The 144,179-nt window shown below is 37.7% G+C and overlaps 2 long non-coding RNA genes and 1 pseudogene across 2 annotated transcripts; all 3 read left to right on the top strand.

Annotated features, from left to right (window-relative positions):
* The first annotated feature begins 36,242 nt into the window (after window positions 1-36,242).
* LOC136150741 (uncharacterized) lies at window positions 36,243-122,238 on the top strand. The gene is made up of 3 exons (XR_010659919.1): window positions 36,243-36,440; window positions 120,525-121,745; window positions 121,923-122,238. It is a non-coding gene; the product is annotated as an uncharacterized lncRNA (long non-coding RNA).
* LOC136150742 (uncharacterized) lies at window positions 38,747-44,335 on the top strand. The gene is made up of 3 exons (XR_010659920.1): window positions 38,747-38,838; window positions 39,070-39,233; window positions 43,536-44,335. It is a non-coding gene; the product is annotated as an uncharacterized lncRNA (long non-coding RNA).
* LOC136150931 (N-lysine methyltransferase SMYD2-like) lies at window positions 71,317-73,295 on the top strand (annotated as a pseudogene).
* Window positions 122,239-144,179: the final 21,941 nt, after the last annotated feature.

Below are 144,179 nucleotides of genomic sequence, written 5' to 3'. Positions count from 1 at the left end.
ATTAATAACATGGCTATATTTTAATTTTACTTTATTTATGGACACTGATATTTGATTTTCATGCAATTTTCTTGAGTCATGAAATGTTCTTCTTTCAATTTGCTTTCAGCTATTAAAAAACATAAAATCATTCTTAGCCTGTGTACCATGCAAAAACAGGCAGCAGACCAGACTTGGCCTGCAGGCTCTTAGATGGATGGATGACTTTCTGTCTGGATGGAAAAAGAAGGTGAGGAACCAGAGCTGACGCTTGGGGAGTCTCCATAAGCCACATCCCAGTGCCTGTGGTGAACGCAGCTGGGGAAGATCACACCCAGTTCTCTTTGGACCATCACTCAAGGACACTGTGGGTATAGGGTAGTGGAAAGCATTAAAAAGAAAAAAAAAAAAAAAAAAACTTTTGAACTGTAAAGACTGTTTTGGTTTTTAGGTCTTCATAGTTAATGTCTGGCCTCTCTGAAACTCAGGAAAGTAAGGGCTCTGTCAATCATTTCCCTACTCTAGGCCAGTGCTTATCATGATGCCTTATAGCATGATGCCACATAGCAACAACCCTTATATATTAGGCGATCTGAAATGAATGGACCAGAAAGCTCAAAGGGGTCATGGGGGGACATATATTCAGTTTATTCCAAATGAATCAATTCAGCAGCTTTCTGCTAAAGATTCCGCTGTGGAAAACTAAATAAAATAATATAAAGTAAGAGCTGTAGCAGAAACTCTTACTTGTTTATTTAACTAACTAAAACGTCACATAACATCTTTGAGTGAACTTGACAGCTAACTAAGAGGTCAAAAATGCATTTCTTGAATGCAGTCTATGTATTTTTAACAGAACTTCGTAAAGTTGCTGAGTCTATACAAATTTTTCTGTAAACTTTAGCTGATCTATAAAGGACAACAGCACAGTGAGGCTAACTAAGTGTGCCTGCTTCAGCTGGAGGGCAGAAGCTCACCTCATTCTCTGCCACTGAATCAAATCAGGAGCAGATGGTAATTGGGACCAGATGAAGTTTCAAAGGGAAGAGATGTGGGACATTCCAAAGTGCACACTGAACTTTTTTCCACAAAGACTAATGTCAATTAGAAAGACATCATATTCACTGAACTTACCTCGAAAGTGAAGCAATTCATTTTTATAGACTGACATCATTCAGTATTTGGGGAAATTTAATAGCAATCAGCAACTTCATAGGTACTTTTTCTTTTTGGTTGTGTTTTCATATGCTCCATTCTACCAGAACGGATACAAAAATATAGTCCTTTTGTATTTTATTTTTTTTGTACTCCAATTAATCTTTTAGTTTCAGGAGAAACTAGTTAAGCCAGCAAAATAAATGATATGAAAAGTGTAAACAATGAAGCTTACTTAAAATTCTGTTATGTATTCTATTTGCCCTGTAATACAATCTCGGCACATTCTTTAAACTCAAATATTTAAGCTATTTTATTTAAGTTATATTTATACTGTTATTTAAATATTTAAGTTATAGTGCTCTCAACTTTAGTATGATCCAGAAACTCACTTTTTTTATTTTAATGTTTATCAGAAGGACTTATAGCCACATGAAAAGGTATTATTAATTTATTGATCCCCTGTGGTGGTAGCCATCCCCACACCAATCTGGCGTGTCTGTGATCACCAGTAATCGGCCATGTCAGGGAGAGCGTGTTTGCCACGGTCAAATCACATTGTATGGAAATCACTCAGGACTATATTTATAAGGTGATACAGAACGGCAGGAAAAGCCAGTCCTGACCGGGGAGTAGCCAAATTGTAAGTATTTAGGGGGCAAGTTGGATTGGGTAAAAGAGAATGCCAATGTCACTAACCTCCTCAAGAAGGTTTGGGCATTACCCTTAACGTGGTGCGTTCCTGGTGGTTCTGACGGTAAAGACTCTGTCTGTAGTGAGACCCAGGTTTGATCCCTGGGTCAGGAAGATCCCCTGGAGAAGGAAATGTATTCTTGTATTCTTGCCTGGAGAATCCTATGGACGGAGGAGCCTGGCGGGCTACAGTCCATGAGGTTGCTAAGGGTTGGACATGACTGGGTGACCAACACAACATGGTGGTCTAGCCAGCGGGCTCCCTATTTCTCCGGAAACACACCCTCTGCTTTCTGAGCTGGTGCTTTTGCTCCGCCACCCTGTCATCAAGCTCTGTCTGAAGTGTGCCTCACATACTTCTCTTCTCTGAACTTAGAACCTGAACCTGTGCTACCTGTCTTCCAAAGACCCACAGCAGTTATTAGTTTAACACGGAGGTTGCAAATTGAGCTACAGAGAGAGATGGGATAGGGTTGGACGATTCTGCTTTGTCTCAATAGAGCTGTCTCCTAACTGACTCATGTGTGCTATATGGCATTGTGGGCCCAGTGTTGCCATGAGTTCCAATTTTTTTTTTTAAAGATTTTGCAATGTAAACATGAAAATTTCTAAGTGTTGGCCCTTATAAATTCAAGTGATCAGATATCTTCCTGGCACATCCTGAGACTGAGTATGATTAGACTGAAAGCTCTTTAACCATCATTTGAAGATCACTACCTAAGCATCATAAATTTTTCTCTAGGCAGGTTACAGTTTTACAATATTTTTTTTCCTTTATTTTATCCAAATAGAATCAGACTCCTTCAGATGAGATTATCTCATACACACTTCACTTCAGAACCAAGAAGATGATTTACACTTAAAAGTGTTTTATAGATTATCACTTGATTGCTAGTCTAATTAAATCTTAAAAGTGAAAATTAGGATACCATGGAAAGTTATAAGGGACAAAAATTGAAATGAAATACTAGCAATTTCTTAATAAAAATATATTTTAAGAGGGATATATGATTTTGGTCCAGGAGGAGCCTTTGTTGTAAGGCTCAGATGCTCTATGGGATCTGAAAACCTTTTGTAAATTACAAAAGCCTCTAGAAATATTAACTGTGCTATTGTGTGGGACAAGTATATAGAAGCTTTTGTACTTCTATAATATTGCAACTGATGGCTGACAATTGTATTTACTTATCCATTACTAATGGTGGATCATTGCATCTATTACTGGTTTATAGTCTGTAGTTTAATACATAGAAATCTCTGAGTAAAACCATTTTATTCCTTTGAAATATCTTCCCCCTGTATTAAATTCCTTTCAAAACAATCCTATATTTTAGATTTGAGGAAGTCCATATGTTTGAGCAGGACAGAGAGAAATAATTTGATAATCCCAGGGCTTCCCTGATAGCTCAGTTGGTAAAGAATCCGCCTGCAATGCAGGAGACCCCGGTTCGATTCCTGGGTCAGGAAGATCCCCTGGAGAAGGGATAGGCTACGCACTCTGGTATCCTGGGGCTTCCTTTGTGGCTCAGCTGGTAAAGAATCCGCCTGCAATGTGGGAGACCTGGGTTTGATACCTGGGTTGGGAAGATCCCTTGGAGAAGGAAAAGGCTACCCACTCTGGTAATCTGGCCTAGAGATTTCCATGGACTATTTCCATGGGGTCACAAAGAGTCAGACACGAGTGAGCGACTTTCACTTTCAAGAACTTGCAAAGCAGAGCTACTTTACTTCCCTTTGCTTGTTCTGGTGGTATAAGCTCTCTTGAGACAAAAGTTTTTTAAGAAAAAAGTTGTAACAAGTGAATAACTTCTTAAGAGAAATAAATAATGCCATTTGAACAAAAATGAAAATTCTTACTATAATAAAGATCAAAATAATACATAAAATTGAAGTTCTCTTTATATCTTCTTTGAGAAGTTTTAGGTACACAGGTTTTAAAAATAAAAGACAATATGAAATGTTACCATTTTTATCTCAAGAAGCAAGAATTCTTCTTGACCTGCCTGGAATGTCAAAGAGGGAATTCAGTTTGCGGTGATAGAAAATTTATAAGATCACTTTCCAGTATGCATTACATTTTTAGAGGACATCATGTTCCAACTTTTTTCCTTTCCCCCCTACAAGGTACCTTCTTATGTTTGAAAGGTGTGCACTTGGAGTGACCTGAGGTTAACCCAAGCCTCTCTTTTCACATTCCTACTTGGGTTCCAGATGAAAGGCTTGCTTCTGCCATTGGCATCCAGGCACACCAGTGCTGACTGCCAAATCCTAGTGAGAAATGGCAAGCAGATTAAAAGGAAAGTGGCGTATATGTACCACAGCTTCCTTATCCATTCATCTGCTGATGGGCATCTAGGTTGCTTCCATATACACCATGGAATATTACTCAGCCGTTAAAAAGAATTCATTTGAATCAGTTCTAATGAGATGGATGAAACTGGAGCCCATTATACAGAGTGAAGTAAGTCAGAAAGATAAAGAACATTACAGTATACTAACACATATATACGGAATTTAGATAGATGGTGGCGATAACCCTATATGCAAAACAGAAAAAGAGACACAGAAATACAGAACAGACTTTTGAACTCTGGGGGAGAACGTGAGGGTGGGATGTTTTGAAAGAACAGCATGTATATTATCTATGGTGAAACGGACCACCAGCCCAGGTGGGATACATGAGTCAGGTGCTCGGGCCTGGTGCACTGGGAGGACCCTGAGGAGTCGGGTGGGGAGGGAGGTGGGAGGGGGGATCGGGATGGGGAATACATGTAACTATATGGCTGATTCATGTCAATGTATGACAAAACCCACTGAAATGTTGTAAAGTGATTGGCCTCCAACTAATAAAATAATATTAAAAAAAATAATAATAAAAAAAAAAAAATAAAAGGAAAGTGGCATGAAACCCTCCGGTTGGTAACCAGGAGCAGAGTCAACAGTGAAAGGAAGTGTGGCTGGGAGCAGCCCGGTGTTTGGCCAAGAAAAGAAAGGACTGAGAGACTCCGTGCCTCTTTGATATGTGGTCAGACATAGAGCTTCATCTGTGAGTCTCTCCCTTTCCCCTACTCCACTCCCTCAGCATTTCTCAGTGGACTTTAAATGTGAAAAATACTTATGCAAGCCAAAATGGTGTTTGGTCAATATTTTGCTTTTGATACACCAATTTGTTTAATGCAGTCACCTGCATTCATGCCTGAAATAAAGAGATTAAAAAAAGAGTGATTTTAATTCAAGAAAAAAATCAGGAGAGAGTGAATCCTTCAGTTGGGCATTCTTCTGATGAAGACTAGCTTGATTGAAAGATATTTTTGATGTTTATTAGCTTGCTGGTGGCACATATGAGCTGCCAATATTTGAGGAATAGTTTATTACAGCCTTGAGAATGTGAGGACTTTGGGCACTTGTTCCTTCTGTAACTGATCATCTGGCTCTGGGGTTTTCACCTTGGCCTCTGGCTCTCACCTCAGTTACCCTCTAAGTTCCTCGTGGGGAGCCCATAAAACTTCTAAAGGTCAGAAGAAGTGAGCAAGAAAAATGGATGCTTGAAATAGTCTAGGCAGAGGCCAGTAAAGGAAAATAGTGGGTTCAAAAATTTGTAAGAAGCTACTGGTTGCTAGAGCCTAGAGATGGGAGAGGACCTAATCAACAAAGACTTTGCAAATGAGTTAAAGGAACTGTACTTATCCCCAGGTCCATGGTGGCCCAGATGGTAAAGAATCTGCTTGCAATGCAGGGAGACTAGGGTTTGATCCCTGGGTCAGGAAGATCCTCCCCTGGATAAGGGAATACAACCCACTCCAGTATTCTTGTCTGGAGAATCCCATGGACAGAGGGGCTGGCAGGCTACAGTCCATGGGATTGCAAATAGTAGGACATGACTGAGTGACTTTCACTTTTCACTTCCAGGGTCAGGGAAGGATATTGATCAGGGGAATACATGATTGGGTTTTCCTATGCCAGGTGTTGGATTTTCTAGAAAGCCAGTTAATCTCAATTAATTTTAACTGTAAAATGAGGTTTAAAAAATGTTAAATTACCATCACAGAATATAGTACACAGAGTACATGAATATAGCAGAAAGGTATCTTTCTAGATCTCTGGTGCGACCCCATCCGCACATATACATCTGCTGTATCGTCATATGGACACCTGCTTTCAAAGATGTGAGCACAAAATCAGTATTTTTCATTTGTCTTCCAGAACTACCAGGAATCAGGTAGCCAATCTGAAGAAAATGAGGGGAGTTGCGTGGGCCCCTTACAATAGGGAGAACAGAAAGGTGATTAAAGAGTGCAGAAGCACATTTAGTTTGATTCAATCAAGCAAAAAATTATTAAATACCTATTTTGTTCTTGACACAATGACAATGCTAAACCTAACAAAAAATAAAAGTCAGTCACAGTCAACCATGGACACATTGCTACACAGTTGCTAGTCAATATGATGAGTGTTATAAACATGCCAAGAAAAGTTATGAAATCTAAATATATGCCTAAAGTTATTTTCAAAATACAGATGATGATATTGTTAATTATTAAGAAAAAGAAAAACAAACGTTTATAAAAATGGCCAAGAATAAAGTGAAGGAAATAAAATGTGTTTTTTTGTATTTATTTACTAAGTATCCTTCCCTTCATTTATTCAATCATTTGCTCACACATTTATTAATTCAATTAAGTCCTTAATCAGTTGAACAGTAAAATTTCTTTAATACTAAATATACTAGACACTGTGGTAGGTGCTAGTAGTTGTGGGGAAATATAGCAAAGTCCTTCTCCTCATGGATGCACAGATATATAAGACCAGTCCTTGCATATATGGGATGTGGCAGTTAATTTTATGTGTCAGTTTGACTGGGACACACAGTGCCCAGTTATTTGGTTAAACAGTATTCTCTGTGTCCATGAGAGTGTTTCTGCATGAAATTAGAATTTGAATCTGTAACCGAGCAAAACAGATTGCCTTCCTGGTGTAGGTCGACCTCATCTAATCCACTGAAGGTCTGAATAGAACAAAAAGAAGTAAGAGAGATTTCATCTCTCAATCCGTCTTCAAACTGGGACATCAGTCTCTGGGGCTCAGACTTACACCGGATCAGAACTTACACCATCAACTGTCCTGGTTCTCAGACTGTTGGATTCAGAATATAATGATCCCATTTGCTCTCCTGGGTCTCCAGTTTGCAAACCACAACTTGCATATCTGTAAGAGTTTCTCATTGTTGTTATTCAGTAGCTCAGTAATGTCTGACTATCTGTGACCCCATGTACTGTAAAATGCCAGTCTTCCTGGTCCTTCACCATCTCCCAGAGTTTACTCAAACTCATGTCCATTGAGTCTGTGATGCCATCCAACAATCTCGCTCTCTGTTGGATCCTTCTCCTCCCTCCTTCAATCTTTCCCAGCATCAGGATCTCTTCCAATGAGTCGGCTCTTTGCGGCAGGTGGCCAAAGTATTGGAGCTTCAGCTTCAGCATCATTCCTTCCAATGAATATTCAGGACTGATCTCCTTTAGGATTGATGCTTTTTAGCAGAGGTTATCTAGGTTGATCATAGATAACCATAGTTATCTATAGTTATCTAGATATCTATAGATGTCTATAGTTATCTATGATCATATAGTTGATCATAGTTATCTAGGTTGGTCATAGCTTTGCTTCCACGGAGCAAGTGTCTTTTAATTTCATGGCTGCAGTCACCATCTTCAGTGATTTTGGAGCTCAAAAAATAAAGTCTGTCACTGACTCCATTGTTTCCCTATCTATTTGCCATGAAGTGATGGGACCAGATGCCATGATCTTAGTGTTTTGAATCTTGAGCTTTAAGCCAGCATTTTTCACTTTCCTCTTTCACATTCATCAACAGGCTCTTTAGTTCCTCTTTGCTTTCTGCCATAAGGGTGGTGTCATCTATATATCTGATGTTACAGTTATTTCTTCTGGCAATCTTGATTCCAGCTTGTGTTTCATCCAGTCCATCATTTCACATGATGGACTCTGCATATAGGGGCTTCCCTAGTGGCTCAGCTGGTAAAGAATCCACCTGCAATGCAGGAGACCTGTGTTTAATCCCTGGGTTGGGAAGATCCCCTGGAGAAGGGAATGGCTACCCACTCCAATATTCTGGCCTGGAGAATTCCATGGACTGTATAGACCATGGGGACACAAAGAGTTGGACACAACTGAGTGACTTTCACTTCACTTCACTCTGCATACAAGTTAAATAAGCAGGGTGACAACATACAGCCTTAATTTACTCCTTTCCCAATTTGGAGCCAGTTCATTATTCCTTGTCTGGTTCTAATGGTTGCTCTTGACCTGTATACAGGTTTCTCAGGAGGCAGCTCAAGTGGTCTGGTATTCCCATCTCTTTAACAATTTTCCACAGTTTGTTGTGATCCACACAGTCAAAGGCTTTGGCATAGTCAATGAAGCAGAAGTAGATGTTTTTCTGGAATTCTCTTGCTTTTTCTATGACCCAATGGATGTTGGCAATTTGATCTCTGATTCCTCTGCCTTTTCTAAATCCAGCTTGGGCATCTATAAGTTCTTGGTTCATATACTCTTGAAGCCTAGCTTGGAGAATTTTGAGCATTACTTTGCTAATGTGTGAGATGAATACAATTGTGCAGTAGTTGAACATTCTTTGGCATTGCCTTTCTTTGGGATTGGAATGAAAACTGACCTTTTCCAGTCCTGTGGCCCCTGCTGAGTTTTTCAAATTTGCTGGCATATTGAGTGAAGCACTCTCACAGCATCATCTTTTAGAATTTGAAATAGCTCAACTGGAATTCCATCACCTCCACTAGCTTTGTTCATAGTGATGCTTCCTAGGGTCCACTTGACTTCATGTTCCAGAATGTCTGGCTTTAGGTGAGTGATCAAACCCTTGTGAGTTTCTTATACTGCAAAGTATTTTATTACACATCTCTTAGTGCAGTTTTTGCAGTCACAATTTATCAGGTTATCATAATCCTTTGAGTTTTACACAAACTCAGAACTGTGCCATAAATGTAGAACTTCGTACCAAAGTCCATCTTCTGTACACCAAACAAGATTAAATGGAGTGACTTCTCATAGAGAGAAAGGAAAAAATATTAGGTATGTGTGACATTTCAGATAATCAAACAAACAAAAACACAGGAAAAAATGACCCATAATTTGATGGAGAAGATGAAAAATGATAGGACTTGAAGAGCTACAGATCAAAGGTAAGGACCTTCCAAGATGACAGCATGTTACAGGAAGAAGGGGGATGCTGGGGATTATATCAAAGTAATGCCATGTCTTCCCTTTTGTTAGGAACATATGGTATTTATAGGCAGAGGAAGTATGGATGGATAAATAGGCAGGAAAGTAAATTATCCAATGTCATAGAAATTGCAGTCTATATGGATGTTGTGAATAAATCTCTTCAAATAGCCATAAAAACAAGGAGTATAGGAAGAAAGGGACCAAGATGGTGGAGGAGGAGGAGGACACTGAGATCACCCACACCCCACTCTCCCACAAATGCATCAAAATTACAACTGTCTGTGGAAAACCTCTCACTGAAATTGACTTGGAGGCTGGTGAAATGACTCTTCTACAACCAAGACTAACAAAAGCTCCATACAGAGTGTAGTTAAAAAAGGAGGAGAAGCATCTGGTTGAAACTCACACTCCTGGCAAGAGATATCATAGGCTGAAGGATGTTCCCTAAAGAGGAAGGTGTTCTTGCTCCATATTATATACCTTAACCTGGGGTCCAACACCAGAGAGATGAGTCCGTTTAACTGGATTGAAAATCTGTGGCTTACTGAAGGACTCTAAGAATCTGGACTCCACTCTTGAAGAGAATATGCGCAGATTTGCTTACTTGTGGTCAGAGCACAGAGGCAACAGATTGAAAACTTCCTAGTCTCTGACCAGTTGTCAGGACTGCCTCAGTGAGTGCCCCAGCCCTCACCATCAGCATCCCCCATCAGAGAGGTGAATTTGTTGAAATGAATGAACCTACACTAACACCTCATTATCATCCAAAGTCCACAGTTTATATGAGGATTCAATCTTAATATTGTACATTATGTGAGTTTGGATGGCGATTCATATGGGGACATTTTTCATAATTGAATGAAGCATATCTGCAGTCCCAATGCTTCTTATTAAAAATATTAAACATGTATTATATACATGACATTATTCTAAGAGTTTGAGATATGTTCGTTTGAAAAAAGAAGCCCTCAGATTCTAGGGAAGATAGACAATAAACCTTAAATATATTAAGGAAGTATATTATGTAGTCTGTTAGAAGGTAATGAGTGGTAGAAAAAATATAAATATAAAATATAAGGATATATTTGTAATATATATATAATACAAAGTATAAAATGTAAAGAAAAAGTGAACTGAGAGCACAGACAGGGAGGGAGTGGGAGTAAAAATGAAGTCATAGACTTCATTCAGAAGTTTTCCCATATAAAAGGATTTCCTTAAAATGTTATTTTGCTAAAAATATACTTAAATTAATAGCACTTACTTTCTCCCAACTCTTTCTGAGCATATTGTGTTGGATGATATGCCTCTAAGGGAAGAATGTGTTCATAATTAACAGTCATTTCCAAAGTCATATTAAGGACTTTGTTGATACACTTTATAGAAGACAGACACTTCTACCATTTAATGAAATTTTTTGTAGGTATTCCAATTTCAAAAAACTTTGAACAAAAATCTAATTGAACCACTTGATAAAGCATTAATAGATAAGTTTTGATACTATATTTTGGCATGTAACTCAAAAGTAATTTAAAGAACTGAATGACATTGCTACATCAAGTTCTATTTCTTCTTAGACACTGATGAGAACACAGTTTCATATATCCCTTTCTATTTATATATCTACCTACCTATCTATCAATCTACCTTCTATCCATGAAAACTGAAAATAAGAATAGACTGATAGTGAATTTTATTTTACACTTAAATAATAGAGATAGATGAATTAGCTGAAAAAATAGCATAATCTGATTCATTAAAAATACATCCGGAATGTTCCTGACTATGCTTAATAGTTATTGCTGTTGTTCCGTTGCTAAGTCATGTCCAATTCTTTGCGATCCCATGGACTACATCACACCAGGCTTTCCTGTCTTTCACTATCTTCTGGAGTTTGTTCAAACTCACGTGTATTGAGTCAGTGATGCCATCTAAACATCTCATCGTCTATTGCCCCCCCCCCCCTTTCTCCTTCTGCCCTCAATTTTTCCCAGCATCAGGGTCTTTTCCAATGAGTCAGCTCTTCCCATCAGGTGGTCAAAGTGTTAGAGCTTCAGCTTCAGCATCAGTTCTTCCAGTGAATATGCAGGGTTGATTTTCTTTAGGATCAACTGCTTTGATCTCCTTGCAGTCCAAGGGACTCTCAAGTCTTCTCAAGCACCACAGTTCCTTCTTCATGGTCCAACTCTCACATCTGTACATGGCTACTGGAGAAACTATAGCTTTGACTATCAGACCTTTGTTGGAAAAGTGCTGTCTTTGCTTTTTAATACCCTGTCATAGCTTTTCTTCCAAGGAGCAATTGGCTTTTTTTTTTTTTTTCCACTTATTTTTATTAGTTGGAGGCTAATTATTTTACAATATTGTAGTGGGTTTTGTCATACATTGACATGAATCAGCCATGGATTTACATGTATCCCCCATCCCAATCCCCCCTCCCACCTCCCTCTCCACCCAATTCTTCTGGGTCTTCCCAGTGCACCAGGCCCAAGCACTGGTCTCATGCATCCAACCTGGGCTGGTGATCTGTTTCACCCTAGATAATATACATGTTTCGATATGCAAAACAGAAAAAGAGACACAGATGTACAGAACAGAATTTTGGACTCTGTGGGAGAAGGCGAGGGTGGGATGTTTCGAGAGAACAGCAATTGGCTTTTAATTTCATGGCTGCAGTCGCCGTCTGCAGTGATTTTGGAGCCCAGGAAAATAAAGTCTGTCTCTTTCTCATTGTTTCTCCGTTTATTTGTCATGAAGTGATGGGACTGATGCCATGATCTTGGTTTTTGTTTGTTTGTTTGTTTTAAATCATTTTAATTGGAGGATAATTACCTTTCAATATTGCTATGGTTTCTGCCATACATCAACATGAATCAGCCGTGGCTACACATGTATTCCATCTGTCCTGAAACCCCTTTCACCTCCCTTCCCACCCGATCCCTCTGGGTTGTCCCAGAGCACCAGCTTTGTGTTTCCTGTTTCATGTATTGAACTGGCATTGGTCGTCTGTTTTACATTTGATAATATACCTGATTCAATGCTGCTCTGTCAACTCATCCCACCCTTGCCTTCTCCCACAGAGTTCAAAAGTATGTTCTTTGCATCTGTGTCTCTTTAGCTGCTCTGTATGTAGGATCATCATTACTGCAATGGGGTGCTTTAATGCCCCAGTCACACCTATGGATGGATCAACCAAACAGAAAAGTAACAAGGACAGAGAAGCTTTAAATGATACAGTAGACCAGTTAGACCTAATTGATATCTACGGAGCATTCCACACCAAAACAATGGATTTCACCTTTTTCTCAAGTGCACATGGATCATTCTGAAGGCTAGAACGTATCCTGGGCCACAAATCTAGCCTCAGTAAATTAAAAAAAAAAATTGAAACCCTTTCAAGCATCTTGTCTGATCACAATGCAGTAAGATTAGACATCAACTACAGGGGAAAAAATAACTGTAAAAAGGACAAACATATGGAAGCTAAACAACACACAGCTGAACAACCAACAGATCACTGAAGAAATCAAAAAGGTGATATACATAGAAACAAATGATAATGAAAACAGGACAACCACAAACCTGTGGAATTCAGTAAAAGCAGTGCTAAGAGGGAAGTTCATAGCAATACAAGCATATCACAAGAAATAAAAGAAACATCAAATAAACAACCTCAGTTCAGTTCAGTTCAGTTGCTCAGTCATGTCTGACTCTTTGCGACCCCATGAACCACAGCACGCCAGGCCTCCCTGTCCATCATGAACCCCTAGAGTCCAACCAAACCTGAGGTCCATTGAGGCGGTAATGCCATCCAACCATTTCATCCTCTGTCATCCCCTTCCTCTCCTACCCTCAGTCTTTCCCAGCATCAGGGTCTTTTCAAATGAGTCAACTCTTCGCATGAGGTGGCCAAAGTATTGGAGTTTCGACTTCAGCATCAGTCCTCCCAATGAACACCCAGGACTGATCTCTTTTAGGATGGACTGGTTGGATCCCCTTACAGTCCAAAGGATTCTCAAGAGTCTTCTCCAGCACCACAGTTCAAAAACATCAATTCTTTGGCGCTCAGCTTTCTTAATAGTCCAACTCTCACATCCATACATGACTACTGGAAAAACCATAGCCTTGACTAGGCAGATCTTTATTGGCAAAGTAATGTCTCTGCTTTTTAATATGTTGTCTAAGTTGTTCATAACTTTCCTTCCAAGGAGTAAGCGTCTTTTAATTTCATGACTGCAGTCACTATCTGCAGTGATTTTGGAGCCCAGAAAAATAAAGTCAGCCACTGTTTCCCCATCTATTTGCCATGAAGTGATGGGACCGGATGCCATGATCTTAGTTGTCTGAATGTTGAGCTTTAAGCCAACTTTTTCACTCTCTTCTTTCACTTTCATCAAGAAACTTTTTAGTTCTTCTTCACTTTCTGCCATTAGGGTGGTGTCATCTGCATATCTGAAGTTGTTGATATTTCTCCCAGCAATCTTGATTCTGGCTTGTTCTTCCTCCAGCCCAGCATTTCTCATGATGTCCTCTGCATATAAGTTAAATAAGCAGGGTGACAAGATACAGCCTTGACATACTCCTTTTCCTATTTGGAACCAGTCTGTTGTTCCATGCCCAGTTGTAACTGTTGCTTCCTGTCCTGCATACAGGTTTCTCAAGAGGCAGGTCAGGTGGTCTGGTATTCCCATCTCTTTCAGAATTTTCCACAGTTTATTGTGATCCACACAGTCGAAGGCTTTGGCATAGTCAATAAAGCAGAAATAGATATTTTCCTGGAACTCTTGCTTTTTATATGATCTAGCTGATGGTGGCAATTTGATCTCTGGTTCCTCTGCCTTTTCTAAAGCCAGGCTGAACATCTGGAATTTCAAGGTTCATGTATTGCTAAAGCCTAACTTGGAGAATTTTAAGCACCATTTTACTAGTGTGCGAGATGAGTGCAATTGTGCAGTAGTTTGAGCATTCTTTGGGATTGCCTTTCTTTGGGATTGGATTGAAAACTGACCTTTTCCAGTCCTGTGGCCACTGCTGAGTTTTCCAGGTTTGCTGGCATATTGAGTGAAGCACTTTCACAGCATCATCTTTTAGGATTTGAAATAGCTCAACTGGAATTCCATCACCTCCACTAACTTTGTGCGTAGTGATGCTTCCTAAGGCCCATTTGACTTCACATTCCAGTATGTCTGGCTCTAGGTGAGTTATCATACCATCATGATTATCTGGGTCATGAAGATCTTTTTTGTAGAGTTCTGTGTATTCTTGCCACCTCTTCTTAATATCTTCTGCTTCTGTTAGGTTCCTACCATTTCTTTCCTTTATTGAGCCCATCTTTGTATAAAATGTTCCATTGGTATCTCTAATTTTCTTGCCTAGAGAAATCTCTAATTTTCTTATTATTACACTTAGTAAAGGGAAATTGTATGACAGCTTACTATCTTAGTTTCTTTCTTTCATAAACTAGCTGCAATTTAATTAAGGACACTCTCAATTAACTTAATAAATCAGAAAACCAAATTTTAGCCAAATTTTAGTTTTAAAAAGTGACTGAGTGGTTAGAGACAATATCATTCTGCTTCAAGTTCTGGAATCTATAACATAATGATAAGAACTGCTAACTTGCCTTCACAAAAATATTGGGGGAATTAATCAAAAGTCCCATCAGATTCCCCTGTCCATGAGATTCTCTAGGCAAGAATAATGGAATGGGTTGCCATTTCTTCCTCCAGGGGAATCTTCCTGACCCAGGGATTGAACTCATGTCTCTTACCACTCCTGTGTTGACGAGTGGGTTCTTTACCACTAATGACATCTGTTCTACAATAGTTTTTCCTTAAAACAGAGTTTTCACAGGGTAAAAGGCAGGCTAGGAAGAAGTTGATATTGTGTATCATTTTTATATGCCTGCAATAAAACTTTCTAAAGTTCTCTATGAAAACTTTGTTAGCATTGGTGTGTTTAGGCCAAAGAAAGTCACATAACTAATAAGTCAACCTTAATTTGTCTTTCCTGAAATCGATTGTATATTACATGCATTCTATGTTTTAAGTTAATCTTTAGTCAAAATACCAATATAAATCTTTTAAAGATAATGTACAATCTTGCATTTTCAATAAGATCTCGTGGGTCAAAATAATTCCTATATCAAGGAAATATATAAGCTCTGTGTGTCTGACAAGAACTTAAACATCACTTTAATCTTTTCTTCTTGAATGGTATGAATTAGCACAAGGCAGTGACTACTTGCTAATTAAAGAATTGACAGTTTAATTTACAAATTAGAAGAAACTTTATAAAATGTCTTGACATATCACAAATTTCTTATATTTCAATATTTCAAAGATGAAGTATGTTAATTTTTAATTGTATGGGCCATTTGAACAGGAAAAAAAAAATCTGTTTAGGCAGAATTCTATAAAGAATGCTTCAATATCAGCCCACTCTGTGCTGTTGAATATTTGCTCAATAACGGTTTGGAATACATTGCTGGATTCAAACTCCAGTCTTCAACATTACCTGAAGATAGGTGTGTGTGCTTGGTTTGGGGGGATTATTTTTAACTTAGAATTCAATAAAAGGATTAGTAGAGACTAAACGTACTGCATATAACTCAGATTCTCCATATACACATACTCATATTCTCAGATATAATCATAAAGCTCAAATAAGAGGTAGTATAATCCTAGTGCTAAATCCAAATTTCTGCAACTAGAAAATTTGGTGAAGTTTTTAATATCAAATAATAAAAATATTTTCATCTTGGGGCTTCCCTGATAGCTTCTGATAGCCCCTGATTTGGGGGTTTCCCTGATAGCTCAGTTGGTAAAGAATCTGCCTGCAATGCAAGAGATCTTGGTTCGATTCCTGAGTTAGAAAGATCTGTTGGAAAAGGGAAAAAGCTACCCACTCCAGTATTCTGGCCTGGAGAACTAATCCATGGGGTTGCAAAGAGTCAGACAGGACTGAGTAACTTTCATTTTCATCTTGTATCTGTCTAGAATTTGATTCTATGTGACTTGTGAATGCTTTTCTGTCTCCACACTTATTCACATCTACGTTAAAACAGGTGCTTTCTTGTATCAGAACTAAGAAATTAATTTTCCATATTTCTGTATGGGTTCACAACTATGCAACATCTATAATGTAAGTCTAAGAGTCTTATCATTTTGTTTTAATAGTTTTAGTTGCTATACGGTTGCAGCCACTGTACATATCCTTAAAATTCTGGCTTTTAAGCAGGTCTACACTCCTTCAGGGAGCACTGCAACATTCCCTTTAACTTCAAGCATTTTTTTTCTCTACCTCATTACTGGATGCCCCAGGTGTCTCTTGGAGAAGGAAATAGCAACCCACTCTACTATTCTTGCCTAGAGAATCCAGTGGACAGAGGAGCCTGGTGGGCTGCTGTCCATAGGGTTACACAGAGTCGGGTACAACTTCGTATGCATACATGCATGCAAGTGTCTCTAGTGGTAAATAATCCGTTTGTCAATAATGCAGGAGATATAAAAGACCCAAGTTTGATCCCTTGGTTGGGAAGATCCCCTGGAGGAGGGCATGGCATCCCACTCCAGTATTCTTGTCTGGAGAATCCCATGGACAGAGAAGCTTGGTGAGCTACAGTCCATAGTGTTGCAAAGAGTCAGACATGACTTAAGGACTTTGCACGCAGGCACATGACCACCTTAGTTGTCCAGCCCAGCATTTGGCCTCTGTCTCTTTCTCTTTCTTCATCTACGACCCTTAGTTGACCTTTCAGGAGGGCACTAAGTATCCTTCTAAAGGATAAAGAGGCTGCTTATAAAACTCTGAAATGACAAATGAGTATCACACCTGTGCTGCAGTTCTTAGAGCCTGGGTTGGTCTCAGAGTGGAGCTACTCTGGCCAGAAGCTTGAGTAGAGAATTATGAAAGATTGAGGACTAAACCTTGGATCGGGTCAACTGGCCTTTTCTACTGAGATATGAAGGACTTGAGAAGGAAAACAGAACAGGACAGGAAAGATGGATACTAGGAGACAGGAAAGGGGGACCCAAGGAGACAACAAACAGACTTGGAAGGAGGGTGCAGAGCCTGGAAACTACCTGTAAGGAGATTAGCCACTAGGCCTTTCCATAGCACACAGCCACTAGCCTGTCTATAGGCCTGCTCAGGGCCAGAAGGGAGTCGTTATGGGGACCAAGCACTCCTGGACACCAGCTTTGAGCAAGGGATCCTGTAAAAATGTATTTCCACTGAGCCATTCTCTAACTCCAATCCACTTTCTGTGCTAAACTACCCCTCATCCTTCATCCCTACACCAATGGAAAATTCCCCACTGTGCCGTCAACAGCTGGCTCTCCAGGGCTCTCTCCCTGGCGGCTATTTTGTGTTTCTGCTTGTCCTATATCTCAGTGCCCATTGTCTTCTCATGGACAAGTGAGGTTCAGCTATAGTTCAGTAGAATTGAGAAAGAATTTTTAAAGATCGTGATCAAAAAAAAAAAAAAAAAAAGATCTGGATCAATGAACCAAAATTAGGGTGGAGGAAATATTCAAAACATGTTAAATTTCATGGTTTTAGATAATGTGAACTTAGTTTCAACCCTCTGAGGATTTGTGTATTTTTATTTGGAAACTCTAAAGTACTGATTGGAACTTTACTGTTTTGCTGTTCTGTGACAGAGATGATGCCATAACATTATCTAGCAATGGCTAGATCTTCTACTCATTTCTAATCAGCAGGTCTTTTGTGAGTAGTATGTCATTGTCATAAAACTCCCCTCCCCTCAACCTCATGTTCTATTGTACAAAGAGAATAAAAGCCATCAAACATTTATTTTATTCAACACATATTTATTGAACATCAACTCCATGTCATGATCTGTGTTACATGTTAGATACAGTGGTTGGGAGACCCAGGTAAGTAGGCACTTTTAATAAGTATGACCCAGTCTTGACTAATTAGTCATAAAAACACTTCTATTGGGCTCTTGGGAAAGATGATCTCCTTGCCAAGAGGCAAAGACATTGCACAAGGAAAGATCTCGAAGTCCCTTCCTTTGTCCCTGCTTGGGATTCTGTTGTTTGAAGTCGGATACCTGTGAGGATAAGATGGCGTCCACCTCGCAATGAGTAGAGACAAGATGGAGGAAGAAAGTCAACATATTGATTGCAGTGAACCAGAAGTATGGAAGAACCTGGGTTTTTGTGAATATATTAAAGTTGCTGAAATAATGATCAGGCCACCCCTAGGCTTATCTAGACTTACATTCCACACACAAGCATTTAATGTTCTTACAATTTAAGCCGCTGGTAGGTTTTCTGTTACTTGCATTCAGAAGCATCTTGACTGACAAAATGTCCTGAGGGAGTTTAGGAAGGGTGCCTACTTCAGCCTTCTTGGAAAAGTAATATCTATGATGGAAACTGAGAATCTACTAGGGAAATTGGTATGCCAGGGAGGACCAGGTTTGAGGGGCAAGTGTGTCCTAGCAGAGGTAACAGAACACAAAGGGTTCAGACAGTGAGTTAGAGGGAGGAATTTCAAGGAATCAGTGTGCAAGGGGAAAAGGACATGAAGAGAGCCATCTGGAGTGATGATCTCACTCCTCTGCTCAAATTCCTGCAGGAGCTCCTCTGTTCCTTCTTATCAGAAGCCAGAATCCTTGGAATGAGTTTTAAGATCTCATGGTCTGGCTCAAGACACTGTTCTGGTTTCACCTCCTCCTTTACTGCCTTTGCTCTTTTGTCTTAAGCCTCAAGAGCCTAATCTCTCTTCCTCTGATGTCCTTAGCTTGATCCTGCTTCAGGACCTTTGTACCTGTTGTTCCCACCACTGGGAAAGTTCTCTTCCTACAAGTCTGCAAAACATACTCTCTCTTGCTTTGTTCAGCTCTCCGCTGAAGGGTCACCTTTCCATGGAAACTGCCTCTGACCACTCTGTGTAAAATAGCAATTCCTAATTACCTTTCCCTGCACTCCAGATCCCCTTTATCTTGTTAACGTTTTCTCTAAAGCATGTGTCTCTATTCTATTATGTGCAGAATGTGCTCAGTCACTCAGTTGTGTCTGACTCTTTGTGACTCTATGGACTGTAATCCATCAGGCTCCTCTGTCCATGGGAGTCTCCAGGCAAGAAAACTGGAGTGACTTTTTCTCCTCCAGGGGATTTCCCCAACCTAGGGATTGAATCCACTTCTCTTGCATCTCCTGCATTGGCAGGCAGTTTCTTTACCACTAGTGCCATCTGGGATAACTTTATACATTTATTTATCATCATTCTGCCCTTGTGTAAGCAGGAACCTTGTCAGTTTTATTCAAGACATGTCTCTAGCACTCAGATAAACTGTTTCACTGCTGCATCCCTGGCACTCCAGCCCTTATCAGGAGGCTCACAGCCAACATTTGTTGATAAAATGAATGAATGAATGTGAAAAATGTGAAAGTGTTAGTTGCTCAACTGTGTCCAACTTTCTGTGATCCCAAGTTAAACCAAATCATCTAGTTTTTGCATGCCATGTTAAAGATACATTAACTACATTAGCTTGCTCCTTTCCTCAGCATTTCCAAACTTAACCAACTCTTCATTAATCCTTTCCTTCTGAGAGGGTTGTAGGGAGTGGTGGACATGAGGCTAGAGAAGTAGCTGGATCACAGTGTATATTATGGCTGCATGAAGGACTCTGATTTTATAATGAAGGATTTTATAGCAAGAAAGTGATGCTTATCAATTCACATTTTTGAGAGGTAACTTTCCCTTCAGTGTTAAGAATAGGTTTGGAGTGGATAAGAGTGTGGCCAAGGAGATTTATGTGGCAGGGGTTGCAAAAATAAAAGTGAGAAGTTTTTAAGGTGTTAACTAAATAAGGGGCATCTGGAATTGAGGGAATGCCATTGACTGAGACCTGATTGTGAGGGAGATGATAAAAGTATAGTGTCAGATTAGATGAGAGGGTATGAAATAGAGGGCAAATCTGGAATGTTCCCAAATTTGGGTCCTGTGACCTAGTTGGCAGTTCATCAAGGAGGGGAAGGTGGCAAGAGGAAGTGGAGTTCCATGCAGTGACACAGTGAACTCAGTTTTGGGCATATTGAGTTCGTGGTATCTGCAGAGATATTCATAGGCAGTTGGATGTGTTAATCTACATCTCACAAAGAATCAACCTCTAATATCTAATGGGTGAGCAGAGAAAAAAGAATTGCTGGGGATCAAGAGGAGAGTTTCCTAAAATGAAGATGAACAACCAGGCAAGTGCTTCACAGAAACCAAGAAGGATGAATACTGAAAAGATATTACTCTATCTGATACCCCAAGAGCTCTGATGACATTTGAGGAAAACATTTCAATAGACTTACAAGTACAGAGGTGGCTAGTGGTAAAGAGACTGCCAATGCAGAAAACACAGGAGATGCAGGCTTGATCTCTGGGTCAGGAAGATCCCCTGGAGAAGGAAATGCAACCCACTCCAGTAGTCTTGCCTGGAGAATTCCATGGACAGAGGAGCCTGGAGGGCTATAGTCCATGGGGTCCCAAAGAATCAGATATGACTGAGCAAGAATGTGGGCACACACACACACACACCCACATACACACACACAAACACAGAATCCAGATTCCACTTGGTTGAAGAATAGTAACAGTTATATTTAACATTTTCCCAAGAGGGCTGAGAGGAGCTACTCCACGTTCAATGTCAGGAGGGGTGGTCGTCAGAAGATACCCCTCGTCCAAGGTAGGGAGCAGTGGCTGTGCTTTGTTGGAGCAGCCATGAAGAGATACCCCACGTCCAAGGTAAGAGAAACCCAAGTAAGATGGTAGGTGTTGTGAGAGGGCATCAGAGGGCAGACACACTAAAACCATAATCACAGAAAACTAGCCAATCTGATCACAGGACCACAGCCTGTCTAACTTAACGAAACTAAACCATGCTATGTGGGGCCACCCAAGATGGTCAGGTCATGGTGGAGAGGTCTGACAGAATGTGGTCCACTGGAGAAGGGAATGGCAAACCATTTCAGTATTCTTACGTTGAGAACAGTATGAGAAGGCAAAATGATAGGATATTGAAAGAGGAACTCCCCAGGTCAGTAGGTGCCCAGTAAGCTACTGGAGATCAGTGGAGAAATAACTCCAGAAAGAATGAAGGGATGGAGCCAAAGCAAAAACAATACCCAGTTGTGGATGGGACTGGTGATAGAAACAAGTTCCCATTGTAAAGAGCAATATTGCATAGGAACCTTGAATGTTAGGTCCTTGAATCAAGGCAAATTGGAAGTGGTCAAACAGGAGATGGCAAGAGTGAATGTCAACATTCTAGGAATCAGCAAACTAAGATCGACTGGAATGTGTGAATTTAACTATGATGACTATTATATCTACTACTGTGGGCAGGAATCCATTAGAAGAAATGGAGTAGCCATCATGGTCAACAGAAGACTCCGAAATGCAGTACTTGGATGCAATCTCAAAAACGACAGAATGATCTCTGTTCGTTTCCAAGGCAAACCATTCAATATCACGGTAATCCAAGCCTATGCCCCAAACCAGTAATGCTGAGGAAGCTGAAGTTGAACAATTCTATGAAGACCTACAAGACCTTTTAGAACTAACACCCCAAAAAGGTGTCCTTTTCATTATAGGGGACTGGAATGCAAAAGTAGGAAGTCAAGAAACACCTGGAGTAACAGGCAAATTTGGCCTTGGAGTATGGAATGAAGCAGGGCAAAGACTAACAGAGTTTTGCCAAGAGAACTCACTGATCATAGCAAACACCCTCTTCCAACAACACAAGAGAAGACTCTACACATGGACATCACCAGATGGTCAACACCAAAATCAGATTGATTATATTCTTTGCAGCCAAAGATGGAGAAGCTCTATAGAGTCAGCAAAAACAAGACCAAGAGCTGACTGTGACTCAGATCATGAAATCCTTATTGCCAAATTCAGACTTAAATTGAAGAAAGTAGGGAAAACTACTAGACCATTCAGGTATGACTTAAATCAAATCCCTTATGACTATACAGTGGAAGTGAGAAATAGATTTAAGGGACTAGATCTGATAGACAGAGAGCCTGATGAACTATGGACAGAGGTTTGTGACCATTGTACAGGAGACAGGGATCAAGACCATCCCCATGGAAAAGAAATGCAAAAAGGCAAAATGGTTATCTGAGGAGGCCTTACAAATAGCTGTGAAAAGAAGAGAAGCAAAAAGCAAAGGAGAAAAGGAAAGATATTCCCATTTGAATGCAGAGTTCCAAAGAATAGCCAGGAGAGATAAGAAAGCCTTCCTCAGTGATCAATGCAAAGAAATAGAGGAAAACAAAAGAATGGGAAAGACTAGAGATCTCTTCAAGAAAATTAGAGATATCAAGGGAATATTTCAGGCAAAGATGGGTTCAATAAAGGACAGAAATGGTATGGACCTGACAAAAGCAGAAGATATTAAGAAGAGGTGGCAAGAATACACAGAAGAACTGTACAAAAAAGATCTTCATGACCCAGATAATCACAATGGTGTGATCACTCACCTAGAGTCAGACATACTGGAATGTGAGGTCAAGTGGCCTCGGAAAGCATCACTATGAACAAAGCTAGTGGAGGTGATGGAATTCCAGTTGAGCTATTTCAAATCCTGAAAGATGATGCTGTGAAAGTGCTTCACTCAATATGCCAGCAAACCTGGAAAACTAAGCAGTGGTCACAGGACTGGTAAAGGTCAGTTTTCATTCCAATCCCTAAGAAAGGCAATCCCAAAGAGTGCTCAAACTAGCACACAATTGCACTCATCTCACACGCATTACTTTACTAAGTAATGCTCCAAATTCTCCAAGCCAGGCTTCAGCAATATGTGAACCGCGAACTTCCAGATGTTCAAGCTGATTTTCGAAAAGGCAGAGGAACCAGAGACAAAATTGCCAACATTCACTGGATCATCGAAAAAGCAAGAGAGTTCCAGAAAAACATCTATTTCTGCTTTATTGACTATGCCAAAGCCTTCGACTGTGTGGATCACAATAAACTGTGGAAAATTCTGAAAGAGACAGGAATACCAGACCACCTGACCTGCCTCTTGAGAAACCTGTATGCAGGTCAGGAAGCAACAGTTAGAACTGGACATGGAACAACAGACTGGTTCCAAATAGGTAAAGGAGTATGTCAAGGCTGTATCTTGTCACCCTGCTTATCTAACTTATATGCAGAGTACATCATGAGATACGCTGGGCTGGAGGAAGCACAAGCTGGAATCAATTGCCAGGAGAAATATCAATAACCTCAGATATGCAGATGACACCACCCTAATGGCAGAAAGTGAAGAAGAACTAAAGAGCCTCTTGATGAAAGTGAAAGAAGAGAGTGAAAAAGTTAGCTTAAAGCTCAACATTCAGACAACTAAGATCATGGCATCTGGTCCCATCACTTCATGGCAAATAGATGGGGAAACATGGGAAACAGTGGCTGACTTATTTTGGGGAGCTCCAAAATCAATGCAGATGGTGATTGCAGCCATGAAATTAAAAGACGCTTACTCCTTGGAAGGAAAGTTATGACCAACCTAGATAGCATATTAAAAAACAGAGCCCTTACTTTGCCAACAAAAGTCTGTCTGGTCAAGTCTATGGTTTTTCCAGTGGTCATGTATGGATGTGAGAGTTGGACTGTGAAGAAAACTGAGCACCGAAAAATTTAGGCTTTTGAGCTGTGGTGTTGGAGAAGACTTTTGAGAGTCCCTTGGACTGCAAGGAGATCCAACCAGTCCATCCTAAAGGAGATCAGTCCTGGGTATTCATTGGAAGGACTGATGCTGAAGCTGAAACTCCAGTACTTTGGCCACCTCATGTGAAGAGTTGACTCATTTGAAATTGCTGGGAGGGATTGGGGGCTGGAGGAGAAGGGGACAACAGAGGATGAGATGGCTGGATGGCATCACCGACTCGATGGGCATGAGTTTGAGTAAACTCTGGGAGCTGGTGATGGACAGGGAGGCCTGGCGTGCTGCAATTCATGGGCTCGCAAAGAGTCGCTCGGACATGACTGAGCGACTGAACTGAACTGAACTGAACTGAGTTATTTACTGATTGCCAGGTACCCTTCTTGATCCTCTTTGAGTACAAATGTGTTTCAGCCTCACAACTGCTATGGGAGGTCAGTGCTGCTCTTATCATCCATTTTTCAAATGAGAAAAGTGAAACACAAAGATAGTAATTTATGAACATCACACAGATTAAGACAAGCAGCAGAATCAGGACTTGAATGTGGTTATTTGTGCTCAGAACCTCTTAACTCTCATGCCTCACTGTTCTCTGATGAAAAAAAAATAAGCAAATGGAGGCAATAATACAGTGTTAGTCACTCAGTTGTGTCCAACTCTTTGTGACCCCCACGGACTATAGCCTGCCAGGCTCCTCTGTCCATGGAATTTTCCAGGCAAGAATCCTGAAATGGGTTGCCATTTACTTCTTCAGGGGATCTTTCTGACCCAGGAATCAAACCTGGGTCTCCTGCATTGCAAGCAGACTCTTTACTATCTGAGCCACCGGGGAAGCCAATAGGTTCTTCAAATAGGGAGCTCTTCAAAATACGTAATGAAGGAATACAGAGAAAGGAAAGGTCAGCTAAAGAAGAAGGCAGGGTGAAAGGATACAAGAAGCCATGCAGAGAGTATGAGTTTTGAAATCAGAGAAACACAACACCACCATTTGCTCCTACTCTTATTTCAAGAAACTTATACATTTTCTTCATTTATAAAATGGAGACAATTACAATGAAACATTAGAAATTCTGCAAGGGTTAACTGAAAAATAATTGCTAGTTTTCCTAACACGGCTCCAGATATATCAATATAGTAGCTGCAGAGGAAAAATACGTGTTTCTTTCCTTCCCCACAGAGCCAGCCGAGGTGCCAGTGTCCTGCCAGTCACAACACCCATTGACTTTACACAGATAGGCATGGTTTACCCCTACTTGGCCACAAGCTCTTCTAATTCTACTAAAAGCGTTTCTTTTCTTTTCAGCCTCTTCCCCTCTTACCTTCTCTTGTGCCAGCATCTTATCACCCTAGGAAGCTGAGGGCCCTCTGGCTGCCAAAAGGTCTCTGTCTCCCATGGAGGCTGTATTCCAAGGCTCTAATTATCCACCTTTTTGTGTCTATGTCCTGTGGCTGGCTGCCCACTGCCTTTGGCTAATGGGATGTTAACAAACTTGATAACAGATGAGGATTTTAAAGTGAGATTTTGTTATCACCTTTGCCTTCTTGTGCCCCTGCCATGGGTATGAGAATATCTGCGGGCCAGTGTGCTGAGGGATGAAAGACATATGGAGAGTGAGTCATCCAAGGTGCCCTGCTAAGTCCAGCTGAACTGCTCACCTACAGACCCATAAACTATTATAAATGGTTACTATTTCAAGCCACTGAGTTTTGGGGGGTCTGTTATTCAACACTACTTTGGCCATAAATCATAAACTTTCTCAAAGTTGAGCATTTTATCAAGTGCCAATTAGGTCCTGCGCTGTGCTTAGTTGCTCTGCTGTGTCTGACTCCTTGCAACCCCATGGGCTGTAGCCCGCCAGCCTCCTCCGTCCATGGAATTCTCCAGGCAAGAATACTGGAGTGGGTAACTGTTCCCTCCTCCAGGGAAACTTCTCAATCCAGGGATAGAACCCAGGTCTCCCGAATTGCAGGCAGATTCTTTACTGACTGAGCCACCAGAGAAGACCAATAGGCTCCTGGTGAAGATAGATTAGCTACAACTTTTCCATTAAAAACTGGCTCTCTTCTGTCACAGGAGGAAGCAGGGCTTGACTCAGAAAGACGGAAGCATGTTCTTTGGCCCACCCTGTGGAATGGCTCCTGATGCTGCATCATTCTCCCTCTCCTCTCCCCTTCCCTCCTTGAGGGCTGGGTAGGGGATATAATTGGGAGCTTCCCAGGTGGCTCAGTGGTAAAGAATCCACCTGCCAATGCAAGAGACACAAGAGACTCAGGTTCGATCCCTAGGTCGAGAAGATCCCCTGGAGTGGGAAATGACAACCCACTCCAGTCTTCTTGCCTGGGAAATCCCATGGACAGAGGAGCCTGGCTGGATACAGTCCATGAAGTTGCAAAAAAAAAAAAAAAAGTCGAATATGACTTAGCCATTAAGCAACAACAACAATGGTCATATACAGATCATACATTTCTGCCTCTCCCATTTCTATGATAGTTAAGTGTTAGGCTTAAAAGCTCAATTTCAGTGTCTTCACAACACTCTTTTAATAAAATGACAGAGCATGGCACACATCCTCTGTCGAAATTTCATTAACCAGCCTCTCTTTAGCCCCACACTCTGCAATATAAATGAATGAATAAGCTCTAGAAAGCCTGGGAGCATGTTTGCAGTTCTAGCCCCCCCACACATGAGCACTTTCAGTTGTTACTGGGTCCTTTTGCTCTCCTATGTCTAGGAAATTATTAAAGGCTAGCAAAATTCTTTTCCTATGGCTGATGCAAGATGGTCACAGTCATAGAATGTTCCACTGTGGGAGGCAGTGAAGCCAGTGGATGAAGTTATCTGTACTTCCTGACCCTCATCTAATATGTTCCAGGCATGGTGACCATCCCAGCAGTTGCCCAGGCCCTGCTAATTCCAAGCTTTCATCTGCTTTGCCTCAAGGTAATATTATTTTTATACCAAGTGTGAAAGTCTAACTATGCTGTCTTTGTGAAACTCAACATGTAGAACTAAAAGGTCAGAAAGATGTCAGAATAACAGTCTTAAAAACGGCTTGGGCCATTATATACAATTCTTGGGCATCTTTTTTGGGGTGTGGAACAGTTGGAGAACATGTATGTGTTTCACACTTCTCATGCCACCCATCACCTTTTCTGTCTACGCTGTCATATACCCACCTCGCATTGAAATAGCTCAGTAATTAGCTTAAATATATTTGTAAGCTATATACCTTTGTTTCTGTTGTGGCAGGCCTTTTTGTTAGGTTTTCTGCTATTAAAGAAATGATAGTTTCATTTGGTAGGTGAGAAAAAAGTCATTCTTGATTCTTTTTTTAAAATCTAGTTTAGTATCTCCTAGATTAGCAGAAATTTTGAAGTTATCATCCGTAGAGATTGTTTTGGAAAGGAAAATGACATTTGTGTACAGTGCCCTTAAAAATAGTAGGAAAATGGTGGGCTAGACTAAGACTGGCTATTATCCCAATCTCAAAGACTTAAACTTGGCAGCTTTCTCACACACACACACACACACACACACACACACACACACACCCCAGTGGACCAATCTGGTGTGTCCTAAATATCCTAAATATTCTTGGTCTGTCCCTAAGTAGAATCCCAGTATACTGGAGCTGAAGGCAGGCCAAGATCAAGAGCTAGTTTTTGTTTCTAATGTTTTCCTGAATCTCTTTATCAGGCTTCTTATGTTTCACTCACAAGGAGGTGAATACGGTACTAAGTAGCCTATATTCTTTATTTTCTTAGTTGCTGACAATGTCAACCCCCCCTTTCTCAGCTCCCTTACTTGTTTCTTGCTCTATCTCTTTCTTTCCCTAAACAAAGGCATTTCCTCTGGGAGAACTGCCTCTGCTACTGTTGCGGTTCCTTTCCTCGCCTGCCCTTCTGGAATGTTCTGTGAAATGCCAAACAAGATGACTCAGGGACAACAGGGGAAAAAAGCCTGCGAGTCCCTCGGTCTCACATTGTGTATGTAATAGAATACTATTAAGGAGAATTCACTGTGCCAAAGTAACCAGAATAAGATGCTGATAATATTTTCCACTATCAGGCGCAATACCACTGGGACACGTAAATGATGAATGTGAGCGTGAAATGTCCTTGATGGCTGAACTCATGGAAGGAACGTGGACGTCGGGTGTCACAGACTGGCTGGAAGTTCTGTGCACATTTAGACACAAAAAGTAATGTGAACTTCATCTAAGGAATGAGACCAAATGAGGAGCTACAGACTTCAGAGATGTGTGCTTCTCACTTAGTGCAAACATACCCTTGAGTTCTGTCAGTGTAATTTTAAGTGTATCATTTAGTATTTGAAGTTTTGCCTCTGTTTCAGAGAATATCCTCAAAGATGAAAACTCAACAATTCCAGAAATCCCTTGATCTCAGTCTCCCCGTTTTCATGCTTCAGAAACATTTCCCTCTTGGGTGGAGACACAACGGGGACCAGGAACAGGGAGGGACAGACAGCAAGGGCTGGGGCTGGAAGGAGGGGTGAAGAAATAGGATAACATGAAGAAAACAAGAGTTTCCATAAATAGGCCTTGGTTTTGCCAGGCTTTTCATTAGGAAGTGAAAAATCACTAGGAAGTAACTTTCATTTTATTTTACTTTATTTTACTGTATTTTGAAGTTGACTTCATGGCTAGAGAAAAATAATTTTAGAGCTATATCAAAAAATAACAATTTAATTTCCTTGTGTCATAACTGTTGAGATTATATTTTTAGGAGGAGGAAGGAGCAAATTATTAATAATGATATCACCTCAGGTTATATGATGATTTTAACTTCTCAAAGTAATTTTATTATTGACAATCTTACTTTGCCCTCTGGGCTTCCCAGGTGGCCCTAGTGGTCAGAAGCTGCCTGCCAGTGCAGGAGACATAAGAGACTCAGGTTCAATGCCTGGGTCAGGAAGATCCCCTGAGGTGAAAATGGCAAGCTATGCCAGTACACTTGCCTGGAGAATCCCTTGGACAGGGGAGTCTGGCAGGCTACAGTCCATAGAGATGCAAAGAGTCAGACATGACTGAAGTGACTTAACATGCACATATTTTGGCCAGAGATTGCAGTCAAATGAAATGTGCTACCAACGGGGACATAAGCTGGGCCTTGAGGTCTGAGCATAGAGCTCACTCACCAGGGGAAGTCATGGCCTTCAATTTCTCTGGACACAGTAGACCCCATGGGGAGACCCAGCTAAGAATAAAGGATGGAAAACGTGCATGTTGCAGTCTTACTGACAATCTTGCATTCCTTAGCTCTCATTCTTTCTTAAAAGATGAGGAGATAGAAGCTCACAGAAGTCACACAAATGGTTTACCAAAAGATGTTTCTAATGAATGACGTAATTGTGACTCCCAGGCACGAGCTGGTTTGAAAATTTTAAAACACATGATAGAACTCATCGAAGTACTTGAATGGAACTCTTTACATGTCAAGTACAAATTTAAAGCTCTTTCCCCCTTTGTTCTATATTAATTTCACATCTGTGTGGATAAAAGTTTTACCTGAAATCTGTTGGCACTATTTTTCATCAGTTTAAATTATGCAAATTGTCCGGAAGAGGAAGACTGTGGACTTAATGGAGAAGAGATGGGTTAAAGAGGCGTGGGTTTTGAGTCCATCCTGAGGCTGGATCTTGACTCCACTGTTCATGTGGACAACACGTTTAAACTTCCAAAGTCTCTCTTTTCTCATACATTTAATGGGAATTAAAATACACTATAAGACTGTAGTGGTTAAAGAAGTATAGGAAAGAGATAGCACAATATCTGGCAGATAATAAATAGTAGGTAACTCTCATTGTGATAAATGCTAAATCTGGTTACATATCAAATAACAGATAAAAACTGGGTTCAACAAACTTTCCCTATAAAGGGCAGAATAGTAAATATTTTAGGTTTTTCAGACCAAAAGTTTTCTGCAACAACTATTCAAACTTTGCTGTTGTAGCATACACACACAAAAGCAGCTAGACAACAAAGAAATGAATGTGTGTAGCTATGTGCCAATAAAACTTTATTTACAAAAGTGGGAAGTATGCCAAATTTGGCCTTTGGGTATAGTTTGCACACCCCTAGGGTAAAGTGGTAAATTAATTTTAAGAAAATAAATACATTTCCCAGGTGGCTCAGTGGTAAAGAATCTGCCTACCAATGCAGGAGATGCAAGTTAGCTTCCAGGATTGGGAATATGCCCTGGAGAAGGGAATGGTGACTCGCTCCAATATTCTTGCTTGGGAAATCCCGTATACAGAGGAGGCCGGTGGGCTACACCGTCCATGGGATTGCAGAGTCAGACATGACTTAGAACACATGCCTGGCCAAGAAAATAAATATTTCAATTAATTCTGTGTCTAACAGTCTCTAAAGGGAATATATCCAGAGCTAAAGTGCATGTAACTTGACCTTCATGGGTAAGGGCCACATGTCAGGTTTGGAGGGCAAACTTCATGAACTGCACATCACTTTCTTCACGAGTCATGACATGGGTGGCATTTACCACTTTATGTCTGTAAATCATTTTTGCTGACTAAATGCAGATGGACCCAGCTGTTCAGATCACCTGCTTGGGTATATCAGGAAAATCTGGGATTGAGATCAGTTTACATGGCATTTCACAACAAACTGGAGTCCATCACTGAAATGCCACACAAATTTTCCAGCTAAGGGAGTCTTTAAAGTTTTTCTGACTGAATGTAAAATTTGACAGTGTCCACCTTGGTTGAAATCATGAAAACCTGAGATATTTAAATGTAGTGCAATTAATAATGTTACATTAATTGTTCTCAGTTTTGTCCAAAGTTTTTAATAACTCAGTTCTATTTTTGTTAATCATTTTATCTTCTGTTCCTATGATAAGCTTTTGTTCCATCAATTATAATTTCATGTGATCATACTAAGTTCTATTTGAACTGTGAAGCAGAAAAATTGAATTGAAACACAATGCAATTTTATATGTGCAAACAGCTTAAAAGAACTAAGCAAAATCTAAAACCAAAATAACTATGATTCATCATTGACCAGTTTAAATTAACAGTTTTATTAAATCGGTGCCTTTACTGAAATGTCAACCTCATAGAATGAGAACTATGTTATTGAGTTCTCAGGAACTTCTGTATTTTGGGGATTTTCTTGGCTTCTCTTCTCCAGAGTAAAATCTGATTGCCCCTGAATTGCTAGTTTTTCCTGCCAGGAAGTCAGTCTTACATTCAGAAAAATAAAATATTCCCTATGATTAGCTATAAGCTAAATAGCTAACTTTGGAACTTTGCTTATAAAATCTTTTTTTTTTTTTTTTGCTTATAAAATCTTCTTTACATCATAATCTGAAAGTTTCATTAATTTTTCTTTGCTCTCACCCTATGTTACCTCAATTCATTTCAGTTCTGATACTGACTACCTGGAATTATATGACCTTGTACATTAAGATCTCAGTTGCATGAAATGGCCCCCAATATCACTTCTGATACCAATCACAGGTCCAGGTTGTTAAGACTCACTGCTTATAAAATCAAAAGTTGCCACCACCACCTACTAAGGTACTTTGCTAGAGCAGCACACAAAACTCAGGAAAATAGTTCACTTACTAGATTACCAGTTTATGATAAAAAAAAAGATATAACTCAGAAGCACCAGACAGTAGATCTGTGTATGTGTGTGGCAGGTAGGCAGGAGGGGCACAAGCTTCTCTGTTCTCCTGGTACCGCCTCCCAGCATCTCCCTGTGCTCGCAACCAGGAAGTGCTCCAGACCCTGCTGTTCAGGTTTTTTTTTTTTTAATGGAAGATTCGATACATAAGCATGATTGATTAAATCACTGACCATTGGTAATTGATTCAAACTCCACCTCTTCTCTCTTCCTCAGAGGTCAGAGGGAGGGGCTGAAAGTACTAACCCTTTTAGTTACATGATTGGTTCCCTTGGCAACCAGTTTCCATCCTTTGGTTACCAAGGAGTTTTCCAAAAATCACTTCATTAAGATAAACTCAAGCATGATTGAGAACAAGAGACTTGCATTTCACTTGTATTACTCTGGAGCTATTTCAGGAAATGGGATCAAAGATTAAATATTACAACAAAAGATGACTCTGTGGCTTTCATCACCTGGTGAATTATAAGGAATGTTGGAGCTGTGTGTCAGAAGCCAAGGATGAAGACCAAAGTATGGATTTATTATAAATCAAGATATCTCAGGTATTTTCTATATTATAGTAAAAATATTATTCATTGAGCTTAAATCAGCAATAAATATTTAAACATCAGGAGATAAATTAAGAGTTTGGGATTTTGATATATACACTACTATGTATAAAACAGATAACCAGTTAAGGACCTGCTTTATAGAACAGGAAACTATATTCAATATCTTAAAATAACCTATGATATGAGAAAATGTAAAAAAAAGAATACGTATATTTGTAACTGAATTGCTTTTCTGAAACTAACACAACATTTTAAATAAACTATATTTCAATATTTTAAAAACTGGAAAAAATTAAAATATAAAAGACAAGTGTCAGTTAAGTATATACAAACATCCTGATTTATTGCTTTTCAGAAAATTCTGATGTCAAGAACAAGATGTTCTTGATGTCAAGAACACTGGGATGACCTTCCCTCTTGCACATTTTAAGAGCACATGTTTGCGTCACTGTTTGGGGAGTGGGGAAGTATTTGGTCCTGGGGTTGGCCTGTATTTTGTGCTCAACTTGTACTGTGAAAAAAGTGGCAGTCTTTGAGTAAAATCTCAATGGGACTTTGAGCTCTGATGGCTCAGTGGTAAAGAATCCATCTTCCAATGCACGAGACAGGTTGGATTCCTGAGTTGGGAAGATCAGAGGAGGAAATGGTAATCCACTCTAGCATGCTTGCCTGGGAATTCCATGGACAGAGAAGCCTGATGGGCTACAATACATGGCATCTCAAGAGCTAAACAACAACAATGATGTTCCTTTTACACTACTCATACAGCTCTGATCAAAGATTTTCTTCTATTTCCACATTTTTAAGAAATCTCCGCACTGTTCTCCATAGCGGCTGTACTAGTTTGCATTCCCACCAACAGTGTAAGAGGGTTCCCTTTTCTCCACACCCTCTCCAGCATTTGTTGCTTGTAGACTTTTGGATAGCAGCCATCCTGACTGGCGTGTAAAGGTACCTCATTGTGGTTTTGATTTGCATTTCTCTGATGATGAGTGATGTTGAGCATCTTTTCATGTGTTTGTTAGCCATCTGTATGTCTTCTTTGGAGAAATGTCTGTTTAGTTCTTTAGCCCATTTTTTGATTGGGTCATTTATTTTTCTGGAATTGAGCTTCAGGAGTTGCTTGTATATTTTTGAGATTAATCCTTTGTCTGTTGCTTCGTTTGCTATTATTTTCTCCCAATCTGAGGGCTGTCTTTTCACCTTGCTTATAGTTTCCTTTGTTGTGCAAAAGCTGTTAAGTTTAATTAGGTCCCATTTGTTTATTTTTGCTTTTATTTCCAATATTCTGGGAGGTGGCTCATAGAGGATCCTGCTATGATTTATGTCAAAGAGTGTCTTGCCTATGTTCTCCTCTAGGAGATAACAGCATCGAAACATGTATATTATCAAGGGTGAAACAGATCACCAGCCCAGGTTGGATGTATGAGACAAGTGCTTGGGGCTGGTGCCCTGGGAAGACCCAGAGGGATCGGATCGGGTGGAGAGGGAGGTGGGTGGGGGATTTGGGATGGGGAATATATGTAAATCCATGGTTGATTCATGTCAATGTATGGCAAAAACCACTACAATATTGTAAAGTAATTAGCCTCCAACTAATAAAAATAAATGGAAAAAAAAAAGATTTTCTTAAGGGTCACAAACAATTTACATTGCAAAAGAGTACCTGATACCTGGTATGAATATGTTAATTATTACCATTGTCATTGCTATCTTAGTATTATTCTACATTTTAAAAATAACAAGGTGTTTAAAACCTTCAGTCCTCAGTGTAATTCTTGTATTCAGAATGCTAACAAAAGAAAAAAATCACTATAACATATACTGTAGAAGCTAAATATTAGATTTTATAATAAAAAACTTTTAGTACTTTTTGAAGACAATTTCAAGTCCATACTTCTTATGAGGTAAATTCTTACAAAGAATATTACTGAATACTTGAGATTATTTAATCAACACTTGCACAAATTTTGTGCATTTAGCAACAGTCTTCACCAGAACTATGCTCATTAAGGTAAAGTTAGCATCATCCTAAGATGAAAGAATTTGGTAGCCTTTAAAAATTTGAAAATACCAGTGGTATTGCTTCTGCAGACAGTTTGAATCTTAGCACTCCGACCCATTAAGTGCACTAGCAGCCAGCTGACAGACTGTTGAATAGAATTTCCTTTTCAAACTTCCATCTTAGTCAGCTAAATAATATGAAAGCTATTTGTCATGCCACATAGATCAAACATGAACTTGCAAAATAAATTACCTTTGAGGTCATTCACAGACAAATATGATCCTGGAAAAAATGTGTATATGGAAAGATAATACAAGTCGGTGAAAGGAATAACTGATATTCAGAGTGAAGAACAACTATTAAAATTTTTTTCCAAGTTGGAAAAAATGAACAATTAAAGCCTTTACCTTTTCCTTTCCATTGACTCTCTGTTGAAGGCAAGAACTGTGTGGAGATACAAGGGAAGTTGCTGTTTCCTAGTTTAGTATCTGATTTTGATGCTCACTATTTGGCAAATAAGATGAGATAATTTTTCCTGCTGAGACCAGGTGTTTCTGTACTTATATCTAGCCCTTAAAAAATAGGAAAAATTAACATAAACCATCCATACAACTGGGTTTCCTAGATGGCGCTAGTGGTGAAGAACCTGCCTGCCAATGCAGGAGACATAAGAGAAGTGGATTTGATCTCTGGGTCAGGAAGATCCCCTGGAGGAGGACATGGCCACCCACATCAGTATTCTTGTCTGGAGAATCCCATGGCAGAGGAACCTGGTGGGATACAGTCCATAGGGTTGCAGAGTCAAAGAGGCCTGAAGCAACTTAGTAAGCATGCACACACGCATCCATACAATTAAGTTTGTTACATAGTACGTACATGTGTATTGTGATTATGTATGTAACTAATCCTGCAGACGGAATTTTTAAAGTTGAAACATGAGGCTTCATGTGCAGATTGTGAAACGTTTTCCCCAGAAATCATTGTAATATTTTTGTGGATGTGTGCTTGTGTAAAGCAGAGAGTTCATTGAATGCAAAAACAGTATTCGTTTGTTTTTGGATCTCAAATGCCAATTGAGTGGAGATCTTCAATAGATCTTCCTGATAAATAAATTCAGTGGCCAGAAATTCCAGAGGGAGCCATATTATACATGAATGGATATCATCTAAGAAATATTATTGTTTCAGTGGCACTATAAATGGGAAAAAATAGATTCAAAGTACAAAATAATGAAAAGATCTGGATTCAAGTACTGCCTTATTATTATTATTGCTGAATGGCCTAGAGGTGAACATTGTGTCTTCAATGGAAAAAAGTGGGGTGATGAGGAGTGAGGAAGGGTGAAAAATTACTACGTAAAAAGAATATGAGAGGATCATTGATGTTTAGTTAATTTTTTTCAGTCATTCAGAAAAATTTGAATTCTTACTATATGTTGGACACTGTAGTTTGTAAGAAATGGAAGGAAGGTTTCATTCTCAAGGAGCTTACATTCTAGTGATTTATTATATTACATCACATTGTATTGTTATATTATACATGAAGTTATATTTTTCAATTTTATGCTATGTAGTATGCAATAAATAGGTAATATTGTACCAACTGATATCTTAGAAAATACACTGGCACACTATATTAAATAATGGGATATATAATATTATAATAACAGTATGAAGAAAAATAAATAAGTGTAAGCCAATAAAGCTGCCATTTTAGAAGTGGTCAGGGAGGTAACACTTGAGTTGAACCTTGAATGACATATGACAGTAGGTCATGAAAGAAATAGGTCTGGAATATTCCAAGCAGACAAAACCTCAAATAAAAGGTCCTGAGGAAACAACTCAGCTTTATTACTTTAAGAAGAAAAATAAGAAGTCTGGTGTGATAAAGGGTGGAGAGTCAGGAGAAGAGCAGGAGACAGTGATGGAGAGCAAGGCAGAGGCCAAATTATGGAAAGAGCTCCCTGCTGTGCTGGGGGCTGAGAACTCAGAACAGTCAGCCTGGAAATAGTGTTTCAGAGTCATCAGCTCCATAGATGGCAGTGAATGTAAACAGAGAAAAGTGATTTTCGATGACTGGACCCTGGGGAGCTTCTGAATTTAGGTTTTGGAATCTGGATGAGCCAAGGAGACTTGGGAGTGGCCAGCGAGGTGGGGAAGAATAGGGAGAACGTGCCTCTCACACAAGCAAGAATTTGAAGAGGGATGAGTCACTCTCTGTGCCAAATTCCCCTGAAAGACCGAGGAAGGAGCGGACTGAAAACTCTCTTTGTACGCGCGCCCTTCAGAGGAAGAGTTTAGTGAAGTGGAGACAAAAGCTGCCTGTAGCTGATCCAAAGGAGAACAGAAATAAGGATTTGGGGGACATAGAGACAGTCCTTTCAGCAGAACAAGGAACGAAGAAACAGAGCTACGGAGATATGAGCCTGTGAGGTAAAGGAAGAATTTCTTTCCTAGGATGGGAGCTATCATGTCGTATTTTTAAGAAAGATAGCTGGCCGGGACAGATGGAGAGCGTGATGGGGAAAGGGCTGATGGAGAGAAAACACAGGTCAGCCGTGGTCACAGATATGGTGGATGCTTGGGGTGAGTGGAGAGTAACAGCCATACGGCCCGCGATCTTATCACATTTACAGTCTTAAGTTTCCAACTGTAAATGCTGCTGAAAGCCCTCTGGATTACCAAAATCAAGATGGAGCTATGACTTAATCCTCTCTTTGCTGTTTTAAAATCACACCCCACTTGAACAACTGATAGGAGTCAGCCCACAGGAAACCAAAGACAGACAACAGCCTCTGTTCCTCCTCTGAGTCAGTTTTGCTCACAACCAGTAAAGTACTGGTAAATATTTAACCACCAACCATCTGGAGGGAAAAACACCCTAATTTGTAGTTTTGTCAATGATTGTAGTGTCAGTATTCTCATCGGAGCCAATTTCAAGTTACTAACTGTGTAATAACCAGTTTGCAAATTTCTTAAATATTTCACAAGCACCTCTGACAAGTCGGCATTCCACTGTCAGTCACAACTTCGAATTTATTATCCTTCCATTTACTCTAAGCTTCCTGAAGATAAGAAATGTGTCTGGTCTACTTTCTATCTCTTTAATCACTAAACACACTGATTTATCTAAGAGAGCCACACACCAAATATTTGAGGAAGAAAAGAAGAAAGGACAGATACTCTGATCAATAGCTGAGATAAAAGACACATGTGAGTCACTGGCCTCCCCATCCTGCCTGCCTGGTTCTTCCCCTCATATGTCTTAGCTTAAAAATTGCTTTGATAGAAAAGCCTTTCTACTGATTTTGTCCAAGTGGTCCCCACAGTTATTTCAAATCTTCACATTCTGTAGCTTTTTTTCATAGTACTCATTTTAATCTATCACTTTCCACAATTTATTTCCTCCCCTATCTACACCAACATTCCCTAATTCCCAAACAAGACAGGTTTATTTTCTTCCTAGTACATAACCAGCGCTAGGAACAATGCCTGACTCATACTATACATTTAATAAAAAAATATACTTTGGACAAATAAATGATTTTACATGATTTGTTAGTAAAACGCTAACTAATTGAACAAAATGCTAATCTTACTGGTAAGTTATTTTGATATCTGCAATATCATTATGATACTTTGTTTTGCATTTTTCTTATTTGTCAGTTATCAGAGTAAGAAGTTAGTGTTACTGAAATATTCATCAACTTTGTTTTCTACACATAGACACCATTATCATTTTGAGACTATAATTTTATATGGCTTTATTTTTGAGGATGTTATCCAAGTTCTTTGTGCTATTTATCTCAATTTACATACTCACAATAACAGCCATACATACATTAAAGACAGAGGCAAATGCCAGTAGATAAAGGTCTGGGCTCATCCGGCTAATAATCACAAAAGAGTGTAAATTTCTATATAAAAATATAATGCCAAAGACTCCTTCTCTGTAATATCATCAGTCCTTGAGCCTGTCTTAGGTAGCATGGCTTACCTGCTTTGTACCCACTGCTCATGCTGTTTGCTCTGAAACATTCTCATCACAGCTTTCACTCATTGAAACTCTATTATGCAACAAATTTCACCTCTACTGCTCTCTCTAAGCATGAAGTGTTTCTCATTTTCATATATCACTCCTTAAAGAGCTGTTTGCTGAGAGACTGCTGAATGTCTGGCATTAAGCAGGACCAAGTTGTGCCAAGTCGCTTCAATGGTGTCTGGCTCTTTGCGACCTAATGGACCATAACCCACCAGGCTCCTCTGTCCTTGGGACTCCCCAGGCTAGAATGCCAGAGTGGGTTGCCACGCCCTTCTCCAGGGATCTTCCTGACTCAGGGATCGAACTTGCATCTCTTATGTCTCCTGCACTGGCAGGTATGTTCTTTGCCCCTAGGGCCACCCGGGAAGTATGAGGTAGTCAGAGATAAACTAGATACAGTCCTGCCCCAGGGGAGCTGAGTGTACAGCTGGGTGTCAGACAAGAAAACCTAGTGGGCTTTACACCAGATCAAGTAAGAGGCTTTAGTCAGGAACGAGTTGTCAGAGAATGCTTCCTAGAAAAGACTGCCTCTCCTGTGTTGTAGCCACTCTGGATGGGTTTCTTCTTCATTCAGGTTCAATAGTGCATTTCTTTTTCTTATGGCATTTGTGTGCTGAGCGCTCAGTTGTATCCGACTCTTTGCGACCTCGTGAACTGTAGCCCACCAGCCTCCTCTGTCCATGGGATTCTCCAGGCAAGAATACTGGAGTGAGGTGCCATTTTCTTCTCCAGAGCATCTTTGCCACCCAAGGATGGGATCCGAGTTTGTTACGTCACCTCCGTTGGCAGGTGGGTTCTTTATCACTTGTGCCACATGGGCATTTGGAGAGTTCCTTATTTTATTATAGCTATTATGGGCATTTTTATATATTATGAATGTATAAATACCTATCTACCCATATATATATATACACATATGGATTTTATATATATATATATGTATGTATATATATATATATATATATATGTATTTGTTATCACAATCAAGTTTATTTCTCATTTGTGTCAATTATTTGATAGGTAGACAACCAGATTATTCAGGGACCCAGGCTGCTTCCACATATTGGCTGTTCCAAACATTCCATCAGCTCCTCTGAGTTTGGCCTGGAGATGAGGAGAGAGAGATCACCAGGGGACAAATTCAGAGGCCAACTGTAATACCATAGACATTCAATTGTCCACTGGTAGGTACAAATTCCCAAGTAATTCGTACTTGTTATCAAACTGTGAACTTAATAAGGCTATTAATTTATAATAAATTATAATTCACTTCAAAATATATTTATTTATAGTAACTTTAGCATTTTTCCCCTCTGGAAGAGAAGTCCAGAAAGTTTCATAAAAATGTTCCTGTGTTTATGACTTCATTTTGAAATAGGGTGGCTGAAGATATAATTAAATAAGATGAGGTCATGCTGAAATAGGGTGGGCTCTTAATCCAGAATGACTAATGTCCTTATAAAAGATGGAGAAGAGACACAGACATACACAAGGTAAAGAAGACTTATGTTACAACAGAGGCAGAGATTGGAGGGATGTCTCTACAAGCCAAGGTAAGCCAAGGATTGCTGGAGGCCAGAGGGGTAAGGCTTTTCCCTTATAGGTGTCAGCAGGCATATGGCCCTCCTGACGCCTTGATTTAGGACTTGTAAACTCCAGAACTGTAAGTGAATAAAGTTTTGTTGTTGTCATGTTAAAAAAATAATGTTCCTGTATAGCATTTAATCTACCCACTTGGCAGATGATCCTCAGAACCTTCCATGCTGGGAAGTGAGGCATCCAAGAGGCATTTCTTCCTTGCATTAAATGTGAAGCCAGGCCCAGCGCTAACTATGTTCCACCAGAAGGCTTGGCTGATGAACATAACCCTTTCTGTCTGCTGGTTTATAAACCCAATTCAACATTTTGAAGTGAGTTTTGTTTCCAGAATTTTATGGCCGTGTGGTATTTTTCAAAGCGTTCATCCAAGAAAAACCTAGCTAAAAACTACCTACGATAATACCACCCTGTCTCCCAGTTTTTGCCTTGAAAATCAAATGCATTTGTGTTACTGTGCCCCCTAGGTTGAAATTGTCCCCAGGTACACTCCAGTAATACAGAGAAGGCCAGTGGTAGCTGAAGGACTATTTTCCCCAAACAACTGTACATTGAGAATGGACACAACCTCTAAAAATTGGGTAACCATATAATCTATCATCTTGTAAGACTGTGTAAATTAACATCCAGTCAGTTTGTCAAGATAATCAGCAAGAATTGCACATGAATTTGATGAATATTACATAGATATATGAGGTGAAGAAGATCAATGTGTGCAATTGGAATATTAACAATCAGTGATAGCTCTAACCCAGGAATTCTAATGCATTAATTAGGCACGGTGGCTTAAGGGAAGAAACGAGTGTGAGAGTACATGGCTTCCAGTTCCATTCAACTGTTTATACTGTGATCTTGAGGAAATCTCTCATTTCCACAGAAGCTTAAAACATCTATGACATATAGTAATCATTAATTATAAGGGTGTAAATTTACCTACAATAGGACCTGACACAGGGAAGCCCCTTGATGGAGCTTTAGGCCATCCTAACTAACTTTTAAGTTATACTTTTAAAGTATACACAAACACAGAAATGCATTTTTGAAAGAAAAAAAAAAAAGGAAAAATAAGTATCTCCTATGAATGCCAATACCAAAAAATGATCATTATAAGATTTTGTTGTATTTGACATTTTGTATGGATCTCAATATTTTATTTGTGTCAATATTTCAAAATATATTTTAAATAAATGTGGGCATACTATAGTTCTGTACGCTTATTTTTTAGTTTAGCATTAAGAATTTTCTGACGTTTTCAAACATGATTTAAGTTGAAAACAAAACTCAGAGCACATCAAATAACCACAGATACTTTTGTCACCACAAATACTGAATTAAAAAAATAGCAAATATAAAGTTAAAGGAAAAATATAAGTGAACATACAAGATCAGAGGGACTTGGTTAGGATAGAAAGAAGAAATAATCAAAATATTTAAGAACTTAAATGGCATAGGGGACTGTATCTTTAAGAATCCATGTCACCAGGAGATGCTGGGTTTGGTGTTATGCTTTTATTTGCTCAATTGTTGGATGAGCTGCGAGACCCTAAAGGAAAGGGTTAGTTTGGTGGGGCAATGAAGGAGTCTCATAGCAATATCTATTTACAAACAAGTATGGGAGTGTAGGGGAGGGGAAACTTCCCCGTTACCTTCCTGAGTTCTTTGAGCTGGTGGAATACTTAAATTGACGCAAGACCGATTTAAAGGAAGAAAAAAATTTAATTTGTGCACATGGAGGGATCAAAGAAGTAAGACCCAAAAAGTATCCAAAGTAAGGAATTTTTATACTTTTTATATGAAAAAAATATATATTTGCAATTGATGGGACAAAGAAATGTGGGGTCCTTAATTAGTAAAGAATCTAAACAAGAACTTGGGCTTGGAATAGTCAATTAGTAAGGAAGTAACAAGGTATGATTTACAGGCTTCTTGGCCGCAAATTCCCTATCTGTGGCGGCAAGGCATTGTTATGTTTTACATAAGAGATTTGCTTCCTGCTTTCAAGGACTCAGAAAGTAGGGTCGAAGTGTCCATCTTGCATTGGCTGTTTCTTAAGTAATCTTAATTCAAAATAATCAATATATTGCTTTTGCATATTTTGGGTTGACTCTAAGCCCCAGTAGAAGTAGTGAACTATTTTGACAACCAGAAGGCAGAACAGTAGACCCTAGCATGGTCTCATCCATGATAGGAACCAGACAAACCAGGGGGACCTTGTGAGCAGAAACTGCTCAAGGTCCTGTCTAGGGACCTGCTATGAAGTGAGTAAGTGACTATCTCATTCTCTCTTCCTTTGATCTGAAAATATTAAAAATTGAGGGTAATATTCCACTGGCCTGGCTTAGGTCAAAACATCTATCCTGTGGCTAAGGGTGTGTGGAGCACCTAATCTCATGTTCTATGTCCAGTGGGGGACAGATTTTTGGAAGTATAATACCTGAAACAAGATGGAATGAATATTGTCATTTGTGTGATATAATGATTCATTGAACTGTTTCCCATTGTTGGACAAGTAAGTTGTTTCTAATTTTGTTATTATATATAACACCATACCATATTATAGAGTTTTCTAGACTGAAGGAAGAGTGCAAATGACTTGATGAAGGAACAATTTTACCATGTTTAATGAAAGAAATAAAAGCAGTGTTACTGGAGGTGAATGAAGAAAGTTAAGAGTGAACGTGAAAGTGAAGCTGCTCAGGCGTGTTCAACTCTTTACGACCCCATGGTCTGTAGCCTGCCAGGCTCCTCCACCCATGGGATTTTCCAGGCAAGAATACTGGAGTGAGTTGCCATTTCCTTCTCCAGGGGATCTTCCCAACCCAGGGATCAAATGCTAGTCTCCCGCAAACAGGCAGACTCTTTTTCGTCTGAGCCACCGAAAATGCAGCAGCTTCTGTGCTAGGGGAAGAAGTTTAGATTGTATTTAGTTACTGAAATATTTTAAACAGGACAGGACATTTTATTCACTTGCTAAGTTTGCCATTACAAAGCTCCACAAATTGAGGGGCTCAAACAACAGAAATTTAATTCTTCCCAGTTCTGGAGGCTAGAAGTCCAAATCAAAGTGTAGGCAAGGTTGATTTCTTCGGAGGGTCTCTCCTTGACTTGCAGATGGCCGTCTTCTTTCAGCATCTTTTCACCGTCTTTCCTTTGTGTCTATCTGTGTCTTAATGTCCTCTTGCAAAATCACCAGTTGTATTGAATTAGGATCCACCCATATGACCTTAATTTCTTCTTTAAATGTCCTGTCTCCAAATACACACACATTCTGAGGTCCTGGAGGCTGAGATTTCAATGTATGAATTTGGGGAGGCAAAATTCAGCCCATAGCAGATGTGACCTGATTCCCAATTTTGAAAAAGTACTTCAAATACTTCTCTATTTGCTTAGCGGAAAACAGATTGTATGGAAACAGGAGTGGAAACAAGAAGATGAGTTAGATGTGTTCCAAATAATTCAGGTGAAGGATGATAGACACTTGAACAAAGGCTATGTCAGAAAATGATGGGTTTGGGATGAATGTAGAGGTAATAGAACCAACTGCTCTTCCCAGTAATAAGTGCACTAGTTATAGTCAAGTAAAAGCAGTACCAAATAGTCTCATGTACAGAGATTTAAATACAATAGAACTTATTTCCCACTCATGCACCATAAGTATGTATATGACTAATTATTTCCTAACGTAAGTTCTTTGGAATGTGATTAATGGAATCCTAAAAAGAATTATTGAGGAAAATGGATGCTATGAAATCTTAGTTTGAAAAATTCTGGTTTAAACAAGACAGTCTGATTTACTTACTGACAGACTTCTTGGAGTCTTTAAATACTTTAAATACCCACACCACACCTAACTTTCTCAAAATTACTGATCATGTAGCTTCTTTGTTTAGGGAAACACTGTGTGAAACCTGGACACAAAAAAACGGCAATTTGGGAAGCAATTATCAAGCTGGAATCAAGATTGCCAGGAGAAATATCAATAACCTCAGATACGCAGATGACATCACCCTTATGGCAGAAAATGAAGAACTAAAGAGTCTCTTCATGAAAGTGAAAGAGGAGAGTAAAAATGTTGGCTTAAAACTCAACATTCAGAAACCTAAGATCATGGCATCTGGTCCCATCACTTCATGGCAAATAGATGGGGAAACAGTGGAAACAGGGACAGATTATCTTTGGGGGGGCTCCAAAATCACTGCAGATGGTGACTGCAGCTATGAAATTAAAAGATGCTTACTCCTTGGAAGAAAAGCTGTGACCAACCTAGACAGCATATTAAAAAGCAGAGACATTACTTTGCCCACAAAGGTCTGTCTAGTCAAAGCTATGGTTTTTCCAACAGACGTGTATGGATGTGAGAGTTGGACTATAAAGAAAGCTGAGTGCCAAAGAATTGATGCTTTTGGATTGTGGTGTTGGAGACTCTTGAGAGTCCCTTGGACTGCAAGGAGATCCAACATGTCCATCCTAAAGGAAATCAGTCCTGACTATTCATTGGAAGGACTGATGCTGAAGCTGAAACTCCAATACTTTGGCCACCTGATGTGAAAAACTGACTCTTTTGAAAAGACCCTGATGCTGCGAAAGATTGAAGGAGGGAGGGGAAGGGGACAACAAAGGATGAGATGGTTGGATGGCATCACCGACTCAATGGACATGAGTTTGAGTAAACTTCGGGAGTTGGTGCTAGACAGATAGACCTGGCATGCTGCAGTCCATGGGATCGCAAAGAGTCAGACATGACTGAGTGACTGAACTGAACTGAACTTTCTAGCTCAGATTAAGTATGAATTTATTGTTTTAAGATAGTTTATTATACTAGATACAGAGCTTCTATTCCTACTTTAGTTCTTAAAAAAAAAATGAACTGGCATTAAATTTAATAGCAAAGGACAGAAAAAAATCTCTTGATATTACCATTCATCTATTCTTCTCAAATCTATAGATAATGATATACTAATAATTTTTGTAATATTATACCATCTTTTAACTTCTGGAATAAATTCTATTTTATTAGAATGACTACTTCTTTCTAGGAACTATGGATATATGCCAATTAAATATTTACATAGAATTGCTGTATCACACAAATGTAATTGCTCCATCAGTTTTTTGTGCTATTATCTGCTCATGATAATGCTGATTCATGCAGATGAATCAATGGTTGTGCATTGTTTTGAATCATTTGGAACAGTCTATTATATTTAAACTTGAAAGTATGCTGTGTGACGAATCTGGAGTTATTTTTATATGTCATTCTTTGAAAACTTCTTTCAGTGATTTAACATTATTCTTTATATCTTTAGTAGACTAATTCTACTTCCTTTTTTCTGAATTTGGTTTATTATGACTAATATTTAGTAATTTTTATTTTAATATGACTGTCTACTTTGGTCAATATCCTATATTTCTGATTTTCTTGATTATTGTGAATTTTTGAGTGAGTTTTAAACATGGGAATTTGGAGTTTTAAACATTCACAGTCTAAATTATAACTAAATGTTTAAAGTGAAAAATAAGACAATATCTGTCAGATCATTTTGTCTGTATTGTAAGGTATGAAAATCTGTCTCATACAACCTCTGTCACAATGACTTTACTATTTTTCTGTGACAGCAGTTATAGAGAGTGCATAAACAAACAGTTGTGTCTATTTTCCAATAAAACTTTATTTTCAGCATCAGGTAGCATGACCAGTTTTGTTCTATGAGCCATTTTTTTGACACTGGCTATATACAATTATAATATTGTGGTTGAGATGAAATTATTCCATGAAACTGTTTATTATTAAGTTTCTGTCACTGGCATGAAGCAATGTTATAAGTACTAAAAATTTAATAAGATTTTCAGATTTTAGTCATGTGTACAGTCTTAAGAACATAAATTGATTATAAACTTTGTTTTGAGTATAAACAGCTCAATGTATTGATTCATTTTTTTAAGTGAAATAATAATAAACAAGATGCATAAGATTAGTTTCTTATGGAATAGTATGTTCAGTGAGAATAACCAATTTTCCCTAATTATTACACTCAATGAATGCTCATTTTCAAGGAAAAGAATTTTGTCTTGAGAAGGCCCATTGGTTAGACAGATCTTCTGTATTGTTGATAACAAATTAAAAGATTAAAATTAAATGGGGTCACAGGAAATCCAAACATGTACTTCTTGTTTAATTTGTAGCTTAAAACAACACAAATTTATTTTCTTATAGTTCTGGAGGTCAGAAGTCAGCAATGTCTCACTGGGCTAAAACCAAGGTGTTGACAAGGCTGCATTCCTTCTGTTGGCTCCAGGAGAAATCCTGTGCTTTGCCTTTTCTAGATTCCAGAGGTCACTTGCATTCCTTGGCTTGTGGCCACCTTCCTCTGTCTTCAAAGCCAGCAGCAGAGGGTCATGTTCTTTTCACATCACATTGATCAGACCTCCTCTTCTGCCTCCTTCTTTCACTACTAAGGACCCTTGTGATTACTTTAAGCTCACCTGGATAATTCAAAATAATCTCCCTATCTTAATGTTGGTTGACTAGCAAACTTAATTTCATCTGTAAACTTTATTCCCCATTGTCATGTAGCCTAACGTAATCTTAAATTCCAGGAATTAGGAATTGGCCATCTCTGCGAGACCAATATTCTGCCAAACATAAGGATCAAATTAAGTGCAAAATTAAATAAACCAAGATTGAACTTTCCTATAGAAGAGCTGATCTGTCCTGAGTCATCCTTACATCTGAGAATGTAAGGCCTAAGGAACAAAGCCATGAGTTTGCTGGAGAGCTAGAATATGCACTGATTTTTTAAAACAAAAGCCCTAATTAGGATACCTAATGGTTTATCAGTTGAAAGCATAGCTCTGAAATAATAAACCTGGGTTCACACTCTAGCACCATCATTTACTGGCTGTATGGCTTTTGGAAAACCGCTTAGCCCTAGGCATTGGTTTCTTCCTCTGTAACATGGGTATGATCCAAGATCTACCTTGTATAGAATTGTTGGGATGTTAAAATGAGACAGAACTTAAGGTTCTTACAGAATGTATGTGAAAAAGTGGAGAGGCCACAATTGTTGTTCAGTCACTAAATCATGTCCAACTCTCTGTGACCTCATGGACTGTAGCACACCAGGCCCCTCTGTCCTTCACTATCTCCCAGAGTTTTCTCAAACTCATGTCCATTGAATGGGTGTTGCTATCTAACAATCTAATACCCTGCTGCCCCCTTCTCTTTTGCCTTCAGTCTTTCCAAGCATCAGGGTCTCTTCCAATGAGGCAGCTCATCACATCAAGTGGCCAAAGTATTGGAGCTTCAGCTTTAGCATCAGTCCTTCCAATGAATATTCAGGACTGATTTCCTTTAGGATTGTTTGGTTTGATCTCCTTGCCATCCAAGGGACTCCAAGAGTCTTCTCCAGCACATAATTCAAAAGAAACAATTTTTCAGTGTTCAGTCTTCTTTATGGTCCAACTGAGATCCTTGCATGACTAGTGGAAAAACTATGGCTTTGACTATATGAAACTGTGTCTGCAAAATGATGTCTCTGATATTGTCACAGCTTTCCTTCAAAGGAGTAAGTGTCTTTTATTTTCATGGCTGCAGTAACTGTCCCCAGTGATTTTGGAGTTCAAGAAAATAAAATTTGTCACTGTTCATTTGCCATGAACTGATGGGACTGGATGCCATGACCTTAGTTTTCTGAATGTTGAATTTTAAGCTAACTTTCACTCTACTCTTTCACCTTCATCAAGAGACTCTTTAGTTCTTCTTCACTTTCTGCCTTTAAAGTGGTATGAACTGCATATCTGAGGTGCTGATATTTCTCCCAGCAATCTTGATTCCAGCTTGTGATTCACCCAGTCCAGCCTTTACAATGATGTACTTTGCATTGAAGTTAAATAAGCAGGATGACAATATACAGCCTTGTGCTCCTTTCCCAATTTTGAATCAGCCCATTGTTCCATGTCTAGTTCTAACTGTTGCCTCTTGACCTACATACAGGTTTCTCAGGAGACAGGTAAGGTGATCCGGTAATCCCATGTCTTTAAGAATTTTTCAGTGTGTTGTGACCCACACAGTCAAAGACTTTAGCGTAGTCAGTGAAACAGAAGTAGATAATTTTCTGGAACTTCCTTGCTTTCTCCATCATTCTATGGATGTTGGCAATTTGATCTTTGGTTCCTCAGCCTTTTCTAAACCCAGCTTGTACATCTGGAAGTTCTCAGTTCATGTACTGCTGAAGCATAGCATGAAAGATTTTGAGCATAACCTTGTTAGAATGTGAAATGAGTTTAATTGTACTGTAGTTTGAACATTCTTGGGCTTCCCTGATGGTTCAGATGGTAAAGCATCTGCCTGCAATGCAGGAGACCCGAGTTTGATCCCTGGGTTGGGAAGACCCACTGGAGAAGGAAATGGCAACCCACTCCAGTATCTTTGCTTAGAAAATCCCATGGTCAGAGGAGTCTGATAGGTTATAGTCCATGGGGTCGCAAAGAGTTGGACACAACTAAACGACTTCACTTTCATTTTTGAACATCCTTTGGCTTTGTCCTTCTTTGACATTGGAATGAAAACTGGCATTTTCCAGTCCTGTGGCCACTGATAAGTTTTCCAAATTTGCTGACATATTGAGTGTAGCAGACTTCCCAATGGGTTACCTGTAAAGAATCTGCCTGTAATGTAGGAGATACAGGTTTGATCCCTGGGTCAGGAAGATCCCCTGGAGAAGACCATGGCAAACCACTCCAGTATTCTTGTCTGGAGAATCTCATGGACTGAGGGGCCTGGTGGGTTATAGTCCATAGGGTAACAAAGAGTTGGTTATGGCTGAAGAAACCAAGAACACATTGACTGCAGCACTTTAACGGCTTCATCTTTTAGGATTTCAAATAGCCCAGCTGGAATTCTGTCACCTCTACTAGCTTGTTGCACATTTTTCCTTGTAAACAAACAGAGAACATTCTGTTATTTTTAAGAATTCACCAAAGTACTATATCTCACACTCTTGTTGACAATGTGGGCTACTCCATTTCTTCTAAGGGATTCTTGCCCACAGTAGTAGATATAATGGTCATCTGAATTCAATTCACTCATTTCAGCCCATTTTAGTTTACTAATTCCTAAGATATCACTGTTAAGCCTTGCCATCTTCTGCTTGACCATGTTCAACTTATCTTGATTCATGGACCTAACTTTCCAGGTTCTTATGCAATATTGTTCTTTATAGCATTGAACTTTATTTTCACCACCAGACACATCCACATCTGAGCATCATTTATGTTTTGGCTCAACCACTTCATTCTTTCTGGAGCAATTTGTAATTGCCCTCTCCTCTTCACAAGTAGCATATTGGACACCTTCCTACCTAGGGAGGCTCATATTCTGGCCTTCATCTATCTTTTTGCCTTTTCATACTGTTCATGGGTTCTCCAGGCAAGAATACAGGAATGGGTTGCCGTTTCCTTCTCCAGTGGACCATGTTTTGTCAGTACTCTTCACTATGACCTGTTTGTCTTAGGTGGCCCTGCACATCATGGCTCATAGCTTCATTGAGTTACACAAGCTCTTTCACCACGACAAGACTGTCATGGGTGAAGGCAAGGGCACAGTTACCAGTGAAAAAACATCACAGGTGCCTGATTATTTAAAAAACTTTATTCCCCATCTGATAGGACTTACATGGTGAACACAGAAAAGGAGATATGGAACAAGCCAGAATGGGTTTTCTAATTTTCATATGGTATTTGGATGGTTTTTCACGGTGAATGAATAAAGTCTTCCATGTGTGATAGTTTGAATGCTAATTCTTTTCCTAGACTCTGAAAAAGATGAACAGATCAGTGGACATGTTCCATGGACAAGAGCACCATGGATGTGATGCATGAGACTGCTCTGCCTTGAGTGGGCTTGTGTCTCCTCATTTGGGCAGTTGGACATAAAACATGATAGAGTTTGGAATATTGGACTCCACTCATTTTCTTGGCACCCTTGGCCTCTCTGACATTTTCTAATGTCTCAAAATAATGCTTAATATAGTTAGTTAAAACCCTGTTCCTGGGAGAAGGAAATGGCAACCCACTCCAGTATTCTTGCCTGGAGAATCCCATGGACAGAGAAGCCTGGGGGGGCCACAGTCCATGGGGTCACAAAGAGTCAGACACTAAGACTGAAGAGGTTTAGCACAGCACAGAAAACCCTGCTCTGCCATTATCTAGGTCAGTTAACAGAGGTTAAAAATATAGTTAATATCTACATTGATAGAAATATTTCTATATATTCTGACTAATATAACTTCATACTTTAGGACTTTGACACAGAATCCATATCCTAGGCAATATTTCCACAGAATTCCTATATCAAAGGTGGTTACAAAATGTAGGAATCAGAAAGTATGGAGGTCTTGAATAATTAAAGGATTCACCCCTAAGCCTCTTTCTACCATGGTTTAAAGTTTTAGACTCAGGAACTATCATGGAAGAGATCATTTGAGTTTTTATAATAAGCTTTAATACCGTATTTGTGTGTGTGTGTGTGTTAGTTGTTCAGTCATGTCTCACTCTTTGCAACCCCATGGACTGTAGCCAGTCAGGCTCCTCTATCCTTGGAATTCTCCAGGCAAGAATACTGAATGGGTTGTCATTCCCTTAACCCAGGTTTTATGCACTGAAGGCAGATTTTTTACCATCTGAGACACCAGGGAAGCATTTAATACCACATTTTAAACAACTGAATTAAATTCACATAGTAATTCTATGAAAATGGTATATCTTTGTTTTTGCTACTTTTCAATGAGTATTTATTATTTTGCATGCATTTCTATTGTAATTTGAACTAAATCTATTCATCTAAAAGATGATGGAAAACTAATATTAACCTTACTTTAAGAGGATTTGGGCTTCCCTGATGATTCAGACAGTAAAGAATCTGCCTGCAATGCAGGAGACCCAGGTTCAATCCCTGAGTCAGGAAGATTCCTGGAGGAGGGCACAGTTACCTACTCCACTGTTCTTGCCTGGAGAATTCCATGGACAGAGGAACCTGGCAGGCTACAGTCCATGGGCTTGCAAAGAGTCGGACATAACTGAGCACTAACACTTTCATACTCACTTAAGAGGATTTGGGTGTAGTACTTCCAGTAGCCTCACCAAGTGGTTTTATGATCTCATGTTCTTCTGTTTCTTGCAACTGGGTTGAAACAAAAGAACATCATTTTGTGATTTAATAAATAAATAACTTGAAAAGATGCATGCACCCCAATGTTTATAGCAGCATTATTTACAGTTGTAAATAATAGATTAATTGATAAAGAGCCTCTGGTTTATATATATATATATATATGTGTGTGTGTATGTGTGTGTGTGTATATATATATATTCACATATATGTGTGTGTGTGTATGCTCACTCAGCCATGTCCGACTCTTATAGAGGCTCTGGTATATATATATATATATTCACATATATGTGTGTGTGTGTGTGTATGCTCACTCAGTCATGTCCAACTCTTTGCAACCTTATGGACTATAGCCTTCAAGGCTCCTCTGTCCATGGAATTTTCTAGGCAAAAATACTGGAGTGGGTTGCTATTTCCTACTTCAGGGGATATTCATGACACAGGGATCAAACCTGTGTCTCTATTCCTGCATTGGCAGGCAGGTTCTTTACCACTGGTGCCACCTGGGAAGCCATATATATATATATTATATATAAATACTATTCAGCCATAGAAGGAATGGAATTTTGCCATTTGCAGCAACATAGACAGACTGGGAGGGTATTATGCTAACTGAAATAAACCAGAGACAAACAAATACTGATTAATACCACTTATACATGGAATCTAAAAATACAGCAAACTGGTGAATATAACAAAAAAGAAGAATCACAGATAGAGAAAAAACTAGAGGTTACCAGTAGAGAGAGGAAAAGTGGGAGGGGTAACACAAAGGTAAGGAATAAGGAAGTAAAAAATTATTAGGCATAAAATAAGCTACAAGGATATATTGTACAATAGGAAAAATATAGTTAATATTTCATAATAATAAATATAAATGGAACTACAATAACATATTATAACATAATATATAAAATATATTTATAATAACTATGAATATAACCTTTAAAATAGTGAATCACTATATTGTACATGTGTAACTTATATAATATTGTATATCAACTACAAATCTTAAAAAGGAACATTGTTTTATGTTATTTTTGTAGCTACACAGTATAGAAAATGTGTGAGGAAATAAGATTTATTGATTAGCCTATATGTCCTAAATATAGCATATTTTATTTAAAACTTATAACAATCATTAAAGAAACAGTATTATTCCTATTGCAAAGCAAGAAAATAAGATGAAGAGGCTAAGCAACCAGTCCAGTTCAGACAGTGGTTAGCAACTGACTGTGGATTTCTGAATCATCGTCTCTGAATTCTGACTTCAAGTCCAGGTGCTAGTCCCTGTATTGGTCTGCCTCCTGAAGATCCCATTTATCAAACCGAACGTGGGAACCAGAGAATGCTACCTGTCAGGTATTCAGTATGTCGATCACTCTTAAATCAGAATTTCCTTGTGGATTTTGAGACCTCTACATAGCACTCCCTATAACCTGTCAGGATATGATTAGAAAGCCTTGTACACTGGCAATAAGACTTTGTTACTCTTCTTTCTGCTGATTCAGAATGGTACATAAACTTAAATAGCAAGAGTAACTGAATTAGATGTGTGTGTCAGAGACATTTCAAAGAATAAAATAAAATATGCATTTAGAAAAAAAGAGCTATGTCCTTAACTTGGAATTTTATATATTCCAAATAAACAGTTTATCTTGTATGAAATTATTTCCATTCTACTAAGGCTTTAAAATCTGCTTTTGATTATTGCATTTTATTGAGAAATTGCTATTCCTTTCCTTGAAAAAGGAATTCTGTTGTTTCCACTTCAGTAATCCACAATCTTCCATAGTCACTTATAGCAAACATCGGGTATTTCTAAATGAAACATCAGAAACTCCCTGAATCATAGTCTGAAGAACAAATTAAAATATCAAGTGCTGTATAATGATATACTTCACAGAAAAAGAACATAAAACTCCTGCTCAATAGAACAAAGATCACGAACAATGCCTACATTATTAATTCTGTGTGGAATGGACCCTTTATGGCATTAAAGGCCTGCTTGTTCTCCCACTGATGCACATGTGCAACTTCCTTTAGAGAAACTGACAATGAGCCCCTTAAGAGGCTTAGGCACTCACATCCTCCACTGTGTGTGTGATGCAAATTAGAGCACCAAGCTAAGACTCACCACTGTCACACGGTCCTCATCAATGTCTAAGCGCCTGTTGCCACCTTGCTTGTAGGGAATTGAGAAAAATAACAGATTCCTCTGTGTTCTTCAGATCTTTTTTTTTTCTTAAAAAAACAAAACAGGCAAACTTTCTTAGTTCCTCCTCCAAACTGACACACTCTGATCCTGTAAAACACAATCAAACTTGATAAATACATTACTCAGTAAAGATCCACAGAATCCCTGTCTTGGCACCTAATAATTACATTTTAAATGCAAGTAATGCAAGAACTATTTGTCCAGGAAACACATTTTCTTGACTGAGGAAATAACCAGAGTCCCACAGAGCACACCTGTTCCACCAGTGTACACATATAATGACTCTTGGTGTCCTTTAACGGACCAGAACCTGGTGGTCTGGAGTCCACGATGAGAAAGTGAAAGAAGAAAAGAGGCTAATATTCCCTGGGTTATGCAGCCTGCCTTCACGCTCCAGGGAATCAGCCAGAAATAGAGAGAGAGAGAGAGAGAGAGAAAGAAAGAGAGAGAGAGAGAGAGATGGGAACACAAGCTCTGATGGAACAAGGGTGCTTTATTGAATTCTGTAAGAGTATATATACCGGTAGCTTCTTAAGATAAAGATCAAGAGACCAGACATTACAAGTTTACCAAGGAAGCAAGGAGTAATAGAGGCCATAAAGCCAAAAGGTGATCCATATCAAAAGAGGGTCATAAATAGTTACTTTCCACCATATGGAAAAACTAATGAAGGAAATGCATGCATTCCTCAGTTCTGAGAGAGCCTTGCCTCTCCTCTTAATTCCTGAATATTCAGGAATTAATAAGCAACAGAGGATTCATTACAGATCCAAAACAGCACACAGGAAGCCTCCTGTTAAATGCTTCCTGACAATTCCCCCTATTTTATTATATTTGTAAAAAGGGTCTTGACCAAATGAGTTTGGTTAGTATTAACCAACCTTATAGAAAGGAAACGATAAACAACAAATATAATTACCAAGATAATCACCAAAGTTATAGTTACAGGCCCAATATTGTGGGTGATGTTTTGAAACCATCTTCGTGGGTTTAGCCCAGGTAATTGATCAGTGAGTTGTTTAGCTAAAGTTTCTACATTAGTGGAAGAGGGCAGATATTTAGAAAAAGTTTCAAAGATTTCCTTTTGCAGTAATTGTACATTCAGAGAGGCATTATCATGTATATTTTGTAAATGAAATTTGCTTTGTTCCCAGTTGTAGGCACTATGATTGAATTGAACAGGAGTAACACACAATTGAGTAACTTAAAGAAATAGAGGAGTTAAGACAAGTATATCTAGTTTGCAATTAATACAAGTTACAGAACATAAAGTCTTATTAAATTGTAAATTTTCTATGTCTATAACAAAAAGAAGTGGGACACAGGCCTGTATAAAATATGACTGATTATAGCAAAAGAAGTAGTTACTATGACCACAACTGGTGCCTGTGAAATGTCCTGTCCAAGTCCCAAGTTCTTCACTGCTGGCAGCAAATTTCCAGATGTCTCATTGTTTAGGTCCAGTCTGTTTATCAAGGATGATTCTAGGACGAGGGGATGCCATTCCATCATCAAGTCAGCCAAGAAGTCCTTTGTCATGGTAATGTTTCATGGTAGTGTTAGTAACCTTTTAAGCCACTTAAGTATCACGATACATAATGTGTTTGTTCTTTCCCTAACTCTTTCCCTAAAGTTTCAGTAGTGTAAACATGGTTCACAGTAAATAACCCAAGTAATGTCCGGAGGTCTTCTTTTGGAGGCAGGATGAAAACCCGTTTGTCGGCTGACGTTTATGCACAATTTCCCTGAGCCCAGGTACAATGGAAGGACTTCATAGCCTAAATAAATGTTAATTAGTTTTTCTTCCTCTCCAGGGTGTGAGGGTTTCAGGGAGGGGGCATATGGGTGGAGTCATTGGTCGATATGGGTCAAAAAAAGGGGGGTTGGGTAAGTAAGCCCAGTTAAGTCTGATTAGTTAATCTGGCTCGAGCAGGGGTCTGTGCAGGCCGATGGAGCGAGCATAGCAATAAGAAGGTTTTCAGGATTCTGAGGCATTCCCTGTTGAGTAATCAGATTTTTAGCTTGATTAGTAAGGGTTTTTATTTGTCCCCAAGAGGGGCGGTCATAAGGTTGATGTTGCTGAGAGTGGTGCTTCCTGGAGATCTTTAGAGCCAACATTGATTTCTGTTCTTGTCAAGATATCTCCTTGTGGCAAGTTTAAAAAATTTGAAATAAATAAAGCTATATTAACAATAGTTATAGGTTTAGAGAATATTTTATGTTGGAATCTAGTAAAGTCTGCTTTAGATAAGGAAGACAGTAGTGTTCCTGTGTATTCCCCCTTCTTTAATTTAATTTTAGTGTGTGATGTGTTCGTTTGACTATGTCTTGTGTCTGGATTATAAGGAATACCTGTAATATGTTTAATAGGAAAAGATTGTGAATTACATTTTAAATGCAAATAATGCAAGAACTATTTGTTCAGAAAACACATTTTCTTGACTAAGGAAATAACCAGAGTCCCACAGAGCACACCTGTTCCACCAGTCTACACATATAACGACCACAAAGCCAGTATTAAAAAGTCAACCCTTGCCCACCTGGGTCCTACTCATCTCGTCTTTCTCCAGCTCACCCACCGGCCTGCAGAGGCCTGCCCAGCTGCACTTTCCCCTGGACACCACAACCCGTCCCCTTTCCTGTTTCCAGTGAGTAGGTTCTTTGTTCCTCTCCACTTCTCCCTACACAGCCACTCTGTCAGCTCATGGATTCTTCCGTGGGTGGTATTTCTGGGATTGGACCTGTGGTCTCTCTGGCCACAGAAAGTGGTGTTGATGGTCCTCCTGGAAATTCAAACCACAACCCAGGCTCCAGCCCCAAAATGCAGGGTCCGACCTCAGTCTAGTTTCTGGCCCTCTTCACTTAACACCTATCCAGTAACTGAGCAGAGCCACTCCTGGACATGAGGGATCTTTACGGAACTTTAATACAGTCTACCATTGTAATGGCTTATGAGATAAGCCGTTCCTGTTTGAAGGCAAAGTGAAACTACTTTTATCAAAATTATGCACATTGACACTCTTAATTATTAAGAATTATTAAGAATTAACACCTAATAAAAACGTCTTTATGTCTCCATTTTGATTTCTACAACCAGGGGCATTCATTTCTGCTTCTTTTCATGCCCTGACAGTCGCTGAACCTCTCTTACTTTTCACACCTTTTCTTTTGCCATTGTCTCTACTGTAAAATGACCAAGGGTTTCGGACAGTGGAGAAACAAAAGCATCTTGCCCTTAGCCCTTCCCCAGATGCTTCACTCTCTCAGGGAATCTTTGCTCATGTTTTTTTTTTTTTTTTTTTTTTTTTTTAATATTATTTTTTTAGTTGGAGGCCAATCACTTTACAACATTTCAGTGGGTTTTGTCATACATTGACATGAATCAGCCATATAGTTACATGTATTCCCCATCCCGATCCCCCCTCCCAGCTCATGTTTTTTGACTCACCCAAATTCCGTGAGTCCCAGCAGTCGTGCTCCTGTGCAGCATAATCCTATGGATTTTTGTTTGTTTGTTTTCTCAGCCTGAGGAAAGTGCTCAGCTGCCTATATTGGTTTGATTGGTACCTGGTGGTCTCGAGACATTCTCTGCCTGTTGTTAAACCAATTCCTCTAGGGTGTTTGGTAGCAAGAGTTTCCAACATGGCTCTAAGAGCTTGGTTAGGTAGAAAGTAAGGTAACCACAAGTAAGGTTGAGGTTGGCATTTGCCTATGAGGCTGCTGAAACTGGGCAAAGCTGGACTGCTATTACTAATTTTTTTTTTTTAATTTAATGTAACATGTGTTCTGGTTCTATAGATATACTATGCTACTTTTGTTTGAAAATTTCTTTAAAATTTAAGACCTCAGAAAGGGAATTTGAAATGAAATATTTGACCACTAGAAAGCTTATGTTTGGTTTAAATTCAAAAGTATAAGCAGAAAAACTGTTGACTGTTAATGTGTTTGTGCTTTCTATAGGTTGAAGTATAGTTTCTAAAAGAATTTATATGTTCTTCTAACATCCTATTAAATGCTTGAATTAGCAACAAATCAAGATTTCTGTTTATGACACCCAAGGAAAATAAAACTCTGCTAATCATTGCCATATTTGAGAATTTGGAAAATTTTAACTTCAGTTACAGTAATGATTATGTTTTTCAAAGTACTATTTAATGAAATTTTTCCATATATTTTGATTTTTCTGATGAAGTATTTGATCTGTTTCAATGTGGTTTGAAATTGGAAGAAATAAAGAATAGTTGAAATAAGATAAGTGGAAGCAACACAGTAGTATATGATAATTCAAATTTAAGTGTATCCATTCCTTGAATAGATGTTTAAATGTTTTGTAACATTTACTTTTTTTTTTTTTTTTGTATTTCATTAAATTTTGCAGCTGTATGCAATTTTATATCTTTGCGAGTTTTTCACAAGCTCATTTCACCTGCCTCTTAATTTGTGAAGTAGATGGGATAGGCATTTTTAATTCCATTTTGCGGATGTAGAAACTAAAGTCCGAGAGGCTGTGTGGCTTTGGATTTAGGTGTTATAAATTATGCCCACAGGCACTATTCATTCATTCAACAAACAGTCGTTGTTGCTGAGTTCCTGTCACTCTTCTAAACAATCAGGATATGGAAGTGAATCTATGTCTCCTAACTCTTATTCTACTGCTTTATCAACTGCATAACATGAGCTCTCTACTTCAATGGTTTAGTTACTGAGTCGTATCTGACTCTTATGGCCCCAGGGACTGTAGCCCATAAGGCTCCTCTGTCCATAGGATTTTCCAGGCAAGAGTACTGGAGTGGGTTGCCATTTCCTTCTCTAGGAGATCTATCCAGCCCAGGGATCGAACCCAGGTCTCCTGCACTGAAGGCAGTTTCTTTACCAACTGAGCTACCAGGGAAGCAAAGCAAGTTTTAAAAGATTACTTTAACATTTTTAAAAGATACTTTAACAAAGTAATTTTTAAAAGATTTTAATGTAAACTATGACTTCTAAATTTCATTCCAGACTTTATTGGAGTTTTTATAGAAAATTAGTTAAAAAAAAAAAAAAGAACATAGTGAAAATGGGCATTTTAGTCTCCTTTAAATATCCAGTTACAACCCAACATCACATCAGAAAAATTCAGGTTCTATTTGCCTTTCTCCGTCTGACATTTTACTAAGCATAATACACCCTGCTGCTGTTGCTAAGTCGCTTCAGTCGTGTCCGCCTCTATGCAACCCCATAGATGGCAGCCCACCAGGCTTCCCTGTCCCTGGGATTCTCCAGGCAAGAACAGTGGAGTGGGTTGCCATTTCCTTCTCCAATGTGTGAAAGTGAAAAGTGAAAGTGAAGTTGCTCAGTCGTGTCCGACTCTTAGCAACCCCATGGACTGCAGCCCACCAGGTTCCTCCATCCATGGGATTTTCCAGGCCAGAGATAATACAGTCTAGGTGCATCCAAGTCATTACAAATACCAGAACTTCATTCTTTTTATAGCTGAGTAATATTCCATCATATAAATATATACACCACAGCTTCTTTTTCCATACTTCAATTTTAAAAATTAAATAAACATAAACATTTTAAAAAGAAAAAAGTTAAAAAGAAACTAATCTCCCAAGGCATAAAAACAAAAAATCTGAAAATGCTTGAAAACCACTATAGTAAAGTCAACTGGCTGGGAGATGACAAGTTACTTTCAACTCACTGAACTACTTTACTGAGAAGTACTGATACTTTCAAATCATCTGTTCTTCCTTCATGTTGCAATGGTCAGCTAGGTAAATTGTGTGAAGACTACTGAATGCTGAGACAGCTTGGGCCACCAGAAACACTGTTTAGAGGGTCATATACACTTCTTTCAGGTAAATATCATCTAAGTCTTTACAATATAAACACCCAGATGATTAGTGTTAGGTGTTTAGTAATTGATACCAAAGCTAATTTGATTATTTGAGCCTTAGATACCTCATTAGTACAGTGATCAGATAATTTATTGCCCAAACTGGGAAACTTGAAGATGAACTTTGGAGCTGTTAATAATCATGCTTTTTCAGGAGGCATAAACGGACTATCCCATGTCAACTAGGAATAATCATCACCCTTCTTATGTGGCAGTCTCTTGATCAGCAGAATGCTAGAGTGTATCATCCTTCCTACTTTCAAATGTTCCAGTATAACAATTATCTCAAAATCTGACCTTCATTTTCAAAGGCACTAAATAGATAAACTTATTTCATGGACTTCTGAATATACTACTTTCCTCCTCCAATTAAACAAGAAATTTTTGGACTAAATCAGTAAGAAGCTTTTGGTTGCCGGAAACAGAAAATCCAATTCAAACTTGCTTATTCAATAAATAGAATTTAATAGTTTCCATTCCTAAAAGATTCAAAGACAGAGCTGGCCCAGGTACAGGTTAAGTCAGTGACCCAAAAGGACAATGAAGACTTGATTTTGTTCTGTCTTTTCATTCTACCCTTCCTAATGTATGCTTCATCACAGGCAAGTATTTATGATTCCTGAATCTCTATCGTCTCTCAGTTCTACATACTTCTGTATTAGTATCACACATGAAAGAGTGTATTTGTCTCAGCATCAGAGAAAAGTCAAAGATTTCAGTGTTTATTCTGGGTAAGTTTATATGACTGTCTAGAAACCAGTCTCTGTATTCAGGATAGCAGGCACTGACTGGTCATGCATGTGCTTTATTTTTGCAATCAATGTTGGGGCCAGATTCTCTGGAACCCAGATGAAAATGGAGAGCCACTAGGCAGAAATGGTCAAAGACTGGGTGGGAGGGGGTGAGAAAAGGTGGTGTTTGAAGTGGGAGTAGGGGGGAGACAGGGCAGATATAAAAGGTGAGAAGATGATAAAAAAGGACTGCTACTCAAACATCAAGAAATTTCTCTAGTGTACTGACAATGGAAATTGTGAGTAGGGACAGATATGTGAGATAGTAAAGAAACTAAAGCTGCAGTAAGTGAATTAAGTCAGACTTTATGGAAGAGATTGAAACCTGGGATGTTTCTAGCATCTCTGTTTTGGGTGATTGACAGGATGGTACTATTCATAGAGATTTAACCGTAGCAAAAGGAGTGGGTATAAGAGGCGAGGCAGCTGAATTGGGGACATGTTGAGCCTGAACTGACTTTGACTTGAACTTCACAAATAGGCTCTCCAGTGGGTTATTTTACATTTGTTTTTCTGTTATAGCCTACTAGTTGCTTACTCAATATTTGTATTCCAATCTCCTCTGTACTGTCAAGGTACAAGGTACAAGTCAACAGGATGTTAGTATAGAGGAAAGAGTAGTTGTAAAATAAACATTCAAATTATTATAATGAAATATAATTATAAAATATAATGAGAGTCATGCCTGATTCTCTGCAACCCCATGGACTATAGTCTGCCAAGCTCCCCTGTCCATGGAATTCTCTAGGCAAGAATATGGGAGTCGGTAGCCATTTCCTTCTCCAGGGAATCTTCCCGACCCAGGGATCAAACCTGGGTCTCTTGCCTTGCAGGGAGATTCTTTACCATCTGAGTCACCAGGAAAGCCTAAATCATTATAATGAAGGTACATGTTATTGGCTATGAACAGGGAGACTTCAAAGACAAGATAATATTTCGTTGCGAGTTCTGTGGCATATGAAATGGTGCTTGAAGGGTGAGCCAATTTTTAACTGGCAGTTGTGAGAAAGGTAGGGTATTTCAACTGGAAGAGGCAACTTGATTAATATGGGAGGTTTTAAAGGAATAGTCACTTACCTACTTTATTTAAAGGTAAATTCTCAGAGCTTGTTGCAAACAGTAGGAAATTAAGTCTATGAATATTTGAGGCCCATTTGATATAAATACAGTCAAAAGTTTACTTTTTTTTTTTTAACTGATGAAGTTTTGAGGGCCCATGTGACCTGATCGTTTGATTATTTAGACATTAGCTGGGTATATTACCTTTTTTTTTTTTTTAATTCCACTGATGATCTCAAATCTGAGTTTGCAAAATCAGTAACATTAAACTCCTACTAACTTATTTTAATGTTTGTCTGTGCACTGGTTTCTCAATCTGTAAAATATGAAACACTGTGTTTCTCAGTTACATGTGGTAAATTAGTTAGTGAAACAGCCACCTTTGAGATTCTTGAAGGGGAAATTTCATATTTTATGTCTCAGTATTAGTATATTGTGAAACACTTTCCTCAAAGAAGGCACATGTAAAACAAATTGAAATAAAATTGTAAAACTAAATATTAAGCCATATGACACCTTCCTAGAGAAATTGAAACATAGATGTATTTACCCCTAATTTTAGTCTGATCCTTCAGTCATTCAGAATGTGACCCAGCCGTGCCAGACCAAAACATAATTTCCTTCAAATGGAATGCTGAATAAGACTGTGACATTAAGACTGTTTGTGGCCACAGTGCATGAACCAAGACTGAAAAATGCATATTTCATGCCAGCAATTTAGATTTCTTGTCATATTTGGTAATTCAACTTCTATATATATGTGTATACACATATAGATAGATACACATATACATAGGTAAAACTTTTTTAAATTAGGAAAATAGCATTGATCATTTCAAGTATTAAAAGAATTTAAATCAGTGGATTTTCTGTCTCAAGAAAAGAAAAACTTAGAAATGTCTTCAGGAACCAGAAGCTTGAAATGAATATTTTAAAAATATGACCAACCTAGACAACATATTAAAAAGCAGAGACATTACTTTACCAACAAAGGTCCATCTAATCAAAGCTATGGTTTTTCCTGTCGTCATGTATGGATGTGAGAGTTGGACTATAAAAAAAGCTGAGCGCTGAAGAATTGATGCTTTTGGACTGTGGTGTTGGAGAAGACTCTTGAGAGTCCCTTGGACTGCAAGGAGATCCAACCAGTCCATCCTAAAGGAGATCAGTCCTGAGTGTTCATTGGAAGGACTGATGTTGAAGCTGAAACTCAAATACTTTGGCCACCTGATGCAAAGAGCTGACTCATTTGAAAACACCCTGATGCTGGGAAGGATTGAAGGTAGGAGGAGAAGGGGCCAATAGAGGATGAGATGGTTGGATGGCATCACCCGTTCAATGGATATGAGTCTGAGAAAGTTCTGGGAGTTGCTGATGGACAGGGAGGCCTGGCATGCTGCAGTCCATGGAGTCACAAAGAGTAGGACATGACTGAGTGACTAAACAGAAATGATAGAACTTCACCTGTGTCCCAGTGGTTGAGAATCCACCTGCCGATGCAGGGGACACGGGTTTGATCCCTGGTTCAGGAAAATCCCACATGGTGTGGGGTAACTACGCCTGTGCACCACAAATACTGAAGGCCAGTGCCCTAGAGCCAGTGCTCCACGTCAAAAGAAGCCGCTACAATGAGGAGCCTGTGAACTGCAACTGGCTTCCCAGGTAACACTAGTGGTAAAGGACCCACCTGCCAATGCAGGAGAAATGAGAGATGCAGGTTTGACCCCTGAGTTGGGAAGACCCCCTGGAGGAGGGCATGGCAGTCCACTCCAGTGTTTTTGCCTGGAGAATCCCATGGACAGAGGAGCCTGGAAGGCTACAGTCCACAGTGTTGCAAAGAGTTGAACATGACTGAGCGACGTAGCGTGCACAGCTCCGTGCTCATCATAGCCAGAGAAAGACCACATGCAGCAATGAAGAGCCAATGCAGCCATAAAGTAAATTACGATTTTTTAAAAAATAAGAAAAAAAGAGTAAACGATAGATAAAAATAATTCAAGACAGATAATATGTACTTCACACATACAATCACACACAGAAAAAAAACACAAACAGATCCACATCTCATGATCTTTTGGTGTCTCCCATAACTTTTGTCAAAATGGTCATTCCATTCGGGGATATTTATAAAAGTTTCTAACTCATAGGGTACTATTTGTCAGATCATAATGTTGCAGGAAGGGGGACCCCTTCCAGGGCCCGAAACTGGGCTCTTGTCTAACACTTGGAAATGAATTGTCCGAGGAGACACATGTGCTGACAAAGCAAGAGATTTTATTGGGAAAGGGCACCCGGGTGGAGAGCAGGAGGGAAGGGAACCCAGGAGAACTGCTCTGGTGCTCGGTTCCCAGTCTTGGCTTTTATGGTGATGGGATTGGTTTCCTGGTGGTCTTTGGCCAATCATTCTAATTCAGAGTCTTTCCTGGTGGCCCACGTATCGCTCAGTCAAAATGGATGCTAGAGAGAGGGACTCTGGGAAGTGGATGGACACGCGGTGTCTTCTTTCATCCTTTCCCTAACTCTTCCGGTTGGTGGTGGCTTATTAGTTCCGTATTCCTTATCAGGATCTCCTGTCATAAAACAACTCATGCAAATGGTTACTATGGTGCCTGGCCAGGGTGGGCGGTTTCAATCAGTGTGCTTCCCCTAACAATAATAATAACTAGTATCCATGTAGTATTTTACATGGTATTTTGACATTCAGTCTTTGGTTCTGATCGTGACCTTGTGAATTAGACATTATGAATAATGTATCTCCTTTTTATAGAGGAAGAAACTGGTTTGGAGAAGATAAGAAACTGCCCTTAGACTGCACAGGAAACAAGCTAGTTTCTAATGTCTCTTTGACAACTCTTTCTACTGCAACATAATAGTTGCCTTTTATTTTTATGAATATACTTTTAAAGCCTCCTACAGACCAGTCACTGGCGAACAAGCAATCAGACAAATTGTGTAAACCTTGTGGGAACAGCTCAGTCAAAAAGTTGACTCTCCTCAGGAAAATATAATAATTACCCTACTTTTCATGATGAAAATGTGGTTCTAAAATTTTTCCTAGACCTTCATCTATGAATATCAATAATAGAACTAAATGTCAATGACCTCACAATACCAGGTTTGTGCTTTAAATGCAAGATGGAATGCAAAGCAGATGGGATGCCACGTACCCAAGAGAGCTTAATCCATTTCCCGAATCAGCAGCCCTCAAAATGCCTCATTACCAACCCATTTGCAAGGTTCCCCCAGACATGACAACTCAGGAAACCCAAAACCCCAACCAACTTGGATGGGATTTCTAGGTCAAACCCTGAATCCTCTCCTTATTTTCCTTGCCATCACAAAATACACAAAACTTGTCTGAGTCTTTTTTATGATACGAACGTAGAACCATTTCCAAGCTATCCCAAGTGGCATTCCACATGGTAACTTGAGTGGAGTGAAATAGATGGTAGAGAAACTATTCATACCTCAAAGAGCAAACTAAAGACCTCCTACCCTGCAATTTGGGCTTAATTTACAGTCCTACAGAAAGAGCTGCATTCAGGAGCTTGGGTGGTCCCACCCTGGTAGGGACTGAGCAAAAGTAAAGCAATGCTTGAGGCACAAAAGACAAGCTCATAGAACTAAATGCAACTATGATACCAACAGAGTAGCCAATATCCACCCTTTTCTGTTGTAATGCATGCTTTTTTAAATGTAGTGATCTGTTCTTGACCAAAGTGTAACAAAATATGTTCTTTCATTCTTGAGTTTTTCTTCAGAACACTGTGTCTTAAAGGAGACTAATTTCCACCCTGACAAATAATTGGGTGTGGCCATGTGAATGAAAGAAAATCATTTCAATCTCTTGTCTTCTACTCACAAATTAATAGGGTTTAAATATGTAGCATTAAAAAGTAACAGGACAAGAACAGTCAGTACACAAAGGAAGAAATATAAACAGCCAACTATATTAGTAGCCAAAGAAATCAAACAAATAATCAAATAGTATTTTCACCTATTGTATTGGCAGAGTTTAACATAATTTAAAATATCTAGCATTTTTTAAGATATGAGAAAACAGATTCTTATTAACTGATGATAAAAGTGTAGATTGATAAAATGTGTCTGGAAAGTAATATGGAAATTTATTGAAAATATTTAATAAGTGCATGAAAGAACTTCTGAGTCAAAGAATATGATTTATTTCGAAATTATTCATTAGAAAGCTTGTAAGGGTTTACACTTCAATCAGAACAGAATGCTGATTCATTAGACGGCTGTTCTTTGGTCAGGGCCATGAGATCACAAAGTGACTAAGCACGCATATACTGTACTAGTTTTAAAATACTTTGATTATCATCCCGATATGAATCTGCCAGCACTCATTTGAATGTATCCTCCATACTAGATGTTAGTCTATGTTTTAAAAATTAGTGATGTGGTAGGATCTAAATAGTATCACTCTGATTTATGTCTCATGATATATCTGTTGGTAAGATTGAAAATGCTTTCACATACTTAGCATGGTATTTTTTATGGAGAATGGAGAAATTTTTATACTCCCCTTTCCTGTTAGAGGAAGTACAGCAAGTAAAGGTAGGCTTTGGGAAAGATATGATTTAATTTTTTATTCTTTGGATGTGACAAACTGGTGAATACACTACATAAGAAAATCATAATTAATGAACCACTACCTGCCCCAAAATGGGTTGCTATGGTCTTAGATTTTTAAAAATATTCCAAACAGTTTTAGTATTGGTTTTATCGTACATGCTGTTTTTAAACAAGGCTTCTCTTGTTAATTATTCTGTCCTTGACTCAAATAAACAGCAGTCTGGAACACACCTCAGCCAACATAGGAAACAGAAGGGAGAAATCAAAACAGGATGATAAAATTCACACCAATTAGTTCACAAAATAAAAAATGTCCACATAGAAGATAAAATGCCATCTTCTCATTCTCCAACTTTAGCCTTTCACTCGAATAGCAGGATGCAGATTCTCATATTTCAAGATTCATATATTCCATAGCTTAAGACAGACAAATTACCAAATGACAGTTCCATACCATCGTTCCCATTGTCCGCTACTAGCTAAAAACTAACTCAAATTAGGCAAATTTATATTATGTATCTGGATGAGAACTAAGTTTTCAGGAATCTTGAAAGTAAGCTTCCGGCATGAAGATGGAAAATAAGTTGAAGAATATTAATAAATGTTAATAAAACTTGATAAGTACGGAAGTAGAGGAAAATTGCATGGGAAACTTTTTGCTCTGGAAAACAGCTTGATGTGCTTCTCCCTTAAAACGCCATAGATGATTTCCATATTCACATCTGTATTTGTCATGCCAGGGAAGAACTAAAGCGAGGAAGAAAAGGAATGTCAGTGGCTGGCAAGGAGCAGGAAAGCCTGCTGTGCTTCAGGAATTGAGGTTTTACATCATACATAGTCAAGATGCTACTCATACCAAAGACAGGTCACTGTCTTCCCCTTAATTACCTGTGTATACTATCCTGGAAATATTTTCACAATTAAACTTAGGGCTTCTTTTCAGCATTCCTTCAGTATATTTAACAAATTCACAACCAATGTGTTTCAGATGGAACTGCTTAGAAAAGCATGCCACATTTTCCATCTATTCATTGATTTCTAACAGCTTAGATTTGTGCCTTAGTTTCTTAATAACATCTAACAAACAGTGGAAGTGACAGATAAATTCAAGGGATTAGATCTGATAGACAGATGTCTGAGGAGGCCTTACAAATAGGTGAGAAAAGAAGAGAAGTGAAAGGCAAAGAAGAAAAGGAAAAATATCCCCATTTGAATGCAGAGTTCCAAAGAATAGCAAGGAGAGATAAGAAAGCCTCCCTCAACGATCAGTGCAAAGAAATAGAGAAAAACGATAGAATGGGAAAGATTAGAGATCTCTTCAAGAAAATTAGAGATACCAAGGAAACTTTCATGCAGAGATGGGCTCAATAAAGGACAGAAATGGTATGGACCTAACAGAAGCAGAAGATATTAAGAAGAGGTGGCAAGAATACACAGAAGAACTCTACAAAAAAGATCTTCATGACCCAGATAACCACGATGGTGTGATCACTCACCTGGAGCCAGACATCCTGGAGTGTGAAGTGAAGTGGGCCTTAGGAAGCATCACTACAAACAAAGCTAGTGGAGGTTATGGAATTCCAGTTGAGCTATTTCAAATCCTGAAAGATGATGCTGTGAAAGTGTTGCACTCAATATGCCAGCAAATTTGGAAAACTCAGCAGTGGCCACAGGACTGGAAAAGGTTAGTTTTCATTCCAATCCCAAAGAAAGCAATGCCAAAAAATGTTCAAACTGCTGCACAATTGCACTCATCTCACATGCTAGCAAAGTAACACTCAAAATTCTCCAAGCCAGGCTTCAGCAATATGCAAATCATGAACTTCCAGATGTTCAAGCTGAATTTAGCAAATGCAGAGGAACAAGAGATTAAACTGTCAACATCCAGTGGGCCATGAAAAAAGCAAGAGTCCCAGAAAAACATCTACTTCTGCTTTATTGACCACGCAAAAGCCTTTGACTGCGTAGATCACAACAGACTGTGGAAAATTCTTAAAGAGATGGGAATACCAGATCACCTGACCTGCCTACTGAAAAATCTGTATGCAGGTCAAGAAGCAACAGTTAGAACTGGACATGGAACAACAGACTGGTTCCAAATTGGGAAAAGAGTACATCAAGGCTATATATTGTCACCCTGCTTACTTAACTATATGCAGAATACAGCACTCTTTTCAGGGAATCTATCTCCAATTTTAGAATGTCCATAACTACAAGCAAAGAAAGCACCATAGAGAAGAGAATGAATTAACAGTTACTATCTAGGAAATGTTATTCAAAGTCTATTTGAATAGGCCTTCAATCCTATCTCTAAGTCTACAGTTGTGGGACTAAAAGTAGTATACTCAGTATGATAGAGTGTCCAGTAACGTATGATGATAGCTACTTGAAGAGAAATAATTTCCAAGCCATTGCACCTTGAATAATTTAAAGGTAAACACTATTGACATACCTGTTAGACTGAATAAACTCAGAATACAGTATACATTGATGAGACTTTTGCTATCTATAAATATTAAGTAAGCATTCAGTTTTAGACAGTTCTGGACTTTCTGAGTATAGGCACTGTTCCTAATGATAGGCATATATAGTACCCTGTAGTATACAGGAAAAAAAGAAAGAGGAAAGGAAAGCCTATATTTTAGACCCAGCTGATTAATTCTCTCTGAAAAGTTATCTATGCTCTCTGAACTGTCATTTACCTGAGATCTTAATCAAGAAAGCTGAGTGCTGAAGAATTGATGCTTTTGGACTGTGGTGTTGGAGAAGACTCTTGAGAGTCCCTTGGACTGCAAGATCAAACCAGTTAATCCTAAAGGAAATCAGTCCTGAATGTTCATTGGAAGAACTGATGCTGAAGCTGAAACTCCACTACTTTGGCCACCTGATATGAAGAACTGACTCATTGGAAAAGACCCTGATGCTGGGAAAGATTGAAGGCAGGAGGAGACGGGGACGACAGAGGATGAGATGGTTGGATGGCATCACCAACTCGAAGGACATGAGTTTCAGCAAATTCTGGGAGTTGGTGACAGACAGGGAAGCCTGGCATGCTGCAGTCCATGGGGTCACAAAGAGCTGGACATGACTGAGTGACTGAACTGAACTGAGCTGAACACAGCAAAGACCACAATACATTATAGTGGAAATAATGATTTGAGAATCAAAAATTGCTGAAGAGCAGAACTGACTTCCAAGTTTATTTAAGGACTTTCCATGGAACAGTGATTTTTAAATTAAGTTCTTATCTCCTCTATTATAGGATTTTCCTGGAAGAATTGCAGTTGGGAAAGTGGCCCTTTTCTTATGATTAAACTCAGTCCTTCACTGCTCCATGCTGCAATCATTAGAGCTTGTAAAATCCCTTTTGCAGACTTGCAAGAAGGTTTTTCACATTATCTCCATCATAGTTTATGTACCTAAAGAACAAAGATAGAATCACTGAACTCATAATATTGCAAGGTTCATTGGAATTACGTTATTGAACTACTATTGCTAACAATGAAAGACATCTATTCTCAGTATTACTGTAAGAGCCAAACTGGAAAGAAACTTTCAGATAATCTATGCAAACAAAATATTTGTCTTAAAATTAATAGAAAATGATTTTTTTCTATTATGATCTCCATTTCACATATAAATGACTTTGATAAGTCTTCTATAAAAGGAAGTAAAAATATTTTTATATTTCTAAATGTTATATTTGGCTCTTACATAGTCCAATATATGGATCATTGTTCAAACTTATAATTTTTAACCCATATATTCTTATCATGTAGTCACTGTATAAATTTTGTTTATTAATTTTTAGCACATTGGAGAACAAGAAAGAAAAGAATTTATAAAAAATAGAATTTTACAATTGAAATGTTGCAAAACTTATTTAACTCCTTTAGTGCTTACTTAATTTATTCATTTCTCATTCTTTTGCAATAATAATGTTAAAGTAGATACATAGAATTTAAGATAACTCAGTTTAGAAAAACAATTGGAAATAGATCAAGAGAAAATGATACTAAAAAGGGTAACCAGTACTTTTGACAAGTCATGATAAGATACAGGACCTGGTTCTTAAATTCAAGGAACCAACTGTACTGAAAACCAACACCTATTTTTTTTTCTCCTGTACACCTAACTACAGTATGTTTCCCATTCACCCTTTGCAACAAGAGTAGTCATGCTACTGAGTCCTGACCAACGAAACTTGGCCACAGAGATGTGCAACACTTCCACACCTGGCTTTCCTCTTCTGCTAATTGAAAGGACCCTACTCTAGGACTTAAGGGAGGATAGACCTGCAAATTATAAGGAGCCTGAGTTTCCAAATGACCATGAAAGTGGTTTACAACCAGAAACACATACATTAACTTTTGTGTGAGAAAGAAATAACCCCTATTGCATTGATATTTTGGAGTTTAATGCTCAACATAATCAATTTAGTAAAGCAAAGAGAAACTTTTAAAAGTTGAAATTTTTATTTCAGTACACATATACATACATATAAGCTCAAATGATAGCATGCATAACTGGAGAAACCTGAATAAGCTCTGTGGATTTTACCCATGTCAAATTCTTGGCATCCTTATTAGGCTATAGTTATACAGGATGTTAACTTTGGGGGGATCTAAATGGAAAAGTACAGAGACCTTCCTGTACATTTATTTGCAACATCCTATATATCTATAATTATATAAAAATAATTTAAAATTTTAAATATTTCCCTTGATTAGAGGTAAAAATTGTTTAAAATATTTAGGGAAAACCAAATTTTATTTTTCTTATTTGCTCACTATATAGGTACAAATGAGGTATTTATATCATTAAAAAAGTTGTAGAATATAGAAACTGTCAAAGTGGAGATTTTGTGTCTAATTCTTATAGTAACTTTTCACAAAAACTGGAAGACAGTATAAATTGAAGCATTATTTGGTAAAGATGATTTGACAATGATCTAAAATGATATGATCCAAAACCATAAGTGTCTATTTGAAAAACTAGATTTTAAACAAATTTAAAAAAAAAAGGTAAGAGCTCAGGACTTTTCAAGCATTTTAAATTTTGATTCATACTAGATAATGCTCATATCCACAACACAACAGACAATACACACATGTGTATCAGGTGCAGCTTCCTTCTACCACTCAGAAAGAAGATAATGGAAACTAGAACATTAGAATAATACAATCATTAAACCAACCTTGACTTCGCTCTTACTTTTTAATATAAATTATTTGTCTTCTTCAGGACTTTCTTATTGTCAAAAAATAAGTAGTGATACACTGTGGAAGAACTCTTTGCTAACTCTTTGTGGTTAGAAAGAATCCATTAGAGTGAGTTTCTTGGTCTATCAGACAAGTTAAGACCTATGCCCTATGGCTTTTTGACAAGTAGGCAAATCATATCATGCTGCCTGTAAAACTCGATGTCTCTGCCATCTCTTTACCAGAGTGGGTTCCACATGGTATCTGCCTCACTGGAGATGTGATGTCTGTGATCACTAGAGCAGGAGTTCCTCACTTTTATTGCAAGTGTGTTAGTTGCTCAGTCATGTCCAACTCTTCACAACCCTAGGGACTATAGTCTGTCCACCAGGCTCTCTGTCCTTGGAATTCTCAAGGCAAGAATACTGGAGTGGGTAGCCATGTCCTTCTCAGGGGGATCTTCCCAAGTCAGGGCTTCAACCCCAGTCTCCTGAAATGCAGGTGGATTTTTTTCCATCTGAACCACCAGAGAAGAAGCCACCTTTTACTGAAAGAGTTGTGCATTTTATCCTTGTGCCCCAGCAAAGCAAGAACTTACAAGGATGAGAAATTTCTTATTATAGGAAAGAGGTTCAAAGAATGAGACAGCTACAAAGAGTGACAAATATCTGCTAGACAGAACATATATAGACTAACATTTAAAATAAGATGTTATTGGGGAACTGCAGTTGCAGCTCCTCTGTCCAAACTGAGATGCTGGGATGAGGGCCCAGGCCAGCAGTGGTCTGGAGCACTTCTGCAGCCGGGGCAAGGCCCTACAATGCTTCCAGTTAGGGACTCGCTCCTCTCCTGCAGGCCTAGGCCTCCATACTCACGGTCAATGCGTGGGGCAACCACTGTGAGTTCTGTTTCACCAGAAAAGGAGGATTGTCCAGATGCGGAAGATGCAAGCAGGCATTTTACTGTGAGGTAGCATGTGAGAAAGATGACTGACTGATGCACAGGCTGGAATGTTCTCCCACGGTTTGTTTTGGGGGAAAACTGGAATCCCTCAGAGACTGTAAGTTTAATTGCAAGAATTCTGGCTACATATACACCATGGAAAAGAATTCACTTGAATCAGTTCTAATGAGATGGATGAAACTGGATGAAACTGGAGTCCGTTATACAGAGTGAAGTAAGCCAGGAAGATAAAGACCATTACAGTATACTAACACATATATATGGAATTTAGAAAGATGATAATGATACCCTATATGCAAAACAGAAAAAGAGACACAGAAGTACAGAACAGACTTTTGGACTCTGTGGGAGAAGGTGAGGGTGGGATGTTTCGAGAGAACAGCATCGAAACATGTATATTATCTATAGTGAAACAGATCACCAGCCCAGGTTGGATGCATGAGACAAGTGCTCGGGCCTGGTTCACTGGGAAGACCCAGAGGGATTGGGAGGGGGGATTGGGATGGGGAATATATGTAACTCCATGGCTGATTCATGTCAATGTATGACAAGACCCACTGTGGTATTGTAAAGTGATTAGCCTCCAACTAATAAAAATAAATGGGAAAAAAAAAAAAAGAATTTTGGCTATACATAAAATCCACCCAGAAAGAACACCTTCAGAGAAATGGTTAGCCATGAAGGAGTTGGAGTCATATCTGGATAAATTAGATAATGAGAAGAAGGATTTGATTGAGAATGACCTTGCTACTCTGTATTGCTTTCATTCCAAGCACCTTCAGTTCCCCAAAAATGATATCCTGGTAGTACTCTTCATACAGGTTAACTGTCATGGATTTTCAATTGAAGGTGAAGAACTTTCTCATTTGGGATCAGCAATATTTGCTGATGTTGCCCCAATGTCATTGTGACCTGCAAGGGGACCCGGGCAGAAGTCAGAGAAATCCATCCAGGAGAGGAGATTTTTACCAGCTACATTGACCTCCTGTACACAACAGAAGATATTAATGACTGGTTAAGAGGTTCTTTTTTTCTTTTTTTTCCTGCTTGTAAGAGCAAGGATGTACCAACAAAGACAAGGATAAGGCCAAGGTGGAAATCTGGAGGTTCACCTATCCCCCAGAGGCAGAGACATGATCAGATATGTTTGCAATGTATTGAGTTATGAAAGGCCAAGCACTGCACAAGTTCCCTAGTGAGCTGCTGGAGATCTGCGAACTCAGCCAGGAGAAGAGCTGCATGTTTGAGGACAGTAACATGTACAAGACGCACATGATATGCCAAGCATCTGCCTGTACATGCAAAACTGGGAGGGAGCCCTACCATACAGACAGAAAATCACCCAGCCCGACAATAAGCACTGTCCTCTGTATGCCCTCAGCCTCCACGCGGCTGAAGTTAGGAAGACTGTAAGGTGGGCCTGGAGAACAAAGCTTCTGGGGAGAGAGCCCTGAAGAAAGCCGTTACCAACATGGAAGTTTCTCTGTGTGTCTTTAGTTGCTTACTCATGTCCAACTTTTTATGACCCTGTGGACTGTAGCCTTGCAGGTTTCCCTGTCCATGGAATTTTCCAAGCAAGAATACTGGAGTGGGTTGCCATTTCCTACTCTAGGGGATCTCCCTGGCTCAGGGATTGAACCCATGTTTCCTATGTCTCCTGCATTGGCAAGTGGAGTCTTTACCACTGCACTATCTGAGAAGTCCCAACAAAGAAGTAGCTGATGGCAGAGATAACCTGTACATTTCTGAGATCAAACAGGAACTGGAAAATCAATGATACTGTGCCCACATTTTAGCATTTTAGTTTTTATTTAAACCCTGGTGTAGAAACCTTCAAGGATTTGACTATTTCAAATCATACACATCATGCCAACATTTCCGTAAACTCAATGGAATGGAAACATGACTCACACTTAAGCCTTATAGATGGCTTACTTGGACTTTGGTCTTAATCTTTTACCTTAATGTCAAATTATTATTTGAATGTTTTTTTTTTCTATAAGAGATAATGGCATGGTTTCATATAATATACCTCAGACAGATTGACATTAAAATTGCAGTTATTTTTTTGCAATTGCCTACTGTAATTTGCAATTGCAATGTAAATTGCAATTTTTTGCAATTGCCTACTGTAATGTTCTGAACAATTAAAAAGGTAGCAGCAAAAAATAAATAAACAAAATGTTATTTTTTTTTCTACTTGGCAGTTAAAAATTCTGGCAAACACTGCCTCAGTCAGGGGTGATGAAGGTCAACCTCACCCAAATTCGTGTACTCCCAACACAGTGTGGTGTCATGAGAATGGAAGTGCATCTCTGTGACCATCCTCCCCAAAAGGCACAATCTCATTTAACAATGAGAAAGGCATCAGGCAAGAGGCAAAATATCTGAAAAGCGCTCTTCAAAATAAAATTATCAAAAATAGGCAAAGGCTGAGACTCTGTCATAAAGCAGAGAAGGCGAAGAAGGCATGATGACTAAATATAATGTCCTGGGAGGGATCCTGGAACATAAAAGACATAGGAAAAAGTTAGTGAACCCTAAATAAAATGTGGAGTACTCCTCAGACTTTTGGCTAAGATCAAATGTGAATAAAATGAGAAGTTCAGTTAAAAGTAATGTACCAGTGTTGGCTTCTTAGTTGTGACACATGTACCATAGTAATGTAACATTAATAATAAGAGAAACTGGGCATGTGAAGGGCATAGGGGAACTTGCTGTACTGGCTTTTCATCATTTCTGTAAATAAATTTAAAAAAAACTAATACTAAAAAAGAATACTTTTACACCAGCTGGTTAATGTTCTTGTGGACACTGGAGTGAAAATATTCCCCCATTTTCTTCCTCACTTTTCATTAATGACTGGTAAAGTACCTTATGACAACAGTTTTAAGCTTTTTAAGACATTATGATACCATTGCCATTTGTGGCTTCTTTTGATTTTAACCAAGATTGATTCAAAGTATTTAAGTCTCATAAGTTTCTATTTCGACAGCGTCTCACAAAAAATCACAAGCAACCAAGACTAACAATTTCCATAGACTATTAGATCTAGAAAATATTTCTATGCTGAGGTTATATCTAGACAGTAGTGGTTCAGAGTTACATATCCTGATAGGCTCTGGGGTTGGGAATATTCTTATTCATATTTTAAATGGGATTTAGCCTGTGATTGTGAACATTAAGGGGCTAAATCAATTTTTCTCATTGAATGAAAGGCATATCTCTTCTCCCTATGGAGGTAAACTGTGCGGGATTTACCACAGGAATTTAACAAATCATTATAAAGTTGTTCTGAACATTTTCAAAAAATAGTACTACTTATAAAATTGATGTGTAACCAAAATATACTAGGTTGAACCCTTTAATTAAAGTCAAATTTGTATTCAAGAACATACCTGTATGTCTGAATTCTCAACCACTGAGGAGTAACTTTATTAAAAAGTATTATTTAAACCTGATTAGCTGCTGACTCTGCCAGAATGTCAAAAGAGAAGGAATTGTAAACCTTTTGGGCAGGGTATGGGTTTGGTGAGAAGATTTTCTAGCAACCCTGTGTTCACAGACATGCAGTAAACATTCTGTCTACCCAGAATGTACCTCTCTGCCAAAATTCAAACTAGTTTGATATTCATGATGCTCATAATGTTTCAAACATCCAACTAGTTCTGATGTTTATAGCAAATAAAAGGGATTTAGTTATAACTTGTAGTGATACAAGCTGTTCTTTAAAGGACTCTTTCAAAGACACTTTTTATATGAAAACAATTATTAAAAGCAGCAGAATGATCAGTTTTAATGAAATGTAAACTTACATGACATTGTAAGAGAGATATTTTTATGTCTTAATGATGAAAATAATACTTAAGGACTTCTTTCAACTATATTCACAAGAGTAATTTGTTCAAAGTAGATCTCTGCCAATGTTTCCTTCTAATGAAAGGTTTTGAGCAGTCTCAGGAATTAGCATAAAGATTTTTGGGTCATATAGCTACCCTAGAACTGGAGCCAGCCATAGGATATGAACAATTCTGGCACTGAACTTGATAAACAAGCTTAATACAAAAATTTCCAATGCCAAGAGAGTTAATTAATATATATCAAACGTCTCTGCATAGCTAAACATGCCCATTGGTTTTTTTTTCTTTTTTTTTGCTTACTCATAAAAATTTTTTCATACTGTTGATCATCATTGAATCCTTGCCTCTCATTATTTCTATGTTATCTTTCTGTCCTTTGGGAATCTTTTGCCTCACCACTTAAAATAAGAGATAAATCCACACACCTATGGGCACCATATCTTTGTCAAAGGAGGCAAGAATTGGAGAAAAGACAATCTCTTTAACCAGTGGTGCTGGGAAAACTGGTCAACCACTTGCAAAAGAATGAAGCTAAAACACTTTCTAACATCATACACAAAAAATAAACTCAAAATGGATTAAAGATCTAAATGTAGGACCAGAAACTATAAAACTCCTAGAGGAAAATATAGGCAAAAGACGCTCTGACATAAATCACAGTAGGATCCTCTATGACCCACCTCCCAGAATAATGGAAATAAAAGTGAAAATAAACAAATGGGACCTAATTAAACTTAAAAGCTTTTGCACAATGAAGGAAACTATAAGCAAGGTGAAAAGACAACCTTCAGAATGGAAGAAAATAATAGCAAACAAAGCAACTGACAAACAATTAATGTAAAAAATATACAAACAGCTCATGCAGCTAAATTACAGAAAAATAAACGACCCAAACAAAAAAATAGGCCCAAGAACTAAATAGACATTTCTCCAAAAAAGACACACAGATGGCTAACAAACACATGAAAAGATGCTCAACTTCACTCATTATCAGAGAAATGCAAATCAAAACCCAATGAGGTACCATTACACGCTGGTCAGAATGGCTGCTATCAAAAAGTCTACAAACAATAAATGCTGGAGAGGGTGTGGAGAAAAGGAAACCCTCTTACAGTGTTGGTGGGAATGCAAACTAGTACAGCCACTACAGAGAACAGTGTGGAGATTCCTTAAAAAATTGGAAATAGAACTGTCATATGACCCAGCAATTCCACTGCTGGGCACATACATGGAGGAAACCAGAATTGAGAGAAACACGTGCACCCCAATGTTCATCACAGCACTGTTTACAATAGCTAGGACACCAACGTTCATTACAGCACTGTTCACAATAGCCAGGACATGGAAGCAACCTAGATGTCCATCAGGAGACGAATGGATAAGAAAGCTGTGGTACATATACACAATGGAATATTACTCATCTATTAAAAAGAATGTATTTGAATCAGTTCTAATGTGGTAGATGAAACTGGAGCCTATTATACAGAGTGAAGTAAGTCAGAAAGAAAAACACCAATACAGTATTTTAAGGCATATATATGGAATTTAGAAAGATGGTAACAATGACCCTATATGAGAGACAACAAAAGAGACACAGATGTAAAGAACGGACTTTTGGACTCTGTGGGAGAAGGCGAGGGTGGGATGATTTGAGAGAATAGCATGGAAACATGTATATTATCATATGTGAAACAGATCACCAGTCCAGTTTCGGTGCATGAGACAGGGTGCTCAGGGCTCATGCACTGGGATGACCCTGAGGGATGGGATGGGGAGGGAGGTGGGAGAGGGGTTCAGGATGGGGGACACATGTACACCCATGGTGGATTCATGTCAATGTATGGCCAAAGCCACTGCAATATTGTAAAGTAATTAGCCTCCAATTAAAATAAATTGATTAAAAAAAAGATATTTCTTATCTCTGTTACTTTTGTTTCTTTCCCTATTCATAGTTGGACTCCAGAGGGCCACCCGTAATGACCCCAGAGAATCATTTCATAGGATATAGAATTGAAAAGTAAAGTGATTTTAAACATCTCCACACTGAACTGTAGTATGCCCACACAAGGGCATAAAGTCACTCATCTTCTGACTGGTGTAGCTACAAGGTAAGCGTAGTGAAAATGGGTGCTGTTTACACTCCTGTAAAAGAATGAAATCTTCCTATAGAAGGAATTTGACTTTCAATTACCTTTGCAGTCATCTAATGCAATTCCTTACATTATTTTTAAAAAGATACGTATTTGTTGATTAATGAATGATTGGGGAATTGTTGCAGTTGCAGAATCTGGATTATCTCATTTGCTTAGGACTGCTTTTAGTTTCTTAATCAGGACTAATTTTGCACATAGGCAAATGATGACCAACTATGCAGCATAATTTTAGGGTGAAATATTATTTCATAGAGAATAAAGGTTTCAAAATCTAGTCCTATCCCATTAATCCAGTAGCATAAATTATATATCTGTATCTATAATTGTTAGACTTTTAGCCTTCTTAGAAATAAGTGACTTAATGATACTTCCTAAGTGAATGTGACATATATCCAAACAGTTCTGATGGAGAAGTGGTGATAATGGTTAAGAAATGATCTGAGAGAGATAGACTTAAAGGTAATAAGATTTAGGGTTTTTTAGCAATAGCTGATAAGCAGAGGGGAATGGTATATATGGAAATCGGAGACTATAAACAGTGCGTTCTTTTATAAAAAACTGCCAAATTCACAACATAAAGTTGATCGTATTTGTGATTTCATGGTGAATATAAACATGATTCTTACCAAGATTCACAAAAGCTTTACAGCTGTACTTTGACTTGGAGAAGATTTCAATCTTCTGCTTTTAGCTTCTACCCTTCAGTTAGAGTCTGTTCATCTCAAAAAAGTCATAAGGTCCAGCTCACTTCTCTCCTAGATTCTTTGAGTCATGCATTTTTTAAGAAATCCCAGAAATAAGGCGTTGGGGAACAGAAAAGAGTCAGGATTCTGAGCCATCTGCAAATTCTGCTCAGAGTTCTGCTGCCCAGAGCTGGTGAAGAACCTATGAGGGGAGGTGAAAGGTCATCATCCCTCAGACAAGGAGAAAGAGCTCTCGGATCCTTTCAGTGAGGAAGAAAAGGAAACGTGGAAACCCATGCCTGAAAATTTAAAGAAAAATATGGTGGAAAGAAATATAGAAGAGAGCTTATACAGGACTTGATTGATATGGGTTACAGTTATCGTGAATCCAATTCCTTCATCGATAACTGAGGCATATGATGAGCTTGTTCCTGTCTCTTTCACTGCAAAGTATGGAGGATTTTGCATTAATTCGAGAGTCCTGCAGTTTAGACAAGCATCAGAATCTGAAGATGACTTCATTAAAGAAAAGAAGAAACAATCTTCAAAGAAGCAGAAGATGAAGGAAGGTGGTGAGAAGATAAAGAAGCAAAAAGATGAGACACAACAAGGAGAAGAAATCGAAAAAATCTGAGTTTTCCAAAGCCAGTTTCACAGTCCTCAATGCCAGTAAGGAGAAGAAAAGGAAGTATTCTGGTGTGTTAAAGAAATGCTGAAGAAATTTTAGAAGGAGAAGGAGGCACAGAGAAAATTGAGGACTGTGGAAACTGGGGACAGTTCTTAAAGAGATGGGAATGCCAGACCACCTGACCTGCCTCTTGAGAAATCTGTATCCAGGCCAAGAAGCAACAGTAGAACTGGACATGGACAATAGACTGGTTCCAAATAGGAAAAGGAGTACACCAAGGTTGTATATTGTCACCCTATATGCAGAGTACATGATGAGAAACGCTGGGCTGGATGAAGCACAAGCTGGAATCAAGATTGCCTGAAGAAATATCAGTAACTTCAGATATGCAAATGACACCACCCTTATGGCAGAAAGTGACAAGGAACTAAAAAGCCTCTTGATGAACATGAAAGAGGAGAGTGAATAAGTTGGCTTAAAACTCAACATTCAGAAAACTAAGATCATGGCATCCAGTCCCATCACTTCATGGCAAATAGATGGGAGACGGTGGAAACAGTGGCAGAGTTTATATTTTTGGCTCCAAAAATCACTGCAGATGGTGACTGCAGACATGAAATTAAAAGATGCTTACTCCTTCGAAGGAAAGTTATGACCAACCTAGATGGCATATTAAAGAGCATAGACATTACTTTGCCAACAAAGGTCCATCTAGTCAAGGCTATGATTTTTCCAGTGGTCATGTATGGATGTGAGAGTTGGACTATAAAGAAAGCTGAGCGCCAAAGAATTGATGCTTTTGAACCATGATGTTGGAGAAGACTTCTGAGAGTCCCTTGGACTGCAAGGAGACCCAACCAGTCCATCCTAAAGGAGATCAGTCCTGGGTGTTCATTGGAAGGACTGATGCTGAAGGTGAAACTCCAATACTTTGGCCACCTGATGTGAAGAACTGACTCATTGGAAAAGACCCTGATGCTGGGAAAGATTTAAGGCAGGAGGAGAAGAGGATGACAGAGGATGAAATGGTTGGATGGCATCACTGACTCAATGGACATGAGTTTGGGTAAACTCCGGGAGTTGGTGATGCACAGGGAGGCCTGGCATGCTGCGGTTCATGGGGTTGCAAAGAGTCAGACACAGCTGAGCGACTGAACTGAACTGAAGTGAAAATGCACTATAAATCCACAAATTTCATTATAGTGTTGACTTAAATTCTATGTCGTCTGATGAAAGTATTGTTACCTCAGCTTTCTTTTCATTTATTTGTGTGGAATACTTTTTGCCATCCCCTTACTTTCAGTCTTTGTGTGCCTTTAAATCTGAAGTGTCTATTGTAGGCATTATATACATGGCCTTGCTTGTGTATCCATCAGAAGACTCTATGGCTTTTGATGGGGGCATTCAGTTCATTTTCATTTAAATAAGTACTGATATGTTTGCTTTTATTGTCATTTTGTTAGTTGTTCTCTGGTTGTTTTATAGGTTGTTTTGTTTGCTTCTTCTTCTTTTGCTCATTTTCTCTGTGATGTGAACTGATTGATCTTTCTTTTTTTACTGTTACTTTTGGATAGTGTGTGTGTGTGTGTCTGTGTGTGTTAGATTCTTGTTTTGCAGTTACTGTGAGTTTCATCTATAACCATATGTGTGTGTCTGCATGTGTCTGTGTGTGGGTATGTGTGTTAGATAAGTTGATGGTCTCTTAATTTTGAACACATTCTTACAATCCTTCATTTTTGCCCCCTCACAGACATTTAATGTTTTCAACATCATATTTTACATGTTTTGTTTTGTGTATTCCTTAGTTATTTATTGTGGATAGAGTTGATCTTACTATTTTTATATTTTAACCTTCTTATGAGCTTTATAAGTGGTTCATATTTGCCTTTACCAATGAGATTTTTATTTCATGTTTATATTTCCTGGGTCATTTATTTTTTCTGCTTAAAGAAGGCCCTTTAGCATTTCTTATAAACCCAGTTTAGTGGTACTAAACTCTTTTAGCTTTTGCTTGTCTGTAGAATTCATCTGTCCATCAAATAGAATGATATATTTGCTGGGTGAAGTATTCTTGATTCTAGGTTTTTTTTCCTTTTGCCACTTATAATGTATTGTGGTATCCATTCTGGAGGCTTCAGAGTTTCTGCTGAAAAGTAAGCTCATAGTCTTATGGAAATTCATTTGTACATAAGTAGCTACTTTTTCCTTGGAGATTTTAAGATTCTCCCTTTATTTTTAATTTTTGTTATTTTAATTACCATGTGTCTTGATATAGACTTCTTTTAGTTTATCATGTTTGGGAATTTCTTTGTTTCTTGGACCCAGATACCAGTTTCCTTCCTCAGGTCCTGCGTTATGACAGAATGTGGAGAGAAACTAAAGAGCCTCTTGATGAAAGTGAAAGAGGAGAGTGGAAAAGCTGACTTAAAACTCAACGTTCAAAAACCTAAGGTCATGACATCCGGTCCCATCACTTCATGGCAATTAGATGGGGAAATAATGGAAACAGTGAAAGACTTTATTTTCTTGGGCTCCAAAATCACTGCAGATGGTGACTGCAGCCATGAAATTAAAAGACACTTGCTCCTTGAAAGAAAAGCTATGACCAACCTAAACAGCATATTAAAACACAGAGACATTACCTTGCTGACAAAGGTCCAGCTAGTCAAAGCTATGAGTTTTCCAGTAGTCATGTATGGGTATAATAATTGGACCATAAAGAAGGCTGAGCCCTGAAGTACTGATGCTTTTGAACTGTGGTTGGAGAAGACTGTTGAGAGTCCCTTGGACTGCAAGGTGATCAAACCAGTCAACCCTAAAGGAAACCAGTCCTGAATATTCATTGGAAGGACTGTTGCTGAAGCTAAAGTTCCAATACTTGGCCACCTGAGGTGAAGAACTGACTCATTTGAAAAGACCCTTTTCTGGGAAAGATTGAGAGCAAGAGGAGAAGCGGGCAACAAGGATGAGATGGTTGGATGGCATCACCAACTCAATGGACATGAGTTTGAGCAAGCTCTGGGAGTTGGTGATGGACAGGGAAGACTGGTGTGCTGCAGCCCATGGGGTCTCAGTGAGTCAAACACTACTGAGCTACTAAAATGAACTGCACTCCCCAGGTTAGGGAAGAGAAGTTTTCAGATATTATTTATTCAGATAAACTCTCTGTCCCTTTCTTTCTGCTGTCTCCTTCTGGGACCCTGTAATGTGAATGTTAGTATTCTTGATGTTTTCCCAGCAGTCTCTTAAACTGTATTCATTCTTCTTAATGCTATTTTCTGTTGAGCTTGAGTACTTTTTACTATTTATCTTCCAGTTAACTGATCTATTCCTCTGCATCATTTAATCTACTCTTGATTCTTTATATGCTGTTTTTCATTTCAGTTGTATTCTTCAGCTCTGTTTGATTCTTCTTTATATTTTCTAACTCTTTGTTAAAACTTTCAGTGTGTTTATTCATTCTTCTCTTGAGTTCATTGAGCATCTTTATTCTCATTACTTTAAGCTCTATCAGTTAGATTGCTTATCTCTGCTTTATTTAGTTCTTTTTCTGAGGTTTTATCTTATTCCTTCATTTGGAACACATTCCTCTGTATCTTCATTTTACCTAATTCTCTGTGTTTAGTTTTAAATTGCTATGTAGTTTAATTACATTTCTCAGTCTTGGGGAAGTAGTAATGTTGGAGATGTCCTGTGAGGACCAGTAGCACACTCTCCTCTAATCACCAGAACAACGTGCGGTAGGAATTTCCCTTTTTAGGCTGTTCAAGCCCTTCTGCTATGGTGAGTCTAGTTATTGTGGATGTGCAGGAGGGCATTACAGGCTTTCAGCCCAATTTGGCTGCCAGGTCTCGCTTTATAGAATGGTTGCCAGCTCCCTGGTTGGTGGGGCCAGGTTCTATGTAGCTAGCTCTGAGGCCTACAGGCTCCCAGGATTTGTACTGGTTTTCTGGTGGGCAGAGCTGGGTCCCAGAAGAGGCGCTGCAGGACAAGGGGTGGGTGGTTAAACCTCTGGCACTTATAGGCTACAGGAAGAACTCTCAAATGGCACTTGCCAGAATTAGTGTCCTCACAGAAGAGTAAGCTTTTCCAAATGGCCTTGAATCTCTGTCCCCAGAAGGAATTCCAGTTAACCTCTGCCTCTCTAAGAGGCTTGCCACAACCAGCAAGTGGTTTGGATCTAGACTTCTTTCAAACTACTGCCCCTGTATAGAACTCAGAATGTATGAGATATTTCTGTGTGCCATTTAAGAAGAGAGTTTCTGTTTTCTGCAACACTCTGGCTCTTATTTATGCAAGCCCCGCTGGCCTTCAAAACCAGATGTTGCAGGATCTTGTCTTCTAGGTTCAGGACTCCCAGGCTTTGGAGCCCAGTAGGGGCTCAGACCCCTGTTTCTTTGTGAAACACCTCTACTGTTATAATTATCTTTCCATTTTGGGGGTCATCTCCCCAAGGGTGTAGGTCTTGACTACACGGAATCTTTGTCCCTTCTACCTGTCTCATTGTGGTTTCTTATTTATGCCTTTAGTCACAGAGAACCTTTTCTGCTAATTTACATGTTGTTATCATAGATAGCTACTTTGCAAACAGTAAATTTGATGTGCCTGTGAATGGAGGTGAGTTTGGAGACTTCCCACTCCACTATCTTGGTCACACGCTGTACACAATAAACAGAGGAGTTATATGCTATGTACATCATATCTCAGTAAAATCATTATTAAAAATATATAATAGGATCTACTTAAACCAATCATTTAAACAATACATTTGGAAAAATTGAAAGAACAGTTGCAGAAACTGGTCAAGCAATAGTTTTCACAGTAAGCGAGGTTTCATGTTGTCAATGGACTATTGGTAATCCATACTTCTGATCAGTCAACCAACAGAATTAAAATTTTCCCTAAAAGATGAAAGGGTGACTTCAAAAAAGAGATTAAGGTCTCATTTGCCTATTTGAACTGTTGTCCAAGGGTAATTTGTTTGAAAATTAATATATGGGTAGTAATGTCTCACCAGTATCAAAGTGGATCCAGAGAACATCATATATCTTATGAATATTTTGTGTCATAAGTACAAAGTGACCTCACAAGTTTAATAGGACAATCTCATCTTCAGAATCTTTGGCACAAAAATTGACTGAATTATTTAGAAGCCTTATGCGAAACAAAAAGGAATATTCTACCTTAATTCAATTTAGTTAATTAATTAATTATAATTAATTAAATATTTTATTTATTAATTATTATTTATTCCAATATCAGCATGTTCCACCCTTACTAAATATCATAATCTCCATAGATCCATTGATCAGGAAGGCATAGACAATGAGAGATGTGTGGGCTTGTATAAAGACCTTGAGAATACACCTTGAAGGAAGAGTAAGAATGCATCATCTCTACTTCTGTCCAAAGGAAATCTGCTGCGTACTTCAGCAAGACCACAGATATCTACTCTGAGTAATTAACTATAACTACAAATCCTCACCTGGAGGAAGGCATGGCACTCTACTCCAGTATTCTTGCCTGGAGAATCCCATAGACAGAGGAGTCTGGTGGTCTATGGTCCATAGGTTTTCAGAGACTCAGACACAACGGATGCAACTCAGCATACACACATGCATAAATCCTCAGTGTTGAAATGTGTGTATTTGTGTATGTGTGCCTGCCTGTGATTGAACTCTCATAATTGATGAATATATTTTTAAAAATATATCTAGCATTTTATTTCTAGATACTTTTCCCTAAGCTTTCCTCTCTAAATTTTCCTATTTGTAGAAATAACATTTTCCTCTTCATTTGAAAATAGACCTCAGGTCCTTCTAAATATTAAATTATAAGTGTTATTTGAAAACCTTGATGATAAAGAAAACCATCTGAGCTAGTTCATGCACCTTGTCATAGGAACTCATCATTGACTTAAGATTACCTAGTCAGAAGATGTAGACCTAAGAGAACAGACATGTGGACACAGAGGGGGAAAGGGAAGTTGAGACGAATTGGGAGAGTAGGATTGACATAAATCTCTACTATGTGTGAAGTAGATAGCTAGTGTGAAGCTGCTGTGTAATACAGGAACCTCAGCTCAGTGCTAGAGGGATAGGATTCGGGGTTTGTGAGGGAGGTTTAAGATGGAGGGGATATACGTGTATACATATAGCTGATTCACTTCACTGTACAGCAAAAATTACCACAACAATGTAAAATGATTAAGCTCCAATAAAAAAAGGAATATAATTCATTGAAATATGTATCTTAGACACATATGTTTAAAATAAATTTTGAAATAATAGTGGTTGAAATGTGATGTGTCTCAGAAAATGTCAAAACACAGACATTGCCAACAGTAGGTCTTTCTACTGAGGAAATGTTAGCTCAGAGTTTATTCTTAAAATTGTGTTCAAATTTCACCTTTATCTCCCCAAAGTAATTGGCTGTGTAACTCGTTGACCATAAGAGCAATTAAGTCATAGTCCTTTCACAGAATGGCTTCCCTGGTGGCTCAGGGGTAAAAAAAAAATATCTGCCCACCAATGCAGGAGATGTGGGTTCAATCCCTGTGTCATGAAGATCCCCTGGAGAAGGAAATGGCAACCCACTCCTGTATTCTTGCCTGGAAAATACCATGGACAGAGGAGCCTGGTGGGCTACGGTCCACAGGGTCCATGACTTAGCAACTAAACAGCAACAACTCTCACAGAAATAGTTAATGCAATCTTTGGCAATTGATAGCCCTGTGATAATTCTGATGAAACACTGAAATTTTGGAAGCCTATATCACATACTTTTTCTTATGATAAACATATCCTGATTACATTTCAACCTGGATTTTATTGCATATTATTGATAATTATAAGTCTCTTTTTGTGGCTTGAGAGTTGCTTGTACACTATGAACCTAATCTATGATCATTTGCCAAGTTTAGCTTAATAAACCCATTATGAATCATTTACCTTATTAGGTAAAAAGACTAAAAATGCAGTCTTTTTTCAACCTCAGCATTCCAAATGAATGAAATTGGTGCATTATCTTGCATTAAGCAAAGTCTGTTTTTGAAAGAAGAGTGAAATAGTACAATCCTCTCTGAACACATAGTTTGGATTTTGAGTAAGTTATCACCTAATACTAATATTTAATTAATTATATGAGTACATTTTAAAGAAGAAAAGAATGTGTAATTTACAAACATTTCCTTAAGACACTCCCTTAGAGGAAGATTTCAATGAATAAGATCTTATATTCTAGAGTCTGCACCTTACTGATGACAAGATACTAGGTAGCTAGAAATCTGGATGAAAATAGTGTAACACCTTGACTTTTGAATGAAAATTTACAAGTATATTTGTGGGACAGAGTAGAGCACATCCCTTTATAGCTGGTTAAGCATTTTCAAATTATCCTAGAACCACACTCATATTAAACCCAAGCAATATAGGGAATCAAATCAAATCCATATTACAATACCATACTAGAAACTTCATGTCTAAACTAAGAGATCAGTGGGAACAATGCCATGTGTGTCTTAGTCAATAGTGAAGCAAATATTTTGAATAAATAAATGTAAGATCATTAGTTGTGCAAGATAAAGCAAATAAATACAAAACTGAGAACTAAAATCTTACCAAATTACAAATTTGATTAAAAAAAAAAGGCAAATCAGCAATGTGTGAAAATATAGCCTACATGTATCCAAAACAAAATGTGGATGTTGTTAAGCATAAAGAAGCCTTGCGATATCTTTGTTCCTGCTAATTGGAGTCTGACTGAAAAGAAAGTGAAAGTTGCTCAGCTGTGTCCAACTGTTTACAACCCCATGGACTATACAGTCCATGGAATTCTCCATACCAGAATACTGGAGTGGATTGCCTTTCCCTTCCCCAGGGGATCTTCTAGGGATTGGACCCAGGTCTCTCACATTGCAGACAGGTTCTTTTTGTGACTGAAATACAGAGCAAACTAAAACCTTTACACACTCACATACATGCACACACACACCCCTTTTAAGACCACAGTACGTTGACATGACTTCCATTGATGTCTTTGATGTCTTTGGAATGCCTCAAATAAGTTAGTTCTAATGAAGTAGATGAAACTGGAGCCTATTACAGAGGTAAGTAAGAGAAAGAGAAACACCAAAACAGTATATTAACGCATATATATGAATTTAGAAAGATGGTAACAACGATCCTATATGCAAGGCAGCAAAAGAGACACAGATGTAAAGAAGAGACTTTGGGTCTGTGTGGGAGAAGGTGAGGGTGGGATGATTTGAGGGAATAGCATTGAAACACATACTTTACCATATATAAAATAGATGACAAGTGCAAGTCTGATGCTTGAAGCAGGACACTTAGAGCTGGTGCTCTGGGCCAACCCAGAGGGATGGGGTGGGGAGGGAGAAGGGAGGGGGTTTCAGGATGGGGGGATGCCAGGCCTGCGGCTAGGGAACAGGTCGAGGAAGCAATCACCAGAGCATCTGAGAAATGAAAGACTAGGAAAAATGGAGTTGAGAGGGACGGAGTCAGCTTGTGACTGATTCCAACGACTTTATTGAGGGGTAACATACATATATATGCTAACAGGGCTCACCAAATTTTAGATCAAAGACATGCATATGTGCAGAACTGCAGACACTAGTTTTAGCTCATGAATTTTATCTCAACTCTTTAAGACTGGCAGAGGATGGCACTGGCGTCTTACAATCAGTTAAAGATTCACAGGAGCCTGATAATCTTGTCAGAGTCAGGAGAATGGGCAAATGGTGGCTGCAGCAATTTCCTTGAGGGAGGTGAGAAAGGCCAATTTGCACTTTAATAAATCAGGGGTGGCGGTACAGAGAGGGACCCTTTGATCTCTCCCAGGGCCAAGAAGTGGCCTGAGCAGTCAGGCCGGCTCCCTGCAGGGGGACACATGTGCACCTGTGGCTGACTCATGTCAATGTATGGAAGAAAACACCACAATATTGTAAAGTAATTATCCTCCAATTAAAATAAATAATTGTTTTAAAGTAAAGTAGCTTCTGATGTGACAAGTAAATTCTTGATCAGGAGAGCCCAATTATGAAGACTTTATTGGCAATGAACTTGGAACAAGTTCATCAGTGAAACTGTTAGTCACTTCAGTTGTGTCTGATCCCTTGTGATCCCATGGACTGCAGCCTGCCAGGCTCCTCTGTCCATGGAATTCTCCAGGAAAGAATATTGGAGTCGGGTATCCATTCCCTTTGCCAGGGGATCTATTTGACTCAGGGATAGAACTGAAGTCTCCTGCATTGCTGGCAGATTCTTTACCTTATGAGCCATCAGGGAAACTCTAAATTCATGAGTACACGCTTAGAATGAAAGTGGGTCTTTCACTACTGGCCACATAAGAGTATGTTAAGTATATTTCACATAACCAACAGTGTGAAAAATAAATTTGAGCTACGTAAAAGAAAATGTGCCATGAAGAAATGGTGTTTGAGGCCATGATGAGTGGTCCACATAAAGATCAATAGGATATGAATAATGCAAGAAGAAAAATTCACTCAAGAAGAGACAATGATCTTAAGAAATTAAGAGATTTGCATTAATTTCTTATGTGAAAAATTGAAAATTAGTATAGATATACAATTGTAATAACATTTCATAGTAAATGGTACACATTTTTCCTCAAAAAAATCTGATAATTTCAATTAATTATAATTCTCATAGATTTCCAGGTTAAGTAACCACATTATGTTCTTCCATGTATGTAACAGAAGGAGACTATCACCCCTGACAATTGTCTTCAAGATTCTGGTTCCCAGAGTGGGAAAAAACAAAAAAAGTTACCCCTAACAGAATGGCAACTTATTTAGGTTTACTTCTGACTAGAAACAAAGAGGTTAAAGCGTCTGCCTGCAATGCGGAAGACCGGGGTTCAATCCCTGGGTCGGAAAGATCCTCTGGAGAAGGAAATGGCAACCCACTCCAGTATTCTTACCTGGAGAATCCCATGGACGGAGGAGCCTGGTGGGCTACAGTCCATGAGGTCACAATGAGTCGGACACAACTGAACTACTTCACTAGCTCACTAGCTAGAAACAAAGAAATCACTGGAATAATAATAAAATAATAATAGCAATTTTCATGAATTCTTGCTGAATGCCAGACATTGTTCTAAATGCTATATTTTGACTCATTTAAGTAACAACCCTATGAGTTAAGTATTATTATTAGCCTCAATTTACAGAAAAAGATAAGACAGAATGGTTGCAGAACAATGAAAAGGAAAATGTTCTAATCTGGCCTATGAATCAAATAAAGTTTCTTTACAAAGAAGTTGAGCCTCTACTTTCCTATAATGATTAGGGGAAATGCTTAGGGAGAATTATTGGATATGTTGACACTTGGTTAAGATGAACCAGTTATGATGGTGACTTGGTATTCTGGATGAGACAGAATTTCTATCCTTCTATCTTCATGTGATTGCTATATGTTATTATACATGAAATAATCTGATTAAGAGATGAAAATATTCTGGCAATTAATTCTAGATATTACAACTTCTGATGAGATAAAACAGATGAGCTTATAGGAACTTTAAATTCCTCATCTGATTTTCACTCCTTCTTAATGCATTCCACTGGATCACTAGCTTAGTATCATTTAAAATGTTATCATATAATATATGATATAGTGGTTTGCAAGCTTGGCAGCACATAAAAATCAGGCTAGGAGTGCATGACATCCAAGATTAAATAAATCAAAATGTCTTAAAGAAGCAGCCCAGAAGATTTAAAATTTTAACAAACTCCTTAGGTGATTCATATGAATCTTAGGCTTGCAAACAAATAATTATGTACAAGACCTAAACTAATCTGGGATGTCTGAATCTGTATACATCAAAGTTTGGAAGGGATCATAAAGAAGAATAAAAAAAATTAATCCAAACAATTTCCTGAAAGGATTATTAATGAAGGAGGCAATTTTGTTTAGCTTAGACTTGAACCAAAAACTGAATAATGCAAAATGAAATATGTTGGTGTCCAGATGTGCAAAGTCACACATATAGAAACATGTCAAGGCTATAGTCAAAGCAAACTTTAAAAGGAGATTCAGAACCGGTTTTATGTCAACATTATTAGACAGAAATTATTTAAGTTCCAAACAATAAGTCTAACAACTAGAACAAACTTCTTGACATGATTAGGCAATCATAAAGAAAGAAAAGTTTTATACAAATATACACTAACTGTTTACAAAATACTGAAGATTTTAACTTTGCCTAAAAAATTAATTTCCATGAAAAACAAGAAGCATATTTTAATTTTTGCTGATGCCAAGAAATCCATTATTTTGTCCACTGTATATATTATGCAAATACGTGTAAGCTATGGAAGAAAAAAGAGTGTATATTTAAGTAGTGAGAAGACTTCCTAGCCATTTACAGTTTTGTAGATTAAAAGAATTTTAACATTTTCTCAGTAACATTTTTCACAGAGTATATTTCTCTCCAAAAATAGGTTCCTGGTGAAGTCTGTAAATCACCACTTGCTATTCAGTCCCTGCTGCTTCTGCTGCTGCTGCTAAGTCACTTCAGTCGTGTCTGACTCTGTGCCACCCCATAGACGGCAGCCCACCAGGCTCTGCCATCCCTGGGGTTCTCCAGGCAAGAAGACTGAAGTGGGTTGCCATTTCCTTCCCCAATATTTACCCCCTATAGGATATTTATAGCATACATTAATACACTATAGACTCTAGATAGGCCTGCCATATCTGTTCAATTGTATTTAATCCAGTGTTTCTCAAACTTTTTTTCACTATAAACATCCTTTAAAAATTTTAAAACTTCTCATTACCTCACAAGGAACATGCTCTGGAAAACACTGAGTAGACAAATTTGAAAATATAACCTTATGGGGAAATTGGTTTTCACCAAGAAAACAGCTCCACAGAGTAGAAGGAATAGTCTCAAAGACTTTTAAAATATTATCGTTGTTTAGACAAATTAAGACAAATATACTCAGCAAGTTGTGTCTTCTTAAGAGGGGTAAATGTAAGAGGGTTCCCTTTTCTCCACACCCTCTCCAGCATTTATTGCTTGTAGACTTTTGGATAGCAGCCATCCTGAGTGGCGTGTAATGGTACCTCATTGAGGTTTTGATTTGCATTTCTCTAATAATGAGTGATGTTGAGCATCTTTTCATGTGTTTGTTAGCCATCTGTATGTCTTCTTTGGAGACATGTCTGTTTAGTTCTTTGGCCCATTTTTTGATTGGGTCATTTATTTTTCTGGGATTGAGCTTCAGGAGTTGCTTGTATATTTTTGAGATTAATCCTTTGTCTGTTTCTTCATTTGCTATTATTTTCTCCCAATCTGAGGGTTGTCTTTTCACCTTACTTATAGTTTCCTTTGTAGTGCAGAAGCTTTTAAGTTTTAGCTTTCTTTTTCCTTTTTATTAGCTATTTTTCAATAAACATGGCATTTTACGTAACCATATTTTATTTGAATTCTTCCTGTCTTAAATCTTTGGATATAACTTCATATATGTGACCTCAATACAATGAGTCCACTTCTAAATATAGAAAAATGCATAACAAGCTAGTTCAGAAAAGTAGGTTAAACAAATGGTTCTAATAGAATCCTCATTTTTAACTAATTTTTACATCATGTAGGGAAAAAGAGCTGAAGCTCCAATACTTTGGCCACCTGATGTGAAGAACTGACTCTTTAGAAAAGACCCTGATGCTGGGAAAGTTTGAAGGCAAGAGGAGAAGGGGCCGACAGAGAATGAGATGGTTGGATGGCATCACTGACTCGATGGACATGAGTTTGAGCAAGCTCCAGGAGTTGGTGATGAACAGGGAAGCCTGGCATGCCGCAGTCCATGGGGTTATAGAGTCGCACATGAGTGAGTGACTGAACTGAACTGAGGGGAAAAAAACAAAAAACAAATCCTAGGCTGTATTTATTATTCAGAATAAATAAAAGCTAGCAATCAGTCAAAATTTAAGATGCATTGCAGTATGTTTATATATAGGTAAATAAAGCCTATATTTTTTAAATTAACTTTTATAATTTACCAATGCATAACAAAATGCAGTTTAAAAATGAAAGGAATTTTAGAGACTGTTAGTTTCAAACTCTTCATATCTTTATGAGATAGAAGGTGGTCCAAAGTGATAAAGAATCTTAACCAAAGTCATATCAGGCTAAAACCCACTCTGGTAACATTCAGTTCTATTTCTGAATGTAATTAAGTTCATCTAGCATTTATTGAGCACTTAATATGAATCAGCCTTATCCAATCCCAATTATAAGCACAAAGCTACTGAGGCTGCAGGATGTTGATGTTGATGTTGCAATCACTCAGCAAACTTATCTCAAAGGAAATGAAGGAGGGAAGACAGAATTCTGGCCAGAAACCCTCAAATCACTTAGAAAATATGACTGTAAAGGGTATCCTGGGAAATGAGCTCCCCAATGCAAAGTGTTTACAAGTTAAAAACAAGTTCCTTCTCAGAAACAATAAATCACCTCAGAAGAATCCCCCAAGAGTTTTCTGAAATGGCAGCTGGTGGTCTCTGCAGAGCCTTCAGAGATTTGCGGGTCGTGCTAATAACATGTCTGAAAACCTGAGGATGAAGTAGCAGACTCTTTTCTCTCTCTTCCCTCTCTTAAATGTAGAAATTTCAGTAAAAAAAAAAAAAAAAAAAAAAAAAACTATGATAGATTACAAAATTGGGGGTTTGGGGCTTTGAAAGCTAGCATTATGGAGTTTTGCTAAACACTGACCCTCTGATGGTGGGAGGCCACAAGTGCCACTCTGGCTGAGCCTCCTGTTTACACAGCCATATTCACAGGGACCCTGACCTCCAGCGGGCTTGAGAATGTGTGATGGTGTTCAGCCCCTGAGTTGCTGAAATGAACCGAGATCCAGAAGAATGTATTGTTTGGCTACAAGGAGAACTCAAATGCATGGTTATCACCCCTTGGTTTCCCAGTAGGGAAAAACAAACTTTAAATCTTTGGGGATCAAAATATAAAACATACACAGTTAAAATACTCTCACTCTTTCCCACACTCAACAGCTTTTGTGCCACTTCTAGATATTTGATATTCAAAATTTCCACAAAAAAAAACTTCTTCTTTTTTTTTTTTTGCAATGGTGATGGGCAGAAATTTTAAAGCTCACTATCTGTGTATTTAAAGATGTCCCCATTTCCCCTTCCTAACAACAGTGTACATCAGTATGTGTAGTAAATACATTTTGTTTACAAAAATGCTTATTTTACTGTTTTAGAGCCTGCAACTCTTTGTGGTTCAGTTCTCTTTGCCTTGTGTTAAAAAAAAAAAAACAAAAAACAAAAAAAAACCAGTTCCAGTCACATATGAAGTCCAGTGGGGCTTGACTCTGAAATACCTAGATAGGGGACTTGTGTAGCTATGCCAATACGGTCCCAAGGCCTCCACGTCTAGTCAAGATGGGTAGCAGATCAAACTCAGAAATTCAAAAAGTTGGATAGGGACATGGAACAACTGATAGAAGCTATTGAAACAGGTTTTCAGTTCCACTTTACTATTGTTGTTACATGCTGTGGCCAGAATTGGTTCTGCACTCATACAAGGGAGTGGTCATTTATACGGTTCTATAATAAATAATTATATTTAGCAAAATCATAAGTAAGAATTCAATATAAAAAATCAATACTCTTTCTATATACTTAAAATTAGTCATTTGACTGTGTGGATCACAACAAACTGGAATATTCTTCAAGAGATGGGAATAACAGACCACCTGACCTGCCTCCTGAGAAATCTGTATGCAGGTCAAGAAGCAACAGTCAGAACTGGACATGGAACAACATACTGGTTCCAAATAGGAAAAGGAGTACACCAAGGCTGTATATTGTCACCCTGCTTATTTAACTTATACACGGAGTACATCATGAGAAACGCTGGACTGGATGAAGCACAAGATCGAATCAAGATGGCTGGGAAAATCATCAATAACCTCAGATATGCAGATGATACCACCCTTATGGCCGAAAGTGAGAAAGAACTAAACAGCCTCTTGATGAAAGTGAAAGAGGAGAGTGAAGAAGTTGGCTTAAAACTCAACATTCAGAGAACTAAGATCAAGGCATCCGGTCCCATCACTTCATGGCAAATATTTGGGGAAACAGTGGAGACAGTGACAGACTTTATTTTCTTGGGCTCCAAAATCACTGCAGATGGTGACTGCAGACATGAAAGTAAAAGACGCTTGCTCCTTGGAAGAAAAGTTATGACCAACCTAGAAAGCATATTAAAAAGCAGAGACATTACTTGGCCGACAAAGGTCTGTCTAGTCAAAGCTTTGGTTTTTCCAGTAGTCATGTATGGATGTGAGAGTTGGATTGTAAAGAAAGCTGAGTGCCGAAGAATTGATGCTTTTGAACTGTGGTGTTGGAGAAGACTCTTGAGAGTCCCTTGGACTGCAAGGAGATCCAACCAGTCCATCCTAAAGGAGATCAATCTTGAGTGTTCATTGGAAGGACTGATGCTGAAGCTGAAACTCCGATACTTTGGCCACCTGATGGGAAGAGCTGACTCACTGGAAAAGACCCTGACGCTGGGAAAGATTGAAGGCAGGAGAAGAAAGGGATGAGAGAGGATGAGATGGTTGGATGGCATCACTGACTCAATGGGCATGAGCTTGTGTAAGCTCCGGGAGTTGGTGATGGACAGGCAAGCCTGGCGTGCTGCAGTCCATGGGGCCACAAAGAGTTGGACACAACTGAGTGACTGAACTGAACTGATAATTAGAAACTGGTGTTTAAAAACAACAATATAATTCATAATAGCATAAAGGTATGAGATGACTATGGACAAGATTAATAAAATACTTGGGAAATATATACCCTAGAAATGACAAAACATTTCATTAGAGAAATTAAACACCTAACTAGACTGAGAGACATCCCAGGCTCAGAAATGGGAACAATCAAAATTAATGTCGTTTCCTCAATTTGATTTATAGACTTATGAAAAGCCTAAAAAAAATAAACTCCAGGATTTTTTGTTGTCGTTGACATGAGCTAATTCTAAGAATTTGTATGAAAATGTGAAAGAAAGTGAAAGTGTTAGTTACTCAGTCGAGTCGGACTCTTTGTGATCCCATGGACTGTAGCCAGCTAGATCCCTCTCTCCATGGAATTTTCCAGGCAAGAATACTGGAGAGGGTTGCCATTTCCTTCTCCAGGGAATCTTCCTGCTTCAGTAATTGAACCCAGCTCTCCTGCATTGCAAGCAGATTCTTTACCATCTGAGCCTCTAGGGAAGCCCATGTGGAGGACCTAGAATAACCAGAACAACTTTGGCAAAGCAGAATGAAGTAAAAATACTTACATTATCTCACATAAAGACTTATTATAGAGCTAGAATAATAAGACAGTATGGTATTGGCACAAGATCAGACACAAATCAATGGAGAAAAATTTAAAGTCCAGAAATATTCTACACATACTTGGACAACTGATATTCAATAGAGGCGCAAACACAATCAACCGGGGTAAAAGATGTCTTTTCAACAAAAGGTGCAGTAATAATATATGTCAAAAAACAAAAAAGAACTTAGCCCATTTATCACACCGGTATTAGTATTACAGACCCATTCTACTCATTATTATAAGTTCAGTGTTACTGACCCATTCTACAGTTGCCACATATATAAGATGATTTAAAGAAGTGATTTTGGGTAAGTCACCTCTTAGATCATCATTCATCAAATGAAGGACAGGAGAATTTCTATTCTCTTTTCACTAAGAAAATGTGTGCTGTTCTACAAAAGACAAAGTTTTTATCTATTACAGACATAAACATTAAATATGCTACATTTATAAATGTTTACATGCATTGGAACTTTAAAAAAATTCAGCATAATCTAGATGTGAAACTTTTTATAGCAACCAAAACTGATAGTAAGGGACATTTCACTATGTACAATGCTTAATTCACCAGTTGTTTGAAAAAGAAAAAAAAAAGTAAGTTCCTCAGAAACTGTGAGTATATATATGTATGTTCCTCTCCAATTAGTAATTTTGGGCATTTTATGCTATAAGTAAAAAATAAGAATTCACGAGTTCCCATGACTTGGTCTCACAGGTCTGATAGTTTCTTCTTGAAATTTAAAGATATGAGCTTCCTCATACATACTCTAGAATGGATTATTTCCTGAAGATGTATAAGAATTTTTCAGTATTTGGTTATTGATTGAAAATTGGAAAATTATGAAAATATGTTGGATAGCCAAGAGTTCTGGGAGCAGCTAACAGAAAAAAGAAATTTCTAAAGTACTTAAAAAGATTGTTTATGAGATGGAAAATTGCTGTGATTTTTATAGAAGTCTCCCTATTAGAATTCTGCAACATTTTTCTTAAGGAATTTTTCCTTTTAAAAGTGTGGTTAATACCCATATTACACTCTAGGCAATCAGAATTTTATTTAATGTATAAATATATTCTTCAAGGAGTGTTTCCACTCCAGTGAATATTTAAATATGCTCTAAGGTTTTTGGGGTATTAAGGAATGCTTGAGGAACTATATGAGCATTTGTTTTTTCAGAAAGCCAGGCAAAGAAAATGGATGAGGCATAAAACCTGAAAAGACCAAATTTCCAAACACAATATAGAGTGTGTCTTCCACTCCCTCTTTTTCACTATAAAAAAAGGGAATAAGACAAACATATCCTTCTTCTAAACTTAAAAGTTCAAGTGGATGCATGAGTCAGACTGATGAGCTGTACATTTTGCAAGCTATAACAACATATAAGCAGACTACTATGGAAAAAATCTAGCCACAAGCTGCTTTTTCCTCCTTCTTCTATATAAATTAGGTTTCTAAAACTAAACCAAACTGGTATGCATTGGTTACAAACTTTATTTTTTGTTTCATTTTTAAATGACCCAACCAAAAATCCCAAAACCGAAATACCACTAGCAACTTTCTGACTTTTCCTTCCCAGTTTACCCAAAATAGGATTCTAGAGCTAACTATCTTGATTACAATTACATAGTCATTTTAAATGTATATGGTGGTCCCATTCTTGTCTTTGAAGTATACTGATATTCTTGAGCATAATATATTATCAATATTAACTCTCTGGTCCCCAAAGGAAACTATATTTCTTCAAAAAGTGATCTCGTTAATCACTATAGAGTGCAATCTGGCAGCATCTACCAACATCTATCATTTATTTCTCACAAATATACTGATTCTTCTACTAGAATTTTATTGTTAGGAATTTATCCTCCAATTGTATTTCAAAAATTTTGTACAGGTATATGTACAAAGATATTTACTGCAGCATTGTTTTGTAAGAGCAAAGCATTGAAAACAACCTAAATGTCCACTGACATGGGGCTGTTTAATAAATGAAGGGAGGTCACTACAATGGAAAGTTTTTCAGAAGTTAAAAAGCATAAGGCAATTCCAATTGGATCTATATGGAATACTCAATAAGATACATTATCAAAAGAAAAAACTAGGTTTTATAGAAGTATGCAGAGCATACAAATGTTTATGGTTATAAGTACATATATATACTCATAAATAAATGTGATATCTCTGGAAGAATACATAAGAAATTGGTAATAGAATTTGCCTGTGAGGTGGGATCAAATATCAACTAGCGTACAGAGTTTTATTAGCTTTAAAATATAAATTATGTGCCTATATTACCTATTAAAATAAAGTAAGCATCTTAAAAGATAAGATTCATCTAAAAAGCATTGTTTACATTGAAAATGATGAAGAAGAGAAACACTGCTTATGAGAAAAAGAAAATAAACATGCTAGAGAAAATAAAACCTAGCCAAAGAACACAAATGATTTCAAGCTGTTAGTATTTAGTGCTAACATTTAAAAATATTACTGAGAAGATTGCAATGTGGTAAAGATCACCACTATTTGCATACATTTTGTTGTGGCAAAGAATTGGAAAGAGAACACTTGTCAGCATCAATTAGAAAGAAATTAAAAGTAAAATACTGTTGGCCGATTGGATATTTTCAAACCACACATGAGGAAATAAAATTTATTCAAAGTGTTTGGAGTAAAAGAGAGCAAAGTTCCTAGAAAGAAGCTAGACTTTTCTTTCATGAGTCAGAAGCAATGCCTGTGTCTTTACTACCATCTGTATGTTCCTACAAAGTGAGGTTCAGGTGAAGTGAACCCTAGCATTTCTTAATTTGTGAAAGAATGAGCTGTAATGAGAAGTCTCCTCTAAAAGCTTAATATGCTGGTTGGGAGGGAAGAACTGCAGTTCACTCTTCTAGAGCTATAAATCCATGACATATCCAGCCAATTTATCAAGCTGCTTAGAATTATATGATTTGTGCTTTTGACTGATTGCTTCTTGATTCTTCTTGTCTCTAATGCTTTCCAACAATTTGGGATAATTTAAATAAGGTCTATGATTTATAAAGTTGGACTGAGCACAATAAGACCTTAAAGAAATGAATTATCTGTATACCCACCTTTACACAATGGCTTCAACATCTTTAGTGACTGTTGACAGATAACAACAGGGACGTTCTATCTATTGTAGGGAAAAGAATCATAACACTTAGACTTTTGAAAACAAATATTTTTAACTTTCAAGCTGAAGTAAACCCAAGTAACATTAAAAAAAACTTTTAAACGGCAAATATGCATCATTATATAACATATACATCTTTTTGTTTTTTATTATCCTCCTCCTCTGCTCTCAGTAACCCAGATCCTTTTTCCTAAGCCATATTCTCTATGCAACTTATATTTAGTTGTTATTAAGTAGGTAAACATTATTTTCATAACAAAATTTATAATTTAATAACATACATAATTTAATATGCATTGACAAGCCTTATTTTATTAGGATTTTCCAGTAAGTCCATAAAGAATTCAGAATAAAAAAAAAAAAAAGAATTCAGAATAAAAATAATTAATGGCATAACATTTTATATGAGGAAACTGATGTTTGTAGTTTTGTTTTAAGAAAATTACTTAAAGGTCTATGAATAATATAGAATAAAAGAGAAAACACACTCCAGTCTGATTTCTCTTCAACTGGAACAGCAAATACACCCTTCCTACCAAAAAAAAAAAAAAAAAAAATCTGCCAGAGAAATTGGTGCTAATGGGACAAGATAGTACCTTTTTCTTAAGGATTTAATAAAAATTTTAGTTAGTACACCTTCTTAATGAGAGGTCAAATCACTTATCATACAGTGCTCTGAAAGATCCCCTGATTTACTGAGAATCTCTTTATTATCACAGAGAAAATTCTTGTCAAAAGGTTTTATCCAGTGATAAGAGGTGACTGAAAGTACTGTCTTTCATCCATCACTGTCACCACACAAATTTCCAGACAAAGAACTATCATTGTTCAACACTAATTTCATTTTCCTTACAAATATATAATGACATACAATGAAATATTTTAAAGTAATTTTGATAAGCATTTGTCCCTGGAAAAATATCTACTAAATAATAAGTTTAAAAATTAAGTTAGAAAAGCAATGGCAAAGAGTTATTTCCACAGTTTCCTCATTTCTCAATTACTATTACAGGTTGAACTCTGTCCTTTTCAAAAACAGATTTGTATATTGAGGTCCTAACTTCCAATACCTCTGAAGGTAATCCAATTTGAAAATATAGAGTAGTTACAGGTGTGATTCATTAAGATGAGTTCATAATGGAGAAAGATGAACCCCTAATCCAATATGTCTGGTCCATTATAAGAAGGAAAATTTGAACACAGACATGCACACAGGGAGAACACCACTTAGAAATAAAGGAAGAAATTAGTGATGCTTCCTTAAGCCAGCGCTTCCCTGATGACTCAGATGGTGAGGAATCCACCTTAAAAGTAGGAGACTTGGGTTTGACCCCTGGGTCAGGAAGATCCTCTGATGAAGGGATGGCCACCCACTCCAGTATTCTTGCCTGGAAATCCCATGGACAGAGGGGTGTCTTTCACTTTCATGTTCAATCACTCTATAAGTCAAGGAATGCCAAAGATTGCCAGCAAATCACCCAGTTCAGTTCAGTTCAGTTCAGTCGCTTAGTTGTGTCCCACTCTTTGTGACCCTATGGACTGCAGCACGCCAGGCTTCCCTGTCCATCACCAACTCCTGGAGCTTGCTCAAACTCATGTCCATCAAGTTGGTGATTCCATCCAACCATCTCATCCTCTGTTGTCTGCTTCTCCTCCTGCTCTCAATCTTTCCCAGCATCAGGGTCTTTTCCAATGAGTCAGTTCTTCTGACTCAAAAGTAGGCAAAACTCATGGAACAGATTCTTCTTCACCATCAGAAGTAGCTGTTCCTGCGGTCACCTTATCTCAGACTACTAGCCTCCAACACTGAAAGACAATACATTTCTTCCCTCCCCCCAATTATTTTTATTAGGTGGAGGCTAATTACTTTACAATATTGTAGTGGTTTTTGCCATACATTGACATGAATCAGCCATGGATTTACATGTGTTCCCCATCCTGAACGCCCCTCCCACGTCCCTCCCCATCCCATCCCTCTGGGTCATCCCAGTGCACCAGCCCTGAGCACTTGTCTCATGCATCCAACCTGGACTGGTGATCTGTTTCACACTTGATAATATACATGTTTCTATGCTGTTCTCTCATTTCATCCCACCCTCGCCTTCTCCCATAGAGTTCAAAAATCTGTTCTATATATCTGTGTCTCTTTTTCTGTCTTGCATATAGGGTTATCACGCACATAGATGTATTTGTTCTCACAACCCTAGCTGACTAAAATACCCACCAAAGAACAGGATCATCTCTCAGTTTCTTTCTTTTCTAATTTAAGAATTCCAGGAGTGTATTTAATTTTAAGATGCATAGCTGGCAATACTGGGGAATTAGTAACAGAAATGACCAAGAGAAGAAATAATCAAGATTGAAGAAAAGGGGAGGGTGAGAATGGGAAGAATGCGCACCCATGCAGGATAGCTGAAAGGAGAACTTCCTGGCTGAGAATTAAGTATATGTGAGAGAAAGGTGTTGGGAAGGGGCTACTATAACGGATTGTGAGTCAGACAGTGACAGAGAAAGAGGAATTTTAAACTGTTTGCGTATCCAGAAAGTGCTCCCGCAGACTCCCAACACATGCATACACCCTTCCAACTTTAAACATTTGTAAAAATTAAATAAAAATATAGATGATAAATATATGGATATATTTAAGTATATATGTATGTATATTTTTCCTTGCTAAATGCTGTTTCTTCAAATCAACACTGCATGAAGACTAAGCCAAAATTTATTACATGTATGCCTATTACATTCCATTAGCTATCAACTGCATTAATGCATATCTTACATTTATATTATATGTATGCAAAACATAGTATATGTATTGCAATATTTTATTGGATTTTAAAATATGGATTATATGAATATATATAAAAGTACAGATACCACCGGCCCACCTCACAGGCTTTGTATTTCCACCTTATTTAATGAAACAAAACATGAATTAATTTCTACCACTATCATCATACTGGACTTCCCTCATAGCTCTGTTGGTAAAAAATCTGCTTGCAATGCAGGATACCTGGGTTCGGTTCCTGGGTTGGGAAGATCCTCTGGAGAAGGAAACAGCAACCACCCACTCCAGTATTCTTGCCTGGAGAATCCCATGGACAGAGGAGACTGGCAGGCCACAGGCCACGGGGTCACAAGATTCAGACATGATTTAACAACTAAACCACCACCATCAATATCATCATAAGCTACCACAAATGTAGTGGCTGAAACAACACACATTTATTATTTACTGTTCTGGAGATCAGAAATCTGACATGGGTCTTACTAAGCTAAGATCAATGTCCCAGCCAGGATGAATTCTTCTTGGAGGTTCTTGGGAGAGAATCCTCCCTTTTCCCTTTTCAGTTCTTAGAGATGGCCTACATCCTTGGTTCACAGTCACTTCCTTCATCTTCCAAGACACATCGATGGGTCTAGTCCTCACACCATAGAGCTCTGCCCTCTTCATTTGCCCTTCTTCCTCCTTTGAAGACTCGTGTGATTACACTGAGCCTGCCCAGAAATCCAAAATGATTTCCCTATCATAAAGTCAGCCAAATAGCAGCCTTAATTTCACCTGCATACTTCATCCCCATTTGCCACATAAGCTGGAGTTTTACAGGATCCAAGGATAAGGATGTGGACATCATGGTTGGGGTGACAGCATTATTCTATCAGATATTGTCATTCAGTCACTAAGTCATGTCTGAATTTTTGCAACCCCATGAACCTCAGCATGCTAGGCTCCTCTGTCTTCCACTGTCTCCCAGAGTTTGAATGAGTTCATGTCCTCTGAGTTGGCAATGCTATCTAAACATCTCAGACTCTGTTCCCCCCTTCTCCTTTTGTCTTCAATTTTTCGCAGTATCAGGGTATTTTCCAACGAGTTTGCTCTTCACTTCAGGTGGCCAAAGCATTGGCGCTTCAGCATCAGTTCTTCCAGTGGATATTCAGGATTGATTTCCTTCAGGATTGACTGGTTTGATCTCCTTTCTGTCCAAGAGACTCACAAATCTTCTCCAGCACCACAAGTAAAAAGCATCCATTCTTTGACATTCAGTCTTCTTGATGGTCCAACACTCACTTCCATATTTAATTACAGGAAAAACATAACTTTGACTATATGGACTTTTGTCGACAAAGAGATATCTCGACTTTTTAATATCTTGTCTAGATTTATCATAGCTTTCCTTCCAAGGAGCAAGAGTCTTTCAATTTCATGGCTGCAATCACCATCCACAGTGATTTTGGAGCCCAAGAAAATAAAGTCTGTCGTTGTTTTCACTTTCCCCTTTCTATTTGCCATGAAGTGTTGGGATCAGATGCCATGATGTTAGTTTTTTGTTTTTCTATTTTTTTTATTTTTTATTTTTTTATTTTTTAAATATTATTTTATTAGTTGGAGGCCAATCACTTCACAACATTTCAGTGGGTTTTGTCATACATTGACATGAATCAGCCATATAGTTACACGTATTCCCCATCCCGATCCCACCTCCCACCTCCCTCTCCACACGACTCCTCAGGGTCCTCCCAGAGCACCAGGCCCGAGCACTTGACTCATGCATCCCACCTGGGCTGGTGGTCTGTCTCACCATAGATAATATACATGCTGTTCTTTCAAAACATCCCACCCTCACGTTCTCCCCCAGAGTTCAAAAGTCTGTTCTGTACTTCTGTGTCTCTTTTTCTGTTTTGCATATAGGGTTATTGCTACCATCTATCTAAATTCCGTATATATGTGTTAGTACACTGTATTGTTCTTTATCTTTCTGGCTTACTTCACTCTGTATAATGGGCTCCAGTTTTATCCATCTCATTAGAACTGATTCAAATGAATTCTTTTTAACAGCTGAGTAATATTCCATGGTGTATATGTACCACAGCTTCCTTATCCATTCATCTGCTGATGGGCATCTAGGTTGCTTCCATGTCCTGGCTATTATAAACAGTGCTGCGATGAACATTGGGGTGCACGTGTCTCTTTCAGATCTGGATTCCTCAGTGTGTATGCCTAGAAGTGGTATTGCTGGGTCATATGGCAGTTCTATTTCCAGTTTTTTAAGAAATCTCCACACTGTTTTCCATAGTGGCTGTACTAGTTTGCATTCCCACCAACAGTGTAAGAGGGTTCCCTTTTCTCCACACCCTCTCCAGCATTTATTGCTTGTAGACTTTTGGATAGCAGCCATCCTGACTGGCGTGTAATGGTACCTCATTGTGGTTTTGATTTGCATTTCTCTGATGATGAGTGATGTTGAGCATCTTTTCATGTGTTTGTTAGCCATCTGTATGTCTTCTTTGGAGAAATGTCTGTTTAGTTCTTTGGCCCATTTTTTGATTGGGTCTTTTATTTTTCTGGAATTGAGCTTCAGGAGTTGCTTGTATATTTTTGAGATTAATCCTTTGTCTGTTTCCTCATTTGTTATTATTTTCTCCCAATCTGAGGGCTGTCTTTTCACCTTACTTATAGTTTCCTTTGTTGTGCAAAAGCTTTTAATTTTCATTAGGTCCCATTTGTTTAGTTTTGCTTTTATTTCCAATATTCTGGGAGGTGGGTCATAGAAGATCTTGCTGTGATTTATGTCGGAGAGTGTTTTGCCTATGTTCTCCTCTAGGAGTTTTATAGTTTCTGGTCTTACATTTAGATCTTTAATCCATTTTGAGTTTATTTTTGTGTATGGTGTTAGGAAGTGTTCTAGTTTCATTCTTTTACAAGTGGTTGACCAGTTTTCCCAGCACCATTTGTTAAAGAGATTGTCTTTTTTCCATTGTATATCCTTGCCTCCTTTGTCAAAGATGAGGTGTCCATAGGTTCGTGGATTTATCTCTGGGCTTTCTATTCTGTTCCATTGATCTATATTTCTGTCTTTGTGCCAGTACCATACTGTCTTGATGACTGTGGCTTTGTAGTAGAGTCTGAAGTCAGGCAGGTTGATTCCTCCAGTTCCATTCTTCTTTCTCAAGATTACTTTGGCTATTCGAGGTTTTTTGTATTTCCATACAAATTGTGAAATTATTTGTTCTAGTTCTGTTTTGAATGTTGAATTTTAAGCCAGTTTTTTTGTTCTCCTTTTTCACCCTACTTGAGAGGCTCCTTAATTCTTCTTCACTTTCTGCCATTAAACTGGTACCATCTGCATATCTGAAGTTGTTGGCATTTCTTCTGGTAATCTTGATTCGAGCTTGTGAGTCATCCAGCCTGGCATTTTGCATGATGTACTCTGCATTTAAGTTCAATAAGCAGGGTGACAATATATTTTGCTTGAATAAAAATGTCTTCATTTTGATTTTTGAGAATTAAGGGTTTTATTTCATTTTAATTTTAAATTTTAAATTGTATGTGTTTTACTTTTACCCTGTGGAAATATTACTTGCAGTCAACAATATCTTTCAAAGCTTTACACAAGAATGTCTCCCACCTGTAAGTCTTCTACAGTATGACGTTGAACTTTTCCACATTGAGAGTGGGAATCTATGTCATCCTACTGCCAAATCTGGCAGTTTTGTGACTCTCTTGTAACCAGTAGACTCTAGCAAAATGTGACTATATAACTTCCATGTAAATTCAAAAATGTTTATGCAAATTTCACCTTTTTCATAGATACTTCTTCTGAGTTCTGAGTGGCCATTTTGGTCTCACTATCCTGAGGCCACTTGGGGAAGTATAGGAGAGACCACATACTCTGGTATGATCCCTGTTAACAACCAGAATCAGCCAAGACACACATGAGTGAAGACTCCTAAATGTCTCCATTCCCCAGCTGCTGAGTAACCCCAGCTGTCTTGTCCTAGACGAGAATTCAGACATTTGGAACAGAAACAAGCCCTTGGCTCCATGCCCTGTCCCAATTCCTGGCTCACAGATTCTGTGAGCACAATAAAAAGGTTGTTTTAAGACACTAAGTTTTATGGTAATTGGTTATGTAACCATAGTAACTGGAACACTAGTGAACCATCTTTTGATCTATTTTTATTGTTCCAAAAATTTGTTGGTCTCATTTCTCTTTATATAATATGTACCATCACTCTGGCTGCTTTCAGATTTCTCCTTTTGTCTTTGAGAGAGAAAGACATTTTCAAAGAAAAGTAAGGTATACCATAGGAGCAAATAAAGAAACAAATGTAGATAATATCAGTTTAAATAAAAAGCCGCCTACCTCTGCTTCTGGAATGCAGAATTGCTTCTAACAAATCAAACCTCCACTTGAGAATGCCTAGAAAACTACATAAAACGTTTTTTAAAGTATGTTTGACAATGTTAGAGAACAATCAAGACAGTAAGAACTTGAGCAGCAAGATCCTGGAAAGAAGGAACGTAGAGAAGTGATCCCAAAATTCAGTGCTATTTTTCTCCTCAAAATTTTTGCTGATTCATAAATAGACACCTATTCTGAGAATTTCAAGTAGTTTAATAGGAATATAAGGACCAAAGATCCTGAGAGCTTCAGATGGTTTAACAGGAATACAACGACCAAAATTCAAGTTCATGGCTTCCTAAGGAGATGTTTCTGCATCAAGCTTTGAAAGATATTGTTGGCCACAAGTAATATTCTCGAGGGTAAAAGTAAAACAAGTACAATCTAAAATTAAAAAAAAAAAATCTTAGTTCTCAAAAGTCTAAATAAAGACATTTATTTTCAGAATTTTTATTTATGTTCAGGTATTTTTTCTTCAGAATTCCATCAGGTACTAAAGAACTATAACTCAGGAGAAAGTTGAAAAAGTAAGCTTTTTATTAAAAAATAAAAATTAAAAAAAACTAAGATTTATCTTAAAAGTTTTTCAATATCAGGCTGGTTTAAAATGACCTTCCTCTACTTAACTTCCTGTCAGTTTCAAAGTAAATGACTCGGCAAAAGGATGCTTCCTCTGTCTGGCCCTCAAGGATAGTCTCTTTTTCTTTCATTCAAAAATATCTTAAAGTCATTGAACTCAATGGGTGGGAGATGATGGGGAAAAACTGCTACAGGAAGAGACAAATGCTGATTCTTTTTCCTTGAAACATTGTTCATTTGCCAGGTAGCCAAACCAGAAAGAAACACAGCTAAGGAATTAGCCATGACATTTGGACCATGAAGAGAGTCAACTTTGAAATTTCTGATAAAAATTTGGCTTTTTAAACAATTAAAGCCTTTGGCCAACTATACTTTCAAATCACTGAAAGTCATCCCTTACCCTTAAATTATTGTGCTAGAACTTATTTTTCAGCAACTTAACTTTGTGAAATGTAGATGAAGTGTTTCACTATGTTCATTTCATTTTCAGCATTGCAATAGAAAAAGTCAAGTTCAGTCACAAGATACACTCTGAATATGCCAAAAGAGGACAATCTCTAAGATCAAGAATTTGCAATTTCATCTCTATGTGGCTGCCATCATTGAGTTTCTGAGCTAAATTGTGAAAAATATGTGTAACCCCAAAGACGTTGGAAAGGAAGTTTCTTTCTTTTTGTTTTTATCTTCGGTTCCATACTTAGAAGAATTGAAGAACATCATGTAGTAACTGAACCCAAATTTATTCTTCTGTCTTCTTTCTTACTCCATTCCTTTCTTCAAGTTCTAGTTCTCTGGCTATAAATCTTAATAGATTTTCCTTACTGTGTATCTCAATTAAAAAAATTTTTTTTCTGTCCAAAATTTTAAAAAAAGAAAAAAATTAAATGACTCTGGAGAAATTAGCATCATCTAGAGCAGAGATCTCCAACTTCCAGGTCACAGATGGCAGCCCTTGTCAGATCGGAGGTGGCATTAGGTTAGAAATAAAGTGCACAATAAATGTAACGAGTTTGAATCATCCCCCACTCCCCAGTTCATGGAAAACAGTCCTATAAAACTGGTCCCTGGTGCCAAAAAGATCGTGAAAGTCGCTTGGTCATTTCTGACTCTTTTGTGACCCCAAGAACTACAGAGTCTGTGGAATTCTCCAGGCCAGAATACTGGACTGGGTAACCTTTCCCTGCTCCAGGGGAACTTCCCATCCCAGGGATTGAACCCAGGTCTCCCACATTACAGGAGGATTCTTTACCAGCTGAGCAACAAGGGAAGCCCAAGAAGACTGAAGTCGGTAATCTATTCATTCTCCAGTGGATCTTCCTGACCCAGGAATTGAACCACGGTCTCCTGAATTGCAGGTGGATTCTTTACCAACTGAGCTATCAGGGAAGCTGCCAAAAAGTTTGGGGGACCACTAACTGGGGGAATGCTAATCTAAAACTATAAATAATTTCTATACTTTTATTTTTTAAAATTTCAAAATCTTTTATTGGCATAAAAATGAGAATGTTGTAAATAAATTGGCACCATATACCCCCAACACCCAGGAAAGTGGGCAGAAGGAGGAAAAACAGCAAAGAGAGATAGTTTTTTTTACCCCAATACTGTAATATGCATTTAAGTAATTTCTATACTTTTAATCATCTTACTTGGCATTAAATGAAAACATTACTTTGAACATCATGTAGTATGACCAAATAACCAAATAAATAAATATATATCACACATCTATTTCTGCTTTATTGTCTATGACAAAGCTTTTGACTGTGTGGATCACAATAAACTGTGGAAAAATCTGAAAGAGATGGGAATACCAAGTCACCTGACCTACCTCCTGAGAAACCAATATGCAGGTCAGGAAGCAACAGCTAGAACTGGACATGGAACAGACTGGTTGCAAATAGGAAAAGGAGTATGTCAAGGCTATGTATTGTCAACCTGCTTATTTAACTTATATGAAGAGTAAATAATGAGAAATGCTGGACTGGATGAAGCACAAGCTGGAATCAAGATTGCCAGGAGAAATAAAAACTTCAGATATGAAGATGACATCACCTTTATGGCAGAAAGTGAAGAACTAAAGGGCCTCTTGATGAAAGTGAAAGAAGAGAGTGAAAAAGTTAGCTTAAAGCTCAGCATTCAGAAAACTAAGGTCATGGCATCCGGTCCCATCACTTCATGGCAAATAGATGGGAAAACAGTGGAAACAGTGACTGAGTTTATTTTTCTGGGCTCCAAAATCACTGCAGATGGTGATTGCAGCCGTGAAAGTAAAAGATGCTTACTCCTTGAAAGGAAAGTTATGACCAACCTAGACAGCATATTAAAAAGCAGAGACATTGCTTTGTCAATAAAGGTCCATCTAGTCAAGGCTATAGTTTTTCCAGTGGTCATATATGGATGTGAGAGTTGGACTATAAAGAAAGCTGAGGGCTGAAGGATTTATGCTTTTGAACTGTGGTGTTGGAGAAGACTCTTGAGAGTCCCTTGGACTGCAAGGAGATCCAACCAGTCCATCCTAAAGGAGATCGGTCCTGGGTGTTCATTGGAAGGACTGATGCTGAAGCTGAAATTCCAATACTTTGGCCACCTGATGCGAAGAGCTGACTCATTTGAAAAGACCCTGATGTTGGGAAAGATTGAGGGCAGGAGGAGAAGGGGACGACAGAGGATGAGATGGTTGAATGGCATCACTGACTCAATGGACATGAATTTGGGTAAACTCCGGTGTTGATCATGGACAGGGAGGCCTGGCCTGCTGTGATTCATGGGGTCATAAAGAGTTGGACTGAGCAACTGAACTGAACTGATATCACACATAAAGTTCTATTGAGGCTTCCCAGGTGGATTTAGTGGTAAAGAATGCACTTGCCAATGCAGGAGACATTAGAGACATGGGTTCAATCTCTGGGTCAGGAAGATCCCCTGGAGGAGGGCGTGGCACCCACTCCAGTATTCTTGCCTGAAGAATCCCATGAACTGAAGAGCCCAGCAAGCTACACTCCATAGGTTCACAAAGAGTTGGACAGGATTTAAGTGACTTAGCATGCATGCATATAGTTATATTAATATATGTGGTATGCATTTTTATAATATGTTAAATATGTATTTAAATATATTTAAAAATTAAGCTGAAGCTCCAGTACTTTTTCCACCTGATATGAAGAGCCAACTCATTGGAAAAGACACTGATGCTAGAAAGACTGAAGGCTAAAGGAGAAGGGGACAACAGAGAATGAGATGGTTAGATAGCATCATCAACTCAATGGACATGAATTTGAGCAAACGCCAGGAAACAATGGAGAATAGATGAGCCTGACATGCTACAGTCCATGGGGTCTCAGAGTTCAATGTGACTTAGAGGCTTAACAACAATATGATATTTAAAAATTTAAAAATAAGTGTATATATCAACCACAAATGCTAGAGTTAAAAAATTAAACAACTGAAACTAAGACTCCATATATCGTTTTAACAGGAGAGTAGGCCTTACCATAGAGAAAAATAGAACACTGAATGGAATAAAGACCAATAAGAAATATCCAGACTAAAGCAAAGATAGATTAAAGGATAGAAAACAGAGAAAATACCATAATTATTGAGAAGGAATATAATCAATAGTTTTAACAGATCTATAAATGGTGCTACAGGAGAAGACATAGAAAAAAATGAGCAGAAACAATATTTTAAAAGATAATGACTGATAATTTTCCAAAAGCCACAGATTTAAGATGTGTAGCAAAGAAAACTACATCGAGACAAAAATATCAACTTTGCTGAAATTCAAAGAGAAATAGGACATATGTTAGTCAGCCAGAGAATGAAACACACATAACTTTCAAAGGAGCAACAATATGAATCTCAGTGTATTTTCTTTTCTTTGCTTTTGATTCTACTTTTTAAAAATATTTAGTTGAAGTACAGTTGATGTATAATATTATGTTACAGTGTACAATATAGTGAGTCATAATTATTAAAGGTTATATGCCATTTATAGTTATTATGGGGCTTTCCAAGTGGCACTAGTGGTTAAAAAAAAAAAAAAAACCTTCTTGTCAATGAAGGAGACATAAGAGATGTGGGTTTGAGCCCTAGATTAGAGAAAATCCCTTGGAGGAGGGCATGGTAACACACTCCAGTATTTTTGCCTGGAGAATCGCATGGACAGAGGAGCCTAGAGGGCTACAGTCCATAGGACTGCAAAGAGGGAGTTGGCTGAAGTGACCTTACACACAACATAGTTATTGGCTCTATTCTGCATGTTGTACAATATATCCTTGTAGATTATGCATAATAATTGTGCTTCTTAATCCTCTACACTTATGTTGCCCCTCTCTTATCCCATTACTCCTGGTCACCACTAGTTTGTTCTCTATATATGTGTCTGCTTTTTATTGTTGTTATATTCACTATCATGTTGTATTTTTTAGATTCCACATATATGATATCATATAGTACTTATTTTCTCTTTCTGACTTATTTCACTAAACATTATACCCCTATCCATGTTGTTGCAAACGGCAAAGAACTCATTCTTTTTTATGGTTAAGCAGCATCACTGTGTGTGTGTGTGTGTACCACACCTTCTTTATCCATTCATCTGTTCCATGGTGGACACAGGTTGCTTCCCTATCTTGGCAATTGTAAATAATTCTGCTATGAACATTGAGGTGCATGTATCTTTTCAAATTAATGTTGTAGAGGCTTTTGGGGGGGCATATATCTAGGAATGGAATTTCTGTGTCATATAATAGCTATATTTTTAGTTTTTTGAGAAACTTCAAGACTCTTTTCCAGTGTTGCCCTAATTTACATCCCAACCAACCATGTGCAAGAGATTGCTTTTGTCCACAGCCTCACCAAAATTTGTCATTTGTGTTAGTTTGCTATTAGCCATTCAGACTTGTATGAGGTGATATCTCTTTGTCAGTGAATTTTCAAGAGAGATATAGTAGCCAGAATACAATTAGCCTTAAAAATAAAGAAAGAAAAGAAAATTACTGCCAACCAATACTATATAAAGCAAAAATACTCTTTCAAAATGACATTGCAGGTAACAAAAATGAAAAGAATTAATCAAGAAGATCTGTCCAAAAAATAATTAGTAAAGGGAATTCTTTAGAGAGAATAAAATAATTCTGGATAGAAGCACAAGTATATATGTAAAGAACAGCAGAAAACAAATATGTGAGCAAATATAAAATGATCTTGATTGTATAAAACAATGAGGGGCTTAATATATACACATAATTATAACAGACAACAAAGAAGTATAAAAGATGAGTATGCTAATAGAATTAAAATGTTCTAAGCTCCACTCAGTGTTCAGGAATTGGCAAAAGTATTTATATTAGATGTTGATGAAGTAAAATGTAGATTGCAATTTTAGGTTGATCATCAATAAAAATCTAAAATTTCAGCTAAGAAGTGAACTCCAAGGAAAAATAGAATAATAGAAGTATTTAATACATCCCCAGAATGTAAGAAAGGAGAACAAAAAGAGAATATAAAACAAGTCAGAGAACAAAGAGTGAAATAGTAGACTTCAATACAAATAAACCTATAATTGAATTGCATTGTATTAAGATTAAATTCAATTATAAGAAATATGGTTCAATTTTTAAAAGCTAAATATTTGCAGATTTAAAAAGTAACAAGTAAAATATTTTCAGATTTAAAAAGTAACAAGTACGCAAGACAACAAACTAAAGAAAACTTGTAAAGCTAAAAAATACAGATGTATGTGAAGAGGACATGAAGGCAAGAAGTAAAATAAACAAAGTGGGATGTTTAATAATGATAGAAGGATCAGTTGGAAGTAAAACAAATTCTACATATATATGCATCTCATAATACAGATTCTAAATACATCAGGTGAGTTAAAGGGTTAAATAGAAAAGCATATCATCATAGTGCAAAATTTTAATGTACCTCTCTCAGTAACTGATAGAACAGGCAATCAAACAATATAAACAGTGGATTTAAACACCATGACTACCAACCTGGCCAAGTTGCCATTGAACCTAACAATCACAGAATACATACTCTACCAAAGTGTATGTGAATATTTTTCAAAACTTATCATATGTTGGGCACAATGAAACCTCCACAGTATTAAAAATATTAAAATCATTAAGAATTTGATTTTTATTATAAGGATTCCAAGCTAGGAATCAATGTTTAAATTATTTCTAAGTCCCAAAATATTAAGAAATTTAATACTAAGGTTTTATTGACCCATAGGGACTTCCCAGTGGTGCTAGTGGTTAAGTACCCATCCACCAATGCTGGAGATGTAAGGGACAAGGGTTCAATCCCTGGGTTGGGAAGATCCTTTGGAGGAGGGCATGGCAACTCACTCCAGTATTCTTGCCTGGAAAACCCCATGGACAGAGGAGCCTAGAGGGTTACAGTTCATAGGGTTGCTGAGTTGGACACGACTGAAGAAACCTATTATACATGCACAGATCCAGAGATCAGAAAAAATACAGAAAGTTTAAAATAGAAAATATTTTTTAGGATAATGAATTTTTAAGGATAATGAAAATACAATATATTAAACCTTGTGAAAAGTAGGCAAAGCAATACTAAAAGAGAGATGTAGTCTTAAATGCAAATATTAGAAAAAAGAAAAGATTCAGTGGGAGTTAATGGTATAAATATTTTTGTGTTTAGAAAAATTTTAAAGCAACAAATTAAACACAGAAAGTAGAAGGGATAAAATGATAAGAAAAAAGGAGAGCCTAATTAATGAAATGAAAAACAAATGTACAGCAAAAAGAATAAACAAAGCTAAATTTGGTTGAACAAAAGAAATTCTAGTAATCCCTACTGAAAGTGATTATGTATAAATCACCTACTCCAACAAGGAAAAGGCATGCAACTTTAAGATCTTATCAATACTAAAGAAGATATTTTCATGAAATTGACAAATTCTGAGAAAAACATTCCCAATAAAAACTGAGAAAAGCATAACCAATAAAAACAGACAGGCAAAACTGAAAAACTTAATAGTCATGCATCAAAGAAATTAAATATCTTCACACAAAGAAAACTCTAGACACAGGATTCTGTACTAGTAAATTCTAAACATGTTGGGGGAAAATCACTAATCTTACACAGGATTGAAATTACTCTTTGAAATTAGATATTAGAAAAAGAGAAAATATTTCCTGACTCACTTATGAGACCAGGTAACTCTAATTTCAAACCATAACAAGGACATTATAACAATGGAAAATTATTGGTCATCCTCATAATCATACCTGCTTACTCAAATAATCAAAATATGAACAAAATAAATCTATCCATACATGAGAAAGGTAATATATCATTACTGAGGGGATTTTATTATTATTTCAAGATTGCCATTGTCTCCTCCTAGAAAGCAACCAACGTAAATACTGTTTTGGTGAATAAAAGGGAAAGTAAACTTGCTACTCTGGATAAATGAAGTTTAATCCCATGGGGAAACTTGGAGAATGGGTGTAAAATACAAACTTCAGAGATATCTAATTGATTAGCAAAGGAACTGCACTATTCAACAATTCTCATCAGTCATTGATTGAGTTCTCCCAACAGAGTTAATCCCTCGGAAATTCTGGTTTGCTATTTTTTTTTTTTAATTTTTTTTATTAGTTGAAGGCTAATTACTTCACAACATTTCAGTGGGTTTTGTCATACATTGACATGAATCAGCCATAGAGTTACACGTATTCCCCATTTTGAACTCTGGTTTGCTATTACAAGCAGCAGAGTCTCCAGGGAACTGAGAATGCTTTCAAGCACAACAACACAGACACACACACACACACACAAAGTAAGTGTTGTAATTTAGAAGTTGAGCTGATGACGTGCACTAAGAGGTGAAGACAAGAGGACATGGTTGGGTTCCAATGAATCTATTTCTGCCTAAATAAAGGTAGGCCATGTTTATAGGTTTTTAAACAATGTTATAAAGGTATCAGTTATCCTCAGAGTAACAGTGATTCAATGAAAACCAACTGAAAAATCCTAGAAATGTTTCCATTAACTGGCTATTTCCAAAATTGATATGTAAATTTAAAGAGTTAAGGACAGTCAAAGCAACCTTGATGATGAACAAAGTTAGAAAATTTACACAAACAGATATCAAGACTTATTTTAAACTTAAAATAACTAAAAATATGTAGTATTGGCACAAGAACAGACAGACACTGAAACATCAAAAAGAATCAACAAACAGGTCACTAAAATTAAGATATATTTGTGTATCTACACTAGCAAAAAATAAACAAACACATAAACATTTGCATATGTTTTGTACCTTTCAGTTCAGTTCAGTCACTCAGTCATGTCCAACTCTTTGTGACCCCCATGGACTGCAGCATGCCAGGCCTCCCTGTCCATCACCAACTCCTGGAATCTACTCAAACTCATATCCATCGAGTCAGTGATGCCATCCATCTCATCCTCTGTAATCCTCTCCTCCTCCCGCCTTCTATCTTTCCCAGCATCAGGGTCTTTTCAAATGAGTCAGCTCTTTGCATCAGGTGGTCAAAGTGTTGGAGTTTCAGCTTCAGTATCAGTCCTTCCAATGAACACTCAGGGCTGATCTCCTTTAGGATGGACTGGTTGGATCTCCTTGCAGTCCAAGGGACTCTCAAGAGTCTTCTCCAACACCACAGTTCAAAGGCATCAATTCTTCGGCCCTCAGCTCTCGTTATAGTCCAACTCTCCCATCCATACATGACTACTGGAAAAACCATAGCTTTGACTAGATTGACCTTTGTTGGCAAAGTAATGTCTCTGTTTTTTAATATGCTGTCTATATATAGACATCTAATATATGTCTATATATATATTTAGGTCTATGTCTACCTTATGTCTAAAGGTCTATGTTTATACCTTTATACTGACTTTTGCTTCTCACTATCAATTTATCAGTTAAGGATAGAGAAGCACAGTTTTCAAGTTCACTTTGGGAAGCTCACTATGACAACATTCTTTGCCTGCCACGGCTCTCCATAACTCAGATGATCCTTTACTTAGTTGCATATTTTTCTGATTTCAAAGTTATGTATAAACTTCCTGTTTTTATCTACTGAGCCACATTCCCAATTGAAAACATAAATTTATAAAGACTACATCTTAAAACTACCAGTGAACAGCAATCCAAAAATCACATGCAGAAAATACTCAGAATTTTTATTTTTGTCTCATCAGGAAATTTCTAGTATTTTAAACTTGTTTACAAACATGTTGATGAAAAAATTGTGGCTGGAAATCGACCTAATTTTAGGAGAAAATATGTGCTCATGTACTCAAAAGAAAAAAGAAAAAAAGTCTCTGATTTTTTGAATGACAGACTTGCTTTTCAAAAATGTTATCACATAATCCTTTCTGAACTCAGGCACGCGCTGTTGTCCGCGCTCACAGGCAAGCTCTTTTCACGCATTTCTGACGCTTTAAGCATAATCTTTCACATTACAATGGTAAATGGGTTGACAATGATAAGCAACGGTAAACAAGATGACCTCTGGGCTAAAACTGTAAGATCCCTCATTAACAAAATATTAAATTTCTAATTACTCATTAAACATAAAATAAATTTGGTTTTTGTTAAATGTGAGATTTGTTCATATGAATCCTGCCTATTTTCCTTTATTATATTATTTATTGGCTGTGCTGGTTTTTCTCTAGTTGTGGTGAGCAGGGGCTGCTCTCTTGTTGCTGAGCACAGGCTCGAGGGCACACAGGCTTCAGTAGCTGGAGCATGTGGGTTCAGTAGTTGCAGCTCCCAGGCCCTAGAGCACAGGCTCAATAGTTGTGGTATATGCGCTTTGTTGCTTGGTGGTTTGTGGGATCTTCCCAGATCAGGGACCGAACCCATGTCTCCTACATTGACAGGCAAATTCTCTACCACCGAACCACCAGGGAAGCCCCAATTTTTCTTTTGAATGAAATTGAAACAGTATTTTAAGTGTGAACAAAATTTAAACTTCTTTCCCTATGCTTGTTTGTGTCCCCAGGATAATTCCACTTACCCAAAGGATAGAAGTACCACAGAGGAAAGGTTCAAAATGTTATTGAGTCCAAGTTTATACTGCTCATTGCATGGCAGGCCAATAAATTGAGAGGTGAGGTGTTAGGGCAAGGAATAGCAACTTTATTTGGAAAACCAGCAGACCAATAGGATGGTGAACTACTGTCCCAAAGAACCATCTTACTGAAGTTAGAATTCAGGCTTCTTTTATATTAAAAAAGAGGGAGGGCGGCTATTGCAAACCTCTTGGTGCTGGGATTCTTTGTTCATGCAGCTGTACATGCAACTCTGGTCACAGTGTTCCTGTAAACCTCCAACAAGACAAATATTGCTCTCTGTTCTTATGCATTTAAAGGTAAGGGCCTTGAGAAAGGGCTATCTTTTATATTTCAGACTATAGGCAAATTTGTTTTACAAAAGTTGCAGAGCCAGCATGACCAAGCACAGACAACGTATCACAAAGATTAGGGCTAAAGAAGTGGGTCCAAGATGGGATCAGGTTTGATCCCTGTTACAGAAAGAGACCACTCAGCCAACTTTCCGCTGAATGGATTAAATCCCTTTTATTTATTTATTTTTTGAGACTCAAGCATCATCCAGTTTATTTCACTGGAGATTTGAGCCCAAAACACTTGAAAATTGCAGAGTGTGCAGAGTCTCTTATTTGCTTGCTTTAGAAATAAAAAGGTAACAGCATTCATGCACCCAGAGTCAATGAGCCTGTCCTTCTCTAACATGAAAATTAATCAATTAACCAATGACAAAGAGAGGTCCCTACACTATGTATTACTATTTTACTGGAACAAATAAATCAGTGTATGGGCAAAGTATCTATAGTTTAGATACACTTTGCCTCTTTGTATCTAACACTGTCCCTAACAGTAGTGACTTGCACACTAAAATCCAGTCACAACAGCTCCCTTTCAGTTCCTTTCCATCCCAGGATATTTTCACAAGTGCTTTTCTTTGTCAGAAATCACATACTCACACACATGTACTCACTTTACCTGGCTGGTCAATATTCATCTTTTGGATCTCCACGGTCACATCAAATTCAATACAGCCCATAATTATCATCATGTTTCCTAATTTGCATTACTTCATCATTTAAAAAAAAAACTTGTATATGAATTAGCCAACAAATGTGTACTGCATAGCACAGGGAACAATACTCAATGTCTTATAATGACCTATAAAGGAAGAGGATGTAAAAAAAAAAAAAAGAAAAAGAATATTGGAAAAGACCTTGATGCCAGGAAATATTGAGAGCAGTAGGGGAAGCGGGCAATAGACGATGAGATGGTTGGATGGCAACACTGACTCAATGGTCATGAGTTTGAGCAAACTCTGGAAGATGGTGAAAGGCAGGGAAGCCTGGCATGCTGCAGTCCATGGGGTCTCAAAGAGTCAGATATGACTTAGTGACTGAACAGCAACAATATGAATATGTATAATTTAATCACAGCATTGTAAACTATACTTCAATAATTTTTAAAAAATAATTTTAAAATAAAAATAAAAAATATTTTCATATTTATTTTTCTTTGCATAGAAACACTTCATATTATATGGAAATGACATAAAGTGCTTTGGTCTTGGAATCAGATAGTCTGAATTTCCATCCCAACTTGGCCACCTACTAGCTATAGGGTCACAAGATACTTAATCTCTCTGAGCCTTCATTTTTTGATGTGTAAGTGACAACGATGACAGCTCCTATCTAATAGGGACTGAAATAGCACCTAGCACTTTGTAATTACTCAACAAACACTATCATTTACTCTTTTCTCCATTAATTTTTATTTATTTATTTATTTATTTATTATTTTTTTTTTTTAATATTATTTTATTAGTTGGAGGCCAATCACTTTATAACATTTCAGTGGGTTTTGTCATACATTGACATGAATCAGCCATATAGTTACACGTATTCCCCATCCCGATCCCCCCTCCCACCTCCCTCCCCACCCGACTCCTCAGGGTCCTCCCAGTGCACCAGGCAAGAGCACCTGACTCATGCATCCCACCTGGGCTGGTGGTCCATTTCACCATAGATAGTATACATGCTGTTCTTTCAAAACATCCCACCCTCACGTTCTCCCCCAGAGTTCAAAAGTCTGTTCTGTACTTCTGTGTCTCTTTTTCTGTTTTGCATATAGGGTTATCGCCACCATCTATCTAAATTCCGTATATATGTGTTAGTATACTGTAATGTTCTTTATCTTTCTGGCTTACTTCACTCTGTATAATGGGCTCCAGTTTCATCCATCTCATTAGAACTGATTCAAATGAATTCTTTTTAACGGCTGAGTAATATTCCATGGTGTATATGTACCACAGCTTCCTTATCCATTCATCTGTTGATGGGCATCTGGGTTGCTTCCATGTCCTGGCTATTATAAACAGTGCTGCGATGAACATTGGGGTGCACGTGTCTCTTTCAGATCTGGATTCCTCAGTGTGTATGCCTAGAAGTGGTATTGCTGGGTCATATGGCAGTTCTATTTCCAGTTTTTTAAGAAATCTCCACACTGTTTTCCATAGTGGCTGTACTAGTTTGCATTCCCACCAACAGTGTAAGAGGGTTCCCTTTTCTCCACACCCTCTCCAGCATTTATTGCTTGTAGACTTTTGGATAGCAGCCATCCTGACTGGCGTGTAATGGTACCTCATTGTGGTTTTGATTTGCATTTCTCTGATGATGAGTGATGTTGAGCATCTTTTCATGTGTTTGTTAGCCATCTGTATGTCTTCTTTGGAGAAATGTCTGTTTAGTTCTTTGGCCCATTTTTTGATTGGGTCGTTTATTTTTCTGGAATTGAGCTGCAGGAGTTGCTTGTATATTTTTGAGATTAATCCTTTGTCTGTTTCCTCATTTGTTATTATTTTCTCCCAATCTGAGGGCTGTCTTTTCACCTTACTTATAGTTTCCTTTGTTGTGCAAAAGCTTTTAATTTTCATTAGGTCCCATTTGTTTATTTTTGCTTTTATTTCCAATATTCTGGGAGGTGGGTCATAGAAGATCTTGCTGTGATTTATGTCGGAGAGTGTTTTGCCTATGTTCTCCTCTAGGAGTTTTATAGTTTCTGGTCTTACATTTAGATCTTTAATCCATTTTGAGTTTATTTTTGTGTATGGTGTTAGAAAGTATTCTAGTTTCATTCTTTTACAAGTGGTTGACCAGTTTTCCCAGCACCACTTGTTAAAGAGATTGTCTTTTTTCCATTGTATATCCTTGCCTCCTTTGTCAAAGATGAGGTGTCCATAGGTTCGTGGATTTATCTCTGGGCTTTCTATTCTGTTCCATTGATCTATATTTCTGTCTTTGTGCCAGTACCATACTGTCTTGATGACTGTGGCTTTGTAGTAGAGTCTGAAGTCAGGCAGGTTGATTCCTCCAGTTCCTTTCTTCTTTCTCAAGATTACTTTGGCTATTCGAGGTTTTTTGTATTTCCATACAAATTGTGAAATTATTTGTTCTAGTTCTGTGAAAAATACCGTTGGTAGCTTGATAGGGATTGCATTGAATCTATAGATTGCTTTGGGTAGAATAGCCATTTTGACACCATGACCAAGTGGGCTTTATCCCAGGAATGCAAGGATTCTTTAATATCCGCAAATCAATCAACGTAATACACCACATTAACAAATTGAAAGATAAAAACCATATGATTATCTCAATAGATGCAGAGAAAGCCTTTGACAAAATTCAACACTCATTTATGATTAAAACTCTCCAGAAAGCAGGAATAGAAGGAACATACCTCAACATAATAAAAGCTATATATGACAAACCCACAGCAAGCATCACCCTCAATGGTGAAAAATTGAAAGCATTTCCTCTGAAATCAGGAACAAGACAAGGATGCCCACTCTCACCACTACTATTCAACATAGTGTTGGAAGTTTTGGCCACAGCAATCAGAGCAGAAAAAGACATAAAAGGAATCCAGATAGGAAAAGAAGAAGTGAAACTCTCGCTCTTTGCAGATGACATGATCCTCTACATAGAAAACCCTAAAGACTCTTCCAGAAAATTACTAGAGCTAATCAATGAATATAGTAAAGTTGCAGGATATAAAATTAACACACAGAAATCCCTTGCATTCCTATACACTAACAATGAAAAAACAGAAAGAGAAATTAAGGAAACAATACCATTCACCATTGCAACAAAAAGAATAAAATACTTAGGAGTATATCTACCTAAAGAAACAAAAGACCTATACATAGAAAACTATAAAACACTGATGAAAGAAATCAAAGAGGACACAAACAGATGGAGAAACATACCGTGTTCATGGATTGGAAGAATCAATATTGTCAAAATGGCTATTCTATCCATTAATTTTTAGATTAAGCTAATTGACTTGGTCAAGATTAGACAGCTAGGACCTCCTGGTGGTGCAGTGGATAAGACTTTACATGCCAATGCAGGGGACACGAGTTTAATCCCTGGCCTGGGAAGATTCCACATTTCATGGAACAACAGAGCTCTTGCACATAACTAGAGCCTGCACTCTAGAGCCCAGGAACTACAACTGCTGAGTCCAAGTGCTGCAACTACTAAAGCTTCTGCGCCTGGAGCCTGTACTCCACAACAGGATGAGACATCGCAGCGAGAAGCCCGTGCACTGCACCAAAGGGTCGTGCTCACTTGCAGCAACTAGAGAAAGCCCACACAAAGCAACAGAGACCCAGCGCTGCCAAAATTAAACCAACAAATAAATAAAAAACCTTTAAAGTTAGACAAGTAATCCTTAGGTTGATTTCACCTGTTGTTTTGAGGGCTTTCTTTTTCAAAGCAGACTCATCTTTGCAATAATCATAAACAACTTAAAAATTTAGCATTTCATTCCAAGAGATAGTATGGAAAATTTCACTGAATAAAAGTCCTGCCAAGGAGCACTTAATTTCCGTTTTCTAAATGACTAACTGTTTTAAAATTTACATTCAAGAGAAAACATTTTTCAGTGTCCTATTTTTGGTCAAACTCATTGACATTTCCTACAGATGACATGCTGTACCAACTGAAACCAACACAAAAAAAGAAATAAAGGTTATGACATTTAGTACTGAACACCAAGCTTTCGCATCATTAGCAAACAAAGCCTCTTTTTGTTCATTTCTGCAATCAGAAATCATGACTTTTGTCTCCTTATTCAGTAATTACCCTAGGCTTATACTATTATTGTGTGCAATTTCTTCTTAGACACTTGTTCTTTTTTATTTGCTTTTTTAAAGTTTATGTTATTTCATTGTAATTTAGAGAGAAAAATATTGTCTTTGCTTTCTTTTTTTAAATTGACATTGATTTCTAACAATTATCGAGTAGAAATATAAAATAAGGAGAAAATTCCCACATTGATACTACTGGGTTTTTTTTTTTTTTACTTTTTAAAAATGAATTTATTTTAATTGGAGGTTAATTACTTTGCAATATTGTGGCAATTTTTGCCATACATTGACATGAATCAGCCACAGATGTACATGTGTCCCCCATTCCAAAATTCCCTCCCATTTCCCTCCCCATCCCATCCCTCTGGGTTGTCCCAGTGCACGACTTTGAGTGACCTGTTTCATGCATGGAACTTGGACAGGTCATCTATTTTGCCTATGGTAACAAACATGTTTTAATGTTATTCTCTCAAATCATCTCACCCTCACCCCTCTCCCACAGAGTCCAAAAGTCTGTTCTTTATATCTGTGTCTCTTTTGCTGTCTTGCATAATATTTTTCCTTACACAGGAGAGCAAGAAATGTTATCCCCAATTTGCTTGTGAATTCCTAGAATTCTTTTCCATTAAAAGTTACTGAAAAGGTAAAGACTTCTGGGAGCCGGGGTTTTTGCAGAATGCTTCAAGTTCTTAATACCTGAAATTATTGCAATATTTGTTGCCTAAGTATGATCATACATGTCAAAGGTGACTGTCAAATTATATACTTTTCTTAAGTAATTTGTTTGTGTGTCTTTATTTCTCAATGGTGTTTACAAATCTAAGTTTAGAGCTCAAATCCAATCTTAATTGCTCAAATTTTTGTAAAATTTTTTGTAACACCAAAATTTATACTCACAGTGATTTCAAGATTATTCACGGACATGTGCAGATATGAAAAGTCACCCATCTTTATCAGCTGAGGTCAAATAAAAAAATGCTCTGCCTTCTTGCTTCAGATCTTATACTGTAAATAAATGTGTCCTTTTCAGTCAATTTAATGCCACAGTTTTCACATTTTTGTGCTTTTTGTTGGTGATTTTGCTGTTTACAATGGCCCTCGAGTAAGTTGTTGAAGTATTGTCAGCAAGTATTGTCATTTTCTAAGCAAAAGAGTACTGTAATATGCCTTAAGGAGAGAACGTGTGTTAGGTAAGCTTTGCTAAGGCATAAGTTACAGTGCCATGGGCTGTGTGCTCAATGCTAATGAATCAACAATACATATTAAATAAGGTGTCCTTTAACAGAAATACACATAAAATAAGAACCAGGAAGAATTCAGCTCTGCAAAATGGAACTTTTTGCCTATTCTACTTTTCCCACCTCTACTAAGTATTATGAAGACTGTGGGATGGAGCCTGTCCATCATCACTGGCCTGTGATAATAAGAGCAGAGATAACTCTTCTCCTCTCCATAGAGTAGGGACTTGAGAGGCATGTGAGGAGATAGTGAGAAAATATGACAAATAACTCAATACCAATAAATTCAACAATTTAGATGAAATGAACAAATTTCTTGAGATGCAAACCACCAAAATACCCTTAAGGAAAAAGTTTAAAAAAATAGACTTAATAGTCCTATATCTATTAAATACACTAAATTTGTAGAAAGAATATCCAAAATGAGACATTCCAATTTCATATGGTTTTACTGGTGAATTTCACAAAATATTTAGGGGAGAAATAAAACCAATTCTACACAGTCTCTTTCTCAAAATAGAAAGGAACACTTCTCAAATTGTTTTATGTGGCTGGCATTATCCTAATTTCCAAACTAGACAAAGATAGAACAAGTAGAGAAAAGCTATAAACAATATCTCTCATGAAGACAGACATAAAATCCTCAACAAACATGAGTAAATCATATCTTCCAATATATGAAACAAAAATAAAACATGACTAAGTGGGGATTATTCCAGGAATGCCAGAATTACTTAAATATCAATCAATGCAATCTACCATATAAACAGTGTATAGGATAGTAGCCACAGTTTCATATCAATTGATGCAGGAAAACCATTTGAGAAGATTTACATTATCTTTTTATAATAAAACTGTCAATAAATTAGGAAAAGAAAAACACTTTTTCAATTGATAAAGAGCATGTATAAAATAACTGGGAGCTAATGTCTTACTCAATGGTATAAAACTAAATAATTTTCCTCTAACATCTGACAAAAAGAAGACATTCCACTTTTACTACTACAATTCAGCATAGTAACAGATGTCTTAGTTGAGTAAAGCAAGGAAGGAAATAAAAGAGATACAGGTTAGAAAGGAAGAAGTAAAGCCATTGATATTGATAACATAAATACATAAAAACATAAAATATTGATAACATAAATATTTTCAAAAGAAATAAACTGTGATATAATCATAGAATGAAAAAATATTCATTAATTAAAATACATTAACTACCGATACAGGGCTTCCCAGGTGGCACAGTGGTGAAGAATCTGCCTGCTAATTCAGGAGATGCAGATTCAATTTCTGGTTTTGGAAGGTCCCTTGAAAAAGGAAATGGCAACCCACTCCTGTAATCTTGCCTGCGAAATCCCACAGACAGAAGACCATGGAAGGCTACAGTCCATGGAATCACAAAAGAGTTAGACACGACTTAGCAACTAAACAACATCAAGTCTAACCATGCAGGTAAAACACTTGTACAGTGTAAACTATAAACTATTGCTGAAAAAAATTAAGACAAATATTTCTCATAGATGCCCTTAATCAGGTTGAGGAAATTCTCAGTTATTCCTTGTTTGCAGAGAGTTTTTTTTTTTAAATCATGATAGGATATTGAATTTTGGCAGATGCTTTTTCCTATGTTTATATGGTCTTACTTTTTAAATTATTCAATATTGTGAAGCAGTAGTTTTACGTATTAGTGTTAAATAGATTCGGCATTCATAATGGGTTTCCCAGGTGGCACTAGTGGTAAATAATCTGCCTGCTGATGTAGGAGACACATGAGACCCAAGTTTGATCCCTGAGTCAGTAAGATCCCCTGGAGTAGGAAATGGTGACCCACTCTAGTATTCTTGCCTGGAAAATTCCATGGACTGAAGATCTTGGCATGCTACAGTCCATGGGGCAGCAAAGAGTCAGACACTATCCTCAGATATTCCTTGTTTGCAGAGAAAAGTTAGGAATTTTTAAAATCATGATACAATATGGATTTTTGGCAGATGTTTTTTGTTATGTTTATATGGTTTTACTTTTTAAATTACTCAATATAGTGAAGCAATAATTTTAAGTAATAGGGTTAAATAGATTTGGCATTCCTAGGATAGACTCTATTTTATCATGATGTATTATCTACAGGTAATCCCATTCAGAGTACTTTTTTATCTCAAACATTAAAATTTTCAACTCTAAAAAAAAGGAAGACCTAAATAAATGGAAATACATCTCATGTTCATGGATAGAAACACCACAAAGACAGACAACAAAAGAAAAATAGATAAACTGGAGCTCATCAAAATTAAGAACAGTTTGTATATCAAAGGATACTACCAAGAAAGTAAAAAGAAAACTTGCTGAAATAGAATATTTGCAAATCATATACATAGTAAGAGACTAGAATTCAGAATAAGTAAAGAGTTATTATAAGTCAACAACAAGAAGCCAAACAACCCTTTTCTTTAGGGCAGTTGAAAGAAAAATGGACAGTGACCTTGAATAGATATTTCTTCAAAGATATACAAATAACCAATAAGCACATAGAAAGATGCTCAACATCACTAGTAAATAGATAAATGTAAGTCAAAATCATAAATAAATAATATTTCATATCTACCTGGAAGTGCTTAACAATGGAAGGCAACAGTATTGATTAAATATGGAAAAATTGGGCACTTGGGAATTACTAATAACAGTGTAAAATTGTACAGCCACTGTGGAAAAATAGTATGGTGGTTCCATGAGCAATATATATGGTTCCTCAAAGTATACATAGCTAACAATCCCATTCCAAGCATCAATCTAAAATAATTGACAGTAAGGACTCAGACATTTGTACACCAATATTCATAGCAACATTATTCACAATATCCCATGGGTCCATTGATATATGAATGTATAAGCAAAATGTGATACACACACAGGCACACACACATACTGAAATATTATTCAGTCATAAAAAGGAATGGAGTTTTTTATTTTTGTTACAACATGGATGGACCTTGAAAACATGCTGAGAGAAGAGGTAAAGTTGTCAGTGTAGAATGATGCTCACCTCCCCTTGAAAACACATCAAAACTGAAACTACATATAGAGTGACTTTCACTAAAATCTACCTGGGGACTAGCAGAACAGTGCTACTACAACCAATTCTGTAAAGAAACCACATGGATTTGGGTAAGAAGGGAGGAGAAGCAATCTGGTCAGAACCCACAGCTTCAGCATGCAAAACAGAAGAAGAAGGGATATCATAGGCTCCAGGATCCTCTCTGGGGAGGAAGAGGTTCAAGAAACATATTAGGCACTTCAGCCCTGGGGTCAGACCCTAAGAAGACAAGCCCCCTCTGCTGGGGGCTTCCTGGAGGGCTAAGAAACTGAGATTTAAGTCTCGGAGAGTGTACATATATTTGACTACTTCCAATCAAAGTGCAGAGGCAGCAGATTGAAAGCTGCTTGAGGCTCTACCCTGCTTTTCAGGACCACCCCAACATGCCCCCCCAACCTGCACCAGGCACTTGTTCCAGCTGCATTTGCTCCAACACTGCACTCCATGAGGGCAGAGGCCACCATTGCTGATAAGCGTGCACTGAGATAGTGACAGTCATTGAGTGTAGAGAAGGTTGGCTTCCATCTTAACTCTGGCTCTAGCCCTCAACCCGATCTCCCACCAAAAAGTAATTCTACAAAACGTATAAAAGAAGAGTTAATGCTTATCTTTCTCAAATTATTCCCACAAAAACTGAAGAGGCAAGAACACTCCCAAATTCATTCTATGAGGCCATCATTACCCTGATACCAAAATGAGATAAAGATACTACAAGATATTACAATCCAATATCCCTAATGAATATAAATGCAAAAATCCTTAAGATATATGCAAGTTAAATTCAACAATATATTAAAAAGATCATACATCATGATCAAGTGGGATTTATTCCAATGTGAGGATGGTTCAATATTCACAAGTTAATCAAAGTGATACGCCACATTAACAAAAAGAAGGATAAAAATAAAAGGATCACCTCAATAGATGCACAAAAAGCATTTGGCAAAATTCCATACTTATTTGTGATAAAAAAATTCTCAAGTTTGGTAGAGAGGCAACAAATCACCATCTAGGACAATCCCACAGTTTATATTACAGTGGTGAAAAACTGTAGGCTTTTCTTCTAAAACTAGTAACAAAGATGCCCATTCTCACCATTTGTAGTCAACATTGTATTGGAAGTCCTAGTCATAGACAAAGAAAAGAAAAAGGTATTGAAATTGGAAGATGAGGTAAAACTGTCACTATTCACAAATGACATGATACTGTTTAGACAAAACCTTAAAATTTCCACCAAAAAAAGAATTAGAATTAGTGAATTAATTTAGGAGAGTTGCATGATATAAAGTTAATATACAGAAATCTGTTGCTTTTCTATGCAATTAAGAAACATCAAAAGAGAAAGCAAAAAATCCCATTTAAAAATGGATCAAAAAGGGTAAAATATAAAGGAGTAAACTTAACGAGGTGAATGACCTATACTCTGAAAACTGACATTAATGAAGCAAATTGAAAATGATACAAATAATGGAACACCATCCCTTCTTCATGGATTGAAAGAATTAATATTGTTAAAATGTCCATACTACCTAAAGCAATGCACAGATTCAATTCAATCCCTATCAAAATACCAATGGCATTTTTCACAAAATTAGAACAAATAATTTTAAAATTTCTGTGGAACTATGAAAGACCTCAAATAACTAAAGCAATCTTGAAAAAAAGAAAAGAACAAAGCTGGATGTATCATGCTTCCTGACTACACAACAAAGTGACAGTAATTAAAACAGTATGCCACTGATACCAAAACAGGCACACATATCAATGAAAAAGAACAGAGAGCCCAGAAATAAACCCTCACACCTATGGTCAATTAACCTATGGCAAAGCCAGGAAAAATATCAATGGGGAAAAGAGTCTCTTCAGCAAGTCAAGCTGGAGAATCTGGGTAGCTACATGCAAAAGAATGAAATTAGAATATTTTCTCAATCAGAAATGAACTCAAAATGAATTAAATGCCTACGTGTAAGACATGAAAGCACAAACTCATAGAAGAAAATATAAGCAGTAGACTCTTAGACATATAAAAGTAACCATTTTTTTTTTTATTACTTCTGTCTCCTCAGACAAGGGAAGCAAAGGCAAGTATAAACAAACGGAAACTAATTTTTATAATTTTATATTATGTGCTGTTGTGCTTAGTTGCTCATTTGTGTCCAACTCTTTGTGACCCCATGGATTGTAGCCCACCAGGCTCCTCTGTCAAGGAGATTCTCCAGGCAAGAATACTGGAGTGGGTTGCCATGCCCTCCTCCAGGGGATCTTCCCAACCCAGGGATTGAACCCAGGTCTCCCGCATTGAAGGCAGATTGTCTACTATCCGAGCCACCATTTACTCCCACGAGGGAAGCACATGAATACTAGAGTGAATACTATCCCTTTTCCAGGAGATCTTCCTGACCCAAGAATTGAACCAGGGTCTCCTGAACTGTGGATGGATTCTTTACCAGCTAAGCTACCTATATTACTGTAATTGATTTCCCGTTCATGTATCACAGCCTTCTCATGTGAAAGGGTTTGTGTAATTCAGTGAAGCTAAGAGCCATGCCTTGTATGGCATGTCTCATGTATGTCCATCTTGGGTGCAAGATGGACAGGTCAGAGTGAAAACTTCTTAAAAAACGTGGTTCACTGGAGGAGGAAAGGGCAACCTGCTCCTGTATTCATGCTGTGAGAACCCCATGAACAATATGGAAGGCAAAAAGATATGACATCAGAAGATAAGCCTCCAGATTGGAAAGTGCCCAATAGGCTCCTGAGGAAGATTGGAGGCAATTACTAATAGCTGCAGAAAGAATGAAGTGGCTTGGCCAAAGCAGACATGATGCTCAGTGTGGATGTGTCTGGTGAAGAAAATAAAGCCGGATTCTGTAGAAAGAAATATTTCATAGGAACCTGGAAAGTCAGGTCCATGAATCAAGATAAATTGGATGTGGTCAAGCAGAAATGGAAAGACTGAACATTGACATCTTAGGAATCAGTGAACTAAAATATACTAAAATCATGAAGTAAAATTAAATGGGTGAATTTAATTCAGATGACCATTATTATCTACTAGTGGGTGCAAGAATCCATTAGAAGAAATTAAGTAGCCCTCATAGTCAGCAAAACAGTCCAAAATGCAATACTTGGGTGCAATTTCAAAAACACCAGAAAAATCTTGGTATGTTTCAAAGGCAAACCATTGAACATCACAGCAATTCAAGTCTATGTCTCAACCACTGATGCTGAAGAAGCTGAAGTTGACCAATTCTATGAAGACCTACAACATCTTCTGGAACTAACAGAAAAAAAGATGTCCTTTTCACCATAGGGTATTGGAATATGAAAGTAGGAAGTCAAGAGATACCTGGAATAACAGACAAGTTTGGCCTTGGACTACAAAATGAAGTAGGGCAAAGGCTACCAGAGTTTTGTCCAGAGAACACCCTGGTCATGGCAAACACTCTTTTCCAACAACACAAAAGATGACTCTACACATAGATATCACCAGATGGTCAATATTGAAATCAGATTATGTTCTTTGCACCTGAAGATTGAGAAGATCCATAAAGTCAGTAAAATCAATACCTGGAGCTGACTGTGGTGATCATGAGCTCCTTACAGAAAAATGCAAGCTTAACCTGAAGAAAGTAGGGAAAACCTCTAGGCCATTCAGGTATGACCTATATAAAATCCCTTGCAATTATACAGTACAGGTGATGAATAGATTCAAAGGATTAGGTCTGACAGACAAAGTACCTGAAAATCTATGGATGGAGCTTCATAACATTGTACAGGAGGGAGTGACCAATACCAAGCCCAAGAAAAAGAAATGCAAGAAGGCAGAGTGGTTATCTGAGGAGACTTTACAAATAACTAAGGAAAGAAGAGAAGTGAAAGGCAAGAGAGAAAGAGAAAGATATACTCAACCGAATGGAGAGTCCCAGAGAATAGCAAAGAGAGATAAGAAAGCCTTACTAAATGAAAAATGCAAAGAAACAGAGGAAAACAATATAATGGGTAAGGCTAGAAATATTTTCCAGTTGTCATGTATGGATGTGAGTGTTGGACCATAAAGAAAGCTGAACTCCGAAGAATTGATGCTTTTGAACTGTGGTGTTGGAGAAGACTCTTGAGAGTCCCTTGGACTGCAAGGAGTTCCAACAAATTCATCCTAAAGGAAATCAGTCCTGAATATTCATTGGAAGGACTGATGCTGAAGCTGAAACTCCAATATCTGGCCACCTGATACAAAGAGCTGACTCATTAGAAAAGACCCTGATGCTGGAAAAGATTGAAGGCGAGAGGAGAAGGGGACGAAAGAGGATGAGATGGTTGGACGGCATCACCGACTCAATGGACATGGATTGAGCAAGCTCCTGGAGATGGTAAAGGACAGGAAAGCCTGGCATGCTGCAGTCCATGGGGTCACAAAGGCTCAGACATGACTGAGTGAGTCAACAACAACAAGAGTTCTGTTAAAAGCACTGGAGATAGCCTGGGAACATTTCATGCAAGGATGGGCAAGATAAAGGACAGAAGTGATAAGGATCTAACAGAAGCAGAAGAGATTAAGAAGAGGTTGCAAGAATACACAGAAGAACTATGCAAATATGGTCTTAATGACCTGTGTAGTCTTGATGGTGTGGTCCCTCACCTAGAACTGGATATCCTGCAGTGTGAAGTCAACTGGGCCCTAGGAAGCATTACTACAAACAAAGCTAATGGGAGTAATGGAATCCCAGTTGAGTTAATTAAAATCCTAAAAGATAACACTATTAAAGTGCTGCCCTCAAATCTGGAAAACTCAGCAGAGGCCACAGAACTGGAAAAGGTCAGTTTTTAATGCACATCCCAAAGAAGGGCAAAGCCTAAGAATGTTCAAACTACTGTAAAATTGCACTTATTTCATATGCTAGCAGGGCTTCCCTGGTGGCTCAAATGGTAAAGAATCTGCTTGCAATGTGAGAGACCTGGGTTCAGTCCCTGGGTTGGGAAGATCCCCTGGAGAAGGAAATGGCAACCCACTCCAATATTCTTCCCTGGAGAATCCCATGGACAGAGGAACCTGGCTGCCTACCTGGTCCAAAGAGTTGCAAAGAGTCAGACATGACTGAGTGACTATGCATAGCACAGCATATGCTAGCAAGGTTATGCTTAAAATCCTTCAAGCTAGGCTTCAACCAAATGTGAATTGAAAACATCTAGATGTACAAGCTGGATTTCAAAGAGTAGAGGAACCAGAATCAAATCGCCAGCATTCCTTGGATCGTGGAGGAAACAAAGGAGTTCCAAAAAAACATCTAGTACTTCCCCTTCATTGACTATGCTAAAGTCATCAAATTTGACTGCAGCCATCAAATTAAGAGACACTTGCTCTTTGGAAGGAAAACTATGAGCAACCTAGACAGTGTTTTAGATATAACGTGGCTTACAAAGGTCCCTATAGTCAAAGCTATGATTTTACAAGTAATTATATAGGGGTGTGAGAGTTGGACCATAAAGAAGAACTGAATACCAAATAATTGATTTTTTTTGAATTGTGGTGCTGGAGAAGACTCTTGAGAGTCCCTTGGACTGCAAGGAGATCAAACTAGTCAATCTAGAAGAAATCAACCCTGATTATTCATTGGAAGGGCTGGTGCTAAAGCTTAAGCTCCAATACTTTGGCTACTTAATGGGAAGAACTGATTTTTTGGAAAAGACACTGATGCTGAGAAAGATTGAAGGCAAAAGGAGAAGGGGGAAGTAGAGGATGAGATGACTAGATAGCATCACTGACTCAACTGACGTGAATCTGAGCAAATTCCAGAGATTTTGGAGGAAAGAGGAGACTGGGATGTTACAATCCATGGGGTCACAATGAGTTGGACATGATTTAGAGACTGAACAACAAAAGCATAGCTTATTCACAATGTTGTACATAAAAGATTTTATACAGCAAAGAGTATCATCAATAAAACAAAAAGGCAACCTACTGAATAGAAGATATTTGTAAATGATGTCCGATAAAGGGTTAATATCCTAAATATATAAAGAACTCATATAAATAACTCAGTGTGAAAAAGCAAGCAACCCAATTAATAAATGACAGAAGACCTGAATAGACATTTTCCAAAGAAGACGTAAGCATATGAAATGATGCTCAACATCACTAATTATTTGGGCAATGCAAATCAAAACCAAAATGAGATATCAGCTAACACCTGACAGAATGGTTATCATCAAAATGGAACCCTCTTGCACTGTTGGTGGGAATGTAAATTGATACAACCACTATGGAAGATGGTATGGAGATTTCTTTAAAAACTAGGAATAAAACCATCATATACCCCACTCCGAGGCATATACCCCAAGGAAACTAAAACTGAAAGAGACACATGTACCCCAATGTTCATTGGAGCACTGTTTACAATAGCTAGAACATGGAAGCAACCTAGATGTCCATCAACAGATGAATGGATAAAGAGTTATGGTACATATATGCAATGGAATATTACTCAGCCATAAAAAAGAATGCATTTGAGTCAAGTCTAATGAGGTAAATGAACTTAGAGCCGATTATATAGAGTGAAGTAAGTCAGAAAGAGAAAGATAAATATTGTATACTAACACATATATATGGAATGTAGAATGATGGTACTGATGAATTTATTTGCAAGGGAGCAATGGAGAAGCATAGAGAACAGATTTATGGACATGGGGAGAGGGGAGTGAAGAGTGAGATGTATGGAGAGAGTAACATGGAAACTTACACTACCATATGTAAAATAGATAGCCATGGGGAATTTGCTGTATGGCTCAGGAAACTCAAACAGGGGCTCTGTACCAACCTAGAAGGGTGGGATGGGGAGGGAGATGGGAGGGAGTTTCTTTTTTTTCCCCCCAATTATTTTTATTAGTTGGAGGCTAATTACTTTACAATATTGTAGTGGTTTTTGCCATACATTGACATGAATCAGCCACGGATTTACATGTGTTCCCCATCCCAATCCCCCCTCCCGCCTCCCTCCCCATCCTATCCCTCTAGGTCATCCCAGTGCACCAGCCCTGAGCACTTGTCCTATGCATCCAACCTGGGCTGGTGATCTGTTTCACCCTTGATAATATACATGTTTCGATGTTGTTCTCTCAGATCATCCCACCCTCGCCTTCTCCCATAGAGTCCAAAAGTCTGTTCTGTACATCTGTGTCTCTTTTTCTGTCTTGCATATAGGGTTGTTGCTACCATCTTTCTAAACTCCATATATATGTGTTAGTATACTGTATTGGTGTTTATCTTTCTGGCTTTCTTCACTCTGTATAATGGGCTCCAGTTTTGGGAGGGAGTTTCAAGAGGAGGGGACGTATGTTTACCTTTGGCTGATTCATGTTGAGGTTTGACAGAAAACAACAAACTTCTGTAAAGCAACTATTCTTCAATTAAAAATAAATAAATTAAAAAAACTAACACAATGTAATAAATAATACATTTGGAAATAATGAAGGAAAAAGGGAACCATAGTTCACTGTTGGTGGAAATGTAAGATGTTACAGTCACTATGGAATTTAGTAGTGGATTCCTCAGAAACTTAAAATAGAATTATCATATCCAGCAATTCACAACTGAGTATATATCTGAAGAATATGAAAATGCTAGTTTAAAAATATATATGCATCTTAACACTCCAGGGTGAATAGCTTCATTACCTCATTATTTACAATAGCCAAGATATTAAAATGTAGGAACTTCCTTGGCTGTCAATGGGTTAAGACTGTGTGCTTACAATTCAGGTAGTGCAGATTTGATGCCTGGTCAGGGAGCTAAGGTATCACATGCCACATGGCAAGACTTTCTCTCTCTCTCTCTCTCTCTCTATATATATATATATATATATATATATATGTATATATATATATATATATAAACTTTTAAGAAAAGAAACATATTTTTAAAACATGGAAGTATATATACATAATAATTTTTATGAGCATGTGCTCTGTTGCCCAGTTGTGTCTGATTCTTTGTGACCCAGTGGACTGTAGTCCACCAGGCTCCTCCGTCCATGAAATTTTCCAGGTGAGAATGCTGAAGTGGGTTGTCATTTCCTACTTCAGGGGATCTTCTTAACCCAGGGATGGAACCCATGTCCCCTGCATCTACCAGCATTGACAGGCAGATTCTTTACCACTGTACCGCCTGGGAATCCCCGGTTAAAATTTTGTAAACCAGAACTAATATAACACTGTAAGCAAACTATACTTCAATTAACAATATTGTGGTTAGTGAAATAAGCCAGACACAAAGGGCAAATATTATATTATTCGCTCATTTATATGAAGTGCCTAAAATAGCCAAATTCATAGAGACTTCAAGTAAAATAGAGATCCCAAGGTCTGGGGGGAATGGGAGGGGAAAGTCATTGCTTAATGAGTATAACGTTTTTGGTGAGGGTGATGACAAGGTTTAAGGTATAGGTAGTGGTGTTGGTTATGAAAGTTGAGGATGTATTTAATACCTCTGAATTAAATATACACTTATGGTTAAAATGACCAATATTATCTGAGATACAGTTTTCTACAATAAAACTATTTACTATAAAAGTAAATTCTTACACAGTAGACTTTTAAATTTGCTTTTAAAAATAATCTTTCCTCATTGTATTCATAGTAAATATAAAAAGTATATATATAGTTTGATGATACTAAATTCCCTTTACTAAACTTATTCTAATCCAGTTTTATTGCTTTGTAGATTTTTGTGAAATGAGGTTTAAATTTAAAATCATGAAAGGATAAATGAAAAAAACCTGGCTGCTTTGAATGTCAGCTAAAGTTTTTAAAATATACTTGCTCATAGTCATTTACTGTTATCCCACATTCACTTCAGTTATGTGAATTATATTATCTGTCATTTATATTAATTTCTACATGCCTTTTGCAAGCAATGCTGGTAAAGACGGTTATTTTAATAAATAAAAGCTGCATTTTGCCAAAATAAGTGAAATAAAAAAGCAGAACATTTTCATTTTATTCCAAATGCTAGCCGTAGGAATTCTCGGTGGACTCTAAAGTTGGTTTTATTTAATAGTCAAGCTTGAAAGGTGAGATGTATGATTGGAACTTACTTGGAGTCCTTCTTTTACTTGAAGATGTAGAGACAGACCACAAATTTTTCCAGTTTAAAATTCTACATTTTTTTCTTAATGATAATAGCTCAGTTCAGTTCAGTCGCTCAGTCGTATCTGACTCTTTGCGACCCCATGGACAACAGCATGCCAGGCCTCCCTGTCCATCACCAACTCCCAGAGTTTACCCAAGCTCATGTCCATTGAGTCGGTGATACCATCCAACCATCTCATCCTCTGTCGTCCCCTTCTCCTCCTGCCCTCAATCTTTCCCAAGCATCAGGGTCTTTTCCAATGAGTCAGCTCTTTGCATCAGGTGGCCAAAGTATTGGACTTTCACCTTCAACATCAGTCCTTCCAATGAACACCCAGGACTGATCTCCTTTAGGATGAACTGGTTGGATCTCCTTGAAGTCCAAGGGACTCACAAGTGTCTTCTCCAACACCACATTTCAAAAGCATCAATTGTTCGGCACTCAGCTTTCTTTATAGTCCAACTCTCACATCCATACATGACTACTGGAGAAATCATAGCCTTGACTAGACAGACCTTTGTTGGCAAAGTAATGTCTCTGCTTTTTAATATGCTATCTAGGTTGGTCATAACTTTCCTTCCAAGGAGTATGCATCTTTTAATTTCATGGCTGCAGTCATCATCTGCAGTGATTTTGAAGCCCCCAAAAATAAAGCCAGCCACTGTTTCCACTGTTTCCCCATCTATTTGCCATGAAGTGATGGGACCAAATGCCATGATCTCAGTTTTCTGAATGTTGAGCTTTAAGCTGACTTTTTCACACTCCTCTTTCTTAAAGTTGTTATCATTATCTTTTAATGACAATAGTAGTGAGTATTAATTTTGTAGCACCAGTGGTCTTGCAAGTGGTTACAGCTTGTGCTTAATGAGTTCAAAGGAGGTCAAGCTTCATAGCAGATGTGACATATCTCAAGTACAAACAATTTAGTGTGCCAAATATCATTGAAATGGTAAACTGTCAAAGCTTCATTTCCTCTCAAACCTCAGTATCTCATAGTGTTTAAGTGCATGGATTACAGAACCTCTTTGCACAGGTTCAACTCTCAGCTCTATCATCTTTTAGGTTGGAAACTGGAGGAAGAGTCTTATTCTTTGTGCTTCAGTTTTCTTGTCTATAAGTGGTGGGGTAATAGTTAGCTCATTAACAGTTAGCTCATAGAATTATGATGAGGCTTAAAGGTAAAGTATTCAAAACAGTACTTGCACAGGTAAACATTTATAATTAGCAGCTAGCTTTTTCAAAAGCTACATATCTTTCCATTCAACATTAATGTTTTAGATTAACACTTCAATTATGTGTTGTACTTAATGAAACTTTCTTGCCTTTACTACCATATTGCTTGCATTTCCTGAAAGCACTCTTTTGGTCTTTTGGCTTCAGTCTGTTTATTTGGGGGTTGAATGTTTATCCCAGGGACCATACACTTTCCATGATTGACTGTGATGTCATCCTAACTAAACCAGGGCTACTGTTTCCGGTACCCGAACAACAGTCTTTGTTTATAGAGGAGTTATTGACCTATGATGGTGTCAGGCAAAAATTTACTAAAAATTATGGGATCTTTTGTTTGGTTCTAGTTTATATAAAAAGTTAAATTTTAAAAATGTTATTGGTTATCATCATATCCAGAGTCTTACATATCTTTTGTTAACCTTAAAATGCCAGAAATCATAGTTCATGATGTCTATTGGTTGCAAGAATAAAAAAAAATCTCAAAGAAAATTTCTAAGGGGTTGACTACTTTTCTTTATTTTCTTCCTCCATTATACAACATTGAGAATGAAATAATGACTGGCTCTTAGATTCTTATTTATTAACAGAAAAAAATGTATAGCACAGATTAATATCATCAATAGCTAGTGTGTTTGTTAATTGCAACAGACACTCCAGTACCCTTGCCTGGAAAATCCCATGGACAGAGAAGGTTGGTAGGCTATACCCCATGGGGACACAAAGAGTCGGACACGACTGAGCGATTTCACTGTGATTTCACTGTGTATGGAAAATAATGACAGCATTATTTATATATTTTAAACATTATAAATCCTCTGGAATAATCCTAACCACATCTTGGTTATTCTCTCTGGAAAATTCTCTTGAAAATGTTCACCATCAAATCATGACTTGCATTCATTCAGTTCATTTCAATTCAGTCGCTCAGTCGTGTCCAACTCTTTGCGATCCCATGAGTCATAGCACACCAGGCCTCCCTGTCCATCACCAACTCCCAGAGTTTACTCAAACTCATGTCCATCGAGTCAGTGATGCCATCCAACCATCTTATCCTCTGCCATCCCCTTCTCCTACTGCCCCAATCCCTCCCAGCATCAGGGTCTTTTCCAATGAGTCAACTCTTCGCATGAGGTGGCCAAAATATTGGAGTTTCAGCTTCAGCATCAGTCCTTCCAATGAACACTCAGGACTGATCTCCTTTAGGATGGACTGGTTGGATCTCCTTGCAGTCCAAGGGACTCTCAAGAGTCTTCTCCAACACCACAGCTCAAAAGCATCAGTTGGGTTCACTGCATGCATGCATGCTAAGTCGCTTCAGTCGTGTCCGACTCTGTGCGACCCCATGTACAGCAGCCCTAGGACTATGTTAATAATTTGAAATATTTCTAATTCTAAATTCAATACATCTTCAGTGTTTTTCATTTGAAATAATCATTTCTATATAAAATATTTTAATTGTAATATAACCAAAATATAACATCGGGTAAATTTAATGTGTACACATTGATTTGATACTTTTATATATTACAATATGATTACCATGACAGCATTAGTTGATTTCACTATCACATTACTTATTTATCACTTCTTTTCAGTGGTGAGAATATTTAAGATCTACCCTTAGAAACTTTGAAGAATATGATGCAGCACTGTTAACCATAATCATTATGCTGTACATTAGCTCTCTAGAACTTACTTATTTTCTAACTGCAAGTTTCTACCCTCTGATCAACATCTTCTCAGTTCCTGCCCCACTATTCCTAGCTCCTGGTAACCACTATTCTAATCTCTGTCTTTGTAAAATCACTTTTTTTTTTTAAGTTTCTACATATAATTGACATTATACATTTCTTTTTCTGTCTGACTTATCTTACTTAGCATAATTCCTTCAAGGAGCATCCAAGTTGTTGAAAATAGCAGACTTTCCCTCTTTGTTCTGGCTGTATAATATTCCATTGTCTGTGTATGTATGTGTGTGTATATATATGATGTTTTCTTTATTTCTTCATCTGTTGACTTATGTTGTTTTCACATTTTGACTGAACAAAGCTACAGTAAACAAGCAGATATCTTTTTGATTTCCTGTTTTCATTTCTTCTGGATACATACCCAGAAGAGGAATTGCTGGATCATATGGTAATTCTATTTTAAACTTTTTGAGAAATTTTCATACTGTTTTCTATAGTGGTTGAAATAATTTATATTCCTACCAATAGTACACAATTCTTTGGGGGCTTGTTTGGGTTTTGAGTTTTTTTTCCCCACATCCTTGTCAACACTTGTTATTTCTTGTCTTCTTCTCTAACAGGTGTGAAGTGACATCTCTTTATGGTTTTGATTTGCCTTTCTCTGATGATTATTGGTGTCAAGCATCTTTTCATGTAACCTGTTGACCATTTTATGCTTTATATGGAAAACTTATTCAGTTCCTCTCCTCTTTGGTTAAGATTGCTTTTTGTCATTGAGTTGTGTGTTTACTTCTGAAAATTTTATGGTTTCTGCTCCTATTTTTATGTGTTTAATATATTTTGAGTTAATTTTTGTGTGTGGTACAAGATAGAGATTCAATTCCATTTTTCTATATGTAATTACCCAGTTTTCCCAACACCATTTATGAAGATACTATTCTTCTCCCATTGAGTATTCTTGACTCCCTTATCAAATGTTAAGTGAGCTTATAAGTAGGAAGTTTTATGGATTCTCTTTTGTCTCATTGATCTATGTGTTTATTATGTCAGTACCATGTTCTTTGTTTACTATAGCTTGTAGAATGTTTAGAATTAGGAAATGTGATGCTTTCAGCATCATTCTTTCTCAGGATCACTGTGGCTATTTGAGATCTCTTGTGGCTTCAAACAAATTTAAGGGTTTTTTCCTATTTCTGTGGAAAATGCCATTGTAGTCTTGACAAGGATTGCTTTGAATCTATAGATGGCTTTGTTTAGTATGAATATTTTATCTGTGGGTTTTTCTGATCCATAAATTTATGATAATTTTTCCATTTATATCTTATTCAATTTTTTCATCAAAGCCTTATAGTTTCCATTGTACAAATCTTTCACTTCTTTAGTTAAATTTATTTCCAAGTGTTTTATTGTTTTGGATGCTATTGTTAATGGAATTGTTTTCTTTATTTATTTTTCAGATATTTAGTTTTTGATGTGTAAAAGCACAACTGATTTCTGTGTGTTGATTTTTCATCCTTCCAGCAGTGTTTTGGTTGAGTCTTCAGAATTTTCTACATATAAAACCATATCACCTGTAATTATAGACAGTTTTACTCCTTCCTTATTTATTTGAATGCCTTTTATTTGTTCTTTACCACAAGCACTACCTGGGAAGCCCAGAATCCCCAGACTATATTGAATAAGAGTGATGATAGTGGGCACTTCATCTTGTTCTTGATAGAGGGAAAGCTTTCAAGCTTTCACCATTGCATACAGTATCAGCTGTGTGTTTGCTATACATGGCATTTATGATGTTGAGGTATGTTCTTTCTATACACAGTTTATTTAGGTTTTTTATCATGAAAGGGTGTTATATGTTGCCAAATACATCTCTTTCTACTATTAGACATAAATTTAACAATTCCATTCCTATGGATGTCAGAAATAAAATTATTAGAAGATTGACAAAAGAATCTTATCTAATAAGATATATTATTAAGGTTTTACATTAAAGTCAATTTTCCCCTCAGATTTACTTCTAAATCAGTGAGTGAGTGCATGCATGCTCAGTCATGTCCGAGTTCAGTCGTGTCTGATTCTGCAACTCTATGGACCATAGCCCACCAGGCTTCTCTGTCCATGGGATTCTCCAGGAGATACTGGAGTGGGTTGCCATATCCTCCTCCAGGTGATCTTCCTGACTCAGGGATCAAACCTGAGTCTCCTGCATATGCTGGGAAACCAATGAGTATGTTGTCTAATATAAATGCTTCTGAATTCCGGACACATTTAAAAACAGGGCATCTTCAGAAAATGTTCCCATTATCTCCTTATCCCAGTTATTTATAAATGGCTTGTCTTGCTCTCCCTCAATTGAGAGAGACAATTTAAAGCAACTTGTTAATAAACTTTAAGAAGGAACTTTAGTAATACAAATGCCAGTACTTTTGGTTTGTCTGAGGAGAATGAACAAAACAAAGAACACAATGTTAAATACACATAAGACTTTCAAGCTTTGAAAATATTTACTTAGATGATTTTGAAAGTTTGAAATATACCAAACAAGTTCTTAGTCAAGTCATATTTCTTTCATTCTTTCTAAATCAAGCCTGAGTTAATAGTACCAAAAAAAGTCAAACAATGGTGCTCACCCCTTTTTTTCTATCTTCCAAACAGATAACTGCAATAAAATTGTTTTAGGAATAGAGGCCCATGAAAGCATTATCTTGTGGAAAAATAGGAGAAGATGTAATGGAATGGGGTTTTATACCAAATGGAAGACTTGGTGTTTTTGCTCAAGCTATACAATTGTCCTGAAATTCTTTTCCTCTTAATTTTTGCATATGCACATTTATCCTATATTTCTAATCCAGCACCATAATCTGGATAAACATCCTACCTCATAATCATCCAATAAGAAGCTCTTCCTTCCTTCTGGTAAGTTTCATACTATTTTGCTTGTACCTCTTTTGTGATATTTATCACTTTCCATTATAGAGTATGGTTGTTTAGAAACTTCTTTAGTTCTTCTCACAGGAAAGGGCTATGGTTAATTCTTCTACTTAGTTTAGTGTTTGAATAACAGCAGGTGTTGACAGAAAGACAGATTCTCTCCTATGAATGAAATAAAAGGTCCCAGATTCCTGCAGATTTTCAGGAATGTGAAGTGAGTCCGACAATTCTTTTTAATCCGTAGTGTAAAAATTCTGCCTGGAGAGAAATGTATTGTACACCATCATTTCCCTTTCTTTCACACTGAGAATCTCAGAGGCTGCATGTGAAGCACCTTTAGAACTTGAGCACTGAACCATCTTCCTGAAGTCGGATACAAATACTATCAACACTCAGAACACCATCCTTGCTGATAAAATTGCATTATGATTCCAAGTCCAAAGGGATGGGGTAAGGAGAAAATATTTCCAAAACATTTGAAAAACAAAACAAAAAATTAAGTAACATCAATACCTGTAATATAAATGAAAAAACCATAGCAATGCAGGCAACTGTAATGTCCCAGAATAACTCATTGGCAGAACTGAGACTTGAAGACTATAGATTACTATTACTATTTGCACTTGTTTCTGCTCTCTTTCTAATTTTCCTTCTATGCCTTCATTAATAATCAAGTAAGATTCTCAATAAAAAGACTGTAATAACATATATATCTTAAAACAAGAATGAAATAGTGCATATCTGTGCAATGAACATTGAGTTTTACAAAAGGATTAAATGTGCCATCTTTTTTGTTTTATTAACTTACATTGCAATAGAAAATAAAAGTAACTTGAGTAAGATGCATTAAGCAATTTCTTATATCAATCAACAATTTCGTTATTATGGACTGACCTGGCATTTAAATATTAGGCTAAAGAATTGGCATTGTTATGAAAATGGAATAGTCCACAGTAAATTTCAATATCATGTGCTTGATGACTAGTAGATCAAGAATGGAGTGTAAAAAACCAGAAATGCTTTTGTCTTAATTTGTAGAAAATGGAAATCAATATACTGATTGGATTTTGCCTGAACTTTCACAATCTAAATTAAAAATGTTACTTGGATGGAAAATTTGAATCTTTATCTACATCTGGAGTCAATTCTAGGAAAAATAGCAGTTGGCTGATTCAATATTTCATGTCTACTTCTGTCTTCTCCAAGCATCTTATCCAAGTTTGCTTGCTTTTCTAGGGAGAATATGTATTATAAGGAATAGAGTGTGCTCTTTACTGTCTTGAAAGACCTTAAAAATCCCAACTTTTTAGGGGGCTGACATATAACTAACTTTGGGAAAGTTGCCCTCTGAAACTGCTCACTTGTAAAGTGGCAGCATGGATAACCTCTTAGGTTTGTTTTAATAACTAAATACTACAGAAATATTGTGTGTGTGTGTGTGTGTGTCAGATACACAATAAACATTAGCATTTCTCTACCTTGAGTAATATTAAATTAGCTACTGAACTTTTCATAGTTCATGTAGTTATTTTGTTCTCCAAATAAACATAGTTGGGACCAGGCTTGACAGAGTCAGTATAGAAAAAATACAGCTTTTCTAATATAAAAACTGTTTTCTTTGCTATATTTGTTAAATAGTCATAGTGGATAGAAATGGTCAATTTATTTTATTCATGTTGTAAGAAAACACATGTCTAGTATTATTGTAAATTACCTTTAAAAATACTAGAATCTGTGCAGAAATTTACCTTTACTGCATTTTTCTTTTCCCTAGATAGTTCCTATGATTTTAAAACTAAAATTTAATTCGAATTTAATCTAAAATGTATCAAAACATTAACCAATTAAAAGTTTTATAATTATATAATCATGTGAATTATATTTATTTCTATATTGATCACTTCTTGAATATTTCGGTCTTTTCCATCACACCTTTAGAATTCTTCCTTTACTGTTGATGAATTCCATAAACAGGGGACATGAAATGGATAATCAATGAATGTCAAGCTATAGGAACCAGAGAAATACAAGAAAAAGAAAAAGAAAAGAAAGGGAAAAGAGTGAGGGGAATAAGGGAAAGAAATGTAGAATGAGGATGAGGAAGAGACAGAAAACGAAGGAGGGGTATATATATGGTGAAACCATGTCCAGTAGTAAGTACCTCATATCAAACTTTATGCAATACATTTTAAAAGCAATTTTTGGTCTGCTATTTGATTAGGGCTTTGAAATGCAAGGCATTTGCAGATAGAGAATAAAAGTTGTCTGTAATTTTCTTTTAACACAAGACCTTTTAGCAGCTCTATAGTCAAGGAAACATCCCCTGGCAGAGATCTCAAACATTCCACTAAACCACAGCAAGCTCACTCTCTCTACCCAACTCTGTATAGTACTTGCTTCTCTATGTAGAACCTAGCACTGCCTGAAACAATGATGCATGGATATTGTTTTCTATCTCCTGTTCTAGAAATTCCTGTAAGTCCAGGGGTTTTTGTCATTCATTTTTCATTGCATTATAATACCTAGAATAGTGCTTGATACATATTAGCAACTTCATATGAATTTAGTGAATAAATGAGCTTAAGAAAGTGACCATAGCACAGTCCAAGGAAGAGGAGAAATAGTGTGAGACTCAGGGCAGATCACTCAAACTAGAAGAGTAAAGAGACAGCAAAGTTGCAGTCATTCCCAGAAGTAAAAAACACATAAAAGAAAAAACAAACAAACCAAAAAAGCCCTTTATATCTAAACAGAGGCCTTACCAATTTCTAGAGAGGGTGAACTATAAATTCATATTAAAACCCACTATTAGGTTTTTAGAATGTGCTTCGCTTTTTGTAATTATGCCTAGAAGACTATGGTAATTAATACATAGTTTTCCATCTACAAAGTGAATCAGCTATTTCTTTCTTTCTTTTTTTTTATTTTCCAGCTTTATTGAGATATAATTGACATACAATACTGTGAGTTTTAGACTTCCCTGGTGGCTCAGATGGTAAAGAATCTGCCTGCAATAGGGGGCACCTAGGTTCAATTCCTGGGTCAGGAAGATCCCCTAGAGCAGGGAATGGCTACACACTCCAGTATTCTTGCCTGGAGAATATTACAGACAGAGGAGCCTCGTGTGCTACAGTCCATGAGATTGTAAAGAGTTGGACATGACGGAGTAACTTTTCCTCACTTTTACTGTGAGTTGAAGATGTACAACATGTTGATTTAATACACATATATATTGCAAAATGATTACTACCATAGCATTTGTTAATATTTACATCTTATCATATAACTACCATTTTTCTTTGTAGTGAGAATACTAAAGATCTACTGTCTTAGCAACTTTCAAGGACATAATACATAATTATAATCACTACGCTATAATTAGATCCCTAGAACTTACAGCTGGAAGTTTGTACTCTGACCAATAATTACCCTTTTCCCCCCACCTTCCAGTTCCTGGTAACCACCGCACCAGTCCCTTATATCTACTAGTTCAGCTTTTTAGGTTCCACATATAAGTGATACCATGCAAT

The sequence above is a fragment of the Muntiacus reevesi genome, chromosome 19 (genome assembly GCF_963930625.1).
Source record: "Muntiacus reevesi chromosome 19, mMunRee1.1, whole genome shotgun sequence".
NCBI lineage: Eukaryota > Metazoa > Chordata > Mammalia > Artiodactyla > Cervidae > Muntiacus > Muntiacus reevesi.
Note: the sequence above shows the minus strand (reverse complement) of the source record. Positions and strands in the feature narration are given on the sequence as shown.